The sequence below is a fragment of the Gorilla gorilla genome, chromosome 17 (genome assembly GCF_029281585.2).
Source record: "Gorilla gorilla gorilla isolate KB3781 chromosome 17, NHGRI_mGorGor1-v2.1_pri, whole genome shotgun sequence".
Lineage (NCBI taxonomy): Eukaryota > Metazoa > Chordata > Mammalia > Primates > Hominidae > Gorilla > Gorilla gorilla.
The window spans coordinates 115,600,848-115,745,026 of record NC_073241.2 but is presented as its reverse complement, the minus strand read 5'-3'; positions in this window follow the sequence as shown (position 1 = coordinate 115,745,026).

The following is a 144,179-nucleotide window of genomic DNA, read 5'->3' as shown; positions in this document are numbered from 1 at the left end:
GGAAATATCTTCACCGCAATCTATATGAACGTGGAAATATCTACACCGCCATATGTATAAACATGGAAATATCCACACCACCATCTCTATGAACATGGAAGTATCTACACCGCCATCTGTATAAACGTGGAAATATCTACACCGCCGTCTGTATAAACATGGAAATATCTACACAGCCATCTCTATAAACATGGAAATATCTACACCACTATATGTATAAACATGGAAATATCTACACCGCTACCTCTAGAAACATGGAAATAGCTTCACCACTATCTGTACAAATATGGAAATATCTACACCGCTATCTCTATAAACATGGAAATATCTGCAACGCTATCTGTGTAAACGTGGAAATGTCTACACTGCTATCTGTGTAAACACCTAAATATCTACAACGCTATCTGTATAAAGATGCAAATATCTACACCACCATCTTTATATACATGGATATATCTACACCGCCATCTGTATAAACGGGGAAATATCTACTCTGCCATCTCTATAAACATGGAAATAACTACACCGCCAACTGTATGAACATTTAAATGTGTACATCGCCATCTGTATAAAGATGGAAATATCTACACCGCTATCTGAATGAACAGGGAATTATCTACACCGCTATCTATATCAACATGGGAATATCTGCACTGCTATCTCTATAAACATGGAAATATCTACACCGCCATCTCTATAAACATGGAAATATCTAAACTGGCATCTGTATGAACATGGAAATATCTACAAAGCTATATCTATAAAGATGGAAATATCTACACCGCGATCTGTATAAACATGAAAATATCTACATCGCTATCTGTATAAAGATGGAAATATCTACAATGCCATCTGAATAAACATGGGAATATCTACAGTGCCGTCTGTATGAACATGGAAATATCTACACGGCTATTTCTGTTAAGATGGATGTATCTTCCCCGCCATCTGTATAAACATGGAAATATCTACACCGCTATCTGTATGAATAGCGAAATACCTACACCACAATCAGAATAAATATGGAAATATCTACACCGCCATCTGCATGAACATGGAAATATCTACACCGCCATCTGTATGAACATGGAAATAACCACACCGCCATCTGTATGAACATGGAAATACCTACCCCTCCCTCTGTATGAACATGGAAATATCTACACCGGAATCTGTATGAACATCGAAATATCTACACCTCCATCTGTATAAACATGGAAATATCTTCACCGCCATCTGTGTGAACTTGGAAATATCTACACTGCCATCTCTATGAACATGGAAATATCTACACCGCCATCTATATGAACATGGAAATATCTACACCGCTATCAGTATGATCATGGAATTATCTAAACTGCTATATGTATAAACAGCTAAATATCTACACCGCTATCTCTATAAACATGCAAATAACTACACCACTATCTCTATAAACATTGAAATATCTAGACCGCCATCTCTATCAACATGGAAATATCTACACCACCATCTGTATAAAGGTGGAAATATCTACACCGCCATCTGTATCAACATGGAAATACCTACACCGCTATCTGTATCAACATGGAAATATCTACACAGCAATCTCTATAGACATGGAAGTATCTACACCACCATCTGTATGAACATGGAAATACCTACACATCTTTCTGTATGAACATGGAAATATCTCCACCGCTATCTTTATGAACATGGATATATCTACACCGCTATCTGTCTGAACATGGAATTATCTCTACCGCTATCCATATATATATGGAAATATCTACACCGCTATCTCTATGAACATGGAAATATCTACACCGCTATCTGTATGAACGTGAAAATATCTTCAGCGCCATCTGTATAAACATGGAAGTATCTACACCGCTATCTCTATAAACATGGAAATATCTACACCGTCATCTCTATAAACATGGAAACACCTACACCGCCATCTGTATGAACATGAAAATATCTACAACGCCAACTCTATAAACATGGAAATATCTACACCACCATCTCTATAAACAAGGAAATATCTAAACCGTCATCTATATGAACATGGAAATATCTACAAGGCTATGTCTGTTAAGATGGATATGTCTACCCCGCCATCTGTATAAACATGCAAATATCTACACCGCTCTCTGTATTTATATGGAAATATCTAAACCGCAATCAGAATAACATGGAAATATCTACACTGCCATCTGTAAAAACATGGAAATATCTGCACCGCCATCTATATAAACATGGAAATATCAACATCGCCATTTGTGTGAACATGAAAATATCTACACCACCATCAGCGTGATCATGGAAATATCTAAACTACAATCTGTATGAACTTGGAAATATCTACAACGCCATCTGTATGAACTTGGAAATACCTACACCACCATCTGTAAAAACATGCAAATACCTTCACCGGCATCTGTATGAACATGGAAATATCTACACCGCCATTTGCACGAACATGGAAAATCTACAGCACTATCTGTATGAACATGGAAATATCTACACCGTTATCTGTATAAACATGGAATTATCTACACCGATATCTCTACAAACATGGAAATACCTACACCGTTATCTGTATAAACAACCAAATATCTACACCCCCACATCTATAAACATGGAAATATCTACACAGCCTTCAGTATGAACATGGAAATATGTACACCGCCATGTGTATGAACATGGAAATATATACACCGCCATCTGTTTGAACAGGGAAATATCTACACCGACATCTGTATGAACATAGAAATATCTACACCGCTATCTGTATAAACATGGAAATATGTACACCGCTATCACTATAAATGTGGAAATATCTACACCGCCATCTGAATAAACAAGGAAATATTTAGACCGCCATCTCTATAAACATGAAAATATCTACACTGCTATCTGCATAAACATGGAAATATCTACACCTCTATTTGTATAAACTTGGAAATATCTACACCGCTATGTGTATCAACATGGAAATATCTACACTACTATCTCTATATACATGGAACTATCTACACCGCCATCTGTATAAACATGGAAATATCTACACTGCCATCTCTATAAGCATGGAAATATCTACACCGCCATCCGTATAAAGATGGAAATATCTACACCACTATCTCTATAATCATGGAAATATCTACACCGCCATCTATATAAACATGGAAATAACTACACAGCTATCTGTATAAACATGGAAATATCTAGACCGCCATCTCTATAAACATGGAAAACTCTACACCGCCATCTGTATAAACATGGAAATATCTACACCGCTATCTCCATAAACATGGAAATATCTAAACCGCTATCTGTATAAACATGGAAATATCTTCACCGGTATCTCTATAAACATGGAAATAGATACACCGCTATCTCTATAAACATGTAACTATCTACAACGCTATCTGTGTAAACATCGAAATGTCTACACTGCTATCTGAGTAAACATGGAAATATCTACACCGCTATCTGCATAAACATGGAAATATCTACACCACCATTTGCATAAAGATGGAAATATCTACACTGCCATCTGTGTAAAATGAAATATCTACACCGCTATCTGTACAAACATGCAAATATCTACACCGCTATCTCTATAAACATGGAAATGTCTACACCGCCATCTGTATAAACATGGAAATATCTACTCCGAGATCTCTACAAACATGGAAATACCTACACCACCATCTGTATGAACATGGAAATATCTACTCCGCCATCTGCATAAACGTGGAAACATCTACACCGCAATCTGTATGAACACGGAAATACCTACACCGCCATCTGTATGAACATGGAAATATCTACACCGCCATCTGTATGAACATGGAAATATCTACACCGCCATCTCTATGAACATGGAAATATCTACACTGCCATCTCTGTAAACATGGAAATATCTACACTGCCATCTCTATAAACATGGAGATACCTACACCACCATCTGTACGAACATGGAAATATCTACGCCGCCGTCTGTCTGAACATGGAAATATCTACACTGTCGTCTGTATAAACATGGAAATATCTACACAGCCATCTGCTTAAACATGGAAATATCTATACCGCTATATGTATAAACATGGAAATATCTACTCTATCCCTATAAACATAGAAATATCTACACCGCTATCTCTATAAACTTGGAAATATCTACACCGCTATGTGTATCAAGATGGAAATATCTACACCACTATCTCTATAAACTTGGAAATATCTACACGGCTATGTGCATCAAGATGGAAATACCTACACCTCCATCTCTATGAACATGGAAATATCTACACCGCCATCTGTATGAACATAGAAATATCTACATCGCCATCTGTATGAACATGGAAATATCTTCACCGCTGTCTGTATGAACATGGAAATACCTACACCGCTATCTGGATGAACATGGAAATATCTACACCGCCATCTCTATGAACATGGAAATATCCACAATGCCATCTGTATAAACATGGAAATATCTCCACCTCTATCTGTATGAACATCGAAGTATCTACACCGCTATCTGTATAAACATGGAAATATCTACAACGCCATCTGTATAAACGTGGAAATATCTATACCACCATGTGTATAAACCTGGAAATGTCTACACCGCTATCTGTATGAACATGGAAATATCTACACCGCTATCTATATAAACATGGTAATACCTACACGGCTATCTGTACAAACAAGAAAATGTCTTCACCGGTATCAGTATAAACATGGAAATATCTACAATGCTATCTCTATAAACACGGAAATATCTACACTGCCATCTCTGTAAACTTGGAAATATCTACACCACCATCTCTATAAACATGGAAAGAACTACACTGCTATCTCTATAAACATGGATATATCTACACCGCCATCTGTATGAACATGGAAATATCTGCACCGCTATCTGTATGAACATGGAAATATCTACACACGCTATCTGTAAAAACATGGAAATAACTACACTGCTATCTCTATAAACATGGAAATATCTACACCGCTATCTGTATAAACAAGGAAATATCTACACCGCCATCTCTATAAAGATGGAAATATCTACACCGCTATCTGTATGAACATGAAGATATCCACAGTGCAAATTGCATAAACATTTAAGTATCTACACCGCTATCTCTATAAACATGGAAATATCTACACTGCCATCTCTATAAACTTGGAAGTACTTACACCGCTATGTCTATAAACATGGATATATCTTCACTGCCACCTGTATGAACATGAAAATATCTACACCGCCATCTCTATAAACATGGAGATATCTTCACCGCCATCTGTATGAACATGGAAATATCTACACCGCCATCTGCATGAACATGTTAATATATACACAGCTATCTGTGTGAACATGGAAATATCTACACCGCTATCTGTATGAGCATGGAAATTTCTACACCGCTATCTGTGTGAAGAAGGAACTATCTACACCGATATCTGTATGAGCAGGGAAATATCTACATCGCTATCTGTATGAACATGGAAATATCTACACCGCTATCTGTATAAAGATGGAAATATCTGCACCGCTATCTGTATAAACATGGAAATAGCAACACTGATATCTCTATAAACATGTAAATATCTACAATGCTATTTGTGAAAACATGGAAATATCTACACCGCTATCTGTGTAAACATGTAAATATCTACATCGCCATCTGAGTAAACATGGAAATATCTACAACGCCATTTGTATAAACATGGAAATATCCACACAGCCATCTGTTTAAACAGGGAAATATCTATACCGCTATATGTATAAACATGGAAATATCTACAACGCTATCTCTATAAACATAGAAATATCTACACTGCTATCTCTATAAACTTGCAAATATCTACACGGCTATGTGTAACAAGATAGAAATATCTACAACGCTTTCTCTATAAACTTGGAAATATATTCACCACTATGTGTATCAAGAAGGAAATATCTACACCTCCATCTCTATGAACATGGAAACATCAACAACGCCATCTGTATAAAGATGGAAATATCTACACCGCTGTGTGTATAAACATGGAAATATATACACCGCTATCTGTATAAACATGGAAATATGTACACAGCTATCTGTATAAACATGGAAATATGTACACCGCCATCTGTATGAACATGGAAATATCTACACCGCCATGTGTATAAACATGGAAATATCTACAACGCCATCTCCATAAACATGGAAATATCTACACCACCATCTGTATAAACAAGTAAATATCTACACCGCAATCTCTATAAAGATGGAAATATATACACTGAAATCTATATGAACTTGAAAATATCTACAGCGCCATCTGTATAAACATGAAAGTATCTACAACATTCTCTCTATAAACCTGGAAATATCTAGACCGCCATCTGTATAAACGTGGGAATATATACACCCTCATCTGTATATACATGGAAATATCTACACCGCCATCTGTAAAAACATGGAAATATCCACACCACCATCAGTATAAAGATGGAATTATCTACACCACTATATGTATAAACATGGAAATAACTACACTGCCATCTGTATGAACATGGAAATATCTACACCGCCATCTCTATAAAGGTGGAAATATCTACACCGATATATGTATGAACATGGAAATATCTACACCGCTATCTGTATAAACATGGAAATATCTACACCGCTTTCTCTATAAACATGGAAATATTTACACCGCCATCTCTATAAACATGGAAATATCTACACCTCCATATGTATAAAAATGGAAATATCTACACCGCCATCTCTAAAAACACGGAAATAACTACTCTGCCATCTGTATGGACATGGAAATATCTACACCGCCATCTCTATAAAGGTGGAAATATCTACACCGCAATCTGTATAAACATGGAAATATCTACACTGCTATCTGTATAAACATGGAAATATCTACACTGCTATCTGTATGAACATGGAAATAACTTCTCCGCCATCTGTATGAACATAGAAATATCTACACCGCCATCTGTATGAACATACAAATATCTTCACCGTCATCTGTATGAACATGGAAATATCTTCACCGCCACATAGATGAACATGGAAATATCTACACTGGTATCTGTATGAACATGGAAATATGTACAACGCTATCTGTATGAACAAGGAAATATCTACACCGCTATCAGTATGAACATGGAAATATCTACACAGCTATCTGTATATACATGGAAATGTCTACTACGCTGTCTCTATAAACATGGAAATAACTACACCGCTATCACTATAAACATGGAAATATCTACACCGCCATCTGTATGAACATGGAAATATCTGCACCGCCTTCTGTATGGACATGGAAATATCTACACCGTCATCTGCATTAAGATGAAAATATCTACACCGCTATCTGTATAAACATGGAAATATCTACACAGCTATCTCTATAAACATGGAAATATCTACACCGCTATCTGTATAAACATGGAAATACCTACACTGCCATCTCTATAAACATGGAAATATCTACACCGCCATATGTATAAACATGGAAATATCTACACCGCCGTCTCTATAAACACGGAAATATCTACTCTGCCATCTGTATGAACATGGAAATATATACACCGCCATCTCTATAAAGGTGGAAATATCTACACTGCTATATGTATGAACATGGAAATATCTACACTGCTATATGTATAAACATGGAATTATCTACACCGCTATCTCTATAAACATGGAAATATCTACACCGCTATCTGTATAAACAAGGAAATATCTAGACAGCCATCTCTGTAAACCTGGAAATGTCTACACCGCTCTCTTTGTAAACATGGAAATATCTACCCCGCTATCTGAATGAACATGGAAATATCTACACCGCCATCTGCATGAACAAGGAAATATCTACACCGCTATCTGTATGAACATGGAAATATCTACACAGCTATCTGTATATACATGGAAATATCTACACCGCAGTCTCTATAAACATGGAAATAACTAAACCGCTATCTCTATAAACATGGAGATATCTACACCGCCATCTGTATGAACATGGAAATATCTACACCGCCATCAGTATGAACATGGAAATATCTAAACAGCCATCTGTATTTAGATGGAAATATCTACGCTGCTATCTGTATAAACATTTAAATAACTACACCGCCATCTCTATAAACATGGAAACAACTACACTGCCATCTGTATAAACATGGAAATATCTACAACGCCATCTCTATGGACATGGATATATCTACACTGCCATCTGTAGGAACATGAAAATATCAACACCGCCATCACTATAAAGGTGGAAATATCTACACCGCTATATGTATGAACATGGAAATATCAACACTGCTATCTGTATAAACATGGAAATATCTACACCGCTTTCTCTATAAACATGGAAATATCTACACCGCTATCTGTATGAACAAGGAAATATCTAAACGGCCATCTCTATAAACATGGAAATATCTATACCGCCATGTGCATAAACATGGAAATATCTTCACCGCGATCTGTATAAACATGGAAATATGTATACCGCTTCTGTATGAAGATGGAAATACATACACCGCCATCCGTATGAATGTGCAAATATTTTCACCGTCATCTGTATGAACATGGAAATATCTACACAGCTGTCTGCATATACATGGAAATATCTACACCGCTGTCTCTATAAACATGGAAATAACTACACCGCTATCTCTATAAACATGGAAATATCTACACAGCCATCTGTATGAACATGGAAATATCTGCACCACCATCTGTATGAACCTGGAAATATCTACACCGCCATCTGTATTAACAGGAAAATATCTACAACGCTATCTGTATAAACATGGAAATATCTACACCGCTATCTGTACAAACATGGAAATATCTGCACCGCTATTTGTATAAACATGAAAATATCTAAACCGATATCTGTATAAACATGGAAATATTTGCACCGCTCTCTGTATAAACATGGAAATATCTGAAACGCTATCTGTATAAACATGGAAATACCCACACCGGTATCTGTGTAAACATGGAAATATCTTCACCGCTATCTGTTTAAACAGGGAAATAACTACACCGCTATCTCTGTAAACATGTAAATATCTACAACGCTATCTGTGTAAACAAAGAAATGTCTACTGCGCTATTTGTGTAAACATGGAAATATCTACACCGCTATCTGTATAAACATGGAAATATCTAGGCCGCCATCTCTATAAACATGGAAATATCTACACCGCTGTATGTATGAAAATGGAAATATCTACAACGCTATCTCTATAAACATTGAAAGAACTACACAGCCATCTCTTTAAACATGGAAATATCCACACCGCTATCTGTGTAAACATGGAAATACCTTCACAGCTGTCTGTTTAAACATGGAAATAACTACATCTCTATCTCTATAAACATATAAATATCTACACCGCTGTCTGTGTAAACATGGAAATGTCTAAACCGCAATCTGTTTAAACATGGAAATACCTACATCGTTATCTGTATAAACATGGAAATATCTACACTGCCATCTCTATATACATGGAAATATCTACACCGTCATCTGTATGAACATGGAAATATCTACACTGCTATCTGTATAAACATGGAAATATCTACACCACTTTCTCTATAAACATGGAAATATCTACACCGCTATCTGTATGAACAAGCAAATATCTAAACGGCCATCTCTAAAAACATGGAAATATCCACACCGCCATGTGCATAAACATGGAAATATCTTCACTGTGATCTCTATAAACATGGAAATATGTATACCACTTCTGTATGAAGATGGAAATACACACACCGCCATCCGTATGAACATGGAAATATCTACACCGCCATCTCTATGAACATGGAAATATCTACACCGCCATCTGTATGAACATGGAAATATCTACACTGCCATCTGTATGAATGTGCAAATATTTTCACCGTGGTCTGTATGAACATGGAAATATCTACACGGCCATCTGGATGAACATGGAAATATCTACACCGATATGTGTATGAACATGGAAATATCTACACCGCCATCTGTATGAACATGGAAATATCTACACTGCCGTCTGTATGAACATGGAAATATCTACACCGCTATCTGCATGAACATGGAATTATCTGCACGGCTATCTGTATGAACATGGAAATATCTACACAGCTATCTGCATATACATGGAAATATCTACACCGCTGTATCTATAAACATGGAAATAACAACACCGCTATCTCTATAAACATGGAAATATCTACACCGCCATCTGTATGAACATGGAAATATCTGCACCACCATCTGTATGAACATGGAAATATCTACACCGCCATCTGTATTAACAGGAAAATATCTACAACGCTATCTGTATAAACATGGAAATATCTACACCGCTATCTGTACAAACATGGAAATATCTGCACCGCTATTTGTATAAACATGAAAATATCTAAACCGATATCTGTATAAACATGGAAATATCTGCACCGCTATCTGTATAAACATGGAAATATCCACACCGGTATCTGTGTAAACATGGAAATATCTTCACCGCTATCTGTTTAAACATGGAAATAACTACACCGCTATCTCTATAAACATGTAAATATCTACAACGCTATCTGTGTAAACAAAGAAATGTCTACTGCGCTATTTGTGTAAACATGGAAATATCTACACCGCTATCTGTATAAACATGGAAATATCTAGGCCGCCATCTCTATAAACATGGAAATACCTACACCGCCATTTGTATGAACATGGATATATCTACACCACCATCTGTATAAACATGGAAATATCTATACCGCCATCTGCATAAACATGGAAATATCTACACCACCATCTGTATAAACATGGAAATATATATACCGCTAACTGTATGTACATGGAAATATCTACACTGCCATCTGTATGAACATGGAAATATCTACACCGTCATCTGTATGAACATGGAAATATCTACACCGCTATCTGTAGGAACATGGAAATATCTACACCACTATCTCTATAAATATGGAAATATCTTCACCGCTATCTGTAAAACAGGGAAATATCTACACCGCTATCTCTATAAACATGGAAATATCTACACCAGCATCTCTATAAACATGGAAATATCTAAACTGGTATCTGTATGAACTCGGAAATATCTACAATGCTATATCTATAAAGTTGGATATATCTACACCACCATCTGTATAAACATGGAAATATCTACACCACTATCTGTATAAAGATGGAAATATCTACACCGTCATCTGAATAAACATGGGAATATCTACACTGCCATCTGTATGAACATGGAAGTATCTACTCCGCCATCTGTATGAACATGGAAGTATCTACACCGCCATTCGTATGAACACGCAAATATCTTCACTGCCATCTGTATGGACATGGAAAATCTACACCGCTATCTGTATGAACATGGAAATATATACACCCCTATCTCTATAAAGATGGAAATATCTACACCGCTATCTGTATAAAGAGGGAAATACCTACACCACCATCTGTATGAACTTTCAAATATCTTCACTGCCATCTGTATAAACGAGGAAATACCTACACGGCCATCTCTATGAACATGGAAATATCTTCACCGCTATCTGTATGAACATGGAAATATCTACACCATCATCTGTAGGAACATGGAAATATCTACACCACCATCTGTATAAACATGCAAATGCCTACACCGCCATCTGTATGAACATGGAAATATCCACACAGCCATCTGTATGAACATGGAAATATCTACACAGCTATCTGTAGGAACATGGAAATATCTACACCACTATCTCTATAAATATGGAAATATCTACACTGCTATCTATAAAACAGGAAAATATCTACACCGCTATCTCTATAAACATGGAAATATCTACACCGCTATGTGTATAAACATGGAAATGTCTACACCGCTATCTGTACCAACATAGAAATATCTACAATGCTATCTCTATAAACATGGAGGTATCTACACCGCTATCTCTGTAAAGATTGAAATATTTACACCGCTATGAGTATAAACAAGGAAATATCTTTACCGCAATGTGTATAAACATGGAAATATCAGCAGCGCCATCCGTATAAACATGGAAATATCTACTCCGCCATCTCTATAAACATGAAAATATCTACACTGCCATCTGTATGACCGTGGAAATATCTACACTGCCATCTGTATGAACATGGAAATATCTACACCGCTATCTGTATGAACGTGGAAATATCTACACCGCCATCTCTATAACCATGGAAATATCTACACTGCCATCTGTATGAATGTGGAAATATCTACACCGCCATCTGTATGAACATGGAATTATCTACACCGCCATCTGTATGAACGTGGAAATAAGTACACTGCCATCTGTATGAACCTGGAAATATCTTCGCCGCCATCTGTATGAACGTGGAAATATCTTCACCGCCATCTCTATGAAAGTGGAAATATCTACACTGCCATCTGTTTGAACATGGAAATAGCTACACCGCTATCTCTATGAAGATGGAAATATCTTCACCGCAATCTATATGAACGTGGAAATATCTACACCGCCATATGTATAAACATGGAAATATCCACACCACCATCTCTATGAACATGGAAGTATCTACACCGCCATCTGTATAAACGTGGAAATATCTACACCGCCGTCTGTATAAACATGGAAATATCTACACAGCCATCTCTATAAACATGGAAATATCTACACCACTATATGTATAAACATGGAAATATCTACACCGCTACCTCTAGAAACATGGAAATAGCTTCACCACTATCTGTACAAATATGGAAATATCTACACCGCTATCTCTATAAACATGGAAATATCTGCAACGCTATCTGTGTAAACGTGGAAATGTCTACACTGCTATCTGTGTAAACACCTAAATATCTACAACGCTATCTGTATAAAGATGCAAATATCTACACCACCATCTTTATATACATGGATATATCTACACCGCCATCTGTATAAACGGGGAAATATCTACTCTGCCATCTCTATAAACATGGAAATAACTACACCGCCAACTGTATGAACATTTAAATGTGTACATCGCCATCTGTATAAAGATGGAAATATCTACACCGCTATCTGAATGAACAGGGAATTATCTACACCGCTATCTATATCAACATGGGAATATCTGCACTGCTATCTCTATAAACATGGAAATATCTACACCGCCATCTCTATAAACATGGAAATATCTAAACTGGCATCTGTATGAACATGGAAATATCTACAAAGCTATATCTATAAAGATGGAAATATCTACACCGCGATCTGTATAAACATGAAAATATCTACATCGCTATCTGTATAAAGATGGAAATATCTACAATGCCATCTGAATAAACATGGGAATATCTACAGTGCCGTCTGTATGAACATGGAAATATCTACACGGCTATTTCTGTTAAGATGGATGTATCTTCCCCGCCATCTGTATAAACATGGAAATATCTACACCGCTATCTGTATGAATAGCGAAATACCTACACCACAATCAGAATAAATATGGAAATATCTACACCGCCATCTGCATGAACATGGAAATATCTACACCGCCATCTGTATGAACATGGAAATAACCACACCGCCATCTGTATGAACATGGAAATACCTACCCCTCCCTCTGTATGAACATGGAAATATCTACACCGGAATCTGTATGAACATCGAAATATCTACACCTCCATCTGTATAAACATGGAAATATCTTCACCGCCATCTGTGTGAACTTGGAAATATCTACACTGCCATCTCTATGAACATGGAAATATCTACACCGCCATCTATATGAACATGGAAATATCTACACCGCTATCAGTATGATCATGGAATTATCTAACCTGCTATATGTATAAACAGCTAAATATCTACACCGCTATCTCTATAAACATGCAAATAACTACACCACTATCTCTATAAACATTGAAATATCTAGACCGCCATCTCTATCAACATGGAAATATCTACACCACCATCTGTAGAAAGGTGGAAATATCTACACCGCCATCTGTATCAACATGGAAATACCTACACCGCTATCTGTATCAACATGGAAATATCTACACAGCAATCTCTATAGACATGGAAGTATCTACACCACCATCTGTATGAACATGGAAATACCTACACATCTTTCTGTATGAACATGGAAATATCTCCACCGCTATCTTTATGAACATGGATATATCTACACCGCTATCTGTCTGAACATGGAATTATCTCTACCGCTATCCATATATATATGGAAATATCTACACCGCTATCTCTATGAACATGGAAATATCTACACCGCTATCTGTATGAACGTGAAAATATCTTCAGCGCCATCTGTATAAACATGTAAGTATCTACACCGCTATCTCTATAAACATGGAAATATCTACACCGTCATCTCTATAAACATGGAAACACCTACACCGCCATCTGTATGAACATGAAAATATCTAAAACGCCAACTCTATAAACATGGAAATATCTACACCACCATCTCTATAAACATAGAAATAGCTAAACCGCCATCTGTATGAACATGGGAATATCTACACGGCTATTTTTGTTAAGATTGATATATCTTCCCCGCCATCTGTATAAACATGTAAATATGTACCATGCCATCTCTATTAATATGGAAATATCTACACTGCAATCAGAATAAATATGGAAATATCTACACCGCCATCTAGATGAACATGGAAATATCTACACCGCCATCTGTATGAACATGGAAATAACCACACCGCCATCTGTATGAACATGGAAATACCTACCCCGCCATCTGTATGAACATGGAAATATCTACACCGGAATCTGTATGAACTTCGAAATATCTACACTTCCATCTGTATAAACAAGGAAATATCTTCACGGCCATCTGGGTGAACTTGGAAATATCTACACCGCCATCTGTATGAACATGGAAATATCTACACCAGCATCTATATGAACATGGAAATATCTACACCGCTATCTGTATGATCATGGAAATATCTACACCGCTGTATGTATAAACAGCTAAATATCTACACCGCTATCTCTATAAACATGCAAATAACTACACCGCTATCTCTATAAACATGGAAATAACTAGACCGCCATCTCTATCAACATGGAATTATCTACAGAACCATCAGCATGAACTTGGAAATATCTACAACGCCATCTGTATAAAGGTGGAAATATCTACACCGCCATCTGTATCAACATGGAATTGCCTACACCGCTATCTGCATCAACATGGAAATATCTACACAGCAATCTCTGCAGACATGGAAATATCTACACCTCTATCTGTATAAACAAGGAAATATCTACACCGCCATCTCTATAAACATGGAAATATCTACACCGCTATCTGTATGAACATGAAAATATCTTCAGCGCCATCTGTATAAACATGGAAGTATGTACACCGCTATCTCTATAAACATGGAAATATCTACACCGCCATCTCCACAAACATGGAAAAACCTACACCACCATATGTATGAAGATGAAAATATCTACAACGCCTACTATATAAACATGGAAATATCTACACCACCATCTCTATGAACATGGAAATATCTAAACCGCCATCGGTATGAAAATGGAAATATCTACACCGCTATTTCTGTTAAGATGGATATATCTTCCCCATCATCTGTATAAACATGGAAATATCTACACCACTATCTGTATTAATATGGAAATATCTACACCGCAATCAGAATAAAGATGAAAATATCTACACCGCCCTCTGTAAAAACATGGAAATATCTGCACCGCCCTCTATATAAACATGGAAATATCTACACCGCCATCTGTATGAACATGGAAATCCCTACACAGCCATCAGTATGATCATGGAAATATCTAAACCGCAATCTGTATGAACTTGGAAATACCTGCACCACCATCTGTATAAACATGCAAATATCTTCACCGCCATCTGTATGAACATGGAAATATCTACACCGCCATCTGTATGAACATGGAAAATCTACACCGCTATCTGAATGAACATGAAAATATCCACACCGCTATCTGTATAAACATGGAAATATCTACACCGCTATCTCTATAAACATGGAAATATCTACACTGCTATCTGTATAAACAAGGAAACATCTACACCGCCATATCTATAAACATGGAAATATCTACACCGCCTTCTCTGTGAACATGGAAATATCTACATCGCCATCTGTAAACATGGAAATATCTACACCGCCATGTGTATGAACATGGAAATAGCTACACTGCCATCTGTATGAACATGGAAATATCTACACCGCCATCTGTATAAACATCGAAATAACTACACCACTATCTCTATAAACAAGGAAATATCTAAACTGCCTTCTCCATAAACATGCAAATATCTACACCGCCATCTGTATAAACAAAGAAATACCTATACTGCCATCTGTATAAACATGGAAATATCTAAACTGACATCTGTATAAAGATGGAAATAGCTACACCGGTATCTGTATAAACATGGAAATAACTTCTTCGCTATCTGCATAAACATGGAATTATCTACACCGCTGTCTGTATAAACATGGAAATATCTACACTGTTATATGTAAAACATGGAAATATCTACACCGCTATATCTATACACATGGAAATATCTACACCGCTATCTCTATAATCATGGAAATATCAACACCGCTATGTGTGTAAACATGGAAATAACTACACTGCTATGTGTATAAACATGGAAACATCTACAGTGCTATCTCTATAAACATGGAAATATCTACACCGCCATCTGTATAAACATGCAAATATCTACACTGCCATCTGTATAAGAATGGAAATATCTACACTGCCATCTGTATAAAGATGGAAATATCTACACCGCTATCTCTATAATCGCGGAAATATCTACACCGGCATCTCTATAAACATGGAAATAACTACACCACTATCTCTATAAACAATGAAATATCTAAACCGCCATTTCCATAAACATGGAAATATCTACACTGCCATCTGTATAAACGTGGAAATATCTAAACTGACATCTGTATAAAGATGGAAATACCTACACCGGTATCTGTATAAACAAGGAAATAACTTCTTCGCTATCTGCATAAACATGGAAATATCTACACCGCTATCTGTATAAACATGGAAATAACTACACAGCTATCTGTGTAAACATGGAAATATCTACACAGATATCTCTATAAACATGGAAATATCTACACTGCTATCCGTATAAACATGGAAATATCTACGCCTCTATTTGTATAAACATGGAAATATCTACACTGCTATCTCTATAAACATGGAAATACCTACAACGCTATCTGTTTAAACATGGAAATGTTTACACCGCTATCTGTGTAAATATGGAAATATTTACAATGCCATCTGTGTAAACATGGAAATATCTACACCGCCATCTCTACAAACATGGAAATATATACAACGCCATCTGTATACACATTGAAATATCTACACCGCCATTTCTATAAACATGGAAATAAGTACACCGCCATCTGTATGAACTTGGAAATATCTATACGGCCATCCATATAAAGATGGAAGTATCTACACCGCTATCTTTATGAGCATGGAAATATCTACCCCACTATCTGTATAAAAATGGAAATATCTACATTGCTATCTCTATAAACATGGAAATATCTACACCGCTATCTGTATAAACAAGGAAAAATCTACACCGCCATCTTTATAAACATGGAAATATCTACACTGGTTTCTGCATGAACATGAAAATATCTACAGCGCCATCTGTATAAACATGGAAGTACCTTCACCGCCATCTCTACAAACATGGAAATATCTACACCACCATCTCTATAAACATGGAAATACTTACACTGCCATCTGTATGAACATGGAAGTATCCACTCCGCCATCTGTATGAACATGGAAATATCTTCATCGCCATCTGTATGAACATGGAAATATCTACACCACCATCTGTATGAACATGGAAATTTCTACTCCGCCATCTGTATCAACATGGAAATATCTACACTGCTATATGTAAAAAAGGGAAATAACTACACCGCTATCTCTATAAACATGGAAATATCTACACAGCTGTCCGTATAAACGTGGAAATATCTACACCGCTATCTGTATAAAAATGGAAATATCTACACCGCTATCTGTATAAACATGGAACTATCTACACCGTTAGCCATATAAATATGGAAAAAACTACACCACTATCTCTATAAACGTGGAAATATCGACACCGCTATCTGTATAAACATGGAAGTATCTACACTGCTCTATGTAAAGCATGGAAATATGTACACCGCTATCTCTATAAACATGGAAATATCTACACCCCTAACTGTATGAACATGGAAATAACTACACTGCTATCTCTATCAACATGGAAATATCAATTCTGCTATCTGTATAAACATGGAAATATCTACACTGTTATAAGTAAAAGATGGAAATATCTACACTGCTATTTCTATAAACATGGAAATATCTACACCGCTATCTCTATAATCATGGAAATATCTACACCGCTATGTGTGTAAAGATGGAAATAACTACACTGCTATGTGTATAAACATGGAAACATCTACAGCGCTATCTCTATAAACATGGAAATATCTACACCGTCATCTGTATAAACATGGAAATATCTATACTGCCATCTGTATAAACATGGAAATATCTAAACTGACATCTGTATAAAGATGGAAATACCTACACCGGTATCTGTATAAACATGGAAATAACTTATTCGCTATCTGCATAAACATGGAAATATCTACACCGCTATCTGTATAAACATGGAAATATCTAGACCGCTATCTGTATAAACATGGAAATATCTTCACAGATATCTCTATAAACATGGAAATATCTACACTGCTATCTGTATAAACATGGAAATATCTACGCCTCTATCTGTATAAACATGGAAATATCTACACCGCTATCTGTATAAACATGGAAATGTCTTCACCGCTTTCTGCATAAACATGGAAATATCTACACCGCTATCTCTAAAAATGGAAATACCTACAACGCTATCTTTTTAAACATGGAAATGTTTACACCGCTATCTGTGTAAACGTGGAAATATTTACACCGCCATCTGTGTAAACATGGAAATATCTTCACCACCATCTCTATAAACATGGAAATATCTGCAACGCCATCTCTATAAACATTGAAATATCTACACCACCATCTCTATAAACATGGAAATAACTACACCGCCATCTATATGAACTTGGAAATATCTATACCGCCATCTGTATAAACGTGGAAATATCTACACCGCCGTCTGTATAAACATGGAAATATCTACACAGCCATCTCTATAAACATGGAAATATCTACACCACTATATGTATAAACATGGAAATATCTACACCGCTACCTCTAGAAACATGGAAATAGCTTCACCACTATCTGTACAAATATGGAAATATCTACACCGCTATCTCTATAAACATGGAAATATCTGCAACGCTATCTGTGTAAACGTGGAAATGTCTACACTGCTATCTGTGTAAACACCTAAATATCTACAACGCTATCTGTATAAAGATGCAAATATCTACACCACCATCTTTATATACATGGATATATCTACACCGCCATCTGTATAAACGGGGAAATATCTACTCTGCCATCTCTATAAACATGGAAATAACTACACCGCCAACTGTATGAACATTTAAATGTGTACATCGCCATCTGTATAAAGATGGAAATATCTACACCGCTATCTGAATGAACAGGGAATTATCTACACCGCTATCTATATCAACATGGGAATATCTGCACTGCTATCTCTATAAACATGGAAATATCTACACCGCCATCTCTATAAACATGGAAATATCTAAACTGGCATCTGTATGAACATGGAAATATCTACAAAGCTATATCTATAAAGATGGAAATATCTACACCGCGATCTGTATAAACATGAAAATATCTACATCGCTATCTGTATAAAGATGGAAATATCTACAATGCCATCTGAATAAACATGGGAATATCTACAGTGCCGTCTGTATGAACATGGAAATATCTACACGGCTATTTCTGTTAAGATGGATGTATCTTCCCCGCCATCTGTATAAACATGGAAATATCTACACCGCTATCTGTATGAATAGCGAAATACCTACACCACAATCAGAATAAATATGGAAATATCTACACCGCCATCTGCATGAACATGGAAATATCTACACCGCCATCTGTATGAACATGGAAATAACCACACCGCCATCTGTATGAACATGGAAATACCTACCCCTCCCTCTGTATGAACATGGAAATATCTACACCGGAATCTGTATGAACATCGAAATATCTACACCTCCATCTGTATAAACATGGAAATATCTTCACCGCCATCTGTGTGAACTTGGAAATATCTACACTGCCATCTCTATGAACATGGAAATATCTACACCGCCATCTATATGAACATGGAAATATCTACACCGCTATCAGTATGATCATGGAATTATCTAACCTGCTATATGTATAAACAGCTAAATATCTACACCGCTATCTCTATAAACATGCAAATAACTACACCACTATCTCTATAAACATTGAAATATCTAGACCGCCATCTCTATCAACATGGAAATATCTACACCACCATCTGTAGAAAGGTGGAAATATCTACACCGCCATCTGTATCAACATGGAAATACCTACACCGCTATCTGTATCAACATGGAAATATCTACACAGCAATCTCTATAGACATGGAAGTATCTACACCACCATCTGTATGAACATGGAAATACCTACACATCTTTCTGTATGAACATGGAAATATCTCCACCGCTATCTTTATGAACATGGATATATCTACACCGCTATCTGTCTGAACATGGAATTATCTCTACCGCTATCCATATATATATGGAAATATCTACACCGCTATCTCTATGAACATGGAAATATCTACACCGCTATCTGTATGAACGTGAAAATATCTTCAGCGCCATCTGTATAAACATGTAAGTATCTACACCGCTATCTCTATAAACATGGAAATATCTACACCGTCATCTCTATAAACATGGAAACACCTACACCGCCATCTGTATGAACATGAAAATATCTAAAACGCCAACTCTATAAACATGGAAATATCTACACCACCATCTCTATAAACATAGAAATAGCTAAACCGCCATCTGTATGAACATGGGAATATCTACACGGCTATTTTTGTTAAGATTGATATATCTTCCCCGCCATCTGTATAAACATGTAAATATGTACCATGCCATCTCTATTAATATGGAAATATCTACACTGCAATCAGAATAAATATGGAAATATCTACACCGCCATCTAGATGAACATGGAAATATCTACACCGCCATCTGTATGAACATGGAAATAACCACACCGCCATCTGTATGAACATGGAAATACCTACCCCGCCATCTGTATGAACATGGAAATATCTACACCGGAATCTGTATGAACTTCGAAATATCTACACTTCCATCTGTATAAACAAGGAAATATCTTCACGGCCATCTGGGTGAACTTGGAAATATCTACACCGCCATCTGTATGAACATGGAAATATCTACACCAGCATCTATATGAACATGGAAATATCTACACCGCTATCTGTATGATCATGGAAATATCTACACCGCTGTATGTATAAACAGCTAAATATCTACACCGCTATCTCTATAAACATGCAAATAACTACACCGCTATCTCTATAAACATGGAAATAACTAGACCGCCATCTCTATCAACATGGAATTATCTACAGAACCATCAGCATGAACTTGGAAATATCTACAACGCCATCTGTATAAAGGTGGAAATATCTACACCGCCATCTGTATCAACATGGAATTGCCTACACCGCTATCTGCATCAACATGGAAATATCTACACAGCAATCTCTGCAGACATGGAAATATCTACACCTCTATCTGTATAAACAAGGAAATATCTACACCGCCATCTCTATAAACATGGAAATATCTACACCGCTATCTGTATGAACATGAAAATATCTTCAGCGCCATCTGTATAAACATGGAAGTATGTACACCGCTATCTCTATAAACATGGAAATATCTACACCGCCATCTCCACAAACATGGAAAAACCTACACCACCATATGTATGAAGATGAAAATATCTACAACGCCTACTATATAAACATGGAAATATCTACACCACCATCTCTATGAACATGGAAATATCTAAACCGCCATCGGTATGAAAATGGAAATATCTACACCGCTATTTCTGTTAAGATGGATATATCTTCCCCATCATCTGTATAAACATGGAAATATCTACACCACTATCTGTATTAATATGGAAATATCTACACCGCAATCAGAATAAAGATGAAAATATCTACACCGCCCTCTGTAAAAACATGGAAATATCTGCACCGCCCTCTATATAAACATGGAAATATCTACACCGCCATCTGTATGAACATGGAAATCCCTACACAGCCATCAGTATGATCATGGAAATATCTAAACCGCAATCTGTATGAACTTGGAAATACCTGCACCACCATCTGTATAAACATGCAAATATCTTCACCGCCATCTGTATGAACATGGAAATATCTACACCGCCATCTGTATGAACATGGAAAATCTACACCGCTATCTGAATGAACATGAAAATATCCACACCGCTATCTGTATAAACATGGAAATATCTACACCGCTATCTCTATAAACATGGAAATATCTACACTGCTATCTGTATAAACAAGGAAACATCTACACCGCCATATCTATAAACATGGAAATATCTACACCGCCTTCTCTGTGAACATGGAAATATCTACATCGCCATCTGTAAACATGGAAATATCTACACCGCCATGTGTATGAACATGGAAATAGCTACACTGCCATCTGTATGAACATGGAAATATCTACACCGCCATCTGTATAAACATCGAAATAACTACACCACTATCTCTATAAACAAGGAAATATCTAAACTGCCTTCTCCATAAACATGCAAATATCTACACCGCCATCTGTATAAACAAAGAAATACCTATACTGCCATCTGTATAAACATGGAAATATCTAAACTGACATCTGTATAAAGATGGAAATAGCTACACCGGTATCTGTATAAACATGGAAATAACTTCTTCGCTATCTGCATAAACATGGAATTATCTACACCGCTGTCTGTATAAACATGGAAATATCTACACTGTTATATGTAAAACATGGAAATATCTACACCGCTATATCTATACACATGGAAATATCTACACCGCTATCTCTATAATCATGGAAATATCAACACCGCTATGTGTGTAAACATGGAAATAACTACACTGCTATGTGTATAAACATGGAAACATCTACAGCGCTATCTCTATAAACATGGAAATATCTACACCGCCATCTGTATAAACATGCAAATATCTACACTGCCATCTGTATAAGAATGGAAATATCTACACTGCCATCTGTATAAAGATGGAAATATCTACACCGCTATCTCTATAATCGCGGAAATATCTACACCGGCATCTCTATAAACATGGAAATAACTACACCACTATCTCTATAAACAATGAAATATCTAAACCGCCATTTCCATAAACATGGAAATATCTACACTGCCATCTGTATAAACGTGGAAATATCTAAACTGACATCTGTATAAAGATGGAAATACCTACACCGGTATCTGTATAAACAAGGAAATAACTTCTTCGCTATCTGCATAAACATGGAAATATCTACACCGCTATCTGTATAAACATGGAAATAACTACACAGCTATCTGTGTAAACATGGAAATATCTACACAGATATCTCTATAAACATGGAAATATCTACACTGCTATCCGTATAAACATGGAAATATCTACGCCTCTATTTGTATAAACATGGAAATATCTACACTGCTATCTCTATAAACATGGAAATACCTACAACGCTATCTGTTTAAACATGGAAATGTTTACACCGCTATCTGTGTAAATATGGAAATATTTACAATGCCATCTGTGTAAACATGGAAATATCTACACCGCCATCTCTACAAACATGGAAATATATACAACGCCATCTGTATACACATTGAAATATCTACACCGCCATTTCTATAAACATGGAAATAAGTACACCGCCATCTGTATGAACTTGGAAATATCTATACGGCCATCCATATAAAGATGGAAGTATCTACACCGCTATCTTTATGAGCATGGAAATATCTACCCCACTATCTGTATAAAAATGGAAATATCTACATTGCTATCTCTATAAACATGGAAATATCTACACCGCTATCTGTATAAACAAGGAAAAATCTACACCGCCATCTTTATAAACATGGAAATATCTACACTGGTTTCTGCATGAACATGAAAATATCTACAGCGCCATCTGTATAAACATGGAAGTACCTTCACCGCCATCTCTACAAACATGGAAATATCTACACCACCATCTCTATAAACATGGAAATACTTACACTGCCATCTGTATGAACATGGAAGTATCCACTCCGCCATCTGTATGAACATGGAAATATCTTCATCGCCATCTGTATGAACATGGAAATATCTACACCACCATCTGTATGAACATGGAAATTTCTACTCCGCCATCTGTATCAACATGGAAATATCTACACTGCTATATGTAAAAAAGGGAAATAACTACACCGCTATCTCTATAAACATGGAAATATCTACACAGCTGTCCGTATAAACGTGGAAATATCTACACCGCTATCTGTATAAAAATGGAAATATCTACACCGCTATCTGTATAAACATGGAACTATCTACACCGTTAGCCATATAAATATGGAAAAAACTACACCACTATCTCTATAAACGTGGAAATATCGACACCGCTATCTGTATAAACATGGAAGTATCTACACTGCTCTATGTAAAGCATGGAAATATGTACACCGCTATCTCTATAAACATGGAAATATCTACACCCCTAACTGTATGAACATGGAAATAACTACACTGCTATCTCTATCAACATGGAAATATCAATTCTGCTATCTGTATAAACATGGAAATATCTACACTGTTATAAGTAAAAGATGGAAATATCTACACTGCTATTTCTATAAACATGGAAATATCTACACCGCTATCTCTATAATCATGGAAATATCTACACCGCTATGTGTGTAAAGATGGAAATAACTACACTGCTATGTGTATAAACATGGAAACATCTACAGCGCTATCTCTATAAACATGGAAATATCTACACCGTCATCTGTATAAACATGGAAATATCTATACTGCCATCTGTATAAACATGGAAATATCTAAACTGACATCTGTATAAAGATGGAAATACCTACACCGGTATCTGTATAAACATGGAAATAACTTATTCGCTATCTGCATAAACATGGAAATATCTACACCGCTATCTGTATAAACATGGAAATATCTAGACCGCTATCTGTATAAACATGGAAATATCTTCACAGATATCTCTATAAACATGGAAATATCTACACTGCTATCTGTATAAACATGGAAATATCTACGCCTCTATCTGTATAAACATGGAAATATCTACACCGCTATCTGTATAAACATGGAAATGTCTTCACCGCTTTCTGCATAAACATGGAAATATCTACACCGCTATCTCTAAAAATGGAAATACCTACAACGCTATCTTTTTAAACATGGAAATGTTTACACCGCTATCTGTGTAAACGTGGAAATATTTACACCGCCATCTGTGTAAACATGGAAATATCTTCACCACCATCTCTATAAACATGGAAATATCTGCAACGCCATCTCTATAAACATTGAAATATCTACACCACCATCTCTATAAACATGGAAATAACTACACCGCCATCTATATGAACTTGGAAATATCTATACCGCCATCTGTATAAACGTGGAAATATCTACACCGCCGTCTGTATAAACATGGAAATATCTACACAGCCATCTCTATAAACATGGAAATATCTACACCACTATATGTATAAACATGGAAATATCTACACCGCTACCTCTAGAAACATGGAAATAGCTTCACCACTATCTGTACAAATATGGAAATATCTACACCGCTATCTCTATAAACATGGAAATATCTGCAACGCTATCTGTGTAAACGTGGAAATGTCTACACTGCTATCTGTGTAAACACCTAAATATCTACAACGCTATCTGTATAAAGATGCAAATATCTACACCACCATCTTTATATACATGGATATATCTACACCGCCATCTGTATAAACGGGGAAATATCTACTCTGCCATCTCTATAAACATGGAAATAACTACACCGCCAACTGTATGAACATTTAAATGTGTACATCGCCATCTGTATAAAGATGGAAATATCTACACCGCTATCTGAATGAACAGGGAATTATCTACACCGCTATCTATATCAACATGGGAATATCTGCACTGCTATCTCTATAAACATGGAAATATCTACACCGCCATCTCTATAAACATGGAAATATCTAAACTGGCATCTGTATGAACATGGAAATATCTACAAAGCTATATCTATAAAGATGGAAATATCTACACCGCGATCTGTATAAACATGAAAATATCTACATCGCTATCTGTATAAAGATGGAAATATCTACAATGCCATCTGAATAAACATGGGAATATCTACAGTGCCGTCTGTATGAACATGGAAATATCTACACGGCTATTTCTGTTAAGATGGATGTATCTTCCCCGCCATCTGTATAAACATGGAAATATCTACACCGCTATCTGTATGAATAGCGAAATACCTACACCACAATCAGAATAAATATGGAAATATCTACACCGCCATCTGCATGAACATGGAAATATCTACACCGCCATCTGTATGAACATGGAAATAACCACACCGCCATCTGTATGAACATGGAAATACCTACCCCTCCCTCTGTATGAACATGGAAATATCTACACCGGAATCTGTATGAACATCGAAATATCTACACCTCCATCTGTATAAACATGGAAATATCTTCACCGCCATCTGTGTGAACTTGGAAATATCTACACTGCCATCTCTATGAACATGGAAATATCTACACCGCCATCTATATGAACATGGAAATATCTACACCGCTATCAGTATGATCATGGAATTATCTAACCTGCTATATGTATAAACAGCTAAATATCTACACCGCTATCTCTATAAACATGCAAATAACTACACCACTATCTCTATAAACATTGAAATATCTAGACCGCCATCTCTATCAACATGGAAATATCTACACCACCATCTGTAGAAAGGTGGAAATATCTACACCGCCATCTGTATCAACATGGAAATACCTACACCGCTATCTGTATCAACATGGAAATATCTACACAGCAATCTCTATAGACATGGAAGTATCTACACCACCATCTGTATGAACATGGAAATACCTACACATCTTTCTGTATGAACATGGAAATATCTCCACCGCTATCTTTATGAACATGGATATATCTACACCGCTATCTGTCTGAACATGGAATTATCTCTACCGCTATCCATATATATATGGAAATATCTACACCGCTATCTCTATGAACATGGAAATATCTACACCGCTATCTGTATGAACGTGAAAATATCTTCAGCGCCATCTGTATAAACATGTAAGTATCTACACCGCTATCTCTATAAACATGGAAATATCTACACCGTCATCTCTATAAACATGGAAACACCTACACCGCCATCTGTATGAACATGAAAATATCTAAAACGCCAACTCTATAAACATGGAAATATCTACACCACCATCTCTATAAACATAGAAATAGCTAAACCGCCATCTGTATGAACATGAAAATATCTACAACGCCAACTCTATAAACATGGAAATATCTACACCACCATCTCTATAAACAAGGAAATATCTAAACCGTCATCTATATGAACATGGAAATATCTACAAGGCTATGTCTGTTAAGATGGATATGTCTACCCCGCCATCTGTATAAACATGCAAATATCTACACCGCTCTCTGTATTTATATGGAAATATCTAAACCGCAATCAGAATAACATGGAAATATCTACACTGCCATCTGTAAAAACATGGAAATATCTGCACCGCCATCTATATAAACATGGAAATATCAACATCGCCATTTGTGTGAACATGAAAATATCTACACCACCATCAGCGTGATCATGGAAATATCTAAACTACAATCTGTATGAACTTGGAAATATCTACAACGCCATCTGTATGAACTTGGAAATACCTACACCACCATCTGTAAAAACATGCAAATACCTTCACCGGCATCTGTATGAACATGGAAATATCTACACCGCCATTTGCACAAACATGGAAAATCTACAGCACTATCTGTATGAACATGGAAATATCTACACCGTTATCTGTATAAACATGGAATTATCTACACCGATATCTCTACAAACATGGAAATACCTACACCGTTATCTGTATAAACAACCAAATATCTACACCCCCAAATCTATAAACATGGAAATATCTACACAGCCTTCAGTATGAACATGGAAATATGTACACCGCCATGTGTATGAACATGGAAATATATACACCGCCATCTGTTTGAACAGGGAAATATCTACACCGACATCTGTATGAACATAGAAATATCTACACCGCTATCTGTATAAACATGGAAATATGTACACCGCTATCACTATAAATGTGGAAATATCTACACCGCCATCTGAATAAACAAGGAAATATTTAGACCGCCATCTCTATAAACATGGAAATATCTACACTGCTATCTGCATAAACATGGAAATATCTACACCTCTATTTGTATAAACTTGGAAATATCTACACCGCTATGTGTATCAACATGGAAATATCTACACTACTATCTCTATATACATGGAACTATCTACACCGCCATCTGTATAAACATGGAAATATCTACACTGCCATCTCTATAAGCATGGAAATATCTACACCGCCATCCGTATAAAGATGGAAATATCTACACCACTATCTCTATAATCATGGAAATATCTACACCGCCATCTATATAAACATGGAAATATCTACACTGCTATATGTAAAAAAGGGAAATAACTACACCGCTATCTCTATAAACATGGAAATATCTACACAGCTGTCCGTATAAACGTGGAAATATCTACACCGCTATCTGTATAAAAATGGAAATATCTACACCGCTATCTGTATAAACATGGAACTATCTACACCGTTAGCCATATAAATATGGAAAAAACTACACCACTATCTCTATAAACGTGGAAATATCGACACCGCTATCTGTATAAACATGGAAGTATCTACACTGCTCTATGTAAAGCATGGAAATATGTACACCGCTATCTCTATAAACATGGAAATATCTACACCCCTAACTGTATGAACATGGAAATAACTACACTGCTATCTCTATCAACATGGAAATATCAATTCTGCTATCTGTATAAACATGGAAATATCTACACTGTTATAAGTAAAAGATGGAAATATCTACACTGCTATTTCTATAAACATGGAAATATCTACACCGCTATCTCTATAATCATGGAAATATCTACACCGCTATGTGTGTAAAGATGGAAATAACTACACTGCTATGTGTATAAACATGGAAACATCTACAGCGCTATCTCTATAAACATGGAAATATCTACACCGTCATCTGTATAAACATGGAAATATCTATACTGCCATCTGTATAAACATGGAAATATCTAAACTGACATCTGTATAAAGATGGAAATACCTACACCGGTATCTGTATAAACATGGAAATAACTTATTCGCTATCTGCATAAACATGGAAATATCTACACCGCTATCTGTATAAACATGGAAATATCTAGACCGCTATCTGTATAAACATGGAAATATCTTCACAGATATCTCTATAAACATGGAAATATCTACACTGCTATCTGTATAAACATGGAAATATCTACGCCTCTATCTGTATAAACATGGAAATATCTACACCGCTATCTGTATAAACATGGAAATGTCTTCACCGCTTTCTGCATAAACATGGAAATATCTACACCGCTATCTCTAAAAATGGAAATACCTACAACGCTATCTTTTTAAACATGGAAATGTTTACACCGCTATCTGTGTAAACGTGGAAATATTTACACCGCCATCTGTGTAAACATGGAAATATCTTCACCACCATCTCTATAAACATGGAAATATCTGCAACGCCATCTCTATAAACATTGAAATATCTACACCACCATCTCTATAAACATGGAAATAACTACACCGCCATCTATATGAACTTGGAAATATCTATACCGCCATCTGTATAAACGTGGAAATATCTACACCGCCGTCTGTATAAACATGGAAATATCTACACAGCCATCTCTATAAACATGGAAATATCTACACCACTATATGTATAAACATGGAAATATCTACACCGCTACCTCTAGAAACATGGAAATAGCTTCACCACTATCTGTACAAATATGGAAATATCTACACCGCTATCTCTATAAACATGGAAATATCTGCAACGCTATCTGTGTAAACGTGGAAATGTCTACACTGCTATCTGTGTAAACACCTAAATATCTACAACGCTATCTGTATAAAGATGCAAATATCTACACCACCATCTTTATATACATGGATATATCTACACCGCCATCTGTATAAACGGGGAAATATCTACTCTGCCATCTCTATAAACATGGAAATAACTACACCGCCAACTGTATGAACATTTAAATGTGTACATCGCCATCTGTATAAAGATGGAAATATCTACACCGCTATCTGAATGAACAGGGAATTATCTACACCGCTATCTATATCAACATGGGAATATCTGCACTGCTATCTCTATAAACATGGAAATATCTACACCGCCATCTCTATAAACATGGAAATATCTAAACTGGCATCTGTATGAACATGGAAATATCTACAAAGCTATATCTATAAAGATGGAAATATCTACACCGCGATCTGTATAAACATGAAAATATCTACATCGCTATCTGTATAAAGATGGAAATATCTACAATGCCATCTGAATAAACATGGGAATATCTACAGTGCCGTCTGTATGAACATGGAAATATCTACACGGCTATTTCTGTTAAGATGGATGTATCTTCCCCGCCATCTGTATAAACATGGAAATATCTACACCGCTATCTGTATGAATAGCGAAATACCTACACCACAATCAGAATAAATATGGAAATATCTACACCGCCATCTGCATGAACATGGAAATATCTACACCGCCATCTGTATGAACATGGAAATAACCACACCGCCATCTGTATGAACATGGAAATACCTACCCCTCCCTCTGTATGAACATGGAAATATCTACACCGGAATCTGTATGAACATCGAAATATCTACACCTCCATCTGTATAAACATGGAAATATCTTCACCGCCATCTGTGTGAACTTGGAAATATCTACACTGCCATCTCTATGAACATGGAAATATCTACACCGCCATCTATATGAACATGGAAATATCTACACCGCTATCAGTATGATCATGGAATTATCTAACCTGCTATATGTATAAACAGCTAAATATCTACACCGCTATCTCTATAAACATGCAAATAACTACACCACTATCTCTATAAACATTGAAATATCTAGACCGCCATCTCTATCAACATGGAAATATCTACACCACCATCTGTAGAAAGGTGGAAATATCTACACCGCCATCTGTATCAACATGGAAATACCTACACCGCTATCTGTATCAACATGGAAATATCTACACAGCAATCTCTATAGACATGGAAGTATCTACACCACCATCTGTATGAACATGGAAATACCTACACATCTTTCTGTATGAACATGGAAATATCTCCACCGCTATCTTTATGAACATGGATATATCTACACCGCTATCTGTCTGAACATGGAATTATCTCTACCGCTATCCATATATATATGGAAATATCTACACCGCTATCTCTATGAACATGGAAATATCTACACCGCTATCTGTATGAACGTGAAAATATCTTCAGCGCCATCTGTATAAACATGTAAGTATCTACACCGCTATCTCTATAAACATGGAAATATCTACACCGTCATCTCTATAAACATGGAAACACCTACACCGCCATCTGTATGAACATGAAAATATCTAAAACGCCAACTCTATAAACATGGAAATATCTACACCACCATCTCTATAAACATAGAAATAGCTAAACCGCCATCTGTATGAACATGAAAATATCTACAACGCCAACTCTATAAACATGGAAATATCTACACCACCATCTCTATAAACAAGGAAATATCTAAACCGTCATCTATATGAACATGGAAATATCTACAAGGCTATGTCTGTTAAGATGGATATGTCTACCCCGCCATCTGTATAAACATGCAAATATCTACACCGCTCTCTGTATTTATATGGAAATATCTAAACCGCAATCAGAATAACATGGAAATATCTACACTGCCATCTGTAAAAACATGGAAATATCTGCACCGCCATCTATATAAACATGGAAATATCAACATCGCCATTTGTGTGAACATGAAAATATCTACACCACCATCAGCGTGATCATGGAAATATCTAAACTACAATCTGTATGAACTTGGAAATATCTACAACGCCATCTGTATGAACTTGGAAATACCTACACCACCATCTGTAAAAACATGCAAATACCTTCACCGGCATCTGTATGAACATGGAAATATCTACACCGCCATTTGCACAAACATGGAAAATCTACAGCACTATCTGTATGAACATGGAAATATCTACACCGTTATCTGTATAAACATGGAATTATCTACACCGATATCTCTACAAACATGGAAATACCTACACCGTTATCTGTATAAACAACCAAATATCTACACCCCCAAATCTATAAACATGGAAATATCTACACAGCCTTCAGTATGAACATGGAAATATGTACACCGCCATGTGTATGAACATGGAAATATATACACCGCCATCTGTTTGAACAGGGAAATATCTACACCGACATCTGTATGAACATAGAAATATCTACACCGCTATCTGTATAAACATGGAAATATGTACACCGCTATCACTATAAATGTGGAAATATCTACACCGCCATCTGAATAAACAAGGAAATATTTAGACCGCCATCTCTATAAACATGGAAATATCTACACTGCTATCTGCATAAACATGGAAATATCTACACCTCTATTTGTATAAACTTGGAAATATCTACACCGCTATGTGTATCAACATGGAAATATCTACACTACTATCTCTATATACATGGAACTATCTACACCGCCATCTGTATAAACATGGAAATATCTACACTGCCATCTCTATAAGCATGGAAATATCTACACCGCCATCCGTATAAAGATGGAAATATCTACACCACTATCTCTATAATCATGGAAATATCTAGACCGCCATCTGTATCAACATGGAAATATCTACACAGCTATCTGTATAAACATGGAAATATCTAGACCGCCATCTCTATAAACATGGAAAACTCTACACCGCCATCTGTATAAACATGGAAATATCTACACCGCTATCTCCATAAACATGGAAATATCTAAACCGCTATCTGTATAAACATGGAAATATCTTCACCGGTATCTCTATAAACATGGAAATAGATACACCGCTATCTCTATAAACATGTAACTATCTACAACGCTATCTGTGTAAACATCGAAATGTCTACACTGCTATCTGAGTAAACATGGAAATATCTACACCGCTATCTGCATAAACATGGAAATATCTACACCACCATTTGCATAAAGATGGAAATATCTACACTGCCATCTGTGTAAAATGAAATATCTACACCGCTATCTGTACAAACATGCAAATATCTACACCGCTATCTCTATAAACATGGAAATGTCTACACCGCCATCTGTATAAACATGGAAATATCTACTCCGAGATCTCTACAAACATGGAAATACCTACACCACCATCTGTATGAACATGGAAATATCTACTCCGCCATCTGCATAAACGTGGAAACATCTACACCGCAATCTGTATGAACACGGAAATACCTACACCGCCATCTGTATGAACATGGAAATATCTACACCGCCATCTGTATGAACATGGAAATATCTACACCGCCATCTCTATGAACATGGAAATATCTACACTGCCATCTCTGTAAACATGGAAATATCTACACTGCCATCTCTATAAACATGGAGATACCTACACCACCATCTGTACGAACATGGAAATATCTACGCCGCCGTCTGTCTGAACATGGAAATATCTACACTGTCGTCTGTATAAACATGGAAATATCTACACAGCCATCTGCTTAAACATGGAAATATCTATACCGCTATATGTATAAACATGGAAATATCTACTCTATCCCTATAAACATAGAAATATCTACACCGCTATCTCTATAAACTTGGAAATATCTACACCACTATGTGTATCAAGATGGAAATATCTACACCACTATCTCTATAAACTTGGAAATATCTACACGGCTATGTGCATCAAGATGGAAATACCTACACCTCCATCTCTATGAACATGGAAATATCTACACCGCCATCTGTATGAACATAGAAATATCTACATCGCCATCTGTATGAACATGGAAATATCTTCACCGCTGTCTGTATGAACATGGAAATACCTACACCGCTATCTGGATGAACATGGAAATATCTACACCGCCATCTCTATGAACATGGAAATATCCACAACGCCATCTGTATAAACATGGAAATATCTCCACCTCTATCTGTATGAACATTGAAGTATCTACACCGCTATCTGTATAAACATGGAAATATCTACAACGCCATCTGTATAAACGTGGAAATATCTATACCACCATGTGTATAAACCTGGAAATGTCTACACCGCTATCTGTATGAACATGGAAATATCTACACCGCTATCTATATAAACATGGTAATACCTACACGGCTATCTGTACAAACAAGAAAATGTCTTCACCGGTATCAGTATAAACATGGAAATATCTACAATGCTATCTCTATAAACACGGAAATATCTACACTGCCATCTCTGTAAACTTGGAAATATCTACACCACCATCTCTATAAACATGGAAATACCTACACCGCTATCTGGATGAACATGGAAATATCTACACCGCCATCTGTATTAACAGGAAAATATCTACAACGCTATCTGTATAAACATGGAAATATCTACACCGCTATCTGTACAAACATGGAAATATCTGCACCGCTATTTGTATAAACATGAAAATATCTAAACCGATATCTGTATAAACATGGAAATATCTGCACCACTCTCTGTATAAACATGGAAATATCTGAAACGCTATCTGTATAAACATGGAAATACCCACACCGGTATCTGTGTAAACATGGAAATATCTTCACCGCTATCTGTTTAAACAGGGAAATAACTACACCGCTATCTCTGTAAACATGTAAATATCTACAACGCTATCTGTGTAAACAAAGAAATGTCTACTGCGCTATTTGTGTAAACATGGAAATATCTACACCGCTATCCGTATAAACATGGAAATATCTAGGCCGCCATCTCTATAAACATGGAAATATCTACACCGCTGTATGTATGAAAATGGAAATATCTACAACGCTATCTCTATAAACATTGAAAGAACTACACAGCCATCTCTTTAAACATGGAAATATCCACACCGCTATCTGTGTAAACATGGAAATACCTTCACAGCTGTCTGTTTAAACATGGAAATAACTACATCTCTATCTCTATAAACATATAAATATCTACACCGCTGTCTGTGTAAACATGGAAATGTCTAAACCGCAATCTGTTTAAACATGGAAATACCTACATCGTTATCTGTATAAACATGGAAATATCTACACTGCCATCTCTATATACATGGAAATATCTACACCGTCATCTGTATGAACATGGAAATATCTACACTGCTATCTGTATAAACATGGAAATATCTACACCACTTTCTCTATAAACATGGAAATATCTACACCGCTATCTGTATGAACAAGCAAATATCTAAACGGCCATCTCTATAAACATGGAAATATCTACACCGCCATGTGCATAAACATGGAAATATCTTCACTGTGATCTCTATAAACATGGAAATATGTATACCACTTCTGTATGAAGATGGAAATACACACACCGCCATCCGTATGAACATGGAAATATCTACACCGCCATCTCTATGAACATGGAAATATCTACACCGCCATCTGTATGAACATGGAAATATCTACACTGCCATCTGTATGAATGTGCAAATATTTTCACCGTGGTCTGTATGAACATGGAAATATCTACACGGCCATCTGGATGAACATGGAAATATCTACACCGATATGTGTATGAACATGGAAATATCTACACCGCCATCTGTATGAACATGGAAATATCTACACTGCCGTCTGTATGAACATGGAAATATCTACACCGCTATCTGCATGAACATGGAATTATCTGCACGGCTATCTGTATGAACATGGAAATATCTACACAGCTATCTGCATATACATGGAAATATCTACACCGCTGTATCTATAAACATGGAAATAACAACACCGCTATCTCTATAAACATGGAAATATCTACACCGCCATCTGTATGAACATGGAAATATCTGCACCACCATCTGTATGAACATGGAAATATCTACACCGCCATCTGTATTAACAGGAAAATATCTACAACGCTATCTGTATAAACATGGAAATATCTACACCGCTATCTGTACAAACATGGAAATATCTGCACCGCTATTTGTATAAACATGAAAATATCTAAACCGATATCTGTATAAACATGGAAATATCTGCACCGCTATCTGTATAAACATGGAAATATCTGAAACGCTATCTGTATAAACATGGAAATATCCACACCGGTATCTGTGTAAACATGGAAATATCTTCACCGCTATCTGTTTAAACATGGAAATAACTACACCGCTATCTCTATAAACATGTAAATATCTACAACGCTATCTGTGTAAACAAAGAAATGTCTACTGCGCTATTTGTGTAAACATGGAAATATCTACACCGCTATCTGTATAAACATGGAAATATCTAGGCCGCCATCTCTATAAACATGGAAATACCTACACCGCCATTTGTATGAACATGGATATATCTACACCACCATCTGTATAAACATGGAAATATCTATACCGCCATCTGCATAAACATGGAAATATCTACACCACCATCTGTATAAACATGGAAATATATATACCGCTAACTGTATGTACATGGAAATATCTACACTGCCATCTGTATGAACATGGAAATATCTACACCGTCATCTGTATGAACATGGAAATATCTACACCGCTATCTGTAGGAACATGGAAATATCTACACCACTATCTCTATAAATATGGAAATATCTTCACCGCTATCTGTAAAACAGGGAAATATCTACACCGCTATCTCTATAAACATGGAAATATCTACACCAGCATCTCTATAAACATGGAAATATCTAAACTGGTATCTGTATGAACTCGGAAATATCTACAATGCTATATCTATAAAGTTGGATATATCTACACCGCCATCTGTATAAACATGGAAATATCTACACCGCTATCTGTATAAAGATGGAAATATCTACACCGTCATCTGAATAAACATGGGAATATCTACACTGCCATCTGTATGAACATGGAAGTATCTACTCCGCCATCTGTATGAACATGGAAGTATCTACACCGCCATTCGTATGAACACGCAAATATCTTCACTGCCATCTGTATGGACATGGAAAATCTACACCGCTATCTGTATGAACATGGAAATATATACACCCCTATCTCTATAAAGATGGAAATATCTACACCGCTATCTGTATAAAGAGGGAAATACCTACACCACCATCTGTACGAACTTTCAAATATCTTCACTGCCATCTGTATAAACGAGGAAATACCTACACGGCCATCTCTATGAACATGGAAATATCTTCACCGCCATCTGTATGAACATGGAAATATCTACACCGTCATCTGTAGGAACATGGAAATATCTACACCACCATCTGTATAAACATGCAAATGTCTACACCGCCATCTGTATGAACATGGAAATATCCACACAGCCATCTGTATGAACATGGAAATATCTACACAGCTATCTGTAGGAACATGGAAATATCTACACCACTATCTCTATAAATATGGAAATATCTACACTGCTATCTATAAAACAGGAAAATATCTACACCGCTATCTCTATAAACATGGAAATATCTACACCGCTATGTGTATAAACATGGAAATGTCTACACCGCTATCTGTACCAACATAGAAATATCTACAATGCTATCTCTATAAACATGGAGGTATCTACACCGCTATCTCTGTAAAGATTGAAATATTTACACCGCTATGAGTATAAACAAGGAAATATCTTTACCGCAATGTGTATAAACATGGAAATATCAGCAGCGCCATCCGTATAAACATGGAAATATCTACTCCGCCATCTCTATAAACATGAAAATATCTACACTGCCATCTGTATGACCGTGGAAATATCTACACTGCCATCTGTATGAACATGGAAATATCTACACCGCTATCTGTATGAACGTGGAAATATCTACACCGCCATCTCTATAACCATGGAAATATCTACACTGCCATCTGTATGAATGTGGAAATATCTACACCGCCATCTGTATGAACATGGAATTATCTACACCGCCATCTGTATGAACGTGGAAATAAGTACACCGCCATCTGTATGAACCTGGAAATATCTTCGCCGCCATCTGTATGAACGTGGAAATATCTTCACCGCCATCTCTATGAAAGTGGAAATATCTACACTGCCATCTGTTTGAACATGGAAATAGCTACACCGCTATCTCTATGAAGATGGAAATATCTTCACCGCAATCTATATGAACGTGGAAATATCTACACCGCCATATGTATAAACATGGAAATATCCACACCACCATCTCTATGAACATGGAAGTATCTACACCGCCATCTGTATAAACGTGGAAATATCTACACCGCCGTCTGTATAAACATGGAAATATCTACACAGCCATCTCTATAAACATGGAAATATCTACACCACTATATGTATAAACATGGAAATATCTACACCGCTACCTCTAGAAACATGGAAATAGCTTCACCACTATCTCTACAAATATGGAAATATCTACACCGCTATCTCTATAAACATGGAAATATCTGCAACGCTATCTGTGTAAACGTGGAAATGTCTACACTGCTATCTGTGTAAACACCTAAATATCTACAACGCTATCTGTATAAAGATGCAAATATCTACACCACCATCTTTATATACATGGATATATCTACACCGCCATCTGTATAAACGGGGAAATATCTACTCCGCCATCTCTATAAACATGGAAATAACTACACCGCCAACTGTATGAACATTTAAATGTGTACATCGCCATCTGTATAAAGATGGAAATATCTACACCGCTATCTGAATGAACAGGGAATTATCTACACCGCTATCTATATCAACATGGGAATATCTGCAATGCTATCTCTATAAACATGGAAATATCTACACCGCCATCTCTATAAACATGGAAATATCTAAACTGGCATCTGTATGAACATGGAAATATCTACAAAGCTATATCTATAAAGATGGAAATATCTACACCGCGATCTGTATAAACATGAAAATATCTACATCGCTATCTGTATAAAGATGGAAATATCTACAATGCCATCTGAATAAACATGGGAATATCTACAGTGCCGTCTGTATGAACATGGAAATATCTACACCGCTATCTGCATGAACATGGAATTATCTGCACGGCTATCTGTATGAACATGGAAATATCTACACAGCTATCTGCATATACATGGAAATAGCTACACCGCTGTATCTATAAACATGGAAATAACTACACCGCTATCTCTATAAACATGGAAATATCTACACCGCCATCTGTATGAACATGGAAATATCTGCACCGCCTTCTGTATGAACATGGAAATATCTACATCGTCATCTGCATTAAGATGAAAATATCTACACCGCTATCTGTATAAACATGGAAATATCTACACAGCTATCTCTATAAACATGGAAATATCTACACCGCTATCTGTATAAACATGGAAATACCTACACTGCCATCTCTATAAACATGGAAATATCTACACCGCCATATGTATAAACATGGAATTATCTACACCACCGTCTCTATAAACACGGAAATATCTACTCTGCCATCTGTATGAACATGGAAATATATACACCGCCATCTCTATAAAGGTGGAAATATCTACACCGCTATATGTATGAACATGGAAATATCTACACTGCTATATGTATAAACATGGAATTATCTACACCGCTATCTCTATAAACATGGAAATATCTACACCGCTATCTGTATAAACAAGGAAATATCTAGACAGCCATCTCTGTAAACCTGGAAATATCTACACCGCTCTCTGTGTAAACATGGAAATATCTACCCCGCTATCTGAATGAACATGGAAATATCTACACCGCTATCTGCATGAACAAGGAAATATCTACACCGCTATCTGTATGAACATGGAAATATCTACACAGCTATCTGTATATACATGGAAATATCTACACCGCAGTCTCTATACACATGGAAATAACTAAACCGCTATCTCTATAAACATGGAGATATCTACACCGCCATCTGTATGAACATGGAAATATCTACACCGCCGTCTGTATGAACATGGAAATATCTACACAGCCATCTGTATTTAGATGGAAATATCTACACCGCTATCTACATAAACGTTTAAATAACTACACCGCCATCTCTATAAACATGGAAACATCTAAACTGCCATCTGTATAAACATGGAAATATCTACAACCCCATCTCTACGAACATGGATATATCTACACTGCCATCTGTAGGAACATGGAAATATCAACACCGCCATCACTATAAAGGTGGAAATATCTACACCGCTATATGTATGAACATGGAAATATCAACACTGCTATCTGTATAAACATGGAAATATCTACACCGCTTTCTCTATAAACATGGAAATATCTACACCGCTATCTGTATGAACAAGGAAATATCTAAAGGGCCATCTCTATAAACATGGAAATATCTATACCACCATGTGCATAAAGATGGAAATATCTTCACCGGGATCTCTATAAACATGGAAATATGTATACCGCTTCTGTATGAAGATGGAAATACATACACTGCCATCCGTATGAATGTGCAAATATTTTCACCGTCATCTCTATGAACATGGAAATATCTACACGGCCATCTGGATGAACATGGAAATATCTACACCGATATGTGTAGGAACATGGAAATATCTACACCGCCATCTGTAGGAACATGGAAATATCTACACTGCCGTCTGTATGAACATGGAAATATCTACACCGCTATCTGCATGAACACGGAAATATCTACACCGCGATCTGTATGAACATGGAAATATCTACACAGCCATCTGTATTTAGATGGAAATATCTACACCGCTATCTCTATAAACATTTAAATAACTACACCGCCATCTCTATAAACATGGAAATATCTACACCGCCATCTGTATATACATGGAAATATCTACAACGCCATCTCTATGAACATGGATATATCTACACTGCCATCTGTATGAACATGGAAATATCAACACCGCCATCTCTATAAAGGTGGAAATATCTACACCGCTATATGTATGAACATGGAAATATCTACATTGCTATCTGTATAAACATGGAAATATCTACACCGCTTTCTCTATAAACATGGAAATATCTACACCGCTATCTGTATGAAGAAGGAAATATCTAAACGGCCATCTCCATAAACATGGAAATATCTATACCGCCATGTGCATAATCATGGAAATATCTTCACCGCGATCTCTATAAACATGGAAATATGTATACCGCTTCTGTATGAAGATGGAAATACATACACCACCATCCGTATGAACTTGGAAATATCTACACCGCCATCTCTATGAACATGGAAATATCTACACCGCCATCTGTATGAACATGGAAATATCTACACTGCCATCTGTATGAATGTGCAAATATTTTCACCGTCATCTGTATGAACATGGAAATATCTACAAGGCCATCTGGATGAACATGGAAATATCTACACCGATATGTGTATGAACATGGAAATATCTACACCGCCATCTGTAAGAACATGGAAATATCTACACTGCAGTCTGTATGAACATGGAAATATCTACACCGCTATCTGCATGAACACGGAAATATCTACACCGCCATCTGTATGAACATGGAAATATCTACACAGCCATCTGTATTTAGATAGAAATATCTATACTGCTATCTGTATAAACATTTAAATAACTACACCGCCATCTCTATAAACATGGAAATATCTACACCGCCATCTGTATAAACATGGAAATATCTACAACGCCATCTCTATGAACATGGATATATCTACACTGCCATCTGTATGAACATGGAAATATCAACACCGCCATCTCTATAAAGGTGGAAATATCTACACCGATATATGTATGAACATGGAAATATCTACACCGCTATCTGTATAAACATGGAAATATCTACACCGCTTTCTCTATAAACATGGAAATATTTACACCGCCATCTCTATAAACATGGAAATATCTACACCTCCATATGTATAAACATGGAAATATCTACACCGCCATCTCTAAAAACACGGAAATAACTACTCTGCCATCTGTATGGACATGGAAATATCTACACCGCCATCTCTATAAAGGTGGAAATATCTACACCGCAATCTGTATGAACATGGAAATATCTACACTGCTATCTGTATAAACATGGAAATATCTACACTGCTATCTGTATAAACATGGAAATAACTTCTCCGCCATCTGTATGAACATGGAAATATCTACACCGCCATCTGTACGAACATACAAATATCTTCACCGTCATCTGTATGAACATTGAAATATCTTCACCGCCACGTAGATGAACATGGAAATATCTACACTGATATCTGTATGAACATGGAAATATGTACAACGCTATCTGTATGAACAAGGAAATATCTACACCGCTATCAGTATGAACATGGAAATATCTACACAGCTATCTGTATATACATGGAAATGTCTACTCCGCTGTCTCTATAAACATGGAAATAACTACACCGCTATCTCTATAAACATGGAAATATCTACACCGCCATCTGTATGAACATGGAAATATCTGCACCGCCTTCTGTATGAACATGGAAATATCTACACCGTCATCTGCATTAAGATGAAAATATCTACACCGCTATCTGTATAAACATGGAAATATCTACACAGCTATCTCTATAAACATGGAAATATCTACACCGCTATCTGTATAAACATGGAAATACCTACACTGCCATCTCTATAAACATGGAAATATCTACACCGCCATATGTATAAACATGGAAATATCTACACCGCCGTCTCTATAAACACGGAAATATCTACTCTGCCATCTGTATGAACATGGAAATATATACACCGCCATCTCTATAAAGGTGGAAATATCTACACCGCTATATGTATGAACCTGGAAATATCTACACTGCTATATGTATAAACATGGAATTATCTACACCGCTATCTCTATAAACATGGAAATATCTACACCGCTATCTGTATAAACAAGGAAATATCTAGACAGCCATCTCTGTAAACCTGGAAATATCTACACCGGTCTCTGTGTAAACATGGAAATATCTACCCCGCTATCTGAATGAACATGGAAATATCTACACCGCCATCTGCATGAACAAGGAAATATCTACACCGCTATCTGTATGAACATGGAAATATCTACACAGCTATCTGTATATACATGGAAATATCTACACCACAGTCTCTATAAACATGGAAATAACTAAACCGCTATCTCTATAAACATGGAGATATCTACACCGCCATCTGTATGAACATGGAAATATCTACACCGCCATCTGTATGAACATGGAAATATCTAAACAGCCATCTGTATTTAGATGGAAATATCTACGCTGCTATCTGTATAAACATTTAAATAACTACACCGCCATCTCTATAAACATGGAAACAACTACACCGCCATCTGTATAAACATGGAAATATCTACAACGCCATCTCTATGGACATGGATATATCTACACTGCCATCTGTAGGAACATGAAAATATCAACACCGCCATCACTATAAAGGTGGAAATATCTACACCGCTATATGTATGAACATGGAAATATCAACACTGCTATCTGTATAAACATGGAAATATCTACACCGCTTTCTCTATAAACATGGAAATATCTACACCGCTATCTGTATGAACAAGGAAATATCTAAACGGCCATCTCTATAAACATGGAAATATCTATACCGCCATGTGCATAAACATGGAAATATCTTCACCGCGATCTGTATAAACATGGAAATATGTATACCGCTTCTGTATGAAGATGGAAATACATACACCGCCATCCGTATGAATGTGCAAATATTTTCACCGTCATCTGTATGAACATGGAAATATCTACACAGCTGTCTGCATATACATGGAAATATCTACACCGCTGTCTCTATAAACATGGAAATAACTACACCGCTATCTCTATAAACATGGAAATATCTACACAGCCATCTGTATGAACATGGAAATATCTGCACCACCATCTGTATGAACCTGGAAATATCTACACCGCCATCTGTATTAACAGGAAAATATCTACAACGCTATCTGTATAAACATGGAAATATCTACACCGCTATCTGTACAAACATGGAAATATCTGCACCGCTATTTGTATAAACATGAAAATATCTAAACCGATATCTGTATAAACATGGAAATATCTGCACCGCTCTCTGTATAAACATGGAAATATCTGAAACGCTATCTGTATAAACATGGAAATACCCACACCGGTATCTGTGTAAACATGGAAATATCTTCACCGCTATCTGTTTAAACAGGGAAATAACTACACCGCTATCTCTGTAAACATGTAAATATCTACAACGCTATCTGTGTAAACAAAGAAATGTCTACTGCGCTATTTGTGTAAACATGGAAATATCTACACCGCTATCTGTATAAACATGGAAATATCTAGGCCGCCATCTCTATAAACATGGAAATATCTACACCGCTGTATGTATGAAAATGGAAATATCTACAACACTATCTCTATAAACATTGAAAGAACTACACCGCCATCTCTTTAAACATGGAAATATCCACACCGCTCTCTGTGTAAACATGGAAATACCTTCACAGCTGTCTGTTTAAACATGGAAATAACTACATCTCTATCTCTATAAACATATAAATATCTACACCGCTGTCTGTGTAAACATGGAAATGTCTAAACCGCAATCTGTTTAAACATGGAAATACCTACATCGTTATCTGTATAAACATGGAAATATCTACACTGCCATCTCTATATACATGGAAATATCTACACCGTCATCTGTATGAACATGGAAATATCTACACTGCTATCTGTATAAACATGGAAATATCTACACCACTTTCTCTATAAACATGGAAATATCTACACCGCTATCTGTATGAACAAGCAAATATCTAAACGGCCATCTCTATAAACATGGAAATATCTACACCGCCATGTGCATAAACATGGAAATATCTTCACTGTGATCTCTATAAACATGGAAATATGTATACCACTTCTGTATGAAGATGGAAATACACACACCGCCATCCGTATGAACATGGAAATATCTACACCGCCATCTCTATGAACATGGAAATATCTACACCGCCATCTGTATGAACATGGAAATATCTACACTGCCATCTGTATGAATGTGCAAATATTTTCACCGTGGTCTGTATGAACATGGAAATATCTACACGGCCATCTGGATGAACATGGAAATATCTACACCGATATGTGTATGAACATGGAAATATCTACACCGCCATCTGTATGAACATGGAAATATCTACACTGCCATCTGTATGAACATGGAAATATCTACACCGCTATCTGCATGAACATGGAATTATCTGCACGGCTATCTGTATGAACATGGAAATATCTACACAGCTATCTGCATATACATGGAAATATCTACACCGCTGTATCTATAAACATGGAAATAACAACACCGCTATCTCTATAAACATGGAAATATCTACACCGCCATCTGTATGAACATGGAAATATCTGCACCACCATCTGTATGAACATGGAAATATCTACACCGCCATCTGTATTAACAGGAAAATATCTACAACGCTATCTGTATAAACATGGAAATATCTACACCGCTATCTGTACAAACATGGAAATATCTGCACCGCTATTTGTATAAACATGAAAATATCTAAACCGATATCTGTATAAACATGGAAATATCTGCACCGCTATCTGTATAAACATGGAAATATCTGAAACGCTATCTGTATAAACATGGAAATATCCACACCGGTATCTGTGTAAACATGGAAATATCTTCACCGCTATCTGTTTAAACATGGAAATAACTACACCGCTATCTCTATAAACATGTAAATATCTACAACGCTATCTGTGTAAACAAAGAAATGTCTACTGCGCTATTTGTGTAAACATGGAAATATCTACACCGCTATCTGTATAAACATGGAAATATCTAGGCCGCCATCTCTATAAACATGGAAATACCTACACCGCCATTTGTATGAACATGGATATATCTACACCACCATCTGTATAAACATGGAAATATCTATACCGCCATCTGCATAAACATGGAAATATCTACACCACCATCTGTATAAACATGGAAATATATATACCGCTAACTGTATGTACATGGAAATATCTACACTGCCATCTGTATGAACATGGAAATATCTACACCGTCATCTGTATGAACATGGAAATATCTACACCGCTATCTGTAGGAACATGGAAATATCTACACCACTATCTCTATAAATATGGAAATATCTTCACCGCTATCTGTAAAACAGGGAAATATCTACACCGCTATCTCTATAAACATGGAAATATCTACACCAGCATCTCTATAAACATGGAAATATCTAAACTGGTATCTGTATGAACTCGGAAATATCTACAATGCTATATCTATAAAGTTGGATATATCTACACCGCCATCTGTATAAACATGGAAATATCTACACCGCTATCTGTATAAAGATGGAAATATCTACACCGTCATCTGAATAAACATGGGAATATCTACACTGCCATCTGTATGAACATGGAAGTATCTACTCCGCCATCTGTATGAACATGGAAGTATCTACACCGCCATTCGTATGAACACGCAAATATCTTCACTGCCATCTGTATGGACATGGAAAATCTACACCGCTATCTGTATGAACATGGAAATATATACACCCCTATCTCTATAAAGATGGAAATATCTACACCGCTATCTGTATAAAGAGGGAAATACCTACACCACCATCTGTACGAACTTTCAAATATCTTCACTGCCATCTGTATAAACGAGGAAATACCTACACGGCCATCTCTATGAACATGGAAATATCTTCACCGCCATCTGTATGAACATGGAAATATCTACACCGTCATCTGTAGGAACATGGAAATATCTACACCACCATCTGTATAAACATGCAAATGTCTACACCGCCATCTGTATGAACATGGAAATATCCACACAGCCATCTGTATGAACATGGAAATATCTACACAGCTATCTGTAGGAACATGGAAATATCTACACCACTATCTCTATAAATATGGAAATATCTACACTGCTATCTATAAAACAGGAAAATATCTACACCGCTATCTCTATAAACATGGAAATATCTACACCGCTATGTGTATAAACATGGAAATGTCTACACCGCTATCTGTACCAACATAGAAATATCTACAATGCTATCTCTATAAACATGGAGGTATCTACACCGCTATCTCTGTAAAGATTGAAATATTTACACCGCTATGAGTATAAACAAGGAAATATCTTTACCGCAATGTGTATAAACATGGAAATATCAGCAGCGCCATCCGTATAAACATGGAAATATCTACTCCGCCATCTCTATAAACATGAAAATATCTACACTGCCATCTGTATGACCGTGGAAATATCTACACTGCCATCTGTATGAACATGGAAATATCTACACCGCTATCTGTATGAACGTGGAAATATCTACACTGCCATCTCTATAACCATGGAAATATCTACACTGCCATCTGTATGAATGTGGAAATATCTACACCGCCATCTGTATGAACATGGAATTATCTACACCGCCATCTGTATGAACGTGGAAATAAGTACACCGCCATCTGTATGAACCTGGAAATATCTTCGCCGCCATCTGTATGAACGTGGAAATATCTTCACCGCCATCTCTATGAAAGTGGAAATATCTACACTGCCATCTGTTTGAACATGGAAATAGCTACACCGCTATCTCTATGAAGATGGAAATATCTTCACCGCAATCTATATGAACGTGGAAATATCTACACCGCCATATGTATAAACATGGAAATATCCACACCACCATCTCTATGAACATGGAAGTATCTACACCGCCATCTGTATAAACGTGGAAATATCTACACCGCCGTCTGTATAAACATGGAAATATCTACACAGCCATCTCTATAAACATGGAAATATCTACACCACTATATGTATAAACATGGAAATATCTACACCGCTACCTCTAGAAACATGGAAATAGCTTCACCACTATCTCTACAAATATGGAAATATCTACACCGCTATCTCTATAAACATGGAAATATCTGCAACGCTATCTGTGTAAACGTGGAAATGTCTACACTGCTATCTGTGTAAACACCTAAATATCTACAACGCTATCTGTATAAAGATGCAAATATCTACACCACCATCTTTATATACATGGATATATCTACACCGCCATCTGTATAAACGGGGAAATATCTACTCCGCCATCTCTATAAACATGGAAATAACTACACCGCCAACTGTATGAACATTTAAATGTGTACATCGCCATCTGTATAAAGATGGAAATATCTACACCGCTATCTGAATGAACAGGGAATTATCTACACCGCTATCTATATCAACATGGGAATATCTGCACTGCTATCTCTATAAACATGGAAATATCTACACCGCCATCTCTATAAACATGGAAATATCTAAACTGGCATCTGTATGAACATGGAAATATCTACAAAGCTATATCTATAAAGATGGAAATATCTACACCGCGATCTGTATAAACATGAAAATATCTACATCGCTATCTGTATAAAGATGGAAATATCTACAATGCCATCTGAATAAACATGGGAATATCTACAGTGCCGTCTGTATGAACATGGAAATATCTACACCGCTATCTGCATGAACATGGAATTATCTGCACGGCTATCTGTATGAACATGGAAATATCTACACAGCTATCTGCATATACATGGAAATAGCTACACCGCTGTATCTATAAACATGGAAATAACTACACCGCTATCTCTATAAACATGGAAATATCTACACCGCCATCTGTATGAACATGGAAATATCTGCACCGCCTTCTGTATGAACATGGAAATATCTACATCGTCATCTGCATTAAGATGAAAATATCTACACCGCTATCTGTATAAACATGGAAATATCTACACAGCTATCTCTATAAACATGGAAATATCTACACCGCTATCTGTATAAACATGGAAATACCTACACTGCCATCTCTATAAACATGGAAATATCTACACCGCCACATGTATAAACATGGAATTATCTACACCACCGTCTCTATAAACACGGAAATATCTACTCTGCCATCTGTATGAACATGGAAATATATACACCGCCATCTCTATAAAGGTGGAAATATCTACACCGCTATATGTATGAACATGGAAATATCTACACTGCTATATGTATAAACATGGAATTATCTACACCGCTATCTCTATAAACATGGAAATATCTACACCGCTATCTGTATAAACAAGGAAATATCTAGACAGCCATCTCTGTAAACCTGGAAATATCTACACCGCTCTCTGTGTAAACATGGAAATATCTACCCCGCTATCTGAATGAACATGGAAATATCTACACCGCTATCTGCATGAACAAGGAAATATCTACACCGCTATCTGTATGAACATGGAAATATCTACACAGCTATCTGTATATACATGGAAATATCTACACCGCAGTCTCTATAAACATGGAAATAACTAAACCGCTATCTCTATAAACATGGAGATATCTACACCGCCATCTGTATGAACATGGAAATATCTACACCGCCGTCTGTATGAACATGGAAATATCTACACAGCCATCTGTATTTAGATGGAAATATCTACACCGCTATCTACATAAACGTTTAAATAACTACACCGCCATCTCTATAAACATGGAAACATCTAAACTGCCATCTGTATAAACATGGAAATATCTACAACCCCATCTCTACGAACATGGATATATCTACACTGCCATCTGTAGGAACATGGAAATATCAACACCGCCATCACTATAAAGGTGGAAATATCTACACCGCTATATGTATGAACATGGAAATATCAACACTGCTATCTGTATAAACATGGAAATATCTACACCGCTTTCTCTATAAACATGGAAATATCTACACCGCTATCTGTATGAACAAGGAAATATCTAAAGGGCCATCTCTATAAACATGGAAATATCTATACCACCATGTGCATAAAGATGGAAATATCTTCACCGGGATCTCTATAAACATGGAAATATGTATACCGCTTCTGTATGAAGATGGAAATACATACACTGCCATCCGTATGAATGTGCAAATATTTTCACCGTCATCTCTATGAACATGGAAATATCTACACGGCCATCTGGATGAACATGGAAATATCTACACCGATATGTGTAGGAACATGGAAATATCTACACCGCCATCTGTATGAACATGGAAATATCTACACTGCCGTCTGTATGAACATGGAAATATCTACACCGCTATCTGCATGAACACGGAAATATCTACACCGCGATCTGTATGAACATGGAAATATCTACACAGCCATCTGTATTTAGATGGAAATATCTACACCACTATCTGTATAAACATTTAAATAACTACACCGCCATCTCTATAAACATGGAAATATCTACACCGCCATCTGTATATACATGGAAATATCTACAACGCCATCTCTATGAACATGGATATATCTACACTGCCATCTGTATGAACATGGAAATATCAACACCGCCATCTCTATAAAGGTGGAAATATCTACACCGCTATATGTATGAACATGGAAATATCTACATTGCTATCTGTATAAACATGGAAATATCTACACCGCTTTCTCTATAAACATGGAAATATCTACACCGCTATCTGTATGAAGAAGGAAATATCTAAACGGCCATCTCCATAAACATGGAAATATCTATACCGCCATGTGCATAATCATGGAAATATCTTCACCGCGATCTCTATAAACATGGAAATATGTATACCGCTTCTGTATGAAGATGGAAATACATACACCACCATCCGTATGAACTTGGAAATATCTACACCGCCATCTCTATGAACATGGAAAATCTACACCGCTATCTGTATGAACATGGAAATATATACACCCCTATCTCTATAAAGATGGAAATATCTACACCGCTATCTGTATAAAGAGGGAAATACCTACACCACCATCTGTACGAACTTTCAAATATCTTCACTGCCATCTGTATAAACGAGGAAATACCTACACGGCCATCTCTATGAACATGGAAATATCTTCACCACCATCTGTATGAACATGGAAATATCTACACCGTCATCTGTAGGAACATGGAAATATCTACACCACCATCTGTATAAACATGCAAATGTCTACACCGCCATCTGTATGAACATGGAAATATCCACACAGCCATCTGTATGAACATGGAAATATCTACACAGCTATCTGTAGGAACATGGAAATATCTACACCACTATCTCTATAAATCTGGAAACATCTACACTGCTATCTATAAAACAGGAAAATACACCGCTATCTCTATAAACATGGAAATGTCTACACCGCTATGTGTATAAACATGGAAATGTCTACACCGCTATCTGTACCAACATAGAAATATCTACAATGCTATCTCTATAAACATGGAGGTATCTACACCGCTATCTCTGTAAAGATTGAAATATTTACACCGCTATGAGTATAAACAAGGAAATATCTTTACCGCAATGTGTATAAACATGGAAATATCAGCAGCGCCATCCGTATAAACATGGAAATATCTACTCCGCCATCTCTATAAACATGAAAATATCTACACTGCCATCTGTATGACCGTGGAAATATCTACACTGCCATCTGTATGAACATGGAAATATCTACACCGCTATCTGTATGAACGTGGAAATATCTACACTGCCATCTGTATGAATGTGGAAATATCTACACCGCCATCTGTATGAACATGGAATTATCTACACCGCCATCTGTATGAACGTGGAAATAAGTACACCGCCATCTGTATGAACCTGGAAATATCTTCACCGCCATCTGTATGAACGTGGAAATATCTTCACCGCCATCTCTATGAAAGTGGAAATATCTACACTGCCATCTGTTTGAACATGGAAATAGCTACACCGCTATCTCTATGAAGATGGAAATATCTTCACCGCAATCTATATGAACGTGGAAATATCTACACCGCCATATGTATAAACATGGAAATATCCACACCACCATCTCTATGAACATGGAAGTATCTACACCGCCATCTGTATAAACGTGGAAATATCTACACCGCCGTCTGTATAAACATGGAAATATCTACACAGCCATCTCTATAAACATGGAAATATCTACACCACTATATGTATAAACATGGAAATATCTACACCGCTACCTCTAGAAACATGGAAATAGCTTCACCACTATCTGTACAAATATGGAAATATCTACACCGCTATCTCTATAAACATGGAAATATCTGCAACGCTATCTGTGTAAACGTGGAAATGTCTACACTGCTATCTGTGTAAACACCTAAATATCTACAACGCTATCTGTATAAAGATGCAAATATCTACACCACCATCTTTATATACATGGATATATCTACACCGCCATCTGTATAAACGGGGAAATATCTACTCTGCCATCTCTATAAACATGGAAATAACTACACCGCCAACTGTATGAACATTTAAATGTGTACATCGCCATCTGTATAAAGATGGAAATATCTACACCGCTATCTGAATGAACAGGGAATTATCTACACCGCTATCTATATCAACATGGGAATATCTGCACTGCTATCTCTATAAACATGGAAATATCTACACCGCCATCTCTATAAACATGGAAATATCTAAACTGGCATCTGTATGAACATGGAAATATCTACAAAGCTATATCTATAAAGATGGAAATATCTACACCGCGATCTGTATAAACATGAAAATATCTACATCGCTATCTGTATAAAGATGGAAATATCTACAATGCCATCTGAATAAACATGGGAATATCTACAGTGCCGTCTGTATGAACATGGAAATATCTACACCGCTATCTGCATGAACATGGAATTATCTGCACGGCTATCTGTATGAACATGGAAATATCTACACAGCTATCTGCATATACATGGAAATAGCTACACCGCTGTATCTATAAACATGGAAATAACTACACCGCTATCTCTATAAACATGGAAATATCTACACCGCCATCTGTATGAACATGGAAATATCTGCACTGCCTTCTGTATGAACATGGAAATATCTACATCGTCATCTGCATTAAGATGAAAATATCTACACCGCTATCTGTATAAACATGGAAATATCTACACCGCTATCTACATAAACGTTTAAATAACTACACCGCCATCTCTATAAACATGGAAACATCTAAACTGCCATCTGTATAAACATGGAAATATCTACAACCCCATCTCTACGAACATGGATATATCTACACTGCCATCTGTAGGAACATGGAAATATCAACACCGCCATCACTATAAAGGTGGAAATATCTACACCGCTATATGTATGAACATGGAAATATCAACACTGCTATCTGTATAAACATGGAAATATCTACACCGCTTTCTCTATAAACATGGAAATATCTACACCGCTATCTGTATGAACAAGGAAATATCTAAAGGGCCATCTCTATAAACATGGAAATATCTATACCACCATGTGCATAAAGATGGAAATATCTTCACCGGGATCTCTATAAACATGGAAATATGTATACCGCTTCTGTATGAAGATGGAAATACATACACTGCCATCCGTATGAATGTGCAAATATTTTCACCGTCATCTCTATGAACATGGAAATATCTACACGGCCATCTGGATGAACATGGAAATATCTACACCGATATGTGTAGGAACATGGAAATATCTACACCGCCATCTGTAGGAACATGGAAATATCTACACTGCCGTCTGTATGAACATGGAAATATCTACACCGCTATCTGCATGAACACGGAAATATCTACACCGCGATCTGTATGAACATGGAAATATCTACACAGCCATCTGTATTTAGATGGAAATATCTACACCGCTATCTCTATAAACATTTAAATAACTACACCGCCATCTCTATAAACATGGAAATATCTACACCGCCATCTGTATATACATGGAAATATCTACAACGCCATCTCTATGAACATGGATATATCTACACTGCCATCTGCATGAACATGGAAATATCAACACCGCCATCTCTATAAAGGTGGAAATATCTACACCGCTATATGTATGAACATGGAAATATCTACATTGCTATCTGTATAAACATGGAAATATCTACACCGCTTTCTCTATAAACATGGAAATATCTACACCGCTATCTGTATGAAGAAGGAAATATCTAAACGGCCATCTCCATAAACATGGAAATATCTATACCGCCATGTGCATAATCATGGAAATATCTTCACCGCGATCTCTATAAACATGGAAATATGTATACCGCTTCTGTATGAAGATGGAAATACATACACCACCATCCGTATGAACTTGGAAATATCTACACCGCCATCTCTATGAACATGGAAATATCTACACCGCCATCTGTATGAACATGGAAATATCTACACTGCCATCTGTATGAATGTGCAAATATTTTCACCGTCATCTGTATGAACATGGAAATATCTACAAGGCCATCTGGATGAACATGGAAATATCTACACCGATATGTGTATGAACATGGAAATATCTACACCGCCATCTGTAAGAACATGGAAATATCTACACTGCAGTCTGTATGAACATGGAAATATCTACACCGCTATCTGCATGAACACGGAAATATCTACACCGCCATCTGTATGAACATGGAAATATCTACACAGCCATCTGTATTTAGATAGAAATATCTATACTGCTATCTGTATAAACATTTAAATAACTACACCGCCATCTCTATAAACATGGAAATATCTACACCGCCATCTGTATAAACATGGAAATATCTACAACGCCATCTCTATGAACATGGATATATCTACACTGCCATCTGTATGAACATGGAAATATCAACACCGCCATCTCTATAAAGGTGGAAATATCTACACCGATATATGTATGAACATGGAAATATCTACACCGCTATCTGTATAAACATGGAAATATCTACACCGCTTTCTCTATAAACATGGAAATATTTACACCGCCATCTCTATAAACATGGAAATATCTACACCTCCATATGTATAAACATGGAAATATCTACACCGCCATCTCTAAAAACACGGAAATAACTACTCTGCCATCTGTATGGACATGGAAATATCTACACTGCCATCTCTATAAAGGTGGAAATATCTACACCGCAATCTGTATGAACATGGAAATATCTACACTGCTATCTGTATAAACATGGAAATATCTACACTGCTATCTGTATAAACATGGAAATAACTTCTCCGCCATCTGTATGAACATGGAAATATCTACACCGCCATCTGTACGAACATACAAATATCTTCACCGTCATCTGTATGAACATTGAAATATCTTCACCGCCACGTAGATGAACATGGAAATATCTACACTGATATCTGTATGAACATGGAAATATGTACAACGCTATCTGTATGAACAAGGAAATATCTACACCGCTATCAGTATGAACATGGAAATATCTACACAGCTATCTGTATATACATGGAAATGTCTACTCCGCTGTCTCTATAAACATGGAAATAACTACACCGCTATCTCTATAAACATGGAAATATCTACACCGCCATCTGTATGAACATGGAAATATCTGCACCGCCTTCTGTATGAACATGGAAATATCTACACCGTCATCTGCATTAAGATGAAAATATCTACACCGCTATCTGTATAAACATGGAAATATCTACACAGCTATCTCTATAAACATGGAAATATCTACACCGCTATCTGTATAAACATGGAAATACCTACACTGCCATCTCTATAAACATGGAAATATCTACACCGCCATATGTATAAACATGGAAATATCTACACCGCCGTCTCTATAAACACGGAAATATCTACTCTGCCATCTGTATGAACATGGAAATATATACACCGCCATCTCTATAAAGGTGGAAATATCTACACCGCTATATGTATGAACCTGGAAATATCTACACTGCTATATGTATAAACATGGAATTATCTACACCGCTATCTCTATAAACATGGAAATATCTACACCGCTATCTGTATAAACAAGGAAATATCTAGACAGCCATCTCTGTAAACCTGGAAATATCTACACCGGTCTCTGTGTAAACATGGAAATATCTACCCCGCTATCTGAATGAACATGGAAATATCTACACCGCCATCTGCATGAACAAGGAAATATCTACACCGCTATCTGTATGAACATGGAAATATCTACACAGCTATCTGTATATACATGGAAATATCTACACCACAGTCTCTATAAACATGGAAATAACTAAACCGCTATCTCTATAAACATGGAGATATCTACACCGCCATCTGTATGAACATGGAAATATCTACACCGCCATCTGTATGAACATGGAAATATCTAAACAGCCATCTGTATTTAGATGGAAATATCTACGCTGCTATCTGTATAAACATTTAAATAACTACACCGCCATCTCTATAAACATGGAAACAACTACACCGCCATCTGTATAAACATGGAAATATCTACAACGCCATCTCTATGGACATGGATATATCTACACTGCCATCTGTAGGAACATGAAAATATCAACACCGCCATCACTATAAAGGTGGAAATATCTACACCGCTATATGTATGAACATGGAAATATCAACACTGCTATCTGTATAAACATGGAAATATCTACACCGCTTTCTCTATAAACATGGAAATATCTACACCGCTATCTGTATGAACAAGGAAATATCTAAACGGCCATCTCTATAAACATGGAAATATCTATACCGCCATGTGCATAAACATGGAAATATCTTCACCGCGATCTGTATAAACATGGAAATATGTATACCGCTTCTGTATGAAGATGGAAATACATACACCGCCATCCGTATGAATGTGCAAATATTTTCACCGTCATCTGTATGAACATGGAAATATCTACACAGCTGTCTGCATATACATGGAAATATCTACACCGCTGTCTCTATAAACATGGAAATAACTACACCGCTATCTCTATAAACATGGAAATATCTACACAGCCATCTGTATGAACATGGAAATATCTGCACCACCATCTGTATGAACCTGGAAATATCTACACCGCCATCTGTATTAACAGGAAAATATCTACAACGCTATCTGTATAAACATGGAAATATCTACACCGCTATCTGTACAAACATGGAAATATCTGCACCGCTATTTGTATAAACATGAAAATATCTAAACCGATATCTGTATAAACATGGAAATATCTGCACCACTCTCTGTATAAACATGGAAATATCTGAAACGCTATCTGTATAAACATGGAAATACCCACACCGGTATCTGTGTAAACATGGAAATATCTTCACCGCTATCTGTTTAAACAGGGAAATAACTACACCGCTATCTCTGTAAACATGTAAATATCTACAACGCTATCTGTGTAAACAAAGAAATGTCTACTGCGCTATTTGTGTAAACATGGAAATATCTACACCGCTATCTGTATAAACATGGAAATATCTAGGCCGCCATCTCTATAAACATGGAAATATCTACACCGCTGTATGTATGAAAATGGAAATATCTACAACACTATCTCTATAAACATTGAAAGAACTACACCGCCATCTCTTTAAACATGGAAATATCCACACCGCTATCTGTGTAAACATGGAAATACCTTCACAGCTATCTGTTTAAACATGGAAATAACTACATCTCTATCTCTATAAACATATAAATATCTACACCGCTGTCTGTGTAAACATGGAAATGTCTAAACCGCAATCTGTTTAAACATGGAAATACCTACATCGTTATCTGTATAAACATGGAAATAGCTACACTGCCATCTCTATATACATGGAAATATCTACACCGTCATCTGTATGAACATGGAAATATCTACACTGCTATCTGTATAAACATGGAAATATCTACACCACTTTCTCTATAAACATGGAAATATCTACACCGCTATCTGTATGAACAAGCAAATATCTAAACGGCCATCTCTATAAACATGGAAATATCTACACCGCCATGTGCATAAACATGGAAATATCTTCACTGTGATCTCTATAAACATGGAAATATGTATACCACTTCTGTATGAAGATGGAAATACATACACCGCCATCCGTATGAACATGGAAATATCTACACCGCCATCTCTATGAACATGGAAATATCTACACCGCCATCTGTATGAACATGGAAATATCTACACTGCCATCTGTATGAATGTGCAAATATTTTCACCGTCGTCTGTATGAACATGGAAATATCTACACGGCCATCTGGATGAACATGGAAATATCTACACCGATATGTGTATGAACATGGAAATATCTACACCGCCATCTGTATGAACATGGAAATATCTACACTGCCGTCTGTATGAACATGGAAATATCTACACCGCTATCTGCATGAACATGGAATTATCTGCACGGCTATCTGTATGAACATGGAAATATCTACACAGCTATCTGCATATACATGGAAATATCTACACCGCTGTATCTATAAACATGGTAATAACTACACCGCTATCTCTATAAACATGGAAATATCTACACCGCCATCTGTATGAACATGGAAATATCTGCACCACCATCTGTATGAACATGGAAATATCTACACCGCCATCTGTATTAACAGGAAAATATCTACAACGCTATCTGTATAAACATGGAAATATCTACACCGCTATCTGTACAAACATGGAAATATCTGCACCGCTATTTGTATAAACATGAAAATATCTAAACCGATATCTGTATAAACATGGAAATATCTGCACCGCTATCTGTATAAACATGGAAATATCTGAAACGCTATCTGTATAAACATGGAAATATCCACACCGGTATCTGTGTAAACATGGAAATATCTTCACCGCTATCTGTTTAAACATGGAAATAACTACACCGCTATCTCTATAAACATGTAAATATCTACAACGCTATCTGTGTAAACAAAGAAATGTCTACTGCGCTATTTGTGTAAACATGGAAATATCTACACCGCTATCTGTATAAACATGGAAATATCTAGGCCGCCATCTCTATAAACATGGAAATACCTACACCGCCATTTGTATGAACTTGGATATATCTACACCACCATCTGTATAAACATGGAAATATCTATACCGCCATCTGCATAAACATGGAAATATCTACACCACCATCTGTATAAACATGGAAATATATATACCGCTAACTGTATGTACATGGAAATATCTACACTGCCATCTGTATGAACATGGAAATATCTACACCGTCATCTGTATGAACATGGAAATATCTACACCGCTATCTGTAGGAACATGGAAATATCTACACCACTATCTCTATAAATATGGAAATATCTTCACCGCTATCTGTAAAACAGGGAAATATCTACACCGCTATCTCTATAAACATGGAAATATCTACACCAGCATCTCTATAAACATGGAAATATCTAAACTGGTATCTGTATGAACTCGGAAATATCTACAATGCTATATCTATAAAGTTGGATATATCTACACCGCCATCTGTATAAACATGGAAATATCTACACCGCTATCTGTATAAAGATGGAAATATCTACACCGTCATCTGAATAAACATGGGAATATCTACACTGCCATCTGTATGAACATGGAAGTATCTACTCCGCCATCTGTATGAACATGGAAGTATCTACACCGCCATTCGTATGAACACGCAAATATCTTCACTGCCATCTGTATGGACATGGAAAATCTACACCGCTATCTGTATGAACATGGAAATATATACACCCCTATCTCTATAAAGATGGAAATATCTACACCGCTATCTGTATAAAGAGGGAAATACCTACACCACCATCTGTACGAACTTTCAAATATCTTCACTGCCATCTGTATAAACGAGGAAATACCTACACGGCCATCTCTATGAACATGGAAATATCTTCACCGCCATCTGTATGAACATGGAAATATCTACACCGTCATCTGTAGGAACATGGAAATATCTACACCACCATCTGTATAAACATGCAAATGTCTACACCGCCATCTGTATGAACATGGAAATATCCACACAGCCATCTGTATGAACATGGAAATATCTACACAGCTATCTGTAGGAACATGGAAATATCTACACCACTATCTCTATAAATATGGAAACATCTACACTGCTATCTATAAAACAGGAAAATACACCGCTATCTCTATAAACATGGAAATATCTACACCGCTATGTGTATAAACATGGAAATGTCTACACCGCTATCTGTACCAACATAGAAATATCTACAATGCTATCTCTATAAACATGGAGGTATCTACACCGCTATCTCTGTAAAGATTGAAATATTTACACCGCTATGAGTATAAACAAGGAAATATCTTTACCGCAATGTGTATAAACATGGAAATATCAGCAGCGCCATCCGTATAAACATGGAAATATCTACTCCGCCATCTCTATAAACATGAAAATATCTACACTGCCATCTGTATGACCGTGGAAATATCTACACTGCCATCTGTATGAACATGGAAATATCTACACCGCTATCTGTATGAACGTGGAAATATCTACACCGCCATCTCTATAACCATGGAAATATCTACACTGCCATCTGTATGAATGTGGAAATATCTACACCGCCATCTGTATGAACATGGAATTATCTACACCGCCATCTGTATGAACGTGGAAATAAGTACACCGCCATCTGTATGAACCTGGAAATATCTTCGCCGCCATCTGTATGAACGTGGAAATATCTTCACCGCCATCTCTATGAAAGTGGAAATATCTACACTGCCATCTGTTTGAACATGGAAATAGCTACACCGCTATCTCTATGAAGATGGAAATATCTTCACCGCAATCTATATGAACGTGGAAATATCTACACCGCCATATGTATAAACATGGAAATATCCACACCACCATCTCTATGAACATGGAAGTATCTACACCACCATCTGTATAAACGTGGAAATATCTACACCGCCGTCTGTATAAACATGGAAATATCTACACAGCCATCTCTATAAACATGGAAATATCTACACCACTATATGTATAAACATGGAAATATCTACACCGCTACCTCTAGAAACATGGAAATAGCTTCACCACTATCTGTACAAATATGGAAATATCTACACCGCTATCTCTATAAACATGGAAATATCTGCAACGCTATCTGTGTAAACGTGGAAATGTCTACACTGCTATCTGTGTAAACACCTAAATATCTACAACGCTATCTGTATAAAGATGCAAATATCTACACCACCATCTTTATATACATGGATATATCTACACCGCCATCTGTATAAACGGGGAAATATCTACTCTGCCATCTCTATAAACATGGAAATAACTACACCGCCAACTGTATGAACATTTAAATGTGTACATCGCCATCTGTATAAAGATGGAAATATCTACACCGCTATCTGAATGAACAGGGAATTATCTACACCGCTATCTATATCAACATGGGAATATCTGCACTGCTATCTCTATAAACATGGAAATATCTACACCGCCATCTCTATAAACATGGAAATATCTAAACTGGCATCTGTATGAACATGGAAATATCTACAAAGCTATATCTATAAAGATGGAAATATCTACACCGCGATCTGTATAAACATGAAAATATCTACATCGCTATCTGTATAAAGATGGAAATATCTACAATGCCATCTGAATAAACATGGGAATATCTACAGTGCCGTCTGTATGAACATGGAAATATCTACACCGCTATCTGCATGAACATGGAATTATCTGCACGGCTATCTGTATGAACATGGAAATATCTACACAGCTATCTGCATATACATGGAAATAGCTACACCGCTGTATCTATAAACATGGAAATAACTACACCGCTATCTCTATAAACATGGAAATATCTACACCGCCATCTGTATGAACATGGAAATATCTGCACTGCCTTCTGTATGAACATGGAAATATCTACATCGTCATCTGCATTAAGATGAAAATATCTACACCGCTATCTGTATAAACATGGAAATATCTACACCGCTATCTACATAAACGTTTAAATAACTACACCGCCATCTCTATAAACATGGAAACATCTAAACTGCCATCTGTATAAACATGGAAATATCTACAACCCCATCTCTACGAACATGGATATATCTACACTGCCATCTGTAGGAACATGGAAATATCAACACCGCCATCACTATAAAGGTGGAAATATCTACACCGCTATATGTATGAACATGGAAATATCAACACTGCTATCTGTATAAACATGGAAATATCTACACCGCTTTCTCTATAAACATGGAAATATCTACACCGCTATCTGTATGAACAAGGAAATATCTAAAGGGCCATCTCTATAAACATGGAAATATCTATACCACCATGTGCATAAAGATGGAAATATCTTCACCGGGATCTCTATAAACATGGAAATATGTATACCGCTTCTGTATGAAGATGGAAATACATACACTGCCATCCGTATGAATGTGCAAATATTTTCACCGTCATCTCTATGAACATGGAAATATCTACACGGCCATCTGGATGAACATGGAAATATCTACACCGATATGTGTAGGAACATGGAAATATCTACACCGCCATCTGTAGGAACATGGAAATATCTACACTGCCGTCTGTATGAACATGGAAATATCTACACCGCTATCTGCATGAACACGGAAATATCTACACCGCGATCTGTATGAACATGGAAATATCTACACAGCCATCTGTATTTAGATGGAAATATCTACACCGCTATCTCTATAAACATTTAAATAACTACACCGCCATCTCTATAAACATGGAAATATCTACACCGCCATCTGTATATACATGGAAATATCTACAACGCCATCTCTATGAACATGGATATATCTACACTGCCATCTGTATGAACATGGAAATATCAACACCGCCATCTCTATAAAGGTGGAAATATCTACACCGCTATATGTATGAACATGGAAATATCTACATTGCTATCTGTATAAACATGGAAATATCTACACCGCTTTCTCTATAAACATGGAAATATCTACACCGCTATCTGTATGAAGAAGGAAATATCTAAACGGCCATCTCCATAAACATGGAAATATCTATACCGCCATGTGCATAATCATGGAAATATCTTCACCGCGATCTCTATAAACATGGAAATATGTATACCGCTTCTGTATGAAGATGGAAATACATACACCACCATCCGTATGAACTTGGAAATATCTACACCGCCATCTCTATGAACATGGAAATATCTACACCGCCATCTGTATGAACATGGAAATATCTACACTGCCATCTGTATGAATGTGCAAATATTTTCACCGTCATCTGTATGAACATGGAAATATCTACAAGGCCATCTGGATGAACATGGAAATATCTACACCGATATGTGTATGAACATGGAAATATCTACACCGCCATCTGTAAGAACATGGAAATATCTACACTGCAGTCTGTATGAACATGGAAATATCTACACCGCTATCTGCATGAACACGGAAATATCTACACCGCCATCTGTATGAACATGGAAATATCTACACAGCCATCTGTATTTAGATAGAAATATCTATACTGCTATCTGTATAAACATTTAAATAACTACACCGCCATCTCTATAAACATGGAAATATCTACACCGCCATCTGTATAAACATGGAAATATCTACAACGCCATCTCTATGAACATGGATATATCTACACTGCCATCTGTATGAACATGGAAATATCAACACCGCCATCTCTATAAAGGTGGAAATATCTACACCGATATATGTATGAACATGGAAATATCTACACCGCTATCTGTATAAACATGGAAATATCTACACCGCTTTCTCTATAAACATGGAAATATTTACACCGCCATCTCTATAAACATGGAAATATCTACACCTCCATATGTATAAACATGGAAATATCTACACCGCCATCTCTAAAAACACGGAAATAACTACTCTGCCATCTGTATGGACATGGAAATATCTACACTGCCATCTCTATAAAGGTGGAAATATCTACACCGCAATCTGTATGAACATGGAAATATCTACACTGCTATCTGTATAAACATGGAAATATCTACACTGCTATCTGTATAAACATGGAAATAACTTCTCCGCCATCTGTATGAACATGGAAATATCTACACCGCCATCTGTACGAACATACAAATATCTTCACCGTCATCTGTATGAACATTGAAATATCTTCACCGCCACGTAGATGAACATGGAAATATCTACACTGATATCTGTATGAACATGGAAATATGTACAACGCTATCTGTATGAACAAGGAAATATCTACACCGCTATCAGTATGAACATGGAAATATCTACACAGCTATCTGTATATACATGGAAATGTCTACTCCGCTGTCTCTATAAACATGGAAATAACTACACCGCTATCTCTATAAACATGGAAATATCTACACCGCCATCTGTATGAACATGGAAATATCTGCACCGCCTTCTGTATGAACATGGAAATATCTACACCGTCATCTGCATTAAGATGAAAATATCTACACCGCTATCTGTATAAACATGGAAATATCTACACAGCTATCTCTATAAACATGGAAATATCTACACCGCTATCTGTATAAACATGGAAATACCTACACTGCCATCTCTATAAACATGGAAATATCTACACCGCCATATGTATAAACATGGAAATATCTACACCGCCGTCTCTATAAACACGGAAATATCTACTCTGCCATCTGTATGAACATGGAAATATATACACCGCCATCTCTATAAAGGTGGAAATATCTACACCGCTATATGTATGAACCTGGAAATATCTACACTGCTATATGTATAAACATGGAATTATCTACACCGCTATCTCTATAAACATGGAAATATCTACACCGCTATCTGTATAAACAAGGAAATATCTAGACAGCCATCTCTGTAAACCTGGAAATATCTACACCGCTCTCTGTGTAAACATGGAAATATCTACCCCGCTATCTGAATGAACATGGAAATATCTACACCGCCATCTGCATGAACAAGGAAATATCTACACCGCTATCTGTATGAACATGGAAATATCTACACAGCTATCTGTATATACATGGAAATATCTACACCGCAGTCTCTATAAACATGGAAATAACTAAACCGCTATCTCTATAAACATGGAGATATCTACACCGCCATCTGTATGAACATGGAAATATCTACACCGCCATCTGTATGAACATGGAAATATCTAAACAGCCATCTGTATTTAGATGGAAATATCTACGCTGCTATCTGTATAAACATTTAAATAACTACACCGCCATCTCTATAAACATGGAAACAACTACACCGCCATCTGTATAAACATGGAAATATCTACAACGCCATCTCTATGGACATGGATATATCTACACTGCCATCTGTAGGAACATGAAAATATCAACACCGCCATCACTATAAAGGTGGAAATATCTACACCGCTATATGTATGAACATGGAAATATCAACACTGCTATCTGTATAAACATGGAAATATCTACACCGCTTTCTCTATTAACATGGAAATATCTACACCGCTATCTGTATGAACAAGGAAATATCTAAACGGCCATCTCTATAAACATGGAAATATCTATACCGCCATGTGCATAAACATGGAAATATCTTCACCGCGATCTGTATAAACATGGAAATATGTATACCGCTTCTGTATGAAGATGGAAATACATACACCGCCATCCGTATGAATGTGCAAATATTTTCACCGTCATCTGTATGAACATGGAAATATCTACACAGCTGTCTGCATATACATGGAAATATCTACACCGCTGTCTCTATAAACATGGAAATAACTACACCGCTATCTCTATAAACATGGAAATATCTACACAGCCATCTGTATGAACATGGAAATATCTGCACCACCATCTGTATGAACCTGGAAATATCTACACCGCCATCTGTATTAACAGGAAAATATCTACAACGCTATCTGTATAAACATGGAAATATCTACACCGCTATCTGTACAAACATGGAAATATCTGCACCGCTATTTGTATAAACATGAAAATATCTAAACCGATATCTGTATAAACATGGAAATATCTGCACCGCTCTCTGTATAAACATGGAAATATCTGAAACGCTATCTGTATAAACATGGAAATACCCACACCGGTATCTGTGTAAACATGGAAATATCTTCACCGCTATCTGTTTAAACAGGGAAATAACTACACCGCTATCTCTGTAAACATGTAAATATCTACAACGCTATCTGTGTAAACAAAGAAATGTCTACTGCGCTATTTGTGTAAACATGGAAATATCTACACCGCTATCTGTATAAACATGGAAATATCTAGGCCGCCATCTCTATAAACATGGAAATATCTACACCGCTGTATGTATGAAAATGGAAATATCTACAACACTATCTCTATAAACATTGAAAGAACTACACCGCCATCTCTTTAAACATGGAAATATCCACACCGCTATCTGTGTAAACATGGAAATACCTTCACAGCTATCTGTTTAAACATGGAAATAACTACATCTCTATCTCTATAAACATATAAATATCTACACCGCTGTCTGTGTAAACATGGAAATGTCTAAACCGCAATCTGTTTAAACATGGAAATACCTACATCGTTATCTGTATAAACATGGAAATATCTACACTGCCATCTCTATATACATGGAAATATCTACACCGTCATCTGTATGAACATGGAAATATCTACACTGCTATCTGTATAAACATGGAAATATCTACACCACTTTCTCTATAAACATGGAAATATCTACACTGCTATCTGTATGAACAAGCAAATATCTAAACGGCCATCTCTATAAACATGGAAATATCTACACCGCCATGTGCATAGACATGGAAATATCTTCACTGTGATCTCTATAAACATGGAAATATGTATACCACTTCTGTATGAAGATGGAAATACATACACCGCCATCCGTATGAACATGGAAATATCTACACCGCCATCTCTATGAACATGGAAATATCTACACCGCCATCTGTATGAACATGGAAATATCTACACTGCCATCTGTATGAATGTGCAAATATTTTCACCGTCGTCTGTATGAACATGGAAATATCTACACGGCCATCTGGATGAACATGGAAATATCTACACCGATATGTGTATGAACATGGAAATATCTACACCGCCATCTGTATGAACATGGAAATATCTACACTACCGTCTGTATGAACATGGAAATATCTACACCGCTATCTGCATGAACATGGAATTATCTGCACGGCTATCTGTATGAACATGGAAATATCTACACAGCTATCTGCATATACATGGAAATATCTACACCGCTGTATCTATAAACATGGTAATAACTACACCGCTATCTCTATAAACATGGAAATATCTACACCGCCATCTGTATGAACATGGAAATATCTGCACCACCATCTGTATGAACATGGAAATATCTACACCGCCATCTGTATTAACAGGAAAATATCTACAACGCTATCTGTATAAACATGGAAATATCTACACCGCTATCTGTACAAACATGGAAATATCTGCACCGCTATTTGTATAAACATGAAAATATCTAAACCGATATCTGTATAAACATGGAAATATCTGCACCGCTATCTGTATAAACATGGAAATATCTGAAACGCTATCTGTATAAACATGGAAATATCCACACCGGTATCTGTGTAAACATGGAAATATCTTCACCGCTATCTGTTTAAACATGGAAATAACTACACCGCTATCTCTATAAACATGTAAATATCTACAACGCTATCTGTGTAAACAAAGAAATGTCTACTGCGCTATTTGTGTAAACATGGAAATATCTACACCGCTATCTGTATAAACATGGAAATATCTAGGCCGCCATCTCTATAAACATGGAAATACCTACACCGCCATTTGTATGAACATGGATATATCTACACCACCATCTGTATAAACATGGAAATATCTATACCGCCATCTGCATAAACATGGAAATATCTACACCACCATCTGTATAAACATGGAAATATATATACCGCTAACTGTATGTACATGGAAATATCTACACTGCCATCTGTATGAACATGGAAATATCTACACCGTCATCTGTATGAACATGGAAATATCTACACCGCTATCTGTAGGAACATGGAAATATCTACACCACTATCTCTATAAATATGGAAATATCTTCACCGCTATCTGTAAAACAGGGAAATATCTACACCGCTATCTCTATAAACATGGAAATATCTACACCAGCATCTCTATAAACATGGAAATATCTAAACTGGTATCTGTATGAACTCGGAAATATCTACAATGCTATATCTATAAAGTTGGATATATCTACACCGCCATCTGTATAAACATGGAAATATCTACACCGCTATCTGTATAAAGATGGAAATATCTACACCGTCATCTGAATAAACATGGGAATATCTACACTGCCATCTGTATGAACATGGAAGTATCTACTCCGCCATCTGTATGAACATGGAAGTATCTACACCGCCATTCGTATGAACACGCAAATATCTTCACTGCCATCTGTATGGACATGGAAAATCTACACCGCTATCTGTATGAACATGGAAATATATACACCCCTATCTCTATAAAGATGGAAATATCTACACCGCTATCTGTATAAAGAGGGAAATACCTACACCACCATCTGTACGAACTTTCAAATATCTTCACTGCCATCTGTATAAACGAGGAAATACCTACACGGCCATCTCTATGAACATGGAAATATCTTCACCGCCATCTGTATGAACATGGAAATATCTACACCGTCATCTGTAGGAACATGGAAATATCTACACCACCATCTGTATAAACATGCAAATGTCTACACCGCCATCTGTATGAACATGGAAATATCCACACAGCCATCTGTATGAACATGGAAATATCTACACAGCTATCTGTAGGAACATGGAAATATCTACACCACTATCTCTATAAATATGGAAATATCTACACTGCTATCTATAAAACAGGAAAATATCTACACCGCTATCTCTATAAACATGGAAATATCTACACCGCTATGTGTATAAACATGGAAATGTCTACACCGCTATCTGTACCAACATAGAAATATCTACAATGCTATCTCTATAAACATGGAGGTATCTACACCGCTATCTCTGTAAAGATTGAAATATTTACACCGCTATGAGTATAAACAAGGAAATATCTTTACCGCAATGTGTATAAACATGGAAATATCAGCAGCGCCATCCGTATAAACATGGAAATATCTACTCCGCCATCTCTATAAACATGAAAATATCTACACTGCCATCTGTATGACCGTGGAAATATCTACACTGCCATCTGTATGAACATGGAAATATCTACACCGCTATCTGTATGAACGTGGAAATACCTACACCGCCATCTCTATAACCATGGAAATATCTACACTGCCATCTGTATGAATGTGGAAATATCTACACCGCCATCTGTATGAACATGGAATTATCTACACCGCCATCTGTATGAACGTGGAAATAAGTACACCGCCATCTGTATGAACCTGGAAATATCTTCGCCGCCATCTGTATGAACGTGGAAATATCTTCACCGCCATCTCTATGAAAGTGGAAATATCTACACTGCCATCTGTTTGAACATGGAAATAGCTACACCGCTATCTCTATGAAGATGGAAATATCTTCACCGCAATCTATATGAACGTGGAAATATCTACACCGCCATATGTATAAACATGGAAATATCCACACCACCATCTCTATGAACATGGAAGTATCTACACCGCCATCTGTATAAACGTGGAAATATCTACACCGCCGTCTGTATAAACATGGAAATATCTACACAGCCATCTCTATAAACATGGAAATATCTACACCACTATATGTATAAACATGGAAATATCTACACCGCTACCTCTAGAAACATGGAAATAGCTTCACCACTATCTGTACAAATATGGAAATATCTACACCGCTATCTCTATAAACATGGAAATATCTGCAACGCTATCTGTGTAAACGTGGAAATGTCTACACTGCTATCTGTGTAAACACCTAAATATCTACAACGCTATCTGTATAAAGATGCAAATATCTACACCACCATCTTTATATACATGGATATATCTACACCGCCATCTGTATAAACGGGGAAATATCTACTCTGCCATCTCTATAAACATGGAAATAACTACACCGCCAACTGTATGAACATTTAAATGTGTACATCGCCATCTGTATAAAGATGGAAATATCTACACCGCTATCTGAATGAACAGGGAATTATCTACACCGCTATCTATATCAACATGGGAATATCTGCACTGCTATCTCTATAAACATGGAAATATCTACACCGCCATCTCTATAAACATGGAAATATCTAAACTGGCATCTGTATGAACATGGAAATATCTACAAAGCTATATCTATAAAGATGGAAATATCTACACCGCGATCTGTATAAACATGAAAATATCTACATCGCTATCTGTATAAAGATGGAAATATCTACAATGCCATCTGAATAAACATGGGAATATCTACAGTGCCGTCTGTATGAACATGGAAATATCTACACCGCTATCTGCATGAACATGGAATTATCTGCACGGCTATCTGTATGAACATGGAAATATCTACACAGCTATCTGCATATACATGGAAATATCTACACCGCTGTATCTATAAACATGGAAATAACTACACCGCTATCTCTATAAACATGGAAATATCTACACCGCCATCTGTATGAACATGGAAATATCTGCACCGCCTTCTGTATGAACATGGAAATATCTACATCGTCATCTGCATTAAGATGAAAATATCTACACCGCTATCTGTATAAACATGGAAATATCTACACAGCTATCTCTATAAACATGGAAATATCTACACCGCTATCTGTATAAACATGGAAATACCTACACTGCCATCTCTATAAACATGGAAATATCTACACCGCCATATGTATAAACATGGAATTATCTACACCACCGTCTCTATAAACACGGAAATATCTACTCTGCCATCTGTATGAACATGGAAATATATACACCGCCATCTCTATAAAGGTGGAAATATCTACACCGCTATATGTATGAACATGGAAATATCTACACTGCTATATGTATAAACATGGAATTATCTACACCGCTATCTCTATAAACATGGAAATATCTACACCGCTATCTGTATAAACAAGGAAATATCTAGACAGCCATCTCTGTAAACCTGGAAATATCTACACCGCTCTCTGTGTAAACATGGAAATATCTACCCCGCTATCTGAATGAACATGGAAATATCTACACCGCTATCTGCATGAACAAGGAAATATCTACACCGCTATCTGTATGAACATGGAAATATCTACACAGCTATCTGTATATACATGGAAATATCTACACCGCAGTCTCTATAAACATGGAAATAACTAAACCGCTATCTCTATAAACATGGAGATATCTAAACCGCCATCTGTATGAACATGGAAATATCTACACCGCCGTCTGTATGAACATGGAAATATCTACACAGCCATCTGTATTTAGATGGAAATATCTACACCGCTATCTACATAAACGTTTAAATAACTACACCGCCATCTCTATAAACATGGAAACATCTAAACTGCCATCTGTATAAACATGGAAATATCTACAACCCCATCTCTACGAACATGGATATATCTACACTGCCATCTGTAGGAACATGGAAATATCAACACCGCCATCACTATAAAGGTGGAAATATCTACACCGCTATATGTATGAACATGGAAATATCAACACTGCTATCTGTATAAACATGGAAATATCTACACCGCTTTCTCTATAAACATGGAAATATCTACACCGCTATCTGTATGAACAAGGAAATATCTAAAGGGCCATCTCTATAAACATGGAAATATCTATACCACCATGTGCATAAAGATGGAAATATCTTCACCGCGATCTCTATAAACATGGAAATATGTATACAGCTTCTGTATGAAGATGGAAATACATACACTGCCATCCGTATGAATGTGCAAATATTTTCACCGTCATCTCTATGAACATGGAAATATCTACACGGCCATCTGGATGAACATGGAAATATCTACACCGATATGTGTAGGAACATGGAAATATCTACACCGCCATCTGTATGAACATGGAAATATCTACACTGCCGTCTGTATGAACATGGAAATATCTACACCGCTATCTGCATGAACACGGAAATATCTACACCGCGATCTGTATGAACATGGAAATATCTACACAGCCATCTGTATTTAGATGGAAATATCTACGCTGCTATCTGTATAAACATTTAAATAACTACACCGCCATCTCTATAAACATGGAAATATCTACACCGCCATCTGTATATACATGGAAATATCTACAACGCCATCTCTATGAACATGGATATATCTACACTGCCATCTGTATGAACATGGAAATATCAACACCGCCATCTCTATAAAGGTGGAAATATCTACACCGCTATATGTATGAACATGGAAATATCTACATTGCTATCTGTATAAACATGGAAATATCTACACCGCTTTCTCTATAAACATGGAAATATCTACACCGCTATCTGTATGAAGAAGGAAATATCTAAACGGCCATCTCCATAAACATGGAAATATCTATACCGCCATGTGCATAATCATGGAAATATCTTCACCGCGATCTCTATAAACATGGAAATATGTATACCGCTTCTGTATGAAGATGGAAATACATACACCACCATCCGTATGAACTTGGAAATATCTACACCGCCATCTCTATGAACATGGAAATATCTACACCGCCATCTGTATGAACATGGAAATATCTACACTGCCATCTGTATGAATGTGCAAATATTTTCACCGTCATCTGTATGAACATGGAAATATCTACAAGGCCATCTGGATGAACATGGAAATATCTACACCGATATGTGTATGAACATGGAAATATCTACACCGCCATCTGTAAGAACATGGAAATATCTACACTGCAGTCTGTATGAACATGGAAATATCTACACCGCTATCTGCATGAACACGGAAATATCTACACCGCCATCTGTATGAACATGGAAATATCTACACAGCCATCTGTATTTAGATAGAAATATCTATACTGCTATCTGTATAAACATTTAAATAACTACACCGCCATCTCTATAAACATGGAAATATCTACACCGCCATCTGTATAAACATGGAAATATCTACAACGCCATCTCTATGAACATGGATATATCTACACTGCCATCTGTATGAACATGGAAATATCAACACCGCCATCTCTATAAAGGTGGAAATATCTACACCGATATATGTATGAACATGGAAATATCTACACCGCTATCTGTATAAACATGGAAATATCTACACCGCTTTCTCTATAAACATGGAAATATTTACACCGCCATCTCTATAAACATGGAAATATCTACACCTCCATACGTAGAAACATGGAAATATCTACACCGCCATCTCTAAAAACACGGAAATAACTTCTCTGCCATCTGTATGGACATGGAAATATCTACACCGCCATCTCTATAAAGGTGGAAATATCTACACCGCAATCTGTATGAACATGGAAATATCTACACTGCTATCTGTATAAACATGGAAATATCTACACTGCTATCTGTATAAACATGGAAATAACTTCTCCGCCATCTGTATGAACATGGAAATATCTACACCGCCATCTGTACGAACATACAAATATCTTCACCGTCATCTGTATGAACATTGAAATATCTTCACCGCCACGTAGATGAACATGGAAATATCTACACTGATATCTGTATGAACATGGAAATATGTACAACGCTATCTGTATGAACAAGGAAATATCTACACCGCTATCAGTATGAACATGGAAATATCTACACAGCTATCTGTATATACATGGAAATGTCTACTCCGCTGTCTCTATAAACATGGAAATAACTACACCGCTATCTCTATAAACATGGAAATATCTACACCGCCATCTGTATGAACATGGAAATATCTGCACCGCCTTCTGTATGAACATGGAAATATCTACACCGTCATCTGCATTAAGATGAAAATATCTACACCGCTATCTGTATAAACATGGAAATATCTACACAGCTATCTCTATAAACATGGAAATATCTACACCGCTATCTGTATAAACATGGAAATACCTACACTGCCATCTCTATAAACCTGGAAATATCTACACCGCCATATGTATAAACATGGAAATATCTACACCGCCGTCTCTATAAACACGGAAATATCTACTCTGCCATCTGTATGAACATGGAAATATATACACCGCCATCTCTATAAAGGTGGAAATATCTACACCGCTATACGTATGAACCTGGAAATATCTACACTGCTATATGTATAAACATGGAATTATCTACACCGCTATCTCTATAAACATGGAAATATCTACACCGCTATCTGTATAAACAAGGAAATATCTAGACAGCCATCTCTGTAAACCTGGAAATATCTACACCGCTCTCTTTGTAAACATGGAAATATCTACCCCGCTATCTGAATGAACATGGAAATATCTACACCGCCATCTGCATGAACAAGGAAATATCTACACCGCTATCTGTATGAACATGGAAATATCTACACAGCTATCTGTATATACATGGAAATATCTACACCGCAGTCTCTATAAACATGGAAATAACTAAACCGCTATCTCTATAAACATGGAGATATCTACACGGCCATCTGTATGAACATGGAAATATCTACACCGCCATCTGTATGAACATGGAAATATCTAAACAGCCATCTGTATTAAGATGGAAATATCTACGCTGCTATCTGTATAAACATTTAAATAACTACACCGCCATCTCTATAAACATGGAAACAACTACACCGCCATCTGTATAAACATGGAAATATCTACAACGCCATCTCTATGGACATGGATATATCTACACTGCCATCTGTAGGAACATGAAAATATCAACACCGCCATCACTATAAAGGTGGAAATATCTACACCGCTATATGTATGAACATGGAAATATCAACACTGCTATCTGTATAAACATGGAAATATCTACACCGCTTTCTCTATTAACATGGAAATATCTACACCGCTATCTGTATGAACAAGGAAATATCTAAACGGCCATCTCTATAAACATGGAAATATCTATACCGCCATGTGCATAAACATGGAAATATCTTCACCGCGATCTGTATAAACATGGAAATATGTATACCGCTTCTGTATGAAGATGGAAATACATACACCGCCATCCGTATGAATGTGCAAATATTTTCACCGTCATCTGTATGAACATGGAAATATCTACACAGCTGTCTGCATATACATGGAAATATCTACACCGCTGTCTCTATAAACATGGAAATAACTACACCGCTATCTCTATAAACATGGAAATATCTACACAGCCATCTGTATGAACATGGAAATATCTGCACCACCATCTGTATGAACCTGGAAATATCTACACCGCCATCTGTATTAACAGGAAAATATCTACAACGCTATCTGTATAAACATGGAAATATCTACACCGCTATCTGTACAAACATGGAAATATCTGCACCGCTATTTGTATAAACATGAAAATATCTAAACCGATATCTGTATAAACATGGAAATATCTGCACCGCTCTCTGTATAAACATGGAAATATCTGAAACGCTATCTGTATAAACATGGAAATACCCACACCGGTATCTGTGTAAACATGGAAATATCTTCACCGCTATCTGTTTAAACAGGGAAATAACTACACCGCTATCTCTGTAAACATGTAAATATCTACAACGCTATCTGTGTAAACAAAGAAATGTCTACTGCGCTATTTGTGTAAACATGGAAATATCTACACCGCTATCTGTATAAACATGGAAATATCTAGGCCGCCATCTCTATAAACATGGAAATATCTACACCGCTGTATGTATGAAAATGGAAATATCTACAACACTATCTCTATAAACATTGAAAGAACTACACCGCCATCTCTTTAAACATGGAAATATCCACACCGCTATCTGTGTAAACATGGAAATACCTTCACAGCTATCTGTTTAAACATGGAAATAACTACATCTCTATCTCTATAAACATATAAATATCTACACCGCTGTCTGTGTAAACATGGAAATGTCTAAACCGCAATCTGTTTAAACATGGAAATACCTACATCGTTATCTGTATAAACATGGAAATAGCTACACTGCCATCTCTATATACATGGAAATATCTACACCGTCATCTGTATGAACATGGAAATATCTACACTGCTATCTGTATAAACATGGAAATATCTACACCACTTTCTCTATAAACATGGAAATATCTACACCGCTATCTGTATGAACAAGCAAATATCTAAACGGCCATCTCTATAAACATGGAAATATCTACACCGCCATGTGCATAAACATGGAAATATCTTCACTGTGATCTCTATAAACATGGAAATATGTATACCACTTCTGTATGAAGATGGAAATACATACACCGCCATCCGTATGAACATGGAAATATCTACACCGCCATCTCTATGAACATGGAAATATCTACACCGCCATCTGTATGAACATGGAAATATCTACACTGCCATCTGTATGAATGTGCAAATATTTTCACCGTCGTCTGTATGAACATGGAAATATCTACACGGCCATCTGGATGAACATGGAAATATCTACACCGATATGTGTATGAACATGGAAATATCTACACCGCCATCTGTATGAACATGGAAATATCTACACTGCCGTCTGTATGAACATGGAAATATCTACACCGCTATCTGCATGAACATGGAATTATCTGCACGGCTATCTGTATGAACATGGAAATATCTACACAGCTATCTGCATATACATGGAAATATCTACACCGCTGTATCTATAAACATGGTAATAACTACACCGCTATCTCTATAAACATGGAAATATCTACACCGCCATCTGTATGAACATGGAAATATCTGCACCACCATCTGTATGAACATGGAAATATCTACACCGCCATCTGTATTAACAGGAAAATATCTACAACGCTATCTGTATAAACATGGAAATATCTACACCGCTATCTGTACAAACATGGAAATATCTGCACCGCTATTTGTATAAACATGAAAATATCTAAACTGATATCTGTATAAACATGGAAATATCTGCACCGCTATCTGTATAAACATGGAAATATCTGAAACGCTATCTGTATAAACATGGAAATATCCACACCGGTATCTGTGTAAACATGGAAATATCTTCACCGCTATCTGTTTAAACATGGAAATAACTACACCGCTATCTCTATAAACATGTAAATATCTACAACGCTATCTGTGTAAACAAAGAAATGTCTACTGCGCTATTTGTGTAAACATGGAAATATCTACACCGCTGTCTGTATAAACATGGAAATATCTAGGCCGCCATCTCTATAAACATGGAAATACCTACACCGCCATTTGTATGAACATGGATATATCTACACCACCATCTGTATAAACATGGAAATATCTATACCGCCATCTGCATAAACATGGAAATATCTACACCACCATCTGTATAAACATGGAAATATATATACCGCTAACTGTATGTACATGGAAATACCTACACTGCCATCTGTATGAACATGGAAATATCTACACCGTCATCTGTATGAACATGGAAATATCTACACCGCTATCTGTAGGAACATGGAAATATCTACACCACTATCTCTATAAATATGGAAATATCTTCACCGCTATCTGTAAAACAGGGAAATATCTACACCGCTGTCTCTATAAACATGGAAATATCTACACCAGCATCTCTATAAACATGGAAATATCTAAACTGGTATCTGTATGAACTCGGAAATATCTACAATGCTATATCTATAAAGTTGGATATATCTACACCGCCATCTGTATAAACATGGAAATATCTACACCGCTATCTGTATAAAGATGGAAATATCTACACCGTCATCTGAATAAACATGGGAATATCTACACTGCCATCTGTATGAACATGGAAGTATCTACTCCGCCATCTGTATGAACATGGAAGTATCTACACCGCCATTCGTATGAACACGCAAATATCTTCACTGCCATCTGTATGGACATGGAAAATCTACACCGCTATCTGTATGAACATGGAAATATATACACCCCTATCTCTATAAAGATGGAAATATCTACACCGCTATCTGTATAAAGAGGGAAATACCTACACCACCATCTGTACGAACTTTCAAATATCTTCACTGCCATCTGTATAAACGAGGAAACACCTACACGGCCATCTCTATGAACATGGAAATATCTTCACCGCCATCTGTATGAACATGGAAATATCTACACCGTCATCTGTAGGAACATGGAAATATCTACACCACCATCTGTATAAACATGCAAATGTCTACACCGCCATCTGTATGAACATGGAAATATCCACACAGCCATCTGTATGAACATGGAAATATCTACACAGCTATCTGTAGGAACATGGAAATATCTACACCACTATCTCTATAAATATGGAAATATCTACACTGCTATCTATAAAACAGGAAAATATCTACACCGCTATCTCTATAAACATGGAAATATCTACACCGCTATGTGTATAAACATGGAAATGTCTACACCGCTATCTGTACCAACATAGAAATATCTACAATGCTATCTCTATAAACATGGAGGTATCTACACCGCTATCTCTGTAAAGATTGAAATATTTACACCGCTATGAGTATAAACAAGGAAATATCTTTACCGCAATGTGTATAAACATGGAAATATCAGCAGCGCCATCCGTATAAACATGGAAATATCTACTCCGCCATCTCTATAAACATGAAAATATCTACACTGCCATCTGTATGACCGTGGAAATATCTACACTGCCATCTGTATGAACATGGAAATATCTACACCGCTATCTGTATGAACGTGGAAATATCTACACCGCCGTCTCTATAACCATGGAAATATCTACACTGCCATCTGTATGAATGTGGAAATATCTACACCGCCATCTGTATGAACATGGAATTATCTACACCGCCATCTGTATGAACGTGGAAATAAGTACACCGCCATCTGTATGAACCTGGAAATATCTTCGCCGCCATCTGTATGAACGTGGAAATATCTTCACCGCCATCTCTATGAAAGTGGAAATATCTACACTGCCATCTGTTTGAACATGGAAATAGCTACACCGCTATCTCTATGAAGATGGAAATATCTTCACCGCAATCTATATGAACGTGGAAATATCTACACCGCCATATGTATAAACATGGAAATATCCACACCACCATCTCTATGAACATGGAAGTATCTACACCGCCATCTGTATAAACGTGGAAATATCTACACCGCCGTCTGTATAAACATGGAAATATCTACACAGCCATCTCTATAAACATGGAAATATCTACACCACTATATGTATAAACATGGAAATATCTACACCGCTACCTCTAGAAACATGGAAATAGCTTCACCACTATCTGTACAAATATGGAAATATCTACACCGCTATCTCTATAAACATGGAAATATCTGCAACGCTATCTGTGTAAACGTGGAAATGTCTACACTGCTATCTGTGTAAACACCTAAATATCTACAACGCTATCTGTATAAAGATGCAAATATCTACACCACCATCTTTATATACATGGATATATCTACACCGCCATCTGTATAAACGGGGAAATATCTACTCTGCCATCTCTATAAACATGGAAATAACTACACCGCCAACTGTATGAACATTTAAATGTGTACATCGCCATCTGTATAAAGATGGAAATATCTACACCGCTATCTGAATGAACAGGGAATTATCTACACCGCTATCTATATCAACATGGGAATATCTGCACTGCTATCTCTATAAACATGGAAATATCTACACCGCCATCTCTATAAACATGGAAATATCTAAACTGGCATCTGTATGAACATGGAAATATCTACAAAGCTATATCTATAAAGATGGAAATATCTACACCGCGATCTGTATAAACATGAAAATATCTACATCGCTATCTGTATAAAGATGGAAATATCTACAATGCCATCTGAATAAACATGGGAATATCTACAGTGCCGTCTGTATGAACATGGAAATATCTACACCGCTATCTGCATGAACATGGAATTATCTGCACGGCTATCTGTATGAACATGGAAATATCTACACAGCTATCTGCATATACATGGAAATATCTACACCGCTGTATCTATAAACATGGAAATAACTACACCGCTATCTCTATAAACATGGAAATATCTACACCGCCATCTGTATGAACATGGAAATATCTGCACCGCCTTCTGTATGAACATGGAAATATCTACATCGTCATCTGCATTAAGATGAAAATATCTACACCGCTATCTGTATAAACATGGAAATATCTACACAGCTATCTCTATAAACATGGAAATATCTACACCGCTATCTGTATAAACATGGAAATACCTACACTGCCATCTCTATAAACATGGAAATATCTACACCGCCATATGTATAAACATGGAATTATCTACACCACCGTCTCTATAAACACGGAAATATCTACTCTGCCATCTGTATGAACATGGAAATATATACACCGCCATCTCTATAAAGGTGGAAATATCTACACCGCTATATGTATGAACATGGAAATATCTACACTGCTATATGTATAAACATGGAATTATCTACACCGCTATCTCTATAAACATGGAAATATCTACACCGCTATCTGTATAAACAAGGAAATATCTAGACAGCCATCTCTGTAAACCTGGAAATATCTACACCGCTCTCTGTGTAAACATGGAAATATCTACCCCGCTATCTGAATGAACATGGAAATATCTACACCGCTATCTGCATGAACAAGGAAATATCTACACCGCTATCTGTATGAACATGGAAATATCTACACAGCTATCTGTATATACATGGAAATATCTACACCGCAGTCTCTATAAACATGGAAATAACTAAACCGCTATCTCTATAAACATGGAGATATCTAAACCGCCATCTGTATGAACATGGAAATATCTACACCGCCGTCTGTATGAACATGGAAATATCTACACAGCCATCTGTATTTAGATGGAAATATCTACACCGCTATCTACATAAACGTTTAAATAACTACACCGCCATCTCTATAAACATGGAAACATCTAAACTGCCATCTGTATAAACATGGAAATATCTACAACCCCATCTCTACGAACATGGATATATCTACACTGCCATCTGTAGGAACATGGAAATATCAACACCGCCATCACTATAAAGGTGGAAATATCTACACCGCTATATGTATGAACATGGAAATATCAACACTGCTATCTGTATAAACATGGAAATATCTACACCGCTTTCTCTATAAACATGGAAATATCTACACCGCTATCTGTATGAACAAGGAAATATCTAAAGGGCCATCTCTATAAACATGGAAATATCTATACCACCATGTGCATAAAGATGGAAATATCTTCACCGCGATCTCTATAAACATGGAAATATGTATACAGCTTCTGTATGAAGATGGAAATACATACACTGCCATCCGTATGAATGTGCAAATATTTTCACCGTCATCTCTATGAACATGGAAATATCTACACGGCCATCTGGATGAACATGGAAATATCTACACCGATATGTGTAGGAACATGGAAATATCTACACCGCCATCTGTATGAACATGGAAATATCTACACTGCCGTCTGTATGAACATGGAAATATCTACACCGCTATCTGCATGAACACGGAAATATCTACACCGCGATCTGTATGAACATGGAAATATCTACACAGCCATCTGTATTTAGATGGAAATATCTACACCGCTATCTGTATAAACATTTAAATAACTACACCGCCATCTCTATAAACATGGAAATATCTACACCGCCATCTGTATATACATGGAAATATCTACAACGCCATCTCTATGAACATGGATATATCTACACTGCCATCTGTATGAACATGGAAATATCAACACCGCCATCTCTATAAAGGTGGAAATATCTACACCGCTATATGTATGAACATGGAAATATCTACATTGCTATCTGTATAAACATGGAAATATCTACACCGCTTTCTCTATAAACATGGAAATATCTACACCGCTATCTGTATGAAGAAGGAAATATCTAAACGGCCATCTCCATAAACATGGAAATATCTATACCGCCATGTGCATAATCATGGAAATATCTTCACCGCGATCTCTATAAACATGGAAATATGTATACCGCTTCTGTATGAAGATGGAAATACATACACCACCATCCGTATGAACTTGGAAATATCTACACCGCCATCTCTATGAACATGGAAATATCTACACCGCCATCTGTATGAACATGGAAATATCTACACTGCCATCTGTATGAATGTGCAAATATTTTCACCGTCATCTGTATGAACATGGAAATATCTACAAGGCCATCTGGATGAACATGGAAATATCTACACCGATATGTGTATGAACATGGAAATATCTACACCGCCATCTGTAAGAACATGGAAATATCTACACTGCAGTCTGTATGAACATGGAAATATCTACACCGCTATCTGCATGAACACGGAAATATCTACACCGCCATCTGTATGAACATGGAAATATCTACACAGCCATCTGTATTTAGATAGAAATATCTATACTGCTATCTGTATAAACATTTAAATAACTACACCGCCATCTCTATAAACATGGAAATATCTACACCGCCATCTGTATAAACCTGGAAATATCTACAACGCCATCTCTATGAACATGGATATATCTACACTGCCATCTGTATGAACATGGAAATATCAACACCGCCATCTCTATAAAGGTGGAAATATCTACACCGATATATGTATGAACATGGAAATATCTACACCGCTATCTGTATAAACATGGAAATATCTACACCGCTTTCTCTATAAACATGGAAATATTTACACCGCCATCTCTATAAACATGGAAATATCTACACCTCCATATGTAGAAACATGGAAATATCTACACCGCCATCTCTAAAAACACGGAAATAACTTCTCTGCCATCTGTATGGACATGGAAATATCTACACCGCCATCTCTATAAAGGTGGAAATATCTACACCGCAATCTGTATGAACATGGAAATATCTACACTGCTATCTGTATAAACATGGAAATATCTACACTGCTATCTGTATAAACATGGAAATAACTTCTCCGCCATCTGTATGAACATGGAAATATCTACACCGCCATCTGTACGAACATACAAATATCTTCACCGTCATCTGTATGAACATTGAAATATCTTCACCGCCACGTAGATGAACATGGAAATATCTACACTGATATCTGTATGAACATGGAAATATGTACAACGCTATCTGTATGAACAAGGAAATATCTACACCGCTATCAGTATGAACATGGAAATATCTACACAGCTATCTGTATATACATGGAAATGTCTACTCCGCTGTCTCTATAAACATGGAAATAACTACACCGCTATCTCTATAAACATGGAAATATCTACACCGCCATCTGTATGAACATGGAAATATCTGCACCGCCTTCTGTATGAACATGGAAATATCTACACCGTCATCTGCATTAAGATGAAAATATCTACACCGCTATCTGTATAAACATGGAAATATCTACACAGCTATCTCTATAAACATGGAAATATCTACACCGCTATCTGTATAAACATGGAAATACCTACACTGCCATCTCTATAAACCTGGAAATATCTACACCGCCATATGTATAAACATGGAAATATCTACACCGCCGTCTCTATAAACACGGAAATATCTACTCTGCCATCTGTATGAACATGGAAATATATACACCGCCATCTCTATAAAGGTGGAAATATCTACACCGCTATATGTATGAACCTGGAAATATCTACACTGCTATATGTATAAACATGGAATTATCTACACCGCTATCTCTATAAACATGGAAATATCTACACCGCTATCTGTATAAACAAGGAAATATCTAGACAGCCATCTCTGTAAACCTGGAAATATCTACACCGCTCTCTTTGTAAACATGGAAATATCTACCCCGCTATCTGAATGAACATGGAAATATCTACACCGCCATCTGCATGAACAAGGAAATATCTACACCGCTATCTGTATGAACATGGAAATATCTACACAGCTATCTGTATATACATGGAAATATCTACACCGCAGTCTCTATAAACATGGAAATAACTAAACCGCTATCTCTATAAACATGGAGATATCTACACGGCCATCTGTATGAACATGGAAATATCTACACCGCCATCTGTATGAACATGGAAATATCTAAACAGCCATCTGTATTAAGATGGAAATATCTACGCTGCTATCTGTATAAACATTTAAATAACTACACCGCCATCTCTATAAACATGGAAACAACTACACCGCCATCTGTATAAACATGGAAATATCTACAACGCCATCTCTATGGACATGGATATATCTACACTGCCATCTGTAGGAACATGAAAATATCAACACCGCCATCACTATAAAGGTGGAAATATCTACACCGCTATATGTATGAACATGGAAATATCAACACTGCTATCTGTATAAACATGGAAATATCTACACCGCTTTCTCTATTAACATGGAAATATCTACACCGCTATCTGTATGAACAAGGAAATATCTAAACGGCCATCTCTATAAACATGGAAATATCTATACCGCCATGTGCATAAACATGGAAATATCTTCACCGCGATCTGTATAAACATGGAAATATGTATACCGCTTCTGTATGAAGATGGAAATACATACACCGCCATCCGTATGAATGTGCAAATATTTTCACCGTCATCTGTATGAACATGGAAATATCTACACAGCTGTCTGCATATACATGGAAATATCTACACCGCTGTCTCTATAAACATGGAAATAACTACACCGCTATCTCTATAAACATGGAAATATCTACACAGCCATCTGTATGAACATGGAAATATCTGCACCACCATCTGTATGAACCTGGAAATATCTACACCGCCATCTGTATTAACAGGAAAATATCTACAACGCTATCTGTATAAACATGGAAATATCTACACCGCTATCTGTACAAACATGGAAATATCTGCACCGCTATTTGTATAAACATGAAAATATCTAAACCGATATCTGTATAAACATGGAAATATCTGCACCGCTCTCTGTATAAACATGGAAATATCTGAAACGCTATCTGTATAAACATGGAAATACCCACACCGGTATCTGTGTAAACATGGAAATATCTTCACCGCTATCTGTTTAAACAGGGAAATAACTACACCGCTATCTCTGTAAACATGTAAATATCTACAACGCTATCTGTGTAAACAAAGAAATGTCTACTGCGCTATTTGTGTAAACATGGAAATATCTACACCGCTATCTGTATAAACATGGAAATATCTAGGCCGCCATCTCTATAAACATGGAAATATCTACACCGCTGTATGTATGAAAATGGAAATATCTACAACACTATCTCTATAAACATTGAAAGAACTACACCGCCATCTCTTTAAACATGGAAATATCCACACCGCTATCTGTGTAAACATGGAAATACCTTCACAGCTATCTGTTTAAACATGGAAATAACTACATCTCTATCTCTATAAACATATAAATATCTACACCGCTGTCTGTGTAAACATGGAAATGTCTAAACCGCAATCTGTTTAAACATGGAAATACCTACATCGTTATCTGTATAAACATGGAAATAGCTACACTGCCATCTCTATATACATGGAAATATCTACACCGTCATCTGTATGAACATGGAAATATCTACACTGCTATCTGTATAAACATGGAAATATCTACACCACTTTCTCTATAAACATGGAAATATCTACACCGCTATCTGTATGAACAAGCAAATATCTAAACGGCCATCTCTATAAACATGGAAATATCTACACCGCCATGTGCATAAACATGGAAATATCTTCACTGTGATCTCTATAAACATGGAAATATGTATACCACTTCTGTATGAAGATGGAAATACATACACCGCCATCCGTATGAACATGGAAATATCTACACCGCCATCTCTATGAACATGGAAATATCTACACCGCCATCTGTATGAACATGGAAATATCTACACTGCCATCTGTATGAATGTGCAAATATTTTCACCGTCGTCTGTATGAACATGGAAATATCTACACGGCCATCTGGATGAACATGGAAATATCTACACCGATATGTGTATGAACATGGAAATATCTACACCGCCATAAGTATGAACATGGAAATATCTACACTGCCGTCTGTATGAACATGGAAATATCTACACCGCTATCTGCATGAACATGGAATTATCTGCACGGCTATCTGTATGAACATGGAAATATCTACACAGCTATCTGCATATACATGGAAATATCTACACCGCTGTATCTATAAACATGGTAATAACTACACCGCTATCTCTATAAACATGGAAATATCTACACCGCCATCTGTATGAACATGGAAATATCTGCACCACCATCTGTATGAACATGGAAATATCTACACCGCCATCTGTATTAACAGGAAAATATCTACAACGCTATCTGTATAAACATGGAAATATCTACACCGCTATCTGTACAAACATGGAAATATCTGCACCGCTATTTGTATAAACATGAAAATATCTAAACTGATATCTGTATAAACATGGAAATATCTGCACCGCTATCTGTATAAACATGGAAATATCTGAAACGCTATCTGTATAAACATGGAAATATCCACACCGGTATCTGTGTAAACATGGAAATATCTTCACCGCTATCTGTTTAAACATGGAAATAACTACACCGCTATCTCTATAAACATGTAAATATCTACAACGCTATCTGTGTAAACAAAGAAATGTCTACTGCGCTATTTGTGTAAACATGGAAATATCTACACCGCTGTCTGTATAAACATGGAAATATCTAGGCCGCCATCTCTATAAACATGGAAATACCTACACCGCCATTTGTATGAACATGGATATATCTACACCACCATCTGTATAAACATGGAAATATCTATACCGCCATCTGCATAAACATGGAAATATCTACACCACCATCTGTATAAACATGGAAATATATATACCGCTAACTGTATGTACATGGAAATACCTACACTGCCATCTGTATGAACATGGAAATATCTACACCGTCATCTGTATGAACATGGAAATATCTACACCGCTATCTGTAGGAACATGGAAATATCTACACCACTATCTCTATAAATATGGAAATATCTTCACCGCTATCTGTAAAACAGGGAAATATCTACACCGCTGTCTCTATAAACATGGAAATATCTACACCAGCATCTCTATAAACATGGAAATATCTAAACTGGTATCTGTATGAACTCGGAAATATCTACAATGCTATATCTATAAAGTTGGATATATCTACACCGCCATCTGTATAAACATGGAAATATCTACACCGCTATCTGTATAAAGATGGAAATATCTACACCGTCATCTGAATAAACATGGGAATATCTACACTGCCATCTGTATGAACATGGAAGTATCTACTCCGCCATCTGTATGAACATGGAAGTATCTACACCGCCATTCGTATGAACACGCAAATATCTTCACTGCCATCTGTATGGACATGGAAAATCTACACCGCTATCTGTATGAACATGGAAATATATACACCCCTATCTCTATAAAGATGGAAATATCTACACCGCTATCTGTATAAAGAGGGAAATACCTACACCACCATCTGTACGAACTTTCAAATATCTTCACTGCCATCTGTATAAACGAGGAAACACCTACACGGCCATCTCTATGAACATGGAAATATCTTCACCGCCATCTGTATGAACATGGAAATATCTACACCGTCATCTGTAGGAACATGGAAATATCTACACCACCATCTGTATAAACATGCAAATGTCTACACCGCCATCTGTATGAACATGGAAATATCCACACAGCCATCTGTATGAACATGGAAATATCTACACAGCTATCTGTAGGAACATGGAAATATCTACACCACTATCTCTATAAATATGGAAATATCTACACTGCTATCTATAAAACAGGAAAATATCTACACCGCTATCTCTATAAACATGGAAATATCTACACCGCTATGTGTATAAACATGGAAATGTCTACACCGCTATCTGTACCAACATAGAAATATCTACAATGCTATCTCTATAAACATGGAGGTATCTACACCGCTATCTCTGTAAAGATTGAAATATTTACACCGCTATGAGTATAAACAAGGAAATATCTTTACCGCAATGTGTATAAACATGGAAATATCAGCAGCGCCATCCGTATAAACATGGAAATATCTACTCCGCCATCTCTATAAACATGAAAATATCTACACTGCCATCTGTATGACCGTGGAAATATCTACACTGCCATCTGTATGAACATGGAAATATCTACACCGCTATCTGTATGAACGTGGAAATATCTACACCGCCGTCTCTATAACCATGGAAATATCTACACTGCCATCTGTATGAATGTGGAAATATCTACACCGCCATCTGTATGAACATGGAATTATCTACACCGCCATCTGTATGAACGTGGAAATAAGTACACCGCCATCTGTATGAACCTGGAAATATCTTCGCCGCCATCTGTATGAACGTGGAAATATCTTCACCGCCATCTCTATGAAAGTGGAAATATCTACACTGCCATCTGTTTGAACATGGAAATAGCTACACCGCTATCTCTATGAAGATGGAAATATCTTCACCGCAATCTATATGAACGTGGAAATATCTACACCGCCATATGTATAAACATGGAAATATCCACACCACCATCTCTATGAACATGGAAGTATCTACACCGCCATCTGTATAAACGTGGAAATATCTACACCGCCGTCTGTATAAACATGGAAATATCTACACAGCCATCTCTATAAACATGGAAATATCTACACCACTATATGTATAAACATGGAAATATCTACACCGCTACCTCTAGAAACATGGAAATAGCTTCACCACTATCTGTACAAATATGGAAATATCTACACCGCTATCTCTATAAACATGGAAATATCTGCAACGCTATCTGTGTAAACGTGGAAATGTCTACACTGCTATCTGTGTAAACACCTAAATATCTACAACGCTATCTGTATAAAGATGCAAATATCTACACCACCATCTTTATATACATGGATATATCTACACCGCCATCTGTATAAACGGGGAAATATCTACTCTGCCATCTCTATAAACATGGAAATAACTACACCGCCAACTGTATGAACATTTAAATGTGTACATCGCCATCTGTATAAAGATGGAAATATCTACACCGCTATCTGAATGAACAGGGAATTATCTACACCGCTATCTATATCAACATGGGAATATCTGCACTGCTATCTCTATAAACATGGAAATATCTACACCGCCATCTCTATAAACATGGAAATATCTAAACTGGCATCTGTATGAACATGGAAATATCTACAAAGCTATATCTATAAAGATGGAAATATCTACACCGCGATCTGTATAAACATGAAAATATCTACATCGCTATCTGTATAAAGATGGAAATATCTACAATGCCATCTGAATAAACATGGGAATATCTACAGTGCCGTCTGTATGAACATGGAAATATCTACACCGCTATCTGCATGAACATGGAATTATCTGCACGGCTATCTGTATGAACATGGAAATATCTACACAGCTATCTGCATATACATGGAAATATCTACACCGCTGTATCTATAAACATGGAAATAACTACACCGCTATCTCTATAAACATGGAAATATCTACACCGCCATCTGTATGAACATGGAAATATCTGCACCGCCTTCTGTATGAACATGGAAATATCTACATCGTCATCTGCATTAAGATGAAAATATCTACACCGCTATCTGTATAAACATGGAAATATCTACACAGCTATCTCTATAAACATGGAAATATCTACACCGCTATCTGTATAAACATGGAAATACCTACACTGCCATCTCTATAAACATGGAAATATCTACACCGCCATATGTATAAACATGGAATTATCTACACCACCGTCTCTATAAACACGGAAATATCTACTCTGCCATCTGTATGAACATGGAAATATATACACCGCCATCTCTATAAAGGTGGAAATATCTACACCGCTATATGTATGAACATGGAAATATCTACACTGCTATATGTATAAACATGGAATTATCTACACCGCTATCTCTATAAACATGGAAATATCTACACCGCTATCTGTATAAACAAGGAAATATCTAGACAGCCATCTCTGTAAACCTGGAAATATCTACACCGCTCTCTGTGTAAACATGGAAATATCTACCCCGCTATCTGAATGAACATGGAAATATCTACACCGCTATCTGCATGAACAAGGAAATATCTACACCGCTATCTGTATGAACATGGAAATATCTACACAGCTATCTGTATATACATGGAAATATCTACACCGCAGTCTCTATAAACATGGAAATAACTAAACCGCTATCTCTATAAACATGGAGATATCTAAACCGCCATCTGTATGAACATGGAAATATCTACACCGCCGTCTGTATGAACATGGAAATATCTACACAGCCATCTGTATTTAGATGGAAATATCTACACCGCTATCTACATAAACGTTTAAATAACTACACCGCCATCTCTATAAACATGGAAACATCTAAACTGCCATCTGTATAAACATGGAAATATCTACAACCCCATCTCTACGAACATGGATATATCTACACTGCCATCTGTAGGAACATGGAAATATCAACACCGCCATCACTATAAAGGTGGAAATATCTACACCGCTATATGTATGAACATGGAAATATCAACACTGCTATCTGTATAAACATGGAAATATCTACACCGCTTTCTCTATAAACATGGAAATATCTACACCGCTATCTGTATGAACAAGGAAATATCTAAAGGGCCATCTCTATAAACATGGAAATATCTATACCACCATGTGCATAAAGATGGAAATATCTTCACCGCGATCTCTATAAACATGGAAATATGTATACAGCTTCTGTATGAAGATGGAAATACATACACTGCCATCCGTATGAATGTGCAAATATTTTCACCGTCATCTCTATGAACATGGAAATATCTACACGGCCATCTGGATGAACATGGAAATATCTACACCGATATGTGTAGGAACATGGAAATATCTACACCGCCATCTGTATGAACATGGAAATATCTACACTGCCGTCTGTATGAACATGGAAATATCTACACCGCTATCTGCATGAACACGGAAATATCTACACCGCGATCTGTATGAACATGGAAATATCTACACAGCCATCTGTATTTAGATGGAAATATCTACGCTGCTATCTGTATAAACATTTAAATAACTACACCGCCATCTCTATAAACATGGAAATATCTACACCGCCATCTGTATATACATGGAAATATCTACAACGCCATCTCTATGAACATGGATATATCTACACTGCCATCTGTATGAACATGGAAATATCAACACCGCCATCTCTATAAAGGTGGAAATATCTACACCGCTATATGTATGAACATGGAAATATCTACATTGCTATCTGTATAAACATGGAAATATCTACACCGCTTTCTCTATAAACATGGAAATATCTACACCGCTATCTGTATGAAGAAGGAAATATCTAAACGGCCATCTCCATAAACATGGAAATATCTATACCGCCATGTGCATAATCATGGAAATATCTTCACCGCGATCTCTATAAACATGGAAATATGTATACCGCTTCTGTATGAAGATGGAAATACATACACCACCATCCGTATGAACTTGGAAATATCTACACCGCCATCTCTATGAACATGGAAATATCTACACCGCCATCTGTATGAACATGGAAATATCTACACTGCCATCTGTATGAATGTGCAAATATTTTCACCGTCATCTGTATGAACATGGAAATATCTACAAGGCCATCTGGATGAACATGGAAATATCTACACCGATATGTGTATGAACATGGAAATATCTACACCGCCATCTGTAAGAACATGGAAATATCTACACTGCAGTCTGTATGAACATGGAAATATCTACACCGCTATCTGCATGAACACGGAAATATCTACACCGCCATCTGTATGAACATGGAAATATCTACACAGCCATCTGTATTTAGATAGAAATATCTATACTGCTATCTGTATAAACATTTAAATAACTACACCGCCATCTCTATAAACATGGAAATATCTACACCGCCATCTGTATAAACATGGAAATATCTACAACGCCATCTCTATGAACATGGATATATCTACACTGCCATCTGTATGAACATGGAAATATCAACACCGCCATCTCTATAAAGGTGGAAATATCTACACCGATATATGTATGAACATGGAAATATCTACACCGCTATCTGTATAAACATGGAAATATCTACACCGCTTTCTCTATAAACATGGAAATATTTACACCGCCATCTCTATAAACATGGAAATATCTACACCTCCATACGTAGAAACATGGAAATATCTACACCGCCATCTCTAAAAACACGGAAATAACTTCTCTGCCATCTGTATGGACATGGAAATATCTACACCGCCATCTCTATAAAGGTGGAAATATCTACACCGCAATCTGTATGAACATGGAAATATCTACACTGCTATCTGTATAAACATGGAAATATCTACACTGCTATCTGTATAAACATGGAAATAACTTCTCCGCCATCTGTATGAACATGGAAATATCTACACCGCCATCTGTACGAACATACAAATATCTTCACCGTCATCTGTATGAACATTGAAATATCTTCACCGCCACGTAGATGAACATGGAAATATCTACACTGATATCTGTATGAACATGGAAATATGTACAACGCTATCTGTATGAACAAGGAAATATCTACACCGCTATCAGTATGAACATGGAAATATCTACACAGCTATCTGTATATACATGGAAATGTCTACTCCGCTGTCTCTATAAACATGGAAATAACTACACCGCTATCTCTATAAACATGGAAATATCTACACCGCCATCTGTATGAACATGGAAATATCTGCACCGCCTTCTGTATGAACATGGAAATATCTACACCGTCATCTGCATTAAGATGAAAATATCTACACCGCTATCTGTATAAACATGGAAATATCTACACAGCTATCTCTATAAACATGGAAATATCTACACCGCTATCTGTATAAACATGGAAATACCTACACTGCCATCTCTATAAACCTGGAAATATCTACACCGCCATATGTATAAACATGGAAATATCTACACCGCCGTCTCTATAAACACGGAAATATCTACTCTGCCATCTGTATGAACATGGAAATATATACACCGCCATCTCTATAAAGGTGGAAATATCTACACCGCTATACGTATGAACCTGGAAATATCTACACTGCTATATGTATAAACATGGAATTATCTACACCGCTATCTCTATAAACATGGAAATATCTACACCGCTATCTGTATAAACAAGGAAATATCTAGACAGCCATCTCTGTAAACCTGGAAATATCTACACCGCTCTCTTTGTAAACATGGAAATATCTACCCCGCTATCTGAATGAACATGGAAATATCTACACCGCCATCTGCATGAACAAGGAAATATCTACACCGCTATCTGTATGAACATGGAAATATCTACACAGCTATCTGTATATACATGGAAATATCTACACCGCAGTCTCTATAAACATGGAAATAACTAAACCGCTATCTCTATAAACATGGAGATATCTACACGGCCATCTGTATGAACATGGAAATATCTACACCGCCATCTGTATGAACATGGAAATATCTAAACAGCCATCTGTATTAAGATGGAAATATCTACGCTGCTATCTGTATAAACATTTAAATAACTACACCGCCATCTCTATAAACATGGAAACAACTACACCGCCATCTGTATAAACATGGAAATATCTACAACGCCATCTCTATGGACATGGATATATCTACACTGCCATCTGTAGGAACATGAAAATATCAACACCGCCATCACTATAAAGGTGGAAATATCTACACCGCTATATGTATGAACATGGAAATATCAACACTGCTATCTGTATAAACATGGAAATATCTACACCGCTTTCTCTATTAACATGGAAATATCTACACCGCTATCTGTATGAACAAGGAAATATCTAAACGGCCATCTCTATAAACATGGAAATATCTATACCGCCATGTGCATAAACATGGAAATATCTTCACCGCGATCTGTATAAACATGGAAATATGTATACCGCTTCTGTATGAAGATGGAAATACATACACCGCCATCCGTATGAATGTGCAAATATTTTCACCGTCATCTGTATGAACATGGAAATATCTACACAGCTGTCTGCATATACATGGAAATATCTACACCGCTGTCTCTATAAACATGGAAATAACTACACCGCTATCTCTATAAACATGGAAATATCTACACAGCCATCTGTATGAACATGGAAATATCTGCACCACCATCTGTATGAACCTGGAAATATCTACACCGCCATCTGTATTAACAGGAAAATATCTACAACGCTATCTGTATAAACATGGAAATATCTACACCGCTATCTGTACAAACATGGAAATATCTGCACCGCTATTTGTATAAACATGAAAATATCTAAACCGATATCTGTATAAACATGGAAATATCTGCACCGCTCTCTGTATAAACATGGAAATATCTGAAACGCTATCTGTATAAACATGGAAATACCCACACCGGTATCTGTGTAAACATGGAAATATCTTCACCGCTATCTGTTTAAACAGGGAAATAACTACACCGCTATCTCTGTAAACATGTAAATATCTACAACGCTATCTGTGTAAACAAAGAAATGTCTACTGCGCTATTTGTGTAAACATGGAAATATCTACACCGCTATCTGTATAAACATGGAAATATCTAGGCCGCCATCTCTATAAACATGGAAATATCTACACCGCTGTATGTATGAAAATGGAAATATCTACAACACTATCTCTATAAACATTGAAAGAACTACACCGCCATCTCTTTAAACATGGAAATATCCACACCGCTATCTGTGTAAACATGGAAATACCTTCACAGCTATCTGTTTAAACATGGAAATAACTACATCTCTATCTCTATAAACATATAAATATCTACACCGCTGTCTGTGTAAACATGGAAATGTCTAAACCGCAATCTGTTTAAACATGGAAATACCTACATCGTTATCTGTATAAACATGGAAATAGCTACACTGCCATCTCTATATACATGGAAATATCTACACCGTCATCTGTATGAACATGGAAATATCTACACTGCTATCTGTATAAACATGGAAATATCTACACCACTTTCTCTATAAACATGGAAATATCTACACCGCTATCTGTATGAACAAGCAAATATCTAAACGGCCATCTCTATAAACATGGAAATATCTACACCGCCATGTGCATAAACATGGAAATATCTTCACTGTGATCTCTATAAACATGGAAATATGTATACCACTTCTGTATGAAGATGGAAATACATACACCGCCATCCGTATGAACATGGAAATATCTACACCGCCATCTCTATGAACATGGAAATATCTACACCGCCATCTGTATGAACATGGAAATATCTACACTGCCATCTGTATGAATGTGCAAATATTTTCACCGTCGTCTGTATGAACATGGAAATATCTACACGGCCATCTGGATGAACATGGAAATATCTACACCGATATGTGTATGAACATGGAAATATCTACACCGCCATCTGTATGAACATGGAAATATCTACACTGCCGTCTGTATGAACATGGAAATATCTACACCGCTATCTGCATGAACATGGAATTATCTGCACGGCTATCTGTATGAACATGGAAATATCTACACAGCTATCTGCATATACATGGAAATATCTACACCGCTGTATCTATAAACATGGTAATAACTACACCGCTATCTCTATAAACATGGAAATATCTACACCGCCATCTGTATGAACATGGAAATATCTGCACCACCATCTGTATGAACATGGAAATATCTACACCGCCATCTGTATTAACAGGAAAATATCTACAACGCTATCTGTATAAACATGGAAATATCTACACCGCTATCTGTACAAACATGGAAATATCTGCACCGCTATTTGTATAAACATGAAAATATCTAAACTGATATCTGTATAAACATGGAAATATCTGCACCGCTATCTGTATAAACATGGAAATATCTGAAACGCTATCTGTATAAACATGGAAATATCCACACCGGTATCTGTGTAAACATGGAAATATCTTCACCGCTATCTGTTTAAACATGGAAATAACTACACCGCTATCTCTATAAACATGTAAATATCTACAACGCTATCTGTGTAAACAAAGAAATGTCTACTGCGCTATTTGTGTAAACATGGAAATATCTACACCGCTGTCTGTATAAACATGGAAATATCTAGGCCGCCATCTCTATAAACATGGAAATACCTACACCGCCATTTGTATGAACATGGATATATCTACACCACCATCTGTATAAACATGGAAATATCTATACCGCCATCTGCATAAACATGGAAATATCTACACCACCATCTGTATAAACATGGAAATATATATACCGCTAACTGTATGTACATGGAAATACCTACACTGCCATCTGTATGAACATGGAAATATCTACACCGTCATCTGTATGAACATGGAAATATCTACACCGCTATCTGTAGGAACATGGAAATATCTACACCACTATCTCTATAAATATGGAAATATCTTCACCGCTATCTGTAAAACAGGGAAATATCTACACCGCTGTCTCTATAAACATGGAAATATCTACACCAGCATCTCTATAAACATGGAAATATCTAAACTGGTATCTGTATGAACTCGGAAATATCTACAATGCTATATCTATAAAGTTGGATATATCTACACCGCCATCTGTATAAACATGGAAATATCTACACCGCTATCTGTATAAAGATGGAAATATCTACACCGTCATCTGAATAAACATGGGAATATCTACACTGCCATCTGTATGAACATGGAAGTATCTACTCCGCCATCTGTATGAACATGGAAGTATCTACACCGCCATTCGTATGAACACGCAAATATCTTCACTGCCATCTGTATGGACATGGAAAATCTACACCGCTATCTGTATGAACATGGAAATATATACACCCCTATCTCTATAAAGATGGAAATATCTACACCGCTATCTGTATAAAGAGGGAAATACCTACACCACCATCTGTACGAACTTTCAAATATCTTCACTGCCATCTGTATAAACGAGGAAACACCTACACGGCCATCTCTATGAACATGGAAATATCTTCACCGCCATCTGTATGAACATGGAAATATCTACACCGTCATCTGTAGGAACATGGAAATATCTACACCACCATCTGTATAAACATGCAAATGTCTACACCGCCATCTGTATGAACATGGAAATATCCACACAGCCATCTGTATGAACATGGAAATATCTACACAGCTATCTGTAGGAACATGGAAATATCTACACCACTATCTCTATAAATATGGAAATATCTACACTGCTATCTATAAAACAGGAAAATATCTACACCGCTATCTCTATAAACATGGAAATATCTACACCGCTATGTGTATAAACATGGAAATGTCTACACCGCTATCTGTACCAACATAGAAATATCTACAATGCTATCTCTATAAACATGGAGGTATCTACACCGCTATCTCTGTAAAGATTGAAATATTTACACCGCTATGAGTATAAACAAGGAAATATCTTTACCGCAATGTGTATAAACATGGAAATATCAGCAGCGCCATCCGTATAAACATGGAAATATCTACTCCGCCATCTCTATAAACATGAAAATATCTACACTGCCATCTGTATGACCGTGGAAATATCTACACTGCCATCTGTATGAACATGGAAATATCTACACCGCTATCTGTATGAACGTGGAAATATCTACACCGCCGTCTCTATAACCATGGAAATATCTACACTGCCATCTGTATGAATGTGGAAATATCTACACCGCCATCTGTATGAACATGGAATTATCTACACCGCCATCTGTATGAACGTGGAAATAAGTACACCGCCATCTGTATGAACCTGGAAATATCTTCGCCGCCATCTGTATGAACGTGGAAATATCTTCACCGCCATCTCTATGAAAGTGGAAATATCTACACTGCCATCTGTTTGAACATGGAAATAGCTACACCGCTATCTCTATGAAGATGGAAATATCTTCACCGCAATCTATATGAACGTGGAAATATCTACACCGCCATATGTATAAACATGGAAATATCCACACCACCATCTCTATGAACATGGAAGTATCTACACCGCCATCTGTATAAACGTGGAAATATCTACACCGCCGTCTGTATAAACATGGAAATATCTACACAGCCATCTCTATAAACATGGAAATATCTACACCACTATATGTATAAACATGGAAATATCTACACCGCTACCTCTAGAAACATGGAAATAGCTTCACCACTATCTGTACAAATATGGAAATATCTACACCGCTATCTCTATAAACATGGAAATATCTGCAACGCTATCTGTGTAAACGTGGAAATGTCTACACTGCTATCTGTGTAAACACCTAAATATCTACAACGCTATCTGTATAAAGATGCAAATATCTACACCACCATCTTTATATACATGGATATATCTACACCGCCATCTGTATAAACGGGGAAATATCTACTCTGCCATCTCTATAAACATGGAAATAACTACACCGCCAACTGTATGAACATTTAAATGTGTACATCGCCATCTGTATAAAGATGGAAATATCTACACCGCTATCTGAATGAACAGGGAATTATCTACACCGCTATCTATATCAACATGGGAATATCTGCACTGCTATCTCTATAAACATGGAAATATCTACACCGCCATCTCTATAAACATGGAAATATCTAAACTGGCATCTGTATGAACATGGAAATATCTACAAAGCTATATCTATAAAGATGGAAATATCTACACCGCGATCTGTATAAACATGAAAATATCTACATCGCTATCTGTATAAAGATGGAAATATCTACAATGCCATCTGAATAAACATGGGAATATCTACAGTGCCGTCTGTATGAACATGGAAATATCTACACCGCTATCTGCATGAACATGGAATTATCTGCACGGCTATCTGTATGAACATGGAAATATCTACACAGCTATCTGCATATACATGGAAATATCTACACCGCTGTATCTATAAACATGGAAATAACTACACCGCTATCTCTATAAACATGGAAATATCTACACCGCCATCTGTATGAACATGGAAATATCTGCACCGCCTTCTGTATGAACATGGAAATATCTACATCGTCATCTGCATTAAGATGAAAATATCTACACCGCTATCTGTATAAACATGGAAATATCTACACAGCTATCTCTATAAACATGGAAATATCTACACCGCTATCTGTATAAACATGGAAATACCTACACTGCCATCTCTATAAACATGGAAATATCTACACCGCCATATGTATAAACATGGAATTATCTACACCACCGTCTCTATAAACACGGAAATATCTACTCTGCCATCTGTATGAACATGGAAATATATACACCGCCATCTCTATAAAGGTGGAAATATCTACACCGCTATATGTATGAACATGGAAATATCTACACTGCTATATGTATAAACATGGAATTATCTACACCGCTATCTCTATAAACATGGAAATATCTACACCGCTATCTGTATAAACAAGGAAATATCTAGACAGCCATCTCTGTAAACCTGGAAATATCTACACCGCTCTCTGTGTAAACATGGAAATATCTACCCCGCTATCTGAATGAACATGGAAATATCTACACCGCTATCTGCATGAACAAGGAAATATCTACACCGCTATCTGTATGAACATGGAAATATCTACACAGCTATCTGTATATACATGGAAATATCTACACCGCAGTCTCTATAAACATGGAAATAACTAAACCGCTATCTCTATAAACATGGAGATATCTAAACCGCCATCTGTATGAACATGGAAATATCTACACCGCCGTCTGTATGAACATGGAAATATCTACACAGCCATCTGTATTTAGATGGAAATATCTACACCGCTATCTACATAAACGTTTAAATAACTACACCGCCATCTCTATAAACATGGAAACATCTAAACTGCCATCTGTATAAACATGGAAATATCTACAACCCCATCTCTACGAACATGGATATATCTACACTGCCATCTGTAGGAACATGGAAATATCAACACCGCCATCACTATAAAGGTGGAAATATCTACACCGCTATATGTATGAACATGGAAATATCAACACTGCTATCTGTATAAACATGGAAATATCTACACCGCTTTCTCTATAAACATGGAAATATCTACACCGCTATCTGTATGAACAAGGAAATATCTAAAGGGCCATCTCTATAAACATGGAAATATCTATACCACCATGTGCATAAAGATGGAAATATCTTCACCGCGATCTCTATAAACATGGAAATATGTATACAGCTTCTGTATGAAGATGGAAATACATACACTGCCATCCGTATGAATGTGCAAATATTTTCACCGTCATCTCTATGAACATGGAAATATCTACACGGCCATCTGGATGAACATGGAAATATCTACACCGATATGTGTAGGAACATGGAAATATCTACACCGCCATCTGTATGAACATGGAAATATCTACACTGCCGTCTGTATGAACATGGAAATATCTACACCGCTATCTGCATGAACACGGAAATATCTACACCGCGATCTGTATGAACATGGAAATATCTACACAGCCATCTGTATTTAGATGGAAATATCTACACCGCTATCTGTATAAACATTTAAATAACTACACCGCCATCTCTATAAACATGGAAATATCTACACCGCCATCTGTATATACATGGAAATATCTACAACGCCATCTCTATGAACATGGATATATCTACACTGCCATCTGTATGAACATGGAAATATCAACACCGCCATCTCTATAAAGGTGGAAATATCTACACCGCTATATGTATGAACATGGAAATATCTACATTGCTATCTGTATAAACATGGAAATATCTACACCGCTTTCTCTATAAACATGGAAATATCTACACCGCTATCTGTATGAAGAAGGAAATATCTAAACGGCCATCTCCATAAACATGGAAATATCTATACCGCCATGTGCATAATCATGGAAATATCTTCACCGCGATCTCTATAAACATGGAAATATGTATACCGCTTCTGTATGAAGATGGAAATACATACACCACCATCCGTATGAACTTGGAAATATCTACACCGCCATCTCTATGAACATGGAAATATCTACACCGCCATCTGTATGAACATGGAAATATCTACACTGCCATCTGTATGAATGTGCAAATATTTTCACCGTCATCTGTATGAACATGGAAATATCTACAAGGCCATCTGGATGAACATGGAAATATCTACACCGATATGTGTATGAACATGGAAATATCTACACCGCCATCTGTAAGAACATGGAAATATCTACACTGCAGTCTGTATGAACATGGAAATATCTACACCGCTATCTGCATGAACACGGAAATATCTACACCGCCATCTGTATGAACATGGAAATATCTACACAGCCATCTGTATTTAGATAGAAATATCTATACTGCTATCTGTATAAACATTTAAATAACTACACCGCCATCTCTATAAACATGGAAATATCTACACCGCCATCTGTATAAACCTGGAAATATCTACAACGCCATCTCTATGAACATGGATATATCTACACTGCCATCTGTATGAACATGGAAATATCAACACCGCCATCTCTATAAAGGTGGAAATATCTACACCGATATATGTATGAACATGGAAATATCTACACCGCTATCTGTATAAACATGGAAATATCTACACCGCTTTCTCTATAAACATGGAAATATTTACACCGCCATCTCTATAAACATGGAAATATCTACACCTCCATATGTAGAAACATGGAAATATCTACACCGCCATCTCTAAAAACACGGAAATAACTTCTCTGCCATCTGTATGGACATGGAAATATCTACACCGCCATCTCTATAAAGGTGGAAATATCTACACCGCAATCTGTATGAACATGGAAATATCTACACTGCTATCTGTATAAACATGGAAATATCTACACTGCTATCTGTATAAACATGGAAATAACTTCTCCGCCATCTGTATGAACATGGAAATATCTACACCGCCATCTGTACGAACATACAAATATCTTCACCGTCATCTGTATGAACATTGAAATATCTTCACCGCCACGTAGATGAACATGGAAATATCTACACTGATATCTGTATGAACATGGAAATATGTACAACGCTATCTGTATGAACAAGGAAATATCTACACCGCTATCAGTATGAACATGGAAATATCTACACAGCTATCTGTATATACATGGAAATGTCTACTCCGCTGTCTCTATAAACATGGAAATAACTACACCGCTATCTCTATAAACATGGAAATATCTACACCGCCATCTGTATGAACATGGAAATATCTGCACCGCCTTCTGTATGAACATGGAAATATCTACACCGTCATCTGCATTAAGATGAAAATATCTACACCGCTATCTGTATAAACATGGAAATATCTACACAGCTATCTCTATAAACATGGAAATATCTACACCGCTATCTGTATAAACATGGAAATACCTACACTGCCATCTCTATAAACCTGGAAATATCTACACCGCCATATGTATAAACATGGAAATATCTACACCGCCGTCTCTATAAACACGGAAATATCTACTCTGCCATCTGTATGAACATGGAAATATATACACCGCCATCTCTATAAAGGTGGAAATATCTACACCGCTATATGTATGAACCTGGAAATATCTACACTGCTATATGTATAAACATGGAATTATCTACACCGCTATCTCTATAAACATGGAAATATCTACACCGCTATCTGTATAAACAAGGAAATATCTAGACAGCCATCTCTGTAAACCTGGAAATATCTACACCGCTCTCTTTGTAAACATGGAAATATCTACCCCGCTATCTGAATGAACATGGAAATATCTACACCGCCATCTGCATGAACAAGGAAATATCTACACCGCTATCTGTATGAACATGGAAATATCTACACAGCTATCTGTATATACATGGAAATATCTACACCGCAGTCTCTATAAACATGGAAATAACTAAACCGCTATCTCTATAAACATGGAGATATCTACACGGCCATCTGTATGAACATGGAAATATCTACACCGCCATCTGTATGAACATGGAAATATCTAAACAGCCATCTGTATTAAGATGGAAATATCTACGCTGCTATCTGTATAAACATTTAAATAACTACACCGCCATCTCTATAAACATGGAAACAACTACACCGCCATCTGTATAAACATGGAAATATCTACAACGCCATCTCTATGGACATGGATATATCTACACTGCCATCTGTAGGAACATGAAAATATCAACACCGCCATCACTATAAAGGTGGAAATATCTACACCGCTATATGTATGAACATGGAAATATCAACACTGCTATCTGTATAAACATGGAAATATCTACACCGCTTTCTCTATTAACATGGAAATATCTACACCGCTATCTGTATGAACAAGGAAATATCTAAACGGCCATCTCTATAAACATGGAAATATCTATACCGCCATGTGCATAAACATGGAAATATCTTCACCGCGATCTGTATAAACATGGAAATATGTATACCGCTTCTGTATGAAGATGGAAATACATACACCGCCATCCGTATGAATGTGCAAATATTTTCACCGTCATCTGTATGAACATGGAAATATCTACACAGCTGTCTGCATATACATGGAAATATCTACACCGCTGTCTCTATAAACATGGAAATAACTACACCGCTATCTCTATAAACATGGAAATATCTACACAGCCATCTGTATGAACATGGAAATATCTGCACCACCATCTGTATGAACCTGGAAATATCTACACCGCCATCTGTATTAACAGGAAAATATCTACAACGCTATCTGTATAAACATGGAAATATCTACACCGCTATCTGTACAAACATGGAAATATCTGCACCGCTATTTGTATAAACATGAAAATATCTAAACCGATATCTGTATAAACATGGAAATATCTGCACCGCTCTCTGTATAAACATGGAAATATCTGAAACGCTATCTGTATAAACATGGAAATACCCACACCGGTATCTGTGTAAACATGGAAATATCTTCACCGCTATCTGTTTAAACAGGGAAATAACTACACCGCTATCTCTGTAAACATGTAAATATCTACAACGCTATCTGTGTAAACAAAGAAATGTCTACTGCGCTATTTGTGTAAACATGGAAATATCTACACCGCTATCTGTATAAACATGGAAATATCTAGGCCGCCATCTCTATAAACATGGAAATATCTACACCGCTGTATGTATGAAAATGGAAATATCTACAACACTATCTCTATAAACATTGAAAGAACTACACCGCCATCTCTTTAAACATGGAAATATCCACACCGCTATCTGTGTAAACATGGAAATACCTTCACAGCTATCTGTTTAAACATGGAAATAACTACATCTCTATCTCTATAAACATATAAATATCTACACCGCTGTCTGTGTAAACATGGAAATGTCTAAACCGCAATCTGTTTAAACATGGAAATACCTACATCGTTATCTGTATAAACATGGAAATAGCTACACTGCCATCTCTATATACATGGAAATATCTACACCGTCATCTGTATGAACATGGAAATATCTACACTGCTATCTGTATAAACATGGAAATATCTACACCACTTTCTCTATAAACATGGAAATATCTACACCGCTATCTGTATGAACAAGCAAATATCTAAACGGCCATCTCTATAAACATGGAAATATCTACACCGCCATGTGCATAAACATGGAAATATCTTCACTGTGATCTCTATAAACATGGAAATATGTATACCACTTCTGTATGAAGATGGAAATACATACACCGCCATCCGTATGAACATGGAAATATCTACACCGCCATCTCTATGAACATGGAAATATCTACACCGCCATCTGTATGAACATGGAAATATCTACACTGCCATCTGTATGAATGTGCAAATATTTTCACCGTCGTCTGTATGAACATGGAAATATCTACACGGCCATCTGGATGAACATGGAAATATCTACACCGATATGTGTATGAACATGGAAATATCTACACCGCCATCTGTATGAACATGGAAATATCTACACTGCCGTCTGTATGAACATGGAAATATCTACACCGCTATCTGCATGAACATGGAATTATCTGCACGGCTATCTGTATGAACATGGAAATATCTACACAGCTATCTGCATATACATGGAAATATCTACACCGCTGTATCTATAAACATGGTAATAACTACACCGCTATCTCTATAAACATGGAAATATCTACACCGCCATCTGTATGAACATGGAAATATCTGCACCACCATCTGTATGAACATGGAAATATCTACACCGCCATCTGTATTAACAGGAAAATATCTACAACGCTATCTGTATAAACATGGAAATATCTACACCGCTATCTGTACAAACATGGAAATATCTGCACCGCTATTTGTATAAACATGAAAATATCTAAACTGATATCTGTATAAACATGGAAATATCTGCACCGCTATCTGTATAAACATGGAAATATCTGAAACGCTATCTGTATAAACATGGAAATATCCACACCGGTATCTGTGTAAACATGGAAATATCTTCACCGCTATCTGTTTAAACATGGAAATAACTACACCGCTATCTCTATAAACATGTAAATATCTACAACGCTATCTGTGTAAACAAAGAAATGTCTACTGCGCTATTTGTGTAAACATGGAAATATCTACACCGCTGTCTGTATAAACATGGAAATATCTAGGCCGCCATCTCTATAAACATGGAAATACCTACACCGCCATTTGTATGAACATGGATATATCTACACCACCATCTGTATAAACATGGAAATATCTATACCGCCATCTGCATAAACATGGAAATATCTACACCACCATCTGTATAAACATGGAAATATATATACCGCTAACTGTATGTACATGGAAATACCTACACTGCCATCTGTATGAACATGGAAATATCTACACCGTCATCTGTATGAACATGGAAATATCTACACCGCTATCTGTAGGAACATGGAAATATCTACACCACTATCTCTATAAATATGGAAATATCTTCACCGCTATCTGTAAAACAGGGAAATATCTACACCGCTGTCTCTATAAACATGGAAATATCTACACCAGCATCTCTATAAACATGGAAATATCTAAACTGGTATCTGTATGAACTCGGAAATATCTACAATGCTATATCTATAAAGTTGGATATATCTACACCGCCATCTGTATAAACATGGAAATATCTACACCGCTATCTGTATAAAGATGGAAATATCTACACCGTCATCTGAATAAACATGGGAATATCTACACTGCCATCTGTATGAACATGGAAGTATCTACTCCGCCATCTGTATGAACATGGAAGTATCTACACCGCCATTCGTATGAACACGCAAATATCTTCACTGCCATCTGTATGGACATGGAAAATCTACACCGCTATCTGTATGAACATGGAAATATATACACCCCTATCTCTATAAAGATGGAAATATCTACACCGCTATCTGTATAAAGAGGGAAATACCTACACCACCATCTGTACGAACTTTCAAATATCTTCACTGCCATCTGTATAAACGAGGAAACACCTACACGGCCATCTCTATGAACATGGAAATATCTTCACCGCCATCTGTATGAACATGGAAATATCTACACCGTCATCTGTAGGAACATGGAAATATCTACACCACCATCTGTATAAACATGCAAATGTCTACACCGCCATCTGTATGAACATGGAAATATCCACACAGCCATCTGTATGAACATGGAAATATCTACACAGCTATCTGTAGGAACATGGAAATATCTACACCACTATCTCTATAAATATGGAAATATCTACACTGCTATCTATAAAACAGGAAAATATCTACACCGCTATCTCTATAAACATGGAAATATCTACACCGCTATGTGTATAAACATGGAAATGTCTACACCGCTATCTGTACCAACATAGAAATATCTACAATGCTATCTCTATAAACATGGAGGTATCTACACCGCTATCTCTGTAAAGATTGAAATATTTACACCGCTATGAGTATAAACAAGGAAATATCTTTACCGCAATGTGTATAAACATGGAAATATCAGCAGCGCCATCCGTATAAACATGGAAATATCTACTCCGCCATCTCTATAAACATGAAAATATCTACACTGCCATCTGTATGACCGTGGAAATATCTACACTGCCATCTGTATGAACATGGAAATATCTACACCGCTATCTGTATGAACGTGGAAATATCTACACCGCCGTCTCTATAACCATGGAAATATCTACACTGCCATCTGTATGAATGTGGAAATATCTACACCGCCATCTGTATGAACATGGAATTATCTACACCGCCATCTGTATGAACGTGGAAATAAGTACACCGCCATCTGTATGAACCTGGAAATATCTTCGCCGCCATCTGTATGAACGTGGAAATATCTTCACCGCCATCTCTATGAAAGTGGAAATATCTACACTGCCATCTGTTTGAACATGGAAATAGCTACACCGCTATCTCTATGAAGATGGAAATATCTTCACCGCAATCTATATGAACGTGGAAATATCTACACCGCCATATGTATAAACATGGAAATATCCACACCACCATCTCTATGAACATGGAAGTATCTACACCGCCATCTGTATAAACGTGGAAATATCTACACCGCCGTCTGTATAAACATGGAAATATCTACACAGCCATCTCTATAAACATGGAAATATCTACACCACTATATGTATAAACATGGAAATATCTACACCGCTACCTCTAGAAACATGGAAATAGCTTCACCACTATCTGTACAAATATGGAAATATCTACACCGCTATCTCTATAAACATGGAAATATCTGCAACGCTATCTGTGTAAACGTGGAAATGTCTACACTGCTATCTGTGTAAACACCTAAATATCTACAACGCTATCTGTATAAAGATGCAAATATCTACACCACCATCTTTATATACATGGATATATCTACACCGCCATCTGTATAAACGGGGAAATATCTACTCTGCCATCTCTATAAACATGGAAATAACTACACCGCCAACTGTATGAACATTTAAATGTGTACATCGCCATCTGTATAAAGATGGAAATATCTACACCGCTATCTGAATGAACAGGGAATTATCTACACCGCTATCTATATCAACATGGGAATATCTGCACTGCTATCTCTATAAACATGGAAATATCTACACCGCCATCTCTATAAACATGGAAATATCTAAACTGGCATCTGTATGAACATGGAAATATCTACAAAGCTATATCTATAAAGATGGAAATATCTACACCGCGATCTGTATAAACATGAAAATATCTACATCGCTATCTGTATAAAGATGGAAATATCTACAATGCCATCTGAATAAACATGGGAATATCTACAGTGCCGTCTGTATGAACATGGAAATATCTACACCGCTATCTGCATGAACATGGAATTATCTGCACGGCTATCTGTATGAACATGGAAATATCTACACAGCTATCTGCATATACATGGAAATATCTACACCGCTGTATCTATAAACATGGAAATAACTACACCGCTATCTCTATAAACATGGAAATATCTACACCGCCATCTGTATGAACATGGAAATATCTGCACCGCCTTCTGTATGAACATGGAAATATCTACATCGTCATCTGCATTAAGATGAAAATATCTACACCGCTATCTGTATAAACATGGAAATATCTACACAGCTATCTCTATAAACATGGAAATATCTACACCGCTATCTGTATAAACATGGAAATACCTACACTGCCATCTCTATAAACATGGAAATATCTACACCGCCATATGTATAAACATGGAATTATCTACACCACCGTCTCTATAAACACGGAAATATCTACTCTGCCATCTGTATGAACATGGAAATATATACACCGCCATCTCTATAAAGGTGGAAATATCTACACCGCTATATGTATGAACATGGAAATATCTACACTGCTATATGTATAAACATGGAATTATCTACACCGCTATCTCTATAAACATGGAAATATCTACACCGCTATCTGTATAAACAAGGAAATATCTAGACAGCCATCTCTGTAAACCTGGAAATATCTACACCGCTCTCTGTGTAAACATGGAAATATCTACCCCGCTATCTGAATGAACATGGAAATATCTACACCGCTATCTGCATGAACAAGGAAATATCTACACCGCTATCTGTATGAACATGGAAATATCTACACAGCTATCTGTATATACATGGAAATATCTACACCGCAGTCTCTATAAACATGGAAATAACTAAACCGCTATCTCTATAAACATGGAGATATCTAAACCGCCATCTGTATGAACATGGAAATATCTACACCGCCGTCTGTATGAACATGGAAATATCTACACAGCCATCTGTATTTAGATGGAAATATCTACACCGCTATCTACATAAACGTTTAAATAACTACACCGCCATCTCTATAAACATGGAAACATCTAAACTGCCATCTGTATAAACATGGAAATATCTACAACCCCATCTCTACGAACATGGATATATCTACACTGCCATCTGTAGGAACATGGAAATATCAACACCGCCATCACTATAAAGGTGGAAATATCTACACCGCTATATGTATGAACATGGAAATATCAACACTGCTATCTGTATAAACATGGAAATATCTACACCGCTTTCTCTATAAACATGGAAATATCTACACCGCTATCTGTATGAACAAGGAAATATCTAAAGGGCCATCTCTATAAACATGGAAATATCTATACCACCATGTGCATAAAGATGGAAATATCTTCACCGCGATCTCTATAAACATGGAAATATGTATACAGCTTCTGTATGAAGATGGAAATACATACACTGCCATCCGTATGAATGTGCAAATATTTTCACCGTCATCTCTATGAACATGGAAATATCTACACGGCCATCTGGATGAACATGGAAATATCTACACCGATATGTGTAGGAACATGGAAATATCTACACCGCCATCTGTATGAACATGGAAATATCTACACTGCCGTCTGTATGAACATGGAAATATCTACACCGCTATCTGCATGAACACGGAAATATCTACACCGCGATCTGTATGAACATGGAAATATCTACACAGCCATCTGTATTTAGATGGAAATATCTACACCGCTATCTGTATAAACATTTAAATAACTACACCGCCATCTCTATAAACATGGAAATATCTACACCGCCATCTGTATATACATGGAAATATCTACAACGCCATCTCTATGAACATGGATATATCTACACTGCCATCTGTATGAACATGGAAATATCAACACCGCCATCTCTATAAAGGTGGAAATATCTACACCGCTATATGTATGAACATGGAAATATCTACATTGCTATCTGTATAAACATGGAAATATCTACACCGCTTTCTCTATAAACATGGAAATATCTACACCGCTATCTGTATGAAGAAGGAAATATCTAAACGGCCATCTCCATAAACATGGAAATATCTATACCGCCATGTGCATAATCATGGAAATATCTTCACCGCGATCTCTATAAACATGGAAATATGTATACCGCTTCTGTATGAAGATGGAAATACATACACCACCATCCGTATGAACTTGGAAATATCTACACCGCCATCTCTATGAACATGGAAATATCTACACCGCCATCTGTATGAACATGGAAATATCTACACTGCCATCTGTATGAATGTGCAAATATTTTCACCGTCATCTGTATGAACATGGAAATATCTACAAGGCCATCTGGATGAACATGGAAATATCTACACCGATATGTGTATGAACATGGAAATATCTACACCGCCATCTGTAAGAACATGGAAATATCTACACTGCAGTCTGTATGAACATGGAAATATCTACACCGCTATCTGCATGAACACGGAAATATCTACACCGCCATCTGTATGAACATGGAAATATCTACACAGCCATCTGTATTTAGATAGAAATATCTATACTGCTATCTGTATAAACATTTAAATAACTACACCGCCATCTCTATAAACATGGAAATATCTACACCGCCATCTGTATAAACCTGGAAATATCTACAACGCCATCTCTATGAACATGGATATATCTACACTGCCATCTGTATGAACATGGAAATATCAACACCGCCATCTCTATAAAGGTGGAAATATCTACACCGATATATGTATGAACATGGAAATATCTACACCGCTATCTGTATAAACATGGAAATATCTACACCGCTTTCTCTATAAACATGGAAATATTTACACCGCCATCTCTATAAACATGGAAATATCTACACCTCCATATGTATAAACATGGAAATATCTACACCGCCATCTCTAAAAACACGGAAATAACTACTCTGCCATCTGTATGGACATGGAAATATCTACACCGCCATCTCTATAAAGGTGGAAATATCTACACCGCAATCTGTATGAACATGGAAATATCTACACTGCTATCTGTATAAACATGGAAATATCTACACTGCTATCTGTATAAACATGGAAATAACTTCTCCGCCATCTGTATGAACATGGAAATATCTACACCGCCATCTGTACGAACATACAAATATCTTCACCGTCATCTGTATGAACATTGAAATATCTTCACCGCCACGTAGATGAACATGGAAATATCTACACTGATATCTGTATGAACATGGAAATATGTACAACGCTATCTGTATGAACAAGGAAATATCTACACCGCTATCAGTATGAACATGGAAATATCTACACAGCTATCTGTATATACATGGAAATGTCTACTCCGCTGTCTCTATAAACATGGAAATAACTACACCGCTATCTCTATAAACATGGAAATATCTACACCGCCATCTGTATGAACATGGAAATATCTGCACCGCCTTCTGTATGAACATGGAAATATCTACACCGTCATCTGCATTAAGATGAAAATATCTACACCGCTATCTGTATAAACATGGAAATATCTACACAGCTATCTCTATAAACATGGAAATATCTACACCGCTATCTGTATAAACATGGAAATACCTACACTGCCATCTCTATAAACATGGAATTATCTACACCGCCATATGTATAAACATGGAAATATCTACACCGCCGTCTCTATAAACACGGAAATATCTACTCTGCCATCTGTATGAACATGGAAATATATACACCGCCATCTCTATAAAGGTGGAAATATCTACACCGCTATATGTATGAACCTGGAAATATCTACACTGCTATATGTATAAACATGGAATTATCTACACAGCTATCTCTATAAACATGGAAATATCTACACCGCTATCTGTATAAACAAGGAAATATCCAGACAGCCATCTCTGTAAACCTGGAAATATCTACACCGCTCTCTGTGTAAACATGGAAATATCTACCCCGCTATCTGAATGAACATGGAAATATCTACACCGCTATCTGCATGAACAAGGAAATATCTACACCGCTATCTTTATGAACATGGAAATATCTACACAGCTATCTGTATATACATGGAAATATCTACACCGCAGTCTCTATAAACATGGAAATAACTAAACCGCTATCTCTATAAACATGGAGATATCTACACCGCCATCTGTATGAACATGGAAATATCTACACCGCCATCTGTATGAACATGGAAATATCTAAACAGCCATCTGTATTTAGATGTAAATATCTACGCTGCTATCTGTATAAACATTTAAATAACTACACCGCCATCTCTATAAACATGGAAACAACTACACCGCCATCTGTATAAACATGGAAATATCTACAACGCCATCTCTATGGACATGGATATATCTACACTGCCATCTGTAGGAACATGAAAATATCAACACCGCCATCACTATAAAGGTGGAAATATCTACACCGCTATATGTATGAACATGGAAATATCAACACTGCTATCTGTATAAACATGGAAATATCTACACCGCTTTCTCTATAAACATGGAAATATCTACACCGCTATCTGTATGAACAAGGAAATATCTAAACGGCCATCTCTATAAACATGGAAATATCTATACCGCCATGTGCATAAACATGGAAATATCTTCACCGTGATCTGTTTAAACATGGAAATATGTATACCGCTTCTGTATGAAGATGGAAATACATACACCGCCATCCGTATGAATGTGCAAATATTTTCACCGTCATCTGTATGAACATGGAAATATCTACACAGCTGTCTGCATATACATGGAAATATCTACACCGCTGTCTCTATAAACATGGAAATAACTACACCGCTATCTCTATAAACATGGAAATATCTACACAGCCATCTGTATGAACATGGAAATATCTGCACCACCATCTTTATGAACCTGGAAATATCTACACCGCCATCTGTATTAACAGGAAAATATCTACAACGCTATCTGTATAAACATGGAAATATCTACACCGCTATCTGTATAAACATGGAAATATCTACACCACTATATGTATAAACATGGAAATATCTACACCGCTACCTCTAGAAACATGGAAATAGCTTCACCACTATCTCTACAAATATGGAAATATCTACACCGCTATCTCTATAAACATGGAAATATCTGCAACGCTATCTGTGTAAACGTGGAAATGTCTACACTGCTATCTGTGTAAACACCTAAATATCTACAACGCTATCTGTATAAAGATGCAAATATCTACACCACCATCTTTATATACATGGATATATCTACACCGCCATCTGTATAAACGGGGAAATATCTTCTCCGCCATCTCTATAAACATGGAAATATCTACACCGCCAACTGTATGAACATTTAAATGTGTACATCGCCATCTGTATAAAGATGGAAATATCTACACCGCTATCTGAATGAACAGGGAATTATCTACACCGCTATCTATATCAACATGGGAATATCTGCACTGCTATCTCTATAAACATGGAAATATCTACACCGCCATCTCTATAAACATGGAAATATCTAAACTGGCATCTGTATGAACATGGAAATATCTACAAAGCTATATCTATAAAGATGGAAATATCTACACCGTGATCTGTATAAACATGAAAATATCTACATCGCTATCTGTATAAAGATGGAAATATCTACAATGCCATCTGAATAAACATGGGAATATCTACAGTGCCATCTATATAAACATGGAAATATCTACACCAGCAACTCTATAAACATGGAAATACCTTCACCGACGTCTGTATGAACGTGAAAATACCTACACTGCCATGTCTATAAACATGGAAATACCTACACCGTCATCTCTATAAACGTGGAAATATCTAAACCACCATGTGTTTGAACGTGGACATATCTACACCACTATCTCTATAAAGATGGAAATATCTACACCGACATCTGTATAAACATGGAAATATCTACACCGCCATCATTATAAACATGCAAATATCTACACGATCTGTATAAAGATGGAAATAGCTACACCACTATCTGTATAAACATGGAAATATCTACAACTCTATCGGTATTAACATGGAAATATCTACACCGCTATCTGTATACACCTGGAAATATTTACACCGCTATCTGTATACACATTGAAATATCTACACCGCTATCTGTATACACATGGAAATATCTTCACCGCTATCTGTATAAACATGGAAATATCTAAACTGCTATCTGTATAACCATGGAAATATCTACACCGCTATCTGCATGAACATGGAAATATGTACACCGCTATCTGTATAAACATGGAAGTACCTACACCGCCATCTGTATAAACATGGAAATATCTACACCGCCATCTGTATAAACATGGAAATACCTTCACCGCTATCTGTATAAACATGGAAATATCTACACCGCTCTCTGTATGAACATGGAAATATCTACACCACCATCTGTAGGAACATGGAAAATATCTACAATGCTATCTGTATAAACATGGAAATATCTACACCGCTATCTGTACAAACATGGAAATATCTGCACCGCTATTTGTATAAACATGAAAATAACTAAACCGATATCTGTATAAACATGGAAATATCCACACCGGTATCTGTGTAAACATGGAAATATCTTCACCGCTATATGTTTAAACATGGAAATAACTACACCGCTATCTCTATAAACATGTAAATATCTACAACGCTATCTGTGTAAACAAAGAAATGTCTACTGCGCTATTTGTGTAAACATGGAAATATCTACACCGCTATCTGTATAAACATGGAAATATCTAGGCCGCCATCTCTATAAACATGGAAATACCTACACCGCCATTTGTATGAACATGGAAATATCTACACCACCATCTATGTAAACATGGAAATATCTATACCGCCATCTGCATAAACATGGAAATATCTACACCACCATCTGTATAAACATGGAAATATATATACCGCTAACTGTATGTACATGGAAATATCTACACTGCCATCTGTATGAACATGGAAATATCTACACCGTCATCTGTATGAACATGGAAATATCTACACCGCTATCTGTAGGAACATGGAAATATCTACACCACTATCTCTATAAATATGGAAATATCTTCACCGCTATCTGTAAAACAGGGAAATATCTACACCGCTATCTCTATAAACATGGAAATATCTACACCAGCATCTCTATAAACATGGAAATATCTAAACTGGTATCTGTATGAACTCGGAAATATCTACAATGTCATATCTATAAAGTTGGATATATCTACACCGCCATCTGTATAAACATGGAAATATCTACACCGCTATCTGTATAAAGATGGAAATATCTACACCGTCATCTGAATAAACATGGGAATATCTACACTGCCATCTGTATGAACATGGAAGTATCTACTCCGCCATCTGTATGAACATGGAAGTATCTACACCGCCATTCGTATGAACACACAAATATCTTCACTGCCATCTGTATGGACATGGAAAATCTACACCGCTATCTGTATGAACATGGAAATATATACACCCCTATCTCTATAAAGATGGAAATATCTACACCGCTATCTGTATAAAGAGGGAAATACCTACACCACCATCTGTACGAACTTTCAAATATCTTCACTGCCATCTGTATAAACGAGGAAATACCTACACAGCCATCTCTATGAACATGGAAATATCTTCACCGCCATCTGTATGAACATGGAAATATCTACACCGTCATCTGTAGGAACATGGAAATATCTACACCACCATCTGTATAAACATGCAAATGTCTACACCGCCATCTGTATGAACATGGAAATATCCACACAGCCATCTGTATGAACATGGAAATATCTACACAGCTATCTGTAGGAACATGGAAATATCTACACCACTATCTCTATAAATATGGAAATATCTACACTGCTATCTATAAAACAGGAAAATATCTACACCGCTATCTCTATAAACATGGAAATATCTACACCGCTATGTGTATAAACATGGAAATGTCTACACCGCTATCTGTACCAACATAGAAATATCTACAATGCTATCTCTATAAACATGGAAGTATCTACACCGCTATCTCTGTAAAGATTGAAATATTTACACCGCTATGAGTATAAACAAGGAAATATCTTTACCGCAATGTGTATAAACATGGAAATATCAGCAGCGCCATCCGTATAAACATGGAAATATCTACTCCGCCATCTCTATAAACATGAAAATATCTACACTGCCATCTGTATGACCGTGGAAATATCTACACTGCCATCTGTATGAACATGGAAATATCTACACCGCTATCTGTATGAACGTGGAAATATCTACACCGCCATCTCTATAACCATGGAAATATCTACACTGCCATCTGTATGAATGTGGAAATATCTACACCGCCATCTGTATGAACATGGAATTATCTACACCGCCATCTGTATGAACGTGGAAATAAGTACACCGCCATCTGTATGAACCTGGAAATATCTTCGCCGCCATCTGTATGAACTTGGAAATATCTTCACCGCCATCTCTATGAAAGTGGAAATATCTACACTGCCATCTGTTTGAACATGGAAATAGCTACACCGCTATCTCTATGAAGATGGAAATATCTTCACCGCAATCTATATGAACGTGGAAATATCTACACCGCCATATGTATAAACATGGAAATATCCACACCACCATCTCTATGAACATGGAAGTATCTACACCGCCATCTGTATAAACGTGGAAATATCTACACCGCCGTCTGTATAAACATGGAAATATCTACACAGCCATCTCTATAAACATGGAAATATCTACACCACTATATGTATAAACATGGAAATATCTACACCGCTACCTCTAGAAACATGGAAATAGCTTCACCACTATCTCTACAAATATGGAAATATCTACACCGCTATCTCTATAAACATGGAAATATCTGCAACGCTATCTGTGTAAACGTGGAAATGTCTACACTGCTATCTGTGTAAACACCTAAATATCTACAACGCTATCTGTATAAAGATGCAAATATCTACACCACCATCTTTATATACATGGATATATCTACACCGCCATCTGTATAAACGGGGAAATATCTACTCCGCCATCTCTATAAACATGGAAATAACTACACCGCCAACTGTATGAACATTTAAATGTGTACATCGCCATCTGTATAAAGATGGAAATATCTACACCGCTATCTGAATGAACAGGGAATTATCTACACCGCTATCTATATCAACATGGGAATATCTGCACTGCTATCTCTATAAACATGGAAATATCTACACCGCCATCTCTATAAACATGGAAATATCTAAACTGGCATCTGTATGAACATGGAAATATCTACAAAGCTATATCTATAAAGATGGAAATATCTACACCGCGATCTGTATAAACATGAAAATATCTACATCGCTATCTGTATAAAGATGGAAATATCTACAATGCCATCTGAATAAACATGGGAATATCTACAGTGCCATCTATATAAACATGGAAATATCTACACCAGCAACTCTATAAACATGGAAATACCTTCACCGACGTCTGTATGAACGTGAAAATATCTACACTGCCATGTCTATAAACATGGAAATACCTACACCGTCATCTCTATAAACGTGGAAATATCTAAACCACCATGTGTTTGAACGTGGACATATCTACACCACTATCTCTATAAAGATGGAAATATCTACACCGACATCTGTATAAACATGGAAATATCTACACCGCCATCATTATAAACATGCAAATATCTACACGATCTGTATAAAGATGGAAATAGCTACACCACTATCTGTATAAACATGGAAATATCTACAACTCTATCGGTATTAACATGGAAATATCTACACCGCTATCTGTATACACCTGGAAATATTTACACCGCTATCTGTATACACATTGAAATATCTACACCGCTATCTGTATACACATGGAAATATCTTCACCGCTATCTGTATAAACATGGAAATATCTAAACTGCTATCTGTATAACCATGGAAATATCTACACTGCAATCTGTATGAACATGGAAATATGTACACCGCTATCTGTATAAACATGGAAGTACCTACACTGCTATCTGTATAAACATGGAAATATCTACACCGCCATCTGTATGAACACGGAAATATCTACACAGCCATCTGTATAAACATGCCAATATCTTCACCACCATCTGTATGAACATTTAAATATCTACACCGCTATCTCTGTAAAGATGAAATATCTACAACACCAACTCTATAAACATGGAAATACCTACACAGCCAACTGTATGAACATGAAAATATCTACACCGCCATCTCTATAAACATGGAAATAACTACGCCGTCATCTCTATAAACGTGGAAATATCTAAACCGCCATCTGTTTGAACATGGAAATATCTACACCGCTATCTCTATAAAGATGGAAATATCTACACCGCCATCTGTATTAACATGGAAATAACTACACCGCCATCTGTATGAACATGGAAATATCTACACAGCCATCTGTATAAACATGCCAATATCTTCACCACCATCTGTATGAACATTTAAATATCTACACCGCTATCTCTGTAAAGATGAAATATCTACAACACCAACTCTATAAACATGGAAATACCTACACAGCCAACTGTATGAACATGAAAATATCTACACCGCCATCTCTATAAACATGGAAATAACTACGCCGTCATCTCTATAAACGAGGAAATATCTAAACCGCCATCTGTTTGAACATGGAAATATCTACACCGCTATCTGTATCAACATGGAAATATCTACACCACTATCTGTATCAACATGGAAATACCTACACCGCCATCTGTATAAACATAGAAATATCTACACCACCATCTGTATGAACATGGAAATAACTACACCGCCATCTGTATGAACATGGAAATATCTACACCACCATCTCCATGAACAAGGAAATATCTAACCAGCCATCTGTGTGAACATGGAAATATCAACACCGCTGTCTGTATGAACAAGGAAATATCTACACTGCTATCTGAACATGGAAATATCTAAAACGCTACCTGTGTAAACAGGGAATTGTCTACACTGCTATCTGTGTAAACATGGAAATATCTACACTGCTATCTGTATATACAAGGAAATACCTTCACGGCTATCTCTATAACACGGAAATATCTACACCGCCATCTGTATAAAGATGGAAATATCTACACCGCTATCTCTATAAACATGGAAATATCTACACCGCTATCTGTATAAACAAGGAAAGATTTACACCGCAATCCCAATAAACCTGGAAATATCTACACCGCTATCTGAATGAACATGAAATTATCTACAGCGCCATCTGTTTAAACACGGAAGTATCTACAACGCTATCACTATAAACATGGAAATATCTACACCGCCAACTCTATAAACATTGAAATACCTACACCGCCATCTGTATGAACATAAAAAGATCTACACCGCTATCTCTATAAACACAGAAATGTATACACTGCCATCTCTATGAACATGGAAATCTCTAATCCGCTATCTGTATGAACATGTAAATATCAACACCGCCATCTGTATGAACATGGAAATATCTACACCGCCCTCTGTATGAACATGGAAATATCTACACCACCATCTGTAGGAACATGGAAAATATCTACAATGCTATCTGTATAAACATGGAAATATCTACACCGCTATCTGTACAAACATGGAAATATCTGCACCGCTATTTGTATAAACATGAAAATAACTAAACCGATATCTGTATAAACATGGAAATATCCACACCGGTATCTGTGTAAACATGGAAATATCTTCACCGCTATATGTTTAAACATGGAAATAACTACACCGCTATCTCTATAAACATGTAAATATCTACAACGCTATCTGTGTAAACAAAGAAATGTCTACTGCGCTATTTGTGTAAACATGGAAATATCTACACCGCTATCTGTATAAACATGGAAATATCTAGGCCGCCATCTCTATAAACATGGAAATACCTACACCGCCATTTGTATGAACATGGAAATATCTACACCACCATCTATATAAACATGGAAATATCTATACCGCCATCTGCATAAACATGGAAATATCTACACCACCATCTGTATAAACATGGAAATATATATACCGCTAACTGTATGTACATGGAAATATCTACACTGCCATCTGTATGAACATGGAAATATCTACACCATCATCTGTATGAACATGGAAATATCTACACCGCTATCTGTAGGAACATGGAAATATCTACACCACTATCTCTATAAATATGGAAATATCTTCACCACTATCTGTAAAACAGGGAAATATCTACACCGCTATCTCTATAAACATGGAAATATCTACACCAGCATCTCTATAAACATGGAAATATCTAAACTGGTATCTGTATGAACTCGGAAATATCTACAATGCTATATCTATAAAGTTGGATATATCTACACCGCCATCTGTATAAACATGGAAATATCTACACCGCTATCTGTATAAAGATGGAAATATCTACACCGTCATCTGAATAAACATGGGAATATCTACACTGCCATCTGTATGAACATGGAAGTATCTACTCCGCCATCTGTATGAACATGGAAGTATCTACACCGCCATTCGTATGAACACGCAAATATCTTCACTGCCATCTGTATGGACATGGAAAATCTACACCGCTATCTGTATGAACATGGAAATATATACACCCCTATCTCTATAAAGATGGAAATATCTACACCGCTATCTGTATAAAGAGGGAAATACCTACACCACCATCTGTACGAACTTTCAAATATCTTCACTGCCATCTGTATAAACGAGGAAATACCTACACAGCCATCTCTATGAACATGGAAATATCTTCACCGCCATCTGTATGAACATGGAAATATCTACACCGTCATCTGTAGGAACATGGAAATATCTAAACCACCATCTGTATAAACATGCAAATGTCTACACCGCCATCTGTATGAACATGGAAATATCTACACAGCTATCTGTAGGAACATGGAAATATCTACACCACTATCTCTATAAATATGGAAATATCTACACTGCTATCTATAAAACAGGAAAATATCTACACCGCTATCTCTATAAACATGGAAATATCTACACCGCTATGTGTATAAACATGGAAATGTCTACACCGCTATCTGTACCAACATAGAAATATCTACAATGCTATCTCTATAAACATGGAAGTATCTACACCGCTATCTCTGTAAAGATTGAAATATTTACACCGCTATGAGTATAAACAAGGATATATCTTTACCGCAATGTGTATAAACATGGAAATATCAGCAGCGCCATCCGTATAAACATGGAAATATCTACTCCGCCATCTCTATAAACATGAAAATATCTACACTGCCATCTGTATGACCGTGGAAATATCTACACTGCCATCTGTATGAACATGGAAATATCTACACCGCTATCTGTATGAACGTGGAAATATCTACACCGCCATCTCTATAACCATGGAAATATCTACACTGCCATCTGTATGAATGTGGAAATATCTACACCGCCATCTGTATGAACATGGAATTATCTACACCGCCATCTGTATGAACGTGGAAATAAGTACACCGCCATCTGTATGAACCTGGAAATATCTTCGCCGCCATCTGTATGAACGTGGAAATATCTTCACCGCCATCTCTATGAAAGTGGAAATATCTACACTGCCATCTGTTTGAACATGGAAATAGCTACACCGCTATCTCTATGAAGATGGAAATATCTTCACCGCAATCTATATGAACGTGTAAATATCTACACCGCCATATGTATAAACATGGAAATATCCACACCACCATCTCTATGAACATGGAAGTATCTACACCGCCATCTGTATAAACGTGGAAATATCTACACCGCCGTCTGTATAAACATGGAAATATCTACACAGCCATCTCTATAAACATGGAAATATCTACACCACTATATGTATAAACATGGAAATATCTACACCGCTACCTCTAGAAACATGGAAATAGCTTCACCACTATCTCTACAAATATGGAAATATCTACACCGCTATCTCTATAAACATGGAAATATCTGCAACGCTATCTGTGTAAACGTGGAAATGTCTACACTGCTATCTGTGTAAACACCTAAATATCTACAACGCTATCTGTATAAAGATGCAAATATCTACACCACCATCTTTATATACATGGATATATCTACACCGCCATCTGTATAAACGGGGAAATATCTACTCCGCCATCTCTATAAACATGGAAATAACTACACCGCCAACTGTATGAACATTTAAATGTGTACATCGCCATCTGTATAAAGATGGAAATATCTACACCGCTATCTGAATGAACAGGGAATTATCTACACCGCTATCTATATCAACATGGGAATATCTGCACTGCTATCTCTATAAACATGGAAATATCTACACCGCCATCTCTATAAACATGGAAATATCTAAACTGGCATCTGTATGAACATGGAAATATCTACAAAGCTATATCTATAAAGATGGAAATATCTACACCGCGATCTGTATAAACATGAAAATATCTACATCGCTATCTGTATAAAGATGGAAATATCTACAATGCCATCTGAATAAACATGGGAATATCTACAGTGCCATCTATATAAACATGGAAATATCTACACCAGCAACTCTATAAACATGGAAATACCTTCACCGACGTCTGTATGAACGTGAAAATATCTACACTGCCATGTCTATAAACATGGAAATACCTACACCGTCATCTCTATAAACGTGGAAATATCTAAACCACCATGTGTTTGAACGTGGACATATCTACACCACTATCTCTATAAAGATGGAAATATCTACACCGACATCTGTATAAACATGGAAATATCTACACCGCCATCATTATAAACATGCAAATATCTACACGATCTGTATAAAGATGGAAATAGCTACACCACTATCTGTATAAACATGGAAATATCTACAACTCTATCGGTATTAACATGGAAATATCTACACCGCTATCTGTATACACCTGGAAATATTTACACCGCTATCTGTATACACATTGAAATATCTACACCGCTATCTGTATACACATGGAAATATCTTCACCGCTATCTGTATAAACATGGAAATATCTAAACTGCTATCTGTATAACCATGGAAATATCTACACCGCAATCTGTATGAACATGGAAATATGTACACCGCTATCTGTATAAACATGGAAGTACCTACACTGCTATCTGTATAAACATGGAAATATCTACACCGCCATCTGTATGAACACGGAAATATCTACACAGCCATCTGTATAAACATGCCAATATCTTCACCACCATCTGTATGAACATTTAAATATCTACACCGCTATCTCTGTAAAGATGAAATATCTACAACACCAACTCTATAAACATGGAAATACCTACACAGCCAACTGTATGAACATGAAAATATCTACACCGCCATCTCTATAAACATGGAAATAACTACGCCGTCATCTCTATAAACGTGGAAATATCTAAACCGCCATCTGTTTGAACATGGAAATATCTACACCGCTATCTCTATAAAGATGGAAATATCTACACCGCCATCTGTATTAACATGGAAATAACTACACCGCCATCTGTATGAACATGGAAATATCTACACAGCCATCTGTATAAACATGCCAATATCTTCACCACCATCTGTATGAACATTTAAATATCTACACCGCTATCTCTGTAAAGATGAAATATCTACAACACCAACTCTATAAACATGGAAATACCTACACAGCCAACTGTATGAACATGAAAATATCTACACCGCCATCTCTATAAACATGGAAATAACTACGCCGTCATCTCTATAAACGTGGAAATATCTAAACCGCCATCTGTTTAAACATGGAAATATCTACACTGCTATCTCTATAAAGATGGAAATATCTACACCACCATCTGTATGAACATGGAAATAACTACACCGCCATCTGTATGAACATGGAAATATCTACACCACCATCTCCATGAACAAGGAAATATCTAACCAGCCATCTGTGTGAACATGGAAATATCAACACCGCTGTCTGTATGAACAAGGAAATATCTACACTGCTATCTGAACATGGAAATATCTACACCGCTATTGGTATGAACATGGAAATAACTACACCGCTATCTGTATGAACATGGAAATATCTACACCGCCATCTCTATGAACATGTAAATATCTACACCGCCATCTGTATGAACATGGAAATATCTCCATCGCCATCTGTATGAACATGGAAATATCTTCACCGCCATCTCTATGAAAGTGGAAATATCTACACTGCCATCTGTTTGAACATGGAAATAGCTACACCGCTATCTCTATGAAGATGGAAATATCTTCACCGCAATCTATATGAACATGGAAATATCTACACCGCCATATGTATAAACATGGAAATATCTACACCGCCATATGTATAAACATGGAAATATCCACACCACCATCTCTATGAACATGGAAGTATCTACACCGCCATCTGTATAAACGTGGAAATATCTACACCGCCGTCTGTATAAACATGGAAATATCTACACAGCCATCTCTATAAACATGGAAATATCTACACCACTATATGTATAAACATGGAAATATCTACACCGCTACCTCTAGAAACATGGAAATAGCTTCACCACTATCTGTACAAATATGGAAATATCTACACCGCTATCTCTATAAACATGGAAATATCTGCAACGCTATCTGTGTAAACGTGGAAATGTCTACACTGCTATCTGTGTAAACACCTAAATATCTACAACGCTATCTGTATAAAGATGCAAATATCTACACCACCATCTTTATATACATGGATATATCTACACCGCCATCTGTATAAACGGGGAAATATCTTCTCCGCCATCTCTATAAACATGGAAATATCTACACCGCCAACTGTATGAACATTTAAATGTGTACATCGCCATCTGTATAAAGATGGAAATATCTACACCGCTATCTGAATGAACAGGGAATTATATACACCGCTATCTATATCAACATGGGAATATCTGCACTGCTATCTCTATAAACATGGAAATATCTACACCGCCATCTCTATAAACATGGAAATATCTAAACGGGCATCTGTATGAACATGGAAATATCTACAAAGCTATATCTATAAAGATGGAAATATCTACACCGTGATCTGTATAAACATGAAAATATCTACACCGCTATCTGTATAAAGATGGAAATATCTACACCGTCATCTGAATAAACATGGAAATATCTACACCGCCATCTGTATGAACATGGAATTATCTACACCGCCAACTGTATGAACGTGGAAATATCTACACCGCCATCTGTATGAACCTGGAAATATCTTCGCCGCCATCTGTATGAACGTGGAAATATCTTCACCGCCATCTCTATGAAAGTGGAAATATCTACACTGCCATCTGTTTGAACATGGAAATAGCTACACCACTATCTCTATAAAGATGGAAATATCTACACCGACATCTGTATAAATATGGAAATATCTACACCGCCATCATTATAAACATGCAAATATCTACACGATCTGTATAAAGATGGAAATAGCTACACCACTATCTGAATAAACATGGAAATATCTACAACTCTATCGGTATTAACATGGAAATATCTACACCGCTATCTGTATACACATTGAAATATCTACACCACTATCTGTATACACATGGAAATATCTTCACCGCTATCTGTATAAACATGGAAATATCTAAACTGCTATCTGTATAACCATGGAAATATCTACACCGCTATCTGTATGAACATGGAAATATGTACACCGCTATCTGTATAAACATGGAAGTACCTACACTGCTATCTGTATAAACATGGAAATATCTACACCGCTATCTGTATAAACATGGAAATATCAGCACCGCTAACTGTATGAACATGGAAATATCTAAACCGCTATCTGTATGAACATGTAAATATCAACACCGCTATCTGTATAAACATGGAAATATCTACACCGCCCTCTGTATGAACATGGAAATATCCACACCGCCATCTATATGAACATGGAAATATCTACACCACCATCTGTAGGAACATGGAAATATCTACACAGCCATCTGTATAAACATTCAAATATCTACACCTCCATCTGTATGAACATGGAAATATCTACACCACTATCTCTATAAACATGGAAATATCTACACCAGCAACTCTATAAACATGGAAATACCTACACCGCCATCTGTATGAACACGAAAATATCTAAACCGCCATCTCTATACACGTGGAAATATCTACACCGTCATCTCTACAAACATGGAAATATCTAAACAACCATGTGTTTGAAGATGGTAATATTTATACCACTATCTTTATAAAGATGGAAATATCTACATCACCTCTGTATAAACATGGAAATATCTACACCGCCATCTTTACAAACACGCAAATATCTACACCATCTGTATAAAGATGGAAATAGCTACACCGCTATCTGTATAAACATGGAAATATCTACACCGTCATCTCTATAAACATGGAAATATCTACACGGCCATCTCTAAAAACATGGAAATATCTACACCTCCATCTCTATAAACATGGAAATATCTACACCGCCATCTGTATGAACATGCAAATATCTACACCACCGTCCCTATAAACGTGGAAATATCTACACTGCCATCTGTATGAACATGTAAATAACTTCACCGCCATCTGTATGAACATGGAAATATCTACACCGCCATCTGTATGAACATGCAAATATCTACACCGCTAACTATATGAAAATGGAAATATCTACACCGCTATCTGTATGAACATGGAAATATCTACACCGCTATCTGTATGTACATGCAGATATCTACACTGCTATCTGTATATCAATGGAAATATCTACACTGCTATCTCTATAAACATGGAAATAACTACACCGCCATTTCTATGAACATGGAAATACCTACACCGCCATTTGTATGAACATGGAAATATCTACACCGCCATCTGTATGAACATGGAAATATCTTCACCGCCATCTGCATGAACATGGATATATCTACACCGCCATCTCCATGAACATGGAAATATCTACACCGCCATCTGTATGAACATGGAAATATCTACACTGCCATATCTATAAACATGGAAATATCTACACTGCGATCTCTATAAACAGGGAAATATCTATACCGCTATCTATATAAACATGGAAATATCTACATCGCCGTCTCTATAAACATTGAAATATCTACACCGCTATCTCTATAAACTTGGAAATATCTACACCACTATGTGTATCAACATGGAAATATCTACACTGCAATCTGTGTAAACATGGAAATATCTAAACCGCCCTCTGTATAAACATGGAAATATCTAAACCGCCATCCGTATGAACATGGAAATATCTACACCGCCATCACTATGAACATGGAAATATCTACACCGCCATCTCTATGAACATAGAAATATCTACACCGCCATATGTATGAACATGTAAATATCTTCACCGCCATCTGTACGAACATGGAAATATCTACACTGCCATCTATATGTACATGGAAATACCTACACCGCTAACTGTATGAACATGCAAATATCTACACCGCTATCTGTAGGAACATGGGAATTTCTGTACCGCTATCTGTATGAACATGGAAATATCTACACCGCTATCTGTATGAAAATAGAAATATCTACACAGCTATCTGTATATAAATGGAAATATCTACACTGCTATCTCTATAAACATGGAAATAACTACACCGCTATCTCTATAAACATGGAAATAACTACACCGCCATCTGTATGAACATGGAAATATCTACACCGCTATCTTTATAAACATTTAAATATCTACACTGCTATGTGTATACACATGGAAATATCTACACCGCTATCTGTATAAACATGGAAATATCTCCACGGCCATCTGTATGAACATGGAAATATCTACACCGCTATCTGTATGAACATGTAAACATCAACACCGCTATCTGTATGAACATGGAAACATCTACACCGCCGTCTGTATGAACATGGAAATACCCACACCGCCATCTGTATGAACATGGAAATATCTACACCGCCATCTGAATGAACATGGAAATATCTACACAGCCATCTGTATGAACATGGAAATATCTACACCAACATCCATATGAACATGGAAACATCTACACCGCCATCTGTATGAACATGGAAATATCTACACCACCATCTCTATGAACATAGAAATATCTACACTGCCATCTGTATGAACATGTAAATACCTTCACCGCCATCTGTATGAACATGGAAATATCTACACTGCCATCTGTATGAACATGGAAACATCTAAACCGCTAACTGTATGAACATGGAAATATCTACACCGCTATCTGTATGAACATGGAAATATCTACACCGCTATCTGTATGTACATGCAAATATCTACACTGCTATGTGTATATCAATGGAAATATCTACACTGCTATCTCTATAAACATGGAAATAACTACACAACCATTTCTATGAACATGGAAATATCTACACCGCCATTTGTATGAACATGGAAATATCTACACTGCCATATCTATAAACACGGAAATATCTACACTGAGATCTGTATAAACATGGAAATATCTATACCGCTATCTATATAAACATAGAAATATCTACAACGCTGTCTCTATAAACAGAGAAACATCTACACTGCTATCTCTATAAACTTGGAAATATCTACACCGCTATGTGTATCAACATGGAAATATCTACACCGCAATCTGTGTAAACATGGAAATATCTAAACCGCCCTCTGAATTAACATGGAAATATCTACACCGCCATCCGTATGAACATGGAAATATCTACACCACCATCTCTATGAACATGGAAATACCTACACCGCCATCTCTATGAACATAGAAATATCTACACCGCCACATATATGAACATGTAAATATCTTCACCGCCATCTGTACGAACATGGAAATATCTACACCGCCATCTGTATGAACATGGAAATATCTACACCGCTAACTGTATGAACATGGAAATATCTACACTGCTATCTGTATGAACATGCAAATATCTACACCACTATCTGTAGGAAGATGGAAATTTCTGTACCGCTATCTGTATGAACATGGAAATAACTACACCGCTAACTGTATGAACATGGAAATATCTACAACGCCATCTGTATGAACATGGAAATATCTACACCGCTAACTGTATGAACATGGAAATATCTACAACGCCATCTGTATGAACATGGAAATATCTACACCGCTATCTGTATGAACATGGAAATATCTACACCGCTATCTGTTTGAACATTTAAATATCTAAACCGATATCAGCATGAAAATGGAAATATCTACACAGCTATCTGCATATACATGGAAATATCTACAGAGCTATCTCTTTACACATGGAAATAACTACACTGCTATCTGTATGAACATGGAAATATCTACACCGCCATCTGTATGAACATGGAAATATCTGCACCGCCATCTGTATGAACATATAAATATCTTCACCGCCATCTGTATTAAGATGGAGATATCTACACCGCTATTTGTAAAAACATGGAAATATCTACACCGCTATCTGTATAAACATGGAAATATCTACACTGCTATCTGTATAAACATGGAAATATCTACACCGCTACCTGTATAAACATGGAAATATCAGCACCGCTATCTGTAAGAACATGGAAATATCAGCCCTTCTATCTGTATGAACATGGAAATATCTACACCGGTATCTCTATGAACATGGAAATATCTACACCGCTATCTGTTTGAACATGGAAATATCTAAACCGCTATCTGCATGAAAATGGAAATATCTACACAGCTATCTGCATATACATGGAAATATCTACACAGCTATCTCTTTACAAATGGAAATAACTACACCGCTATCTGTATGAACATGGAAATATCTTCACCGCCATCTGTATGAACATGGATATATCTACACAGCCATCTGGATGAACATGGAAATATCTACACCGCTATCTGTATGAACATGGAAATATCTACAACGCCATCTGTATGAACATGGAAATATCTACACCGCTATCTGTATGAACATGGAAATATCTACACAGCTATCTGTATGAACATGGGAATATCTACATCACTTTCTGAATGAACATGGAAATATCTACACTGCTATCTGTATGAACATGGAAATATCTACACCTCTATCTGTATGAACACGGAAATATCTACACCACTATCTGTATATAAATGGAAATATCTACACTGCTATCTCTATAAACATGCAAATAACTACACCGCCATCTCTATAAACATGGAAATAACAACACCGCCATCTCTATGAACATGGAAATATCTACAACGCCATTTGTATGAACATGGACAAATCTACAGCGCCGTCTGTATGAACTTGGAAATATCTTCACCGCCATCTGCATGAACATGGAAATATCTACACCGCCATCAGGATGAACAGCGAAATATCTACACCGCCACCTATATGAACATGGAAATATCTACACCGCTACCTGTATGAACTTGGAAATATCTACACCGCTATCTGTATGAACATGGAAATATCTACACCGGTATCTGTATGAACATGGAAATATCAACACCGCTATCTGTATGAACATGGAAATATCTACACAGCTAACTGCATATACATGGAAATATCTACACAGCTTTCTCTATATACAAGGAAATAACTACACCGCTATCTCTATAAACATGGAAATATCTACACTGCCCTTTGTATGAACATGGAAATATCTACACTGCCATCTGTAGGAACATGGAAATATCTACAACGCCATCTGTATTAAGATGGAAATATCTACACCACTATCTGTATAAACATGGAAATATCTACACCGCTATCTCTATAAACATGGAAATATCTACACCGCTGTCTGTATAAACTTGGAAATATCTACAACGCCATCTGTACTAAGATGGAAATATCCACACCGCTATCTGTATAAACATAGAAATATCTACACCACTATCTGTATAAACATGGAAATATCCACACCGCTATATGTATAAACATGGAAATATCCACACCGCTATCTGTATAAACATGGAAACACCAGCACCGCTATCTGTATAAACATGGAAATATCTACACCGCTCTCTGTATAATCATTGAAATATTCACACCGGTATCTGTGTAAACATGGAAATAACTTCACCGCTATCTGTATAAACATGGAAATAACTACACCACTATCTCTATAAACATGTAAATATCTACAACGCTATCTGTGTAAACATGGAAAGGTCTACACCACTATTTGTGTAAACATGGAAATATCTACACCACTTTCTGTATAAACATGGAAATATCTACACCGCCATCTGTATGAACATGTAAATATGTACACCGCCATATCTATGAACATGGAAATATCTACACCGCTAACTGTATGAACATGGAAATATCTACACCCCTATCTGTATGAACATGGAAATAGCTACACCGCTATCTGTATGAACATGGAAATATCTACACCGCTATCTGTACGAACATGGAAATATCTACACCGCTATCTATATGAACATGGAAATATCTACACCGCTATCTGTATATAAATGGAAATATCTACACTGCTATCTCTATAAACATGCAAATATCTACACCGCCATCTCTATAAACATGGATATAACTACACCGCAATCTCTATGAACATGGAAATATCCACACCGCCATTTGTATGAACATGGAAATATCTACACCGCCATCTATATGAACATGTAAATATCTACACCGCCATTTGTATGAACATGGATATATCTGCATAGCTATCTGTATATACATGGAAAACTCTACACTGCTATCTCTATAAACATGGAAATAACTACACCGCTATCTCTATAAAACTGGAAATATATACAGCGCCATCTGTATGAACATGGAAATATCTTCAGCGCCATCGGTATAAACTTGGAAATATCTACACCGCCATCAGTATAAACATGGAAATATCTGCACCGCCATCTGTATGAACATGGAAATATCTACACCACTGTCTGTATGAACATGCAAATATCTACACCGCTATCTGTATATCAATGGAAATATCTACACTACCGTCTCTATAAACATGGAAATAACTACACTGCTATCTGTATACACATTGAAATATCTACACCCCCATCTCTATGAACATGGAAATATCTACACCGCTATCTGTATGAACATGGAAATATCTACACAGCTATCTGTATATACATGGAAATATCTCACCGCTATCTGTATGAACATGTAAATATGTACATCACTATCTGTATGAATATGGAAATATCTACACCGCTATCTGTATGAACATGCAAATATCTGCACCGCTATCTGTATATCAATGGAAATAGCTACACCGCTATCTCTATAAACATGGAAATAACTACACTGCTATCTGTATAAACATGGAAATATCTACACCGCCATCTGTATGGACATGGAAATATCTACACAGCTTTCTCTATAAACAAGGAATTAACTACACCGCTATCTCTATTAACATGGAAATATCTACACTGCCATCTGTATAAATATGGAAATATCTATACCGCTATCTGTATAAACATGGAAATATCTACAACGCTGTCTCTATAAACATGTAAATATCTACACCGCTATCTCTATGAACATGGAAATATCTAAACCGCTATCTGTATGAACATGGAAATATCTACACCTCTATCTGTATTAACATGGAAATATCTCACCGCTATCTGTATGAACATGGAAATATGTAAACCGCTATCTGTATGAATATGGAAATATGTACACCGCAATGTGTATGAACATGCAAATACCTACACCGCTATCTGTATATCAATGGAAATATCTACACCGCTATTTCTATAAACCTGGAAATAACTACACTGCTATCTGTATAAACTTGGAAATATCTACACCACTATCTGTATGAACATGGAAATATCTACACTGCTAACTGTATGAACATGGAAATATCTACACCGCTATCTGTATGAACATGGAAATATCTACACCGCTATCTGCATGAACATGGAAATATCTACACCGCTATCTGCATGAACATGGAAATATCTACACTGCCATCTCTATAAACATGGAAATATCTACACCGCCATCTGTATAAACATGGAAATATCTATACCGCTATCTGAATAAACATGGAAATGTCTACCACACTGTCTCTATAAACATGTAAATATCTACCCTGCTATCTCTATAAACTTGGAAATGTCTACACCGCTATGTATATCAACATGGAAATATCTACACCGCCATCTGTGTAAACATGGAAATATCTACACCGCCCTCTGTATAAACATTGAAATATCTACACCGCCATCTCTATAAACATGGAAATATCTACACCGCCATCTCTATGAACATGGAAATATCTACACTGATAGCTGAATGAACATGGAATTATCTACACCGCTATCTGTATGAATATGGAAATATCTACACCGCTATCTGTATGAACATGGAAATATCTACACCGCTATCTGTATGAACATGCAAATATCTACACCGCTCTCCGTATAATCATTGAAATATCCACACCGCTATCTGTGTAAACATGGAAATAACTTCACCGCTATCTGTATAAACATGGAAATAACCACACCACTATCTCTATAAACATGTTAATATCTACAACGCTATCTGTTTAAACATGGAAAGGTCTACACCACTATCTGTGTAAACATGGAAATATCTACACCGCTTTCTGTATAAACATGGAAATATCTACACCGCCATCTCTATAAATATAGAAATATCTACACCGCTATCTGTATGAACATGGAAATATCTACACCGCTATCTGAATGAACATGGAAATATCTACACCGCTACCAGTATGAACATGGAAATATCCACACTGCTATCTGTATGAACATGGAAATATCTACATCGCTATCTGTATGAACATGGAAATATCTGGATAGCTATCTGTATATACATGGAAAACTCTACACTGCTATCTCTATAAACATGGAAATAACTACACCGCTATCTCTATAAAACTGGAAATATATACAGTGCCATCTGTATGAACATGGGAATATCTTCTGCGCCATCCGTATAAACATGGAAATATCTACACCGCCATCAGTATTAAGATGCAAATATCCACACCGCTATCTGTAGAAACATGGAAATATCTACAACGATATCTGTATAAACATGGAAATATCTACACCACTATCTGTATAAACATGGAAATAACTAGACTGCTATCTCTATTAACACGGAAATATCTACAGCGCTATGAATATCAACATGGAAATGTCTACACCGCTATCTGTGTAAACATGGAGATATCTACACAGCCATCAGTATGAACATGGAAATATCTACACCGACATCTCTATAAACGTGGAAATATCTACACCGCCATTAGTATGAACATGGAAATATCTACACTGCTATCTGTATAAAACTGGAATTATCTACACCGCTATCTCTATAAACATGGAAAGATCTACACCGCTATCTGTATAAAAAAGAGAATATCTAAACCGCCATCTGTATAAACATGTAAATATATACACCGCTATCTCTATAAACATGGAAATATCTACACCGCAATCTGTATAAACATGGAAATATTTTCACCGCTATCTGTATAAACATGGAAATATCTACAACGCTGTCTCTACAAATTTGGAAATAACTACACCACTATCTCTATAAACATGGAAATATGTAGACCGCCATCTCTAAAAACGTAGAAATACCTACACCGCTATGTGTATAAACATGGAAATAACTACACCGCTATCTCTATAAACATGGAAATATCTGCAACGCTATCTGTGTAAACGTGGAAATGTCTACACTGCTATCTGTGTAAACACCTAAATATCTACAACGCTATCTGTATAAAGATGCAAATATCTACACCACCATCTTTATATACATGGATATATCTACACCGCCATCTGTATAAACGGGGAAATATCTTCTCCGCCATCTCTATAAACATGGAAATATCTACACCGCCATCTGTATGAACATAAAAAGATCTACACCGCTATCTCTATAAACACAGAAATGTATACACTGCCATCTCTATGAACATGGAAATCTCTAAACCGCTATCTGTATGAACATGTAAATATCAACACCGCCATCTGTATGAACATGGAAATATCTACACCGCCCTCTGTATGAACATGGAAATATCTACACCACCATCTGTAGGAACATGGAAAATATCTACAATGCTATCTGTATAAACATGGAAATATCTACACCGCTATCTGTACAAACATGGAAATATCTGCACCGCTATTTGTATAAACATGAAAATAACTAAACCGATATCTGTATAAACATGGAAATATCCACACCGGTATCTGTGTAAACATGGAAATATCTTCACCGCTATATGTTTAAACATGGAAATAACTACACCGCTATCTCTATAAACATGTAAATATCTACAACGCTATCTGTGTAAACAAAGAAATGTCTACTGCGCTATTTGTGTAAACATGGAAATATCTACACCGCTATCTGTATAAACATGGAAATATCTAGGCCGCCATCTCTATAAACATGGAAATACCTACACCGCCATTTGTATGAACATGGAAATATCTACACCACCATCTATATAAACATGGAAATATCTATACCGCCATCTGCATAAACATGGAAATATCTACACCACCATCTGTATAAACATGGAAATATATATACCGCTAACTGTATGTACATGGAAATATCTACAATGCCATCTGTATGAACATGGAAATATCTACACCATCATCTGTATGAACATGGAAATATCTACACCGCTATCTGTAGGAACATGGAAATATCTACACCACTATCTCTATAAATATGGAAATATCTTCACCACTATCTGTAAAACAGGGAAATATCTACACCGCTATCTCTATAAACATGGAAATATCTACACCAGCATCTCTATAAACATGGAAATATCTAAACTGGTATCTGTATGAACTCGGAAATATCTACAATGCTATATCTATAAAGTTGGATATATCTACACCGCCATCTGTATAAACATGGAAATATCTACACCGCTATCTGTATAAAGATGGAAATATCTACACCGTCATCTGAATAAACATGGGAATATCTACACTGCCATCTGTATGAACATGGAAGTATCTACTCCGCCATCTGTATGAACATGGAAGTATCTACACCGCCATTCGTATGAACACGCAAATATCTTCACTGCCATCTGTATGGACATGGAAAATCTACACCGCTATCTGTATGAACATGGAAATATATACACCCCTATCTCTATAAAGATGGAAATATCTACACCGCTATCTGTATAAAGAGGGAAATACCTACACCACCATCTGTACGAACTTTCAAATATCTTCACTGCCATCTGTATAAACGAGGAAATACCTACACAGCCATCTCTATGAACATGGAAATATCTTCACCGCCATCTGTATGAACATGGAAATATCTACACCGTCATCTGTAGGAACATGGAAATATCTAAACCACCATCTGTATAAACATGCAAATGTCTACACCGCCATCTGTATGAACATGGAAATATCTACACAGCTATCTGTAGGAACATGGAAATATCTACACCACTATCTCTATAAATATGGAAATATCTACACTGCTATCTATAAAACAGGAAAATATCTACACCGCTATCTCTATAAACATGGAAATATCTACACCGCTATGTGTATAAACATGGAAATGTCTACACCGCTATCTGTACCAACATAGAAATATCTACAATGCTATCTCTATAAACATGGAAGTATCTACACCGCTATCTCTGTAAAGATTGAAATATTTACACCGCTATGAGTATAAACAAGGATATATCTTTACCGCAATGTGTATAAACATGGAAATATCAGCAGCGCCATCCGTATAAACATGGAAATATCTACTCCGCCATCTCTATAAACATGAAAATATCTACACTGCCATCTGTATGACCGTGGAAATATCTACACTGCCATCTGTATGAACATGGAAATATCTACACCGCTATCTGTATGAACGTGGAAATATCTACACCGCCATCTCTATAACCATGGAAATATCTACACTGCCATCTGTATGAATGTGGAAATATCTACACCGCCATCTGTATGAACATGGAATTATCTACACCGCCATCTGTATGAACGTGGAAATAAGTACACCGCCATCTGTATGAACCTGGAAATATCTTCGCCGCCATCTGTATGAACGTGGAAATATCTTCACCGCCATCTCTATGAAAGTGGAAATATCTACACTGCCATCTGTTTGAACATGGAAATAGCTACACCGCTATCTCTATGAAGATGGAAATATCTTCACCGCAATCTATATGAACGTGGAAATATCTACACCGCCATATGTATAAACATGGAAATATCCACACCACCATCTCTATGAACATGGAAGTATCTACACCGCCATCTGTATAAACGTGGAAATATCTACACCGCCGTCTGTATAAACATGGAAATATCTACACAGCCATCTCTATAAACATGGAAATATCTACACCACTATATGTATAAACATGGAAATATCTACACCGCTACCTCTAGAAACATGGAAATAGCTTCACCACTATCTCTACAAATATGGAAATATCTACACCGCTATCTCTATAAACATGGAAATATCTGCAACGCTATCTGTGTAAACGTGGAAATGTCTACACTGCTATCTGTGTAAACACCTAAATATCTACAACGCTATCTGTATAAAGATGCAAATATCTACACCACCATCTTTATATACATGGATATATCTACACCGCCATCTGTATAAACGGGGAAATATCTACTCCGCCATCTCTATAAACATGGAAATAACTACACCGCCAACTGTATGAACATTTAAATGTGTACATCGCCATCTGTATAAAGATGGAAATATCTACACCGCTATCTGAATGAACAGGGAATTATCTACACCGCTATCTATATCAACATGGGAATATCTGCACTGCTATCTCTATAAACATGGAAATATCTACACCGCCATCTCTATAAACATGGAAATATCTAAACTGGCATCTGTATGAACATGGAAATATCTACAAAGCTATATCTATAAAGATGGAAATATCTACACCGCGATCTGTATAAACATGAAAATATCTACATCGCTATCTGTATAAAGATGGAAATATCTACAATGCCATCTGAATAAACATGGGAATATCTACAGTGCCATCTATATAAACATGGAAATATCTACACCAGCAACTCTATAAACATGGAAATACCTTCACCGACGTCTGTATGAACGTGAAAATATCTACACTGCCATGTCTATAAACATGGAAATACCTACACCGTCATCTCTATAAACGTGGAAATATCTAAACCACCATGTGTTTGAACGTGGACATATCTACACCACTATCTCTATAAAGATGGAAATATCTACACCGACATCTGTATAAACATGGAAATATCTACACCGCCATCATTATAAACATGCAAATATCTACACGATCTGTATAAAGATGGAAATAGCTACACCACTATCTGTATAAACATGGAAATATCTACAACTCTATCGGTATTAACATGGAAATATCTACACCGCTATCTGTATACACCTGGAAATATTTACACCGCTATCTGTATACACATTGAAATATCTACACCGCTACCTGTATAAACATGGAAATATCAGCACCGCTATCTGTAAGAACATGGAAATATCAGCCCTTCTATCTGTATGAACATGGAAATATCTACACCGGTATCTCTATGAACATGGAAATATCTACACCGCTATCTGTTTGAACATGGAAATATCTAAACCGCTATCTGCATGAAAATGGAAATATCTACACAGCTATCTGCATATACATGGAAATATCTACACAGCTATCTCTTTACAAATGGAAATAACTACACCGCTATCTGTATGAACATGGAAATATCTTCACCGCCATCTGTATGAACATGGATATATCTACACAGCCATCTGGATGAACATGGAAATATCTACACCGCTATCTGTATGAACATGGAAATATCTACAACGCCATCTGTATGAACATGGAAATATCTACACCGCTATCTGTATGAACATGGAAATATCTACACAGCTATCTGTATGAACATGGGAATATCTACATCACTTTCTGAATGAACATGGAAATATCTACACTGCTATCTGTATGAACATGGAAATATCTACACCTCTATCTGTATGAACACGGAAATATCTACACCACTATCTGTATATAAATGGAAATATCTACACTGCTATCTCTATAAACATGCAAATAACTACACCGCCATCTCTATAAACATGGAAATAACAACACCGCCATCTCTATGAACATGGAAATATCTACAACGCCATTTGTATGAACATGGACAAATCTACAGCGCCGTCTGTATGAACTTGGAAATATCTTCACCGCCATCTGCATGAACATGGAAATATCTACACCGCCATCAGGATGAACAGCGAAATATCTACACCGCCACCTATATGAACATGGAAATATCTACACCGCTACCTGTATGAACTTGGAAATATCTACACCGCTATCTGTATGAACATGGAAATATCTACACCGGTATCTGTATGAACATGGAAATATCAACACCGCTATCTGTATGAACATGGAAATATCTACACAGCTAACTGCATATACATGGAAATATCTACACAGCTTTCTCTATATACAAGGAAATAACTACACCGCTATCTCTATAAACATGGAAATATCTACACTGCCCTTTGTATGAACATGGAAATATCTACACTGCCATCTGTAGGAACATGGAAATATCTACAACGCCATCTGTATTAAGATGGAAATATCTACACCACTATCTGTATAAACATGGAAATATCTACACCGCTATCTCTATAAACATGGAAATATCTACACCGCTGTCTGTATAAACTTGGAAATATCTACAACGCCATCTGTACTAAGATGGAAATATCCACACCGCTATCTGTATAAACATAGAAATATCTACACCACTATCTGTATAAACATGGAAATATCCACACCGCTATATGTATAAACATGGAAATATCCACACCGCTATCTGTATAAACATGGAAACACCAGCACCGCTATCTGTATAAACATGGAAATATCTACACCGCTCTCTGTATAATCATTGAAATATTCACACCGGTATCTGTGTAAACATGGAAATAACTTCACCGCTATCTGTATAAACATGGAAATAACTACACCACTATCTCTATAAACATGTAAATATCTACAACGCTATCTGTGTAAACATGGAAAGGTCTACACCACTATTTGTGTAAACATGGAAATATCTACACCACTTTCTGTATAAACATGGAAATATCTACACCGCCATCTGTATGAACATGTAAATATGTACACCGCCATATCTATGAACATGGAAATATCTACACCGCTAACTGTATGAACATGGAAATATCTACACCCCTATCTGTATGAACATGGAAATAGCTACACCGCTATCTGTATGAACATGGAAATATCTACACCGCTATCTGTACGAACATGGAAATATCTACACCGCTATCTATATGAACATGGAAATATCTACACCGCTATCTGTATATAAATGGAAATATCTACACTGCTATCTCTATAAACATGCAAATATCTACACCGCCATCTCTATAAACATGGATATAACTACACCGCAATCTCTATGAACATGGAAATATCCACACCGCCATTTGTATGAACATGGAAATATCTACACCGCCATCTATATGAACATGTAAATATCTACACCGCCATTTGTATGAACATGGATATATCTGCATAGCTATCTGTATATACATGGAAAACTCTACACTGCTATCTCTATAAACATGGAAATAACTACACCGCTATCTCTATAAAACTGGAAATATATACAGCGCCATCTGTATGAACATGGAAATATCTTCAGCGCCATCGGTATAAACTTGGAAATATCTACACCGCCATCAGTATAAACATGGAAATATCTGCACCGCCATCTGTATGAACATGGAAATATCTACACCACTGTCTGTATGAACATGCAAATATCTACACCGCTATCTGTATATCAATGGAAATATCTACACTACCGTCTCTATAAACATGGAAATAACTACACTGCTATCTGTATACACATTGAAATATCTACACCCCCATCTCTATGAACATGGAAATATCTACACCGCTATCTGTATGAACATGGAAATATCTACACAGCTATCTGTATATACATGGAAATATCTCACCGCTATCTGTATGAACATGTAAATATGTACATCACTATCTGTATGAATATGGAAATATCTACACCGCTATCTGTATGAACATGCAAATATCTGCACCGCTATCTGTATATCAATGGAAATAGCTACACCGCTATCTCTATAAACATGGAAATAACTACACTGCTATCTGTATAAACATGGAAATATCTACACCGCCATCTGTATGGACATGGAAATATCTACACAGCTTTCTCTATAAACAAGGAATTAACTACACCGCTATCTCTATTAACATGGAAATATCTACACTGCCATCTGTATAAATATGGAAATATCTATACCGCTATCTGTATAAACATGGAAATATCTACAACGCTGTCTCTATAAACATGTAAATATCTACACCGCTATCTCTATGAACATGGAAATATCTAAACCGCTATCTGTATGAACATGGAAATATCTACACCTCTATCTGTATTAACATGGAAATATCTCACCGCTATCTGTATGAACATGGAAATATGTAAACCGCTATCTGTATGAATATGGAAATATGTACACCGCAATGTGTATGAACATGCAAATACCTACACCGCTATCTGTATATCAATGGAAATATCTACACCGCTATTTCTATAAACCTGGAAATAACTACACTGCTATCTGTATAAACTTGGAAATATCTACACCACTATCTGTATGAACATGGAAATATCTACACTGCTAACTGTATGAACATGGAAATATCTACACCGCTATCTGTATGAACATGGAAATATCTACACCGCTATCTGCATGAACATGGAAATATCTACACCGCTATCTGCATGAACATGGAAATATCTACACTGCCATCTCTATAAACATGGAAATATCTACACCGCCATCTGTATAAACATGGAAATATCTATACCGCTATCTGAATAAACATGGAAATGTCTACCACACTGTCTCTATAAACATGTAAATATCTACCCTGCTATCTCTATAAACTTGGAAATGTCTACACCGCTATGTATATCAACATGGAAATATCTACACCGCCATCTGTGTAAACATGGAAATATCTACACCGCCCTCTGTATAAACATTGAAATATCTACACCGCCATCTCTATAAACATGGAAATATCTACACCGCCATCTCTATGAACATGGAAATATCTACACTGATAGCTGAATGAACATGGAATTATCTAC